General features: G+C 38.5%; 9 protein-coding genes and 2 pseudogenes across 12 annotated transcripts; 4 read left to right on the forward strand and 7 right to left on the reverse strand.

Moving 5' to 3' along the window:
• Positions 1-1,433: 1,433 nt before the first annotated feature.
• LOC116193490 (cell division cycle protein 123 homolog) lies at positions 1,434-2,752 on the forward strand. Its single transcript, XM_031522214.1, has one exon. The coding sequence runs from the start codon at positions 1,457-1,459 to the stop codon at positions 2,582-2,584; it is 1,128 nt and encodes a 375-aa protein (XP_031378074.1). The 5' UTR covers positions 1,434-1,456; the 3' UTR covers positions 2,585-2,752.
• Positions 2,753-3,204: 452 nt separating this feature from the next.
• On the reverse strand, positions 3,205-11,475 carry LOC116193482 (DNA damage-binding protein 1). Its single transcript, XM_031522202.1, has 19 exons — positions 11,197-11,475; positions 10,734-10,782; positions 10,460-10,519; positions 10,192-10,283; positions 9,771-9,822; positions 9,607-9,669; positions 9,431-9,480; positions 9,202-9,277; positions 8,740-8,949; positions 8,530-8,636; positions 8,210-8,318; positions 7,545-7,745; positions 7,234-7,449; positions 6,959-7,069; positions 6,474-6,749; positions 5,851-6,125; positions 4,811-5,162; positions 4,445-4,729; positions 3,205-4,071 (listed from the first exon to the last, which is right to left on the reverse strand). The coding sequence occupies exons 1-19, from the start codon at positions 11,298-11,300 to the stop codon at positions 3,490-3,492; spliced, it is 3,270 nt and encodes a 1,089-aa protein (XP_031378062.1). The 5' UTR covers positions 11,301-11,475; the 3' UTR covers positions 3,205-3,489.
• A 1,940-nt stretch (positions 11,476-13,415) lies between these two features.
• Positions 13,416-15,643, reverse strand: LOC116192182 (glucan endo-1,3-beta-glucosidase 13). 2 transcript variants are annotated; one of them, XM_031520650.1, is made up of 5 exons: positions 15,576-15,643; positions 15,336-15,470; positions 14,045-14,386; positions 13,905-13,935; positions 13,416-13,795 (listed from the first exon to the last, which is right to left on the reverse strand). In XM_031520650.1, the coding sequence occupies exons 2-5, from the start codon at positions 15,391-15,393 to the stop codon at positions 13,696-13,698; spliced, it is 531 nt and encodes a 176-aa protein (XP_031376510.1). In that variant the 5' UTR covers positions 15,394-15,470; positions 15,576-15,643; the 3' UTR covers positions 13,416-13,695. The 2 variants fall into 2 exon arrangements, with proteins under 2 accessions (XP_031376510.1, XP_031376509.1); XM_031520649.1 differs by lacking the exon at positions 15,576-15,643 and having other exon boundaries at positions 15,336-15,542.
• A 23,486-nt stretch (positions 15,644-39,129) lies between these two features.
• On the forward strand, positions 39,130-42,128 carry LOC116205023 (protein kinase PINOID). Its single transcript, XM_031537480.1, has 2 exons — positions 39,130-40,378; positions 41,194-42,128. The coding sequence occupies exons 1-2, from the start codon at positions 39,765-39,767 to the stop codon at positions 41,966-41,968; spliced, it is 1,389 nt and encodes a 462-aa protein (XP_031393340.1). The 5' UTR covers positions 39,130-39,764; the 3' UTR covers positions 41,969-42,128.
• A 6,456-nt stretch (positions 42,129-48,584) lies between these two features.
• On the reverse strand, positions 48,585-51,425 carry LOC116214379 (annotated as a pseudogene).
• A 1,207-nt stretch (positions 51,426-52,632) lies between these two features.
• LOC116214373 (putative F-box/LRR-repeat protein 23) lies at positions 52,633-54,611 on the reverse strand. The gene is made up of 2 exons (XM_031549792.1): positions 54,058-54,611; positions 52,633-53,448 (listed from the first exon to the last, which is right to left on the reverse strand). The coding sequence occupies exons 1-2, from the start codon at positions 54,585-54,587 to the stop codon at positions 52,887-52,889; spliced, it is 1,092 nt and encodes a 363-aa protein (XP_031405652.1). The 5' UTR covers positions 54,588-54,611; the 3' UTR covers positions 52,633-52,886.
• A 3,699-nt stretch (positions 54,612-58,310) lies between these two features.
• Positions 58,311-60,522, reverse strand: LOC116192074 (F-box protein SKIP19-like). The gene is made up of 2 exons (XM_031520495.1): positions 60,094-60,522; positions 58,311-59,201 (listed from the first exon to the last, which is right to left on the reverse strand). The coding sequence occupies exons 1-2, from the start codon at positions 60,408-60,410 to the stop codon at positions 58,592-58,594; spliced, it is 927 nt and encodes a 308-aa protein (XP_031376355.1). The 5' UTR covers positions 60,411-60,522; the 3' UTR covers positions 58,311-58,591.
• A 3,490-nt stretch (positions 60,523-64,012) lies between these two features.
• On the forward strand, positions 64,013-66,056 carry LOC116214568 (F-box protein At4g35733-like). The gene is made up of 2 exons (XM_031549957.1): positions 64,013-64,147; positions 64,584-66,056. The coding sequence occupies exon 2, from the start codon at positions 64,601-64,603 to the stop codon at positions 65,849-65,851; it is 1,251 nt and encodes a 416-aa protein (XP_031405817.1). The 5' UTR covers positions 64,013-64,147; positions 64,584-64,600; the 3' UTR covers positions 65,852-66,056.
• A 116-nt stretch (positions 66,057-66,172) lies between these two features.
• LOC116214559 lies at positions 66,173-70,400 on the reverse strand (annotated as a pseudogene).
• Positions 70,401-84,738: 14,338 nt separating this feature from the next.
• On the forward strand, positions 84,739-88,141 carry LOC116192979. Its single transcript, XM_031521693.1, has 9 exons — positions 84,739-84,971; positions 85,451-85,557; positions 86,039-86,211; positions 86,498-86,591; positions 86,727-86,837; positions 86,959-87,048; positions 87,314-87,399; positions 87,524-87,588; positions 87,733-88,141. Exons 1-9 carry the CDS (start codon positions 84,767-84,769, stop codon positions 87,840-87,842), a joined length of 1,041 nt encoding a protein of 346 aa, XP_031377553.1. The 5' UTR covers positions 84,739-84,766; the 3' UTR covers positions 87,843-88,141.
• A 23,506-nt stretch (positions 88,142-111,647) lies between these two features.
• On the reverse strand, positions 111,648-113,583 carry LOC116193031 (CASP-like protein 1). 3 transcript variants are annotated; one of them, XR_004154187.1, is made up of 4 exons: positions 113,179-113,578; positions 112,741-112,814; positions 112,238-112,364; positions 111,648-112,144 (listed from the first exon to the last, which is right to left on the reverse strand). XR_004154187.1 is itself a non-coding variant. In XM_031521760.1 (3 exons), exons 1-3 carry the CDS (start codon positions 113,499-113,501, stop codon positions 111,920-111,922), a joined length of 675 nt encoding a protein of 224 aa, XP_031377620.1. In that variant the 5' UTR covers positions 113,502-113,562; the 3' UTR covers positions 111,648-111,919. The 3 variants fall into 3 exon arrangements, 2 of the variants coding, with proteins under 2 accessions (XP_031377620.1, XP_031377621.1); XM_031521760.1 differs by lacking the exon at positions 112,741-112,814 and having other exon boundaries at positions 113,179-113,562; XM_031521761.1 differs by lacking the exon at positions 111,648-112,144 and having other exon boundaries at positions 112,237-112,364; positions 113,179-113,583.
• Between the last annotated feature and the right edge of the window lie 15,421 nt (positions 113,584-129,004).

Below are 129,004 nucleotides of genomic sequence, written 5' to 3' on the forward strand. Positions count from 1 at the left end.
GTGTATTTGAAAGTATAATTGTAGTTTTCAATTAGGGGAGATAGAGGAGTTGTCTGTACAAGAATCATGAAGATAGGACAAGAAACATTGGAGATGCATTTTTGTGGTTTGTCTCATAGCACATTTCGAAAGATTCCTTGGCAGTATATTAGATCTTTATCTTTGGCTAAAACTCGGAGGGCACTTTCAAGTTTCACATATATTATTAGGGAACTCTTTATCTTCTTTTGGTCAAATGTAAAATCTGTGGCTCTCCTCAAACTCCGAGATTTCCCTGTCACCACCATTGCAATCGGGTAGGGCACATAATAATAATAATAATAATAAGGATAAATTATATTAGTAGTCTAAAAAGTTTTAATAATATATCAAGTTGGTTCAAAAAAATTTTTTTGCTACTTAATGGTACCAAATGTTTCAAAGTTGTAACATGATAGTACAAACCGTCATCTCGCCATTGACGCTGTCAAGTCGTCTTTTACAAGACTGTTAATTTTATACTATCATGTAACTTACGTAAAACATTTTATACTATTAAGTTACACCTTCAAAATATTTTGCACCATCACATAACGTCCCACAAAAATCGATTTTGCACCATCAGCGTCGGCTTGACGGCGTCAATGGCGAGATGACGGTTTGTACTATCATGTTACAACTTTGAAACATTTGGTACCATCAAATATCAAAAAAAACTTTTTGAACTAACCTGATACATTATTAAAATTTTTTGGACCACCAATGTAATTAACCCTAATAATAATAATAATAATCCAACTTTGACTGGGAAAAGGAGTGGGAAAAAAAAATATGGAGGTAAATCATTTTGAGTCCATGACTATACAGATAAATATAATATAATTATTGATGTTTGCCCCAGATTTTGGTGAAGAAAAGCCACTTATTGATGTTTGCCCCAGATTTTGTTTTCGGTTAATTACATGCTTCGGGGTACATATGGTCAATAGTTTGTATCAAGTGCCCGCAGAGGGCGCAATGCGGTGCGGGAACGGGGATAATAGGCCGGTCCAGGCAACCAATTCCATGAAGCATCGACATCGACTAGTTGAGACAAAATCTGGGCTCAGGGGACCATCATTTACAACGCTTGTTCTTATCCGGGCGATGAGTATGACACATTGGAACTATAAGATCGGCATTATTAGTTTGGGCCTATGGGTGGCCCAAAGCGATAAGACGATGAGATCAGAGAATAAGTCTAATCGGAGGTGGTCCTCTTCCTTAGCTCGGTCGTCCGCCTTAAATTTCTTTCCTTCTCGTCACGACCAACTCGAAATCATCATCAGAATTTCATTTCGATTTCAATTCAATTTTGAATAAAATCTTGGGCTGCAGCCCATAGGCGTTGTGTTACGGCCCATGGACCTAAATGTCAATCGGGCTTAATAAGTTCGTCAGATATGGGCCTGCTTCAATATATAGGAGGAGGAGCTACATGGTTTTATCATTTCCTTCGCCCCTCCGACCGCCGTCCCGACTTGCATCACCACCGCCTCTCAGTCTCCTCCGCCTCGGCGGCGCCTCCCTGGCGATCGTTGAGCTCTCGAATTCGTCGCTGGAGATGAAGAGAGCAGAAGTAGACCGGTGCCAGATTCAGGAATGGTACCCAAAGTTCAAGTCCGCCTCCTTCAAGACTCGGATTCTCCAGCTCCCTGAATCCTTCGTAGAGTACCTCCTCGACGACTTCGGCCCCTTCGTCCTTCCCGCCTCCGTCGCCGACGAAGACGCCCTCCCCAACCGAGTCCGCAACCCCGTCGACGAGGATGACTTTCAGGTCTCCGAGGGCTCCGATGAGGACGAGTCCGAGCGCTTCCCCCCGCCTTCCTTCCCGGACCTCGAGCTGAAGGTCCGGGAGTCGATCGAGTCCCTCGGCGGCGCCGTGTTCCCCAAGCTGAACTGGAGCTCCCCCAAGGACGCTGCCTGGATCAGCCCCAGCGGGACCCTCCGGTGCACCTCCTTCAGCGAGATCGCGCTCCTGCTCCGCTCGTCGGACTCGCTGGTCCACGACCTCTGCCACGCCTATGACTCCTGCAGCGACAGGGCCGCGTCGAGGCCGGGGAGCTTCTTCCTCGCACTCCGGAAGTGGCACCCGGGGCTGCGGCCGGAGATGGAGTTCCGGTGCTTCGTGAGCAGCCGCCGGCTGGTCGGGATAAGCCAACGGGAGGTCACGACGTTCTACCCGGTGCTGCTGGAGAAGAAGGACCAGCTCCAGGAGCTGATGGAGGAATTCTTCGAGGGGAGAGTGAGGGAGAGCTTTGAGTCGGAGCGCTACGCGTTCGACGTGTACGTGACCAAGGACGGGACAGTGAAGGTGATCGACTTCAACACCTGGGGCGGGTCGACGCTGCCTTTGCTCTTCTCGTGGGAAGAACTGGAAGCAATGGGGGAGGGCATGGCGGCGGAGATGAGGATAGTGGAGAGCCAGTGTGGGGTGAGACCGGGGCTGAAGACGGCGGTCCCGTACGATTATGTGGACACGGCGCCAGGCAGTGGCTGGGACCACTTCATGAGGAAGGCTGACGAAGAGCTGAACCGGCACAAGGGTGAACCTGCAGGTGCTTGAGTTCGAGTGGATATACCCATGTTATGTAATATGTTATGAGCATCAAAGGGAAATCGAATTAAGTCGAGTGGGCTCGAGCTTGAGCCAAGGTCGAATTTTATGTAAGTTTTTCACTAAAGTCGAATTTTATGTAAGTTTTTCACGAATCAAGCTTGCGATTCATTTAAATCAGCGCAGTCGATCTCAATCAAATAGAGAAGACATGTTCAATGTAATAACACTTCGGTTAACTCAACCATATCATATGTTTATAATAATAATAATAATAAGGGTAAATTACATCGATAGTTGAAAAAAATTTACAAATATTTTAATGTAATATAACAAAATTTTATTATTTGATGATACAAAATATTTTAAAATTATTTCAGTATAATATAAATCATCATTTCATCATTAACGCCGTCAAATCGACACTGATGGTGCAAAATCAATTTTTGTGAGACGTTACATGATAGTGTAAAATATTTTGAAATTGTAATTTAATAGTACAAAATATTTTGCGTAAGTTACATGATGCCAAATTTATAAATCTTATAAAGGACGACTTGACGACATTAATAGCCAGATGACAGTTTATACTATACTGAAACAACTCCGAAATATTTTATACCATCATATAGCAAAAAAAATTTTTTGTATCACATCGACACATTTATAAAACTTTTTGAACCACCAGTGCAATTTACCCTAATAATAATAGAAAAAGAAACCACGGCGACGAAGATAACTGTCATGGTGCTTCATGTGGACACGAGGAAAACAAACATGTACAATGTTGCTATTCTACACACAACAAAACCAGAAGCTCAAAAAACAAAGGTGATGAATCCGGTCGGCAGGCAGACATGGAAATTTGGGGATGATCATGGACCCGGTTTGCTCGAGGGGCGAAAACAGCATCCTCAGTGGAGCCTTGTCAACTCTTCGACCCTCTTGCAGAGCTCCTCCACCGATACCCCCATGGCCTTGGATATCTCGTCCATCCGACCTCTGCTCAGGTCGAGGAACGACTCTATGAGGTCCCCGTCCAGGAAGTTCCGCGCATCCACAGTCTTCTTCTCGTTGTAGAATGACCTCCAGTGCTCATGGCTTAGCCCCCCGACGCCCTTGATCACTTTCCTCATGTTCGACTGAAGTTTCTCCAAGAACACGTACTGATCATGCGGGAGGGAAGCGATGACTCCAATCACACCGTTTACTGACCCAAATATGACTGTTGGGATCTGGCCGACGTCAGAGTCGGGCAACCTCATGACCAGGGAACCGTGTCGAAACCGGTTCACAAACTCTCCGAGGTGATACTCGCCAACCACTTCGAGGCGACCCCGTTCCTCGTCAGTGGCTCCCTCGCTGTTCTTCCTCACTGTGAAGAGATTGTAGTTGTTCTCGGCACCGAGGTAGGTGTCATCATCCAATATCTCAACACCAGTCATCCAGTTTGCACTGTAGTCACGAGCCCGTTCTTCGATAGCCCCTTCCTCATGCTGGAAACACCAAACAGGAATTCTCGTGTCAATTCAAATAGCTTTTGCCTAGGGTGAGTGTCCTTAAAATGAAAACAAGAGTCCATATCTTACTAACTTCCATTTCAAAGACAATGCAACTCCCGCAAGATGGCACACTTGTTCTGGTCGGAAAAAGTTGAGTTTCATTGAGCATGAGTCCGGGAAATTACTTTTTACTCGATCCCTAGAAACCATTTACTCGATCCCTCAAGACCAGTTTACCAACATTGCATCAAAAGCTCATATAAATACTTTTCCCATTTTTTTTTCCCAGGATATTTTCAATCTAGAAAGGACAGAACAGAAGGCACATCAGAACGATAATAGTAGAGCTCGAGAATTAGCAGCTTGCCTTGTAGATCAACAGTGATATAGACTTCATCAGATCACCAACCACAATGAAGTCCCCATGAGTTTGCACATAAAGAGCAAGTATATGGCCATGATGCCCACATTCTGACTGCAACTCACGAGACCCATCATCTCGTAGCATCCACTTGTACAGCTGAATTTTTTGATTGATTGCGGCCAATAGTTTCCCATTGAATGCATTCAAAGAGTAGACTGCTCCCTTTGTTTCCTTCTCTGCGATCAATTGTAACTTCCCATCCTCAACTAGGAAAACTAATATCCTTCCCTGCACACATTTAAAGGAGAATTGAGGTTCAATGAAATCCAAACTGTAGGCAAACAAGTGCATGTTCACATCCAATGTTACCTTGGTTGGTTCATTCTCTTCGGGCAAAACATATGCAGTCCCAACACAGTAATATACATTATTATCATCAGAGAAAGAGCAGCCGAGAATGGAACAACCACACTCGAACGTATCAAGCGCATATGTTGAGATTATCTCAAAGGTTTGATCATCTAACAAGCGGATGAAATGCACATCGGATTCTTCTGCACTTGACTGGCTGTACTTTTGGCTGCAAATTGCAAATGTCCGAGACTGTTCCTGATGGCATATCCGGCGTGCTTGCTCACCAAGCGGGATGGACCGTATGTGAAGCTTCTGAATATCATCAATGGTGCCAATCGTAAGCTCACCTTCCTTTGCAATCGCAAGACTGAAAAATAGACAATTCCAATTAAGCCATGAACAGCTTATATTCTTGATATCTACATAAGGTACAGTATTAGAAAAAGTGAGGATGATCTTTTGAGTCCCTTATCTCCTTATTTCCAGCATTATATGACAATTAAATAGACAAATGGATGAGGATTAGACGATGGATCCATGCATCAACTTCATTTATACTACTACAAATGGGTGGTCTAACATATGATTTTCATAATGATATTAATTAATGGTAATCATTAGATTACAACAAAAATAATTTTTACCCACTTTCCACTCTCCTCTCCCTTCTATTTCACACTCTCCCAGTCCTAATTCCACTTTCACAATATTTTTATTTCCAAATTCTCCTGACTCTTTCTTATAGATCTCAGTCCTCAAATTTTATCTATTCAAATTATACAGTGCAGAAAAATATCTGTGTAGTGCAAAAGAATGTTGAAATTTCACATGTCAATCTAATCCCGGGCAAACTCAGTACAAATAATGCACCAGACATACAAGACCAATAGCATTAAAAGAAAAAAATTCCAGTCCTCTAATCATCATCTTAAGTGATTTAGAGATTCTACTGAAAAGATAAGAAGTAAACAGAAGACCATGCAGAACAACTGCTTCCAAAAAGGAAATTATGCAAAAACAGTTTTCAGTTAATGGTCTAGCAAAGAATAGTCTACCTGTCAGGAAAAGCAGCAGTATTGAACTGGCACATATGGCTGACTTCTTTAAGATTCACATTGCTGTAAAGTAGCTTCTTGTTACTGCTGTAAATGACTGTTGGCCTGTCTGATGCGGCAAATACATGTGTAGTACTCTTTGATGAAAAAGTGCGGAGTGTGATAGGCTGAGTCCCTAGAGACACTTTTTTCCTGTCTGTTAACTCTCCTGATTCCATGTTCAATAGAAAATTCAAGAGATGCCCATCTCCAAGGGCACATAACAAGTAAGATATCTGAAAAGACAAGGGAAGACATAATCAGTTGGGGACATCATGAATGCACTCATAATACTAATGCTCTTTAAATTGATCAGAGATATGTCCCCAAAGATCCAATTTTGCACACTTTAAATTGATCAGAGATATGTCCCCAAAGCTCCAATTTTGCACACATGATGACTAACAGTAACGCAACCTCTATGGCTACTATTCTAGACTGCATTATAAAAGGTCACTTCACTAATTGGCATATCTAAGTGAAATCATGTACCACCAAGGAAATTCAGTGTTTTGGGAACAGATTCAGGGATTTGATAAAGAGTGGAGCATCGGATTACGAAATGCTAAAATAGAAAAGCATACCCCTTCAAAGGCACAGAGGAGAACAGAACGGGGTATTATCTCTCCTCCCAAATGCTCCTTGGTAATGAGATTCAGGTCAGGGAGTGAAAATATCCTGATACTTATGTCTGTCCACATTCCTACTGCTGCCAGCTGACTATAATGTGGATTTTCCCCAATTGGATTTATATCAAGGCATGAGATCTCATATTCTAACTGTGCATGCTTCACTTCTGTCAGAATCCCATCACCAATCTCTAAATATACAAGGTGGCCGCCTCCAGTTGCCAATAAGACCTGTGATGACAGCAATTCAATTATGATTCAACTAAAAGGAGAATTGCAGATGAGCAATTGCTGAATCTTAGACAGGAAACAGAGGAGGAATAAAATATTTGAAATAGTCACAAACCGACAAAAATAGTTTTTCCTCTGGGTAATAAAAATTGCTGAAGTCGCGAAATGTAGTGCCAACACCAATTAACTTATGATGATGGAGACCTGACCTGAGTGGCATTAGCAGTGGCAACATTGATCGAATACCCTGAGGGAGCATTCCATTCATTGCGTAGCTCTCTTGTTGTAGAACTCACAAGTCTTATAGAGCTTGAAGTGACCTGCCATTTAAGTTAATAAATGTATGACTGCTCTATGATAGCTGGGATAAATTATAGAAAGTTATTTAACAATATTTTTCCAGTCTTGAGATGATCAATGACTTTGATGGCCTCAATTATGTAAGTGAACAATGTAAAAATAAACAATGTAAAAGTAAACTTACTTGAACAAGCTGATTGTATACAGCATCATGGCAGAAAAGAGTTTGCACTTGAGAACAGAAACCTTCTATTTCAGTTTCTTCTAACTCATCCTCAAGATTCATTGCCAAAATTCTGGTCTCACTAATAAAACTCACAACCAAGAAGGTATCATATGGATCATCCGTAGAAGATCTCAGTGACCACATCCCTTTGATGCCTTGAAGCTCCACGGAAGCCTGCAGTTTCGTATCTCTTACTCTAACGGGGGGGAAAAAATTATGAAACAAGTAAGTTTAAAGCAGAAAAGAGGATTGCCAGGAATAAGTCAAACCTGTTCATTGATTCCTATCCCATTCCGAACTATCCTGAGAGAACCATCTTTATAAGCTCCAGAACAGGTTACAACCTGACCTTGTCCTTGCCTCTCAAGGTCAACCACACAGAAGTCCACGATTGGCCCCAAATTGACATACCTCTCCAACACTTCGACATACGAACCTTTGGAATCAGGTTGTATATTTAGCTTGATAAGCTACACAGACAAACACCATTAGAGGATGTTAAACCTTTCAAACAAACTCAAGTATATACATCACTTCTTCAAAGCTGTAAGAACTGTCTTGGGGTCACAACTATACAACCAAAAGAGAAAGCAAATGATGCACCACCTGTATCTGTGTATTTAAAGCATCTTATCAAGGTCAGGATATAAAACTAGTGGGCATCACTCAGTTGCTAGTTTCGTGAGTAGAACAATTTGAGGCCTACTGGTATCAATTTCTAACTAAGCAACACAAGCTCAACTTTATTAATACCCATCGCCTTAGGATGGTCATCCACTGTAAGTGCAATATGAAAATTCCTTTTTGGCTATGCAAGAAGATGGAAGCCATAATAGCACATTGTGCATCAAAGACAGTGCAAGTATCAGCAAACCAAATCAACATTGAGATTTATAGTAGAAACCAGGATCAGAAACTATTTATCAATTCTCACCTGTGAGTCGCCATAGCTTGAGCCTATAAAGACAAAAGCATTATCAAGATATGATATTGTTGAGGCAATTGAAGTTTCTCCTAAGAGCTCAATCTTGAGACCCGTGACCCTACAATTGCAAGCAATAGCATCAAGGGCAATCACGAAAACTAAGCATATGTCCAAATAGAATCAGTTCTAAGGATCATCATCTAAGATAGCATGCAGTTGAAACTTGAAAGCTATTCAGCAGAGGTGAACATCAACAAATTGCATACATAATTTGTACTCCTGCAGTATAAAATTTGATAGCGTATAGTATGTGCGTAAAGGCAACTCACTTTTCTTTTTCATGGGTTATAACGAGAAGGTGAAGAAGCCCTGCATGATCGCCTAATAGATACCGAGAACCATCAGCGTCAACTCTCCCATAGGCCTTTGTGATGGACTGGAAGAGCTCGTCAGTTAGATCATAAAAGAAAGGACTGTTAGTTACAAGAAGAGTAGAACAAAAAGTCTGCAGATGAATGAGCAGCAGAAAATTTACTCACAGGTCTAATCGGAATAGCTTTAAAAGCATTAGCACTGCAATAGACAATTGTTTCTTCTCCAATTATAAGAACACCACAAAGCGGCGGAGGAACCGGTATTAGTAAATTTGCACCATTATCAACATTGTTCTGAGACCAAGGACCCTCAACAAAATCTTTATCCTTCAAAGCAACCTCGTATGTTTTAACATGCCGAGCATCTTTATTATCCTGTAACAGGGAGAAATGAAACATCTCCATCAATAAACTCATAAAAGGATAATTAACGTACATCATCTAGAAGCAGCAAAATGAAATGATTTACTTAGCATGATGGATGGACAAATATGTAAATATGGAGTTTCTTTTCAAAATCAATCATGGAGACAACTATGAGAATGCAACATCAAGTGCTCCCGTGAGGAATGTATTTGAAGGAAGACGCATAAAGATATATAGAACACATGAAATGGCAAGAAGAACCTGGTATAGAACCACAATGGTTGGCTTTGGACAACCATAGAGAAACTTTATATCCAACACCTGAAGTTCCTCAAGCCTGAAATGATCACCATATGAATAGCAAATTAAAACGAAGAAAGTCAACAAGAGACATGCAGATCTTATACATATCACCGCAACTAAGAAATCATGATAACATCTAGTCATAATTAAAAGAAAAAAAAATTGGCACATCTGGTCACAAGAGAACCTGATGTTAAACGCTTCTTTCAGCAGCCCTTTGTTGTCAAAAGGAATAACCTGATGAATAGACAAACATTGGTCATTCTTAACACATATATCCGAATTTCAAGTTTATAATGCCCACTAGGATAAAATAACTGGGAAAAAGAAAATCCGTGATCTTGAAATTAAATGAATTTAAACCTTAAATAATCCGTCATATAGATGAAGACCAATTAATCTGCAATCAGGATCGATTATGCCAATCTGCAATAAAAGGAGTGAAATCCATTAACGCCACATTGGTAAGACCATAACTTCTCCTAATTTACAGACGAGATGATGAAGCGTACGGAATTTATTAATACCTGCCCATTGTCTGTAGGACGACCTATACGATCTGATACATCCCCCATTGCCCTAAAAAGTGCAGAGTGGTTATTGCAGAAAATGTAAAATAACTAAAAGCTTAAATATTCAAATTCAAATTAAAATAAATCCACAAATAGCTTTAGAATGTAGCAAGGTTCAGAAAAAAGAAGCAATAACCCTCTAAGCATGCAAAACCTTGCTTTAACAAATTTACTAAAGTAACAAGACAATGTCCCCTCAATGGCTCAATCTATAACGCTGCACAGTGATAGAGGAAATTTATATTTAACACATTGTCACATAAACAAACACCTTAAAGCATATAACCAAAGGCCAAAACACGCATGTAGTCTCAGTTAAAAGAATAACTGAGGGTGCAATGCTATGAACCTTCTTTAATCAACTGAGAATACACACCTTGTCACAAGCTCAGAGGTCTCAGAATCCCATTGAAGTACACAGAATTTATATCTTTCGGTTGCGATAAACAGAAAATCTTGAGTTTCACCCTGTTGAAATATAAGAGTCATTAGAATAAGAGAACATCGATGAAGTACGCTTACCCCTCTGAAGGATGAAACTAGACCAATATGACCAAATCCCAACACATGGACAGAGAGTTAAAAAAGAAAATGATGATTTCGAAAGAAAAGAAAGAAAGAGAAAGGAAGGCATTGACACTCACATGAGGCCGGAAAAGCTCAAGCGTTGCGATTCTTCCATATATAGGCACATCCAACATAGGCTGCAGCAGAGAACTTTCGGCTCAACGCCTAAATTTAATTTGCTTATAATCTAAAATCAGAAAAAGCGATGCTCTTGAAAAGCTCCCACTTTGGTTACTGAGTGTGTAGCACAATGGGAAGGTGTATTCATACGGAGCATCTATGACATTGATCATGAAATAAAATATATGACGAGGATTTGTACCCAAAAACAATGGCAAGCGAAAGCAGTACCTGTAAACCCTGAGGGGTGAGCAGGTGAATTTCAATGCGCGTGCATTTCCTGAAGCAGGAAAGTGACAAGGAAAGAAATGTGAAAGCATTGCTATATCAAATGTAACACGGCAAATTTCGGCCACAGCTTACATTGTACAGTCTAGGAAGGGCCAAGTGAACCGTAGACATGATAACTCGAACCAAATTATTCAACCAAGCACTCATAGTTCCAAACACGATTTATCTCCGCATCAGGGTAGGAACTCGAACTAATGCAACGACATCGACAAAAACCCATCTTTTTTATAAATTCAACAGCTCAGTTCCAGAATTAACCAGTAGCACGAGAGGTGAACAACCGGGCAGCAGCTAAATTAGCAATAGAACCAATCCCAGACAACCAAGAACCCTAAACACCTAATTTTCGACAAGGCAATGGTAGGGGCTTCGAGAGGGAACGGAGGAGGAGAGGGAGGATTACGCTATAATAAGATTAAGCTCCTGGGGACTGGTGAAGTTGCCGACGCAAGAATGGGTGACGTTGGTGGGCTTGTGAGCCGTGACCACGTAGTTCCAGATGCTCATGGTGGAGGCTTGATATCGATGGGAGGCCGCCTTCCGCCCTCCTCTTCCTCTTCTTCTCGCCCTTCTGCTCAGGTTCTTCTTCTTCCGACCTCGTTTTCTAGGCTTCTCTGGGGAGAGTGGCGAAAGCAGCAGCAGCAGCAGCAGCAATGGAAGACTGAAGAAAAGGAGGCACCGGAGCTGCTGTCGGGCTTCTTTCAGCTGAAGTGATAGCCGAGGTAGAAGGGAAGGTAAATGGGCTGGGCTGGGCCTCGTCATGGGTCTCGATTGGGTTGTTGGGTTCATGGAGGCCCAATTGTTTTTGTGGCCTTTTCCTATTCCTCGGCCCAATTTGGCATCGCATCGCAGACTTCCCTACTAGATCTCCTATGGAACTGAAAGAAGAAAGACGATGGTAACATTGGTTGTTTTAAGTGATTCAGTATTTGTTCTCCTTCCTTATATAAAGTAATCTTGTGAATGAAGAAAATTCATATTGGGAGAGTTTTATCCATTAAAATTGAAAAAAGGAAAAGAAGAAGAAGAAAGACGATTGGGAATGTTTGCATTCCTTATCAACAATGCCATTAAAGGAGATGCCAGCCCTATGCTCATTGCTCAGTCGCTCGACGAGGCCACGTTTTATCTATGGATGCAAAATGATGCTGTAGTCACAACCATAAAAAGGGAAAGAGGGAAGTCAGAATCCGCGTGCCCTCGACAGCTTTAATTTTTACCATTCTTATAACTTGAGACGGCTCATAATTCATTGTAATTTGTATATCGTCGAAAATCTATTGTCAATTGTTAATCTGAGGATGCTTTGGGACAGACACGAGAATGAATAGGTTGCCTTGCCTCTCGTTGTTTCTCATTCTCAACACAGCCATTTCCATCCTCAAACTCATTCCTTGGTTCTTTTTATTCTTTTTCTCGTAAGCAAAAGAGGAGGCGGAGAGGGAGAGGACTGAGGAGGGGAGACATCCGATACAGATGAAAACTCTGCCCGAGGACTGAAGAGGGACGTCCTCTTTGTCTCTTTCTGTTGGCTACTCTTCTTTCTTTTTATTCTTTTCATTTTGTGAGAAATCGAGAAAGACCACTAACTCTCAACTAATTCAAATTCGAATTCGATTAGTTCATTAGTAGATAAAATCATCATAATCATAAATATTTTTTACTCATTTACAATAGAATCCAAGATGTTACATGAAAAAAAACATATACCAAATCATCTAAATCAACTCATTTTGATTTCTTTTTTTTTTCATTTAATATTGGAGAGTTTCTTAATAAAGTACATAGTTTTGCTCGAGGGACTGTGTCTTTTGGACTATTTAAAAAAGCCCGTATAATTTTATAGAACCACTTCAAGAGAAGGAAATCATACAGTGATGGACTGAGATGGGTTGAAAGTGGTAAATGTATTTATACTCGTCATAAAATTTTGACGCTTTATGAAATATCATAAGTTTATCTATCATTTTTGAGAAAATTATTTATACTTGTTCCCTAACTCGATAAATGTATTTTCCCTTTCTAGGTCATAGGCCTCATTCATAATCCAAAAAAAAAAAGATACTTTTCCTTTTGCCAAGACATTTTCCTTTTGCCAAGACATTTTCGAATGCACAAATCGATTCGAAGTGTCTCCATACTATACTATACTGTACTATACTATTCTATTCTATACTATACTATCGAATGTAAGTGATCCCAAAATATGGAGTCCGTGGAGCCATTTGTCCTGGTCAATATGGTCCCATTGGTTCAGGAGCAGTGGGATATAGCTAGTTGCTGTCATTGTTCCATATGGTCCACTGTTCTTGGGATACTAATCTACTTTGGTATCATGAAGAGATGCAAAGGACTTCCTACTCGATATTAAACTCAAGGGAGTTTATGATATACCGTCGGAAACGACACCGTTGAATCAGACCTCTCTTGTTTAATTATCGAGAGGTACCTCTCTTGTTTAATTATCGGAAGGTAAATTATCGCAATCCAACGGTGGACACCTAATCAAATCTAAGCGGTATGGTAGTTTCCTAAGCTTAAATAACCTGGGATAAAGTGTACATGAAAGAATTATATTATATAATAATTATTATTATATATATATATATATATATATATATAAAGAAGATTTGGACTGTGTTAAGTAATGACAATTACAACTTTCTTGTTGACGAGAAAAGCTACATTTGTCTGATTCCTTAGGAAAAATATTGATGAGGGAAAGAAGCAGACAAGACACTGATTCCTTGCCAAAATGCTAAGCTAAGCACTGACATACATATTACCCAGCAAATTAAATCACGCTTTTGCAACTTTTCCTTACAGTTCATCAGTTGCATGCACTGAACAAAAAGGGCCAGTTGGGTTTATAGGACCGATTCTTCGCTCTCTTCTTTATCCATCAGCTTCTTCTCAGGAAGAGAAGCAGCAGAATCCCGATCGAATTCCACCAGAAGTGACTCGGTCCATGGTAGGAGAGTGGAGGCGCCGATGAGCTCAAACTGTGATAACAAGGGGAGGAGAAAGGAAAAGGAAAGCCCGTAAGTTGTTTTCTTGGTAATGAAGGAAATCATTGCGGCAGAAGTTTGTAAAACACGGAGGTGGACTTACCTGGATGCAGCATAACTACATTTCGCGTAACCTGCAATATGTCGAGTAGCGAAAAACTAATGAGATCCCTCTCTTTTGACCTTACGGTTTTGCCAATAGACAATTAATAGTTGATGGACCCAAAATAGAACAGAACATACTCGGGTTAGCCTTTGTGAGGGTGGCGGTGCCCCCGAAATTGCAAGCGACGTCGGAGTTCCCATTCTGCTGGTAGTAGCTGTTGAAAGCGTAGGAGGCGTGAGACAGGAGGGTGTCCGGTTCAAAGCAGGGTCCACCTTCCTGGATGGCCTTGCAGTCGGCCATCCCGAGTCCACAGGCCCAGTCCAGTGCGCTCTGCAGATCAACTTGGGACACTCCAGGAAGCGCCACGCACCATGTCGTCCCCCCGACGAAGGTCGTATTGCCCTCCGGGGGCGACAGTGTCGTCACCGGGATAGTTGCCTCTGCCTTCTCTACCACTCTGCCACCTTCTGCCTTCAGCACTGCGGCGTTCGGCATTGTTCCACATTGTCAATTTTAACTTTCAAATGGACAAAACAGACACAAAAAAGTGGACCGAAATGATAATATTCCCATTCCTACTTCCTATTCACGTAACCAAATTGGAGCTTAAGCATATGGATCTGCCTTTGCTTTTAAGGCCGTAGTTAACATTCACATCATATGTCCGAAACTAATCAATTGGACTTGCTTGGCAGCCGAAAAAATATAGATTACAATATGTTTCTAGCAAACCGAAACATCTAAGAAGAAATAACTAGAAGAAAAAGTCATGGCTTTTCACGGATGGCTACTGCAATCAAGCACAGCTCATGATACTACATTTTATTTATACTCAAAGAAAATTTATTAGCAGTAAATGGAGAAGGCAGACTACGAGTTTTACATGTGTGATCAGTAAAACTCGAATTGTAACAAAAAGCTTAGCTTGGCACTTTGCCGGAAAATCTCTATGTATGTGTGTCACTGACAATACTTGCAGCATCATTGATCACACCAATTCCCATTAAAACCTGTTACACATATGTAGTCGGTAGACCTTTCTGTCACCTTAAACTTTACGAATAATCGGTATATATCACTCGACTTAATATGAGAACACGGCGTTCTACTAGTCCCGGGTACCGTGTTCGGTCTATTTGTTCTGTCTGTTAATCAGTGCCAAGAACTCTGCTTTACAGGCATCATAAGTTGGTAAACATATTCATCCCATTTTTAAGCGTTTATTTCTCCCTAAATTAAAATTTTGAATAAACAAACCGCTACGTGTGGTGCAACTTACAGACTAAGCAAGCACGCTTTACTTGCAGTGTGGGGTTGGAAACACCGCGAAAGAGCCGACGCTCGAGCGATGAGTAGTCTCACGTCGTGATCTCACCGGAAAAAAGGGAAAAAAATTTAAAAATAAAAGAGGAGGACATGGAAACATACTGAGATAGCACTCTGCGAGGAACAGGCAGCTGATGATCCAGATGAGTTTCATGCCCATTATAGATCAAATACCAAAACCTCTGTGTCAATGTCTGTGTCTGTGACTCTGTGGCACTGAGGCACTGTGACGGACAGCTAGGGGGGGAGGAGCAAAAGAGAAGACGTTTGGGGACAATATAAACAATAATGGCGTGCAAATAAATAAATAACATAAATGCAGGGGGAGATGAGGAGGTGTACATGAACAGAGGAGAGATGAAGAGAATCGTCAGTTTCTTCAAGAGGGACATATCCTCACCACCTTTTTTCTTTCATTTCTTTCATTCTTTTTTCGTGAAATCGAATCAGTATCGTTAATTTATCAACTAAAACTTAAATCTCGTTTAAAATTTGGTGTAGCTCTCGTCCCAAGGTGCTTTAAGGATGGACGCTGGATTTGAGTACGATAAAATACAAATCGTAATAGTTAATAAATAGGCAAGGTAGTCAAGCAATAACTATCGAACCTGAAACTTTTAGTCATCAGACGAAGATGAGCGACAATGCCTTAAATTCCAGGAGGTCGAGTATCTATACACAACTATAAAACTAGGTCGATGCATCTTGAAACACATAGGACGGAGGAGTGCTTGCATTGCCTGACATTGCGTGTCACCACTAATAAGCATATGACTAGTGGTGCAATATCATGTCGCCACGTTACCTTTGAAAACCCAAAGGGAGACCATGAATCACATATTTATGTTTTACATTCATGTTGAATTAAATATTATTATTGTTATTTACAGTTTGCAGCAATCGCGTCTTTTGAAATCACTCCCAATAACAGTGTGACAATCGATAGAAGTTTGCGCCAAATAGAAGAAGTTCTCGGTTGCTCTTTAAAGGTAAACCTAACACCAATAATATGAAAAACTAGAGCAAAAATTTGTCAATATGGATGTCCATATTTTAGATAATTTTTTATAATTTGTTTGTAGTAATTATTTGATATTACAAAAATTTAGATACGACTGATTTTAACAAATATTATTTTACTTCTCGACTCATATGGAGATGAAAATTTAAATTTTATTGGGGAGTAACCATTCTTGAGATTAGTGTTTTTTTTAATATTTTGCACATTTAAATAATGAGGAATATATTCTTTGTTGACTATAATTTGTTCACTTTGCCATATATATATATATATATATATATATATATTATTTTTCATAATTATCGTCTCAATACTATCCAACGATTATTTACTTAACCCGAGCAACTAGCCCGCGCATATTCCCTAAATTCTGGGAGATCGAGTATTAAATATTATTTCTCCTTCCAATAAGTATTTTTTCGGAATTTGAATTTGTATTATCCTTTTTATGAAATTGAAACTGTTTATCACTCTATCAAATACTTTGTTATCGATAGTTGCTGCATTTAGATCAAGGGAGCCAAGGTCTTTGGACGGTAAAAGAAGCATAAAATTTAGAAATTTGATCAAAAATTGAAGAGGCAAGTCAGGCGATTGCCCCGCTCAGCCCCTACCTTGATCTATCCCCGCTTTTACTAGATCCTAAAATCTCTAAGGCTGGCTCACATAGAGCGTAATTTGTCGAATGCATTGTATCATGTGAATGATAATAATATATATATATTTTTATATAGTTTAAGATTATATAGGGATGAAAATATAAATACACAAGTTGTTGTGTCCTTTGGGGCTGATTGCAGTGCAGGGCTGGGCAAGTGATGGTGTAATGTGATGAATACTTCTCAGAAGCCGAAGTGCCTTTTGACAGAAATCACAGCTAAGCTAGCGTACTCGTAGCGGTGGATTCTATTTCTGATACTAATGGTCCCTTTTTTCCACTTTAATAGATAGATTGGAGCAATATCGGCCTTTGTTAATTTATTTGAAAGTTCAAAGATATTATACTCTTCTAAATCTACATCTAGTCTTGTTGGGGAAATCTTGCTTAGGAAGGGTTTAACTATCTTGAACTCGAAGACATTGTCAAGTGCCTCTCGTAACTTCTCTGGGAAAAAGAACACGTTAACGAGTACATTTCCCGCCCGATACAAGGTAGGGAGATGTTTCTTCGAGTTCCCTCCTTTCTCCTCACGGATAAATTTCGTCCCGACCGCTTTTTGCTCTAATATTATCCCAAAACCAGTCAAGTAAGTCGATTGCGTAATGTTATAAAAGCTAGCAAAGACTAGAGTGCTCCTCCCATAGCCACACCAAGATGGTGGACTATAATGCGGGGATGCTGCTTAAGAAGGAATTGGAGGGTGGAAGTGGTTCCTAACAACGGTGTTATTGTTCCTTTTTTTTTTGTTTGGTGAACAAGAAGATTTTATTAAAACCCAACGATAATATTACATTAGATTGCCGACGAGATCCTCCACTAACACAGTCACTAGAATGCCGGCAAGATCCTCGGCTAAGACAACCACTAGACTGCCGACTATTAATTCAGTCAGACGACTATTGATGGTGGCACAAGTCTGGAGGATTAGATATAATCACCCCTTATTAACCAACCTAACATAGCAAACCACATATCGACCACAATCAGACCCACCTCAAATGATACAAAGCATTTCTGCCCCGATTCAGCACAATCCATGATTATCCAAGTACTACCTAACCAAACCAAGCAAACCTCACTACGACTAATAGAATGGACAGTGAAAAAGACACAAAAGTGGGGTTGGGCCATGTCAGTAAATCATTGACGCTTCAGACTCAAGCGCCCAAAGTTTGTAATGTTGGAATGGAACCGCGGTAACCATAATAGGGTCGACAGGTCTCGATTAGAGCGGACCGGGTTCGTGAGCCATGGGCTTGATCCAAATCGGGTCGGGTACCATAATTACGGGTGTCCGCTGATTTGAGAACTCTTCTATTTGACGATATTATAGAAGTTTCCATATCTCGCCTTCACGTCTTTTATTCATTTATTCACTTTGAAGTTGGGCTCAAGCACCTTCTTCTAAAATTAGAAAATAAAAATAAAAAAAATTAAAGTTGCACTCCATTCAAGTTGTAAACAAATTATTTACCCAAAAAAAGTTGTAAACAAATTTTCAAGGAGCGACTTGCCTAAATTGAATTTTTATTGAAGTATAATATATCTTTTTTGAGATGTTATATATATACAATAAATATATGTAAAAATTGAATTTTTAATAAATAAATTCATCCTGCATTCATTTAATGTTTTCAAATTTAACTAGAAAAATATTTATTTTTCTCTCAATAAACTTTTTCTGTGGATAAGTATTCTCAATAAACATTTTCTCTCGCAATAAATATCATAAAACCAATTCCATTCCATCCATTTCGGAGTATCAAACGTGACCTTGGTTCCTAGGTGCGAGCGTGCATCGGTGTACTACACTTTCTTTCTCGAAAACGGTAAAACCTTTTGGAAAATACGAACAAGCCGTAGATGAAACAAGTTGATCATATCTTCAAGTGTGGATCGAATTTGGCTCTGTTTCATATCTTTGAATGAATTTGGCAGCCCATTCCAGTCCTGCATTTCCCATAGTGGACCCATCACAAGCCCAAGTCTTTAATAAGCCCATTGCATCCCCACCCATTTTCTAATTTCTTCAGTTCTCATGAACTATCAACATGAACCCAAACATCGGCTTCACTCTCGAACTGCCCACTCCGATCATCTAATGCGTAACGATTACCAAAGAGTTCAATCTTATCAACAGAATGTACCGCACGGACATCTCGGGACACATGGTAGATTGAAAAGTGTAGCTTTTACTCGCCTTCTATTCGACTCGAAATATCCCGTCTAATCCACATATGCCATTTCATACACGTTATACAAAAGGGAGCACTTCTCCTTTTTTTCTTTCCTTCCTTGAGCATGAAATATATAAATATAGAAAAGAAAAACTATGGATCTGCTTGAATGCATATTGCATGCACAGAGTTCACGAGCTAGCACACTTGAATGCATATTGCATGTACAAAGTTCTCGAGCACGTTTTTACTAAGCGCCCATTTTCACCTGAGTAACCGATCTAATATCACAGTACATTACGACTTTATCAAACATGATTATTCAGGTTATTAAAGTATGCAAACAATTTCAACACCCATATGCTACTTTTCAAACATAACATAACATGTTTAACCAAGTTAGTCAAAATAAATGACTGTTTCTCCACTAGATATATTTTTATATATATATATATATGAAAAAAAGTTTAATAAGAGACAAAATCCAACACTTACAGATCCTAATTAATTAAACCATTAATAATGATGATTTAGTGGTTTCAAGCTCAATCTCATGTGGTTTGGAGACTCCCAGATTTCGAGTTCGAATCCCCTTCGACATATGCCATCACTGCTGCTCACCGTTTCACCTATTAAAAAAAAGATCCTAATTAATTAAAAACCACTTAATCATCCCGTAGTTTAAAAAATGCAAATTGAAAGAGAATTTCAGACATGGAAACAGATTCTGCAGGAGCTGTGGGAGCACCAATTAATTAAAGCAACCAGCAGCTTATTGCAAAAATAATATTCATTGGTACCAATGGGCACAGGAACTTGGATTCGAAACTTAATTATTATATTTCCTGTTTTCTTTTCTATTTTAGGTTAATCATAGTACAGTGGTTATTATAGTATATATAGTATGGATCATGGGGTACTTATAAAAAAAAAGGATCATGGGGTTGATGTCATTTGTTTTTCTCCTTAAATTAATAAAATATTGTAATGGCACGTGTTTTAGCCTGTTAACTTAAAAATTTTATATTTGATCTTGTGATGAAACTACCTACAATGCATCCTATTATCGAGTTTTTTATTTTTAATTATTTATACTAGACTTATTGATCTTTGTCATAATTGATAAAATAAATATAATATTGATATTAATGCTTTTGTTGAGACCATTAGTATATTGGGGGAGTTTATTGACGAAGTGACACGATTTGTCCGACTGTCTGCCCATCAAAGCAGCGGGAATATTGGGTGTTCTCTCATCTCAACCATCATTTTTCGTGCTTATAATATGATATAATATGATTACGTGAAGAATATTAATTCATTATAATCTGAAAAGGAACAATCCATAAGATCGCTGCGATTAAGAAAAGTTTCATTACGCATTATTCATATAATTAATATATGTTTATCATTTCTTGCGATTTCATTATGATTTTTTCATGTTAAGTAACTAGATGGGAATGTCAAAATTTCTTCACTCCCTGACAATAATTTTTTCCTAGTAATTATTTATTTATAAAAGTACAATCCATTACTTACTCCGAATATAATATTGCTTCCATAATCTTTTTGATATTCCATGTATTTGTACGTACACATCCATGCTCGCATTTCGTTGAGGAAGCATGACTTTGCTGCAATATTTTTTGATCCGCCCCGGGACTCTCCGTGTTACTTCGTATAAATTAGTATAAATGCAACAGTGTAAATCAAGACAAATCGAATAAATGGTAATCGATATACGACATATATGTTGTGTGGGGAAAGTTCGTATCGAGAAGTTCACCTTTGTTAGTGCTTCCGATAGAGAGTACAAATTAAACTGCTGTAAGATATAAGACGGACTAATTTCTGCAGCAACCCATAAACCCTGAGACGGGTAGGATATACGCCGTACGATTTTGCGATCGGACCATCTAAACATAAATGGAAGGAATTCTGTAACGATTTATTTCGGCCTTTGCAGGAAATAAATGCGAGAAAGATGTCAATCGCTTTTCAACATTATTAAAATCCTCTCCAGGACGAGCAACTTGTTCGACTGGTCCATGTCTCGAGCAGGACTTTCAAGAAATTCTCTGAAAGGTCATTGTTCTTCTCAAGTATATATAAATACAGAGGTATATGCATATATATATATATATATATATATATATATAGACATAAAAGCTCCACATTCCCCTGTTCATATCTCTATGTCTTTCAATTAATTTCTGAAAGCAAAATTTGTACAGGGCAGGGAGACATAAGTTCTTCTGGTATATTAAAACCCGCGTGGCCTATTGCAGTCAGCCTATACGCGTCATATCACAACCGAGCTGCTGCGAAGGCTACAGAGAGCAACATGGAATTAAGAAGTTCTGATATCAATACTCACAAGTGAGATTTTCATAACTTGTTTGGATCGCAGATTAGGAAGAGATAAGAAAGCAGGTTATTAAGAATTACTATACGGTTTTTGTGATGGTCCTCCATGAATATTCACTTCCTAATACCCTCCCTAATATGTGACCACTATATATATATATATATATACATACTGATATAGGATATTAGCTTATATTTATGGAAAAAGTACAAAAACGCCTATTATAGTTTGAGTTTGAAATAAATTGGATCATGTGATTTTTTCAGGAATAAATAACACCATGTGATTCACTTCATGAGACATAATGAACCTCACTGTTAGTTTTTTTATCACTTTTGGTCCTCAAACTTTTTTTTTTGTCATTATTATCCTCAAGCTTTTAACTTTTTTGCAATTTGATCCTGAAATTCGAGAAAAAAAAGGGGGAAGGGGCTTAGGCCGATCGAAGTTGCCGACACCCACAAAGAACGCCGGAAACCTCGAGGGTGGGGTCGAGGTCACCGATTGGTGGCCTTAGCCCTCCAATTGACCGGGATCTCCAATTTGAGATCCCGATCAATTCAGGGGCGGGGGCCGCCAATCTGCGGCCCTGACCCCACCTCCATGGTTGAAGGCATCCTTTGTGGGTGCATGTGACCTCGGTAGTGGGGCCGAGGTCGCCTACCAACGGTCCTGGCTAATGCCATTTTTTTTTCTTTTTTCTTTTTTTTTTCTTTTTTAGAATTTTAGGATGAAATTGAAAAAAAGTTAAAAGTTTGAGGGTAATAATGACAAAAAGAAAAATTTGAAAATCAAAAGTGAAAAAAAATTAACGGTGAGGTCCATTATGTCTCACGAAGTAAACCACCGGGTGTTATTTGTTCCTAAAAAAATAACGAGCATGTTTGGGAACAGAGCAATTTTCAACACAACTCAACTATAAACTTTTTAAAATCGAATAATAGTCCTACAATTTTTTAAGTTTTAGAAAAATGCCCCAGCCTCCTCAACACCTGTCAGCACCCAATTTCGGTCCATCGGCTCCAGGGGGCAAAATTGTCATTTTTCTATTTATCACCTTTTTTTAAAAAAAATTAATTAATAATAATAATAAATAAATAGAAAAAGAAGAAAAAAAAGGGAAAAAAAAAGAAAAATTTCGGGCAGGGCCGGGTAACGTTGACCGGCTGCCCGTGACCCGCCGGCCCTAACTAATTAAAAAAAAAGAGAGATTCGGGCAATTCGGGCAGGGCCGGGCAGGTCCGGGCAGCATTGACCGGCTGCCTGTGACCCGCCGGCCCTAACTAATTAAAAAAAACAGAGAGATTCGGGCAGTTCGGGCAGCGCTCGCTGGCTGCCCGCGATCCTCGCCGGCCCAGAACGCCCAAATCGCGGGTATCCGCGATTTTCCCCGAAGATCGGCCGAAATCCTAACGAAAAGGGGAATGAATCGAAATTAATTAAAGGGAACGGCAATTCGGCGAGGGGGGAACAAGACCCAACAAGAAGAAACGCAAATTTTGCTCTCGATTGGACCGATTAGGAGATCGATTGACTTCGGGAAACCCTCGCCGGAAACCGTGATAATTCCCCCGATTCCGACTGATTATGCGCCGGTGAAGTCCCGATCGACCACGGCGAAGCGTCGGCGGTGTCCAGAACCGTCACCGGCGTCCATTCCGGCCGTGGTTGCGGCGTCTAGGGGCGAGAACCACCGCCCCCAGCCTTGTCGCCGCCGCTCCCCCCGATCCCAGCCGCCCTTCGGCTAACGGGCCTCGGCCCATTTCTCTTCCTTTGCAGGCTCAGCCCATTCAGGCCCAACGTGCTCCAGTCCGGCTCAGCTTCTCTTCCGAGCGGTTTCTCCTTCGGGCCGGCCGATCCGATCCGACTCGATTGACCGGCGATTTTTTTTTATTTACAGAGAAGCCCCTCAACTTTCCGGATTAGGTAAATTCTCGACTTAGTGGCATGATTAGGGCTCCTTTCCTGAATATTATTGCTTGCTTGATGGATATAATGTGAAATGAGTCTTGGGTCGCGTAGGTGACCGGATTTGTCCCGAACTCGATTTTACGAACTTTCTATTTTGTCACATTTCAGTCCAGAGGACGTATTTTATTTTTTTAAGATCTGCCCCGAATTTCAAAATTATTTTCAATAAAGCCCCGGTCATTTTATTATTTTCCAATCAGTCCTTGAATTTTTTCAGAATTTTTCCATGAATCTCAAAGAACTTTTCAAATTGTTTCAGTTTAGTCCCGGGACCATTTTTCACCCTTTTCAGATCTGCCCCGAATTTCAAAAATTCTTTTCAATAAAGTCCCAGTCATTTTACTATTTTTCATTCAGCCCTGGAATTCCTAGAATTTTTCAAGAATCCCTAGGAACTTTTCGAGTTGTTTCAGTTTAGTCCTGGGGCCATTTTTTTTTGTTTTCAGATCAGTCCCGATTTTCAATTTCATTTCAAATAAGTCCTAGGACATTTTCAGTAATTTTTTTTACACAGTCCCCATTTTTTAGAATTTTCTGATCAGTCCCCAATTTTTTAGAATTTTCATATCGGTCCCCCAATTTTCTAGAATTTTCAAATCAGTCCCCAATTTTTTCAGAATTTTCAAATTAGTTCCTACTCTTTTAAAATCGTTCAATTCAGTTCCATGGACATTTTCTAAAAATATCCGACCCTTTTCTACTTGGATCATCCACCGACAATGTATGTGCCCCATTTAAATATTTTATTTTTGTAATTATATATAATGTGACCATGTCGGAAATTAGAGTTTATCGGGCGGTCAACTAATGGTTATCTCGACGGCTCGAAATCCGTAGACTAAAGCATTCGACAAGTTTTTAATTAATCTAAAATTTTACATACGGGATAATCAGGACGTTAAATTTGGCTAAATTAAATCACTTGATTTTCTTTAAATGGATTGCACGAATTGATTAATAATTTGTAATCGCGTCGACAGTTCAAGAACTGTTAGTCATGCCCTTTTCAAAATTCACAATTTCAAAAGCACTGAGATACGTACAACGTAATCTTGATTTTCATGCACACACACATTTACCGATTCAAGGGCATGATTACCGGTTCTTGCCCTGCCGTAATCCTAACGTAGGTTTGTGCATAGAATTGGTCAAAACATGGGAAAACAAATTAATCACAAACTCGGCTTAAATCAAACATGGGCAATAGTCAATTAGAGGGTTAGGTTTTTGGGTTTTAGGTGAAAATACTTTTAATCTGTAAAAGCCATATTGTCACGATACAGAATAATCTAAAAACAACCCACACATTCGAGACTTGACTATGGACATCACGTCTGTCGGGTCCGTTAAAATAATGTCGGATGCTACATACCCTATCCATCACCCCTTTTTGCTTGTTTTAAGGTAGGATTTGTATGCCAAGATACCTCGGGTAATAATCAGTTAATTCACGTAAATTCGGCGATAACAAAACCCCATTGATTGTTTATTTGAGCTTGCTTGTTACATCTTTTGCACTTGATTGTTATGCGGATCGAGCCTGATCCCTTAGGACTCGATTCACACTGGGTCCAACGCCCATAACCGTCGATCACGGGATCCAATACCCCCATACACCGAGTGCGCATTTAATTTAATTTTCGGTCTTTTCCAAAACTATACGGTGAGCATGAGTGAAATCATGGCCGAATGCGAACCGACCGGGATTTAGTCATTGTAGCTTGTCTTTTATTTATTTGAGAGAACAATGTAAGGTTTTATATTATACATATATTCATGTAAAATCCCGGTCGGAGAGTGGACGGTCAGAGTGTTTCTTCGAATTTACGATGTCAAAACACATAAGATGAGCGGAACTTAATTAAGCGGTAATTAAATTAAAATGGCAAGTTTAGACAAGTTAGAGTACCGAAAGGGCATGTGGGATATAGGCCCACACGTAATAGAACCCCCGAATTCGAAATTTTCGGTTTCGTACAGACCATTGCCTTAACATTTTAGGTGTACCCCGTACCCCTAGACCTGGGTAACTTGCCGGCCCTCGACCTTCGGGTCGTAAAATGGCAAGTGGAGACTCCTTCTCATGTGCGTCCGTCGCGCGTCCCCGGGAAGGTGGACACTCTCAAGCCGCGTTGCATAGGCGCGCGCATGCGTGCCCCGATGAGAAGAAATTCGGGTGCGCACAACACCGAACTCCAAATCTGAAGCTCACCTCACAAACGTGCTATGGGGAGCTCCAAATCTACCATTCCTTGACGGATGAGAGAGGAAAATGCGCAGAAGCAACAGCATCGAAGCAGATGATCGAACAAAACCAATTGAAGCAATTGGAGAGAGATCAGAACGTGCCTTAGAGGGGAGAGAGATAGAGAGATCCGCTCCCAATCGGAGATAGATCGAGATCAGTGACCGATATGTTCCTTCAATCGAAGCAATTTCTGCCTCGAATCACATTAGCAAGGCTTCGATCGAAGGCTTGTCGCTTTGATCAGGCTTTGATTCGAGGCAATGGAGATGGACACGGCCAGCAAAGCTTCGATTAGGTTTCGAATCCGTGCAAAGGCCGGAGCTCGGATCGAGATCGGAGACGGAGATGGACGTCGCCGGTTAGACTTTGCTTTTGGTGACTGGATGACCGACTTGATGGACTTCTACTTTTGCTCGGGAGGTGCTGAGGAGGAAGATGATCTGGGTTTCCTCGAATTTTGATTGCAAGATTGCTTTTTTGGTCGATGTCCATTTGTGGAGTCAATTTGGGCCATGGGATTTGAGGATATCTGAGATTTTACTGTCTCTCTCTCCTTCACCACTGTCTCTCTCTTGAGCAACCCTCTCCCTCTCCCGATCGACCTCTCTTTCTCTTCATCTCAACACCTCAACCGAGTCCGAAACCATCATGAGTGTGAAGCTCAACTTCACGACTCCCTCGGAGCCTGGATTGAGGCCCTGCATGCTCCACTTCATGTGCGACTCCTACTTTGGCTAGATGACCATGGAAGTGCAGTAATCAATTAGAGAAGGGAGAAGAAGGCATGAAGATGAAGAAGACGATGAACAGTGATCGGTGGGGCAAAATTGAAAAATTTTAAAAACTTTTGGTCTTTTTAAAATTTTAAAAAGTTTGGAGTGGAGTTAAGTTGAGTTGAGTTGAATCAAATATAATTCTAAAACTAAATAGACCCGACATGGTTCAATTTATTTCAAACTCAAAGGATAATGAGGGTTTTTGTATTTTTTCCTATATTTAATTGGAAGAGGGACCCATTTTATATTTTCGTGAACGGACATTGAATGGAGGAACTGGGAATGCCAAGTAAAAGGCCGGCAAAAAGTGCATCCAATGGATGCACTGTTGAATTGGCTTCAAACGACACCGCTCTGGCTCTCCAGTATCGGAGCTACTAGCTTTGGGCGAGAGAGACCCCAATGCCCACATTTAATTTGTTTTCTTGTCCTTTTTCTGTGAAATGAGGGACCGCTGGCTTTTGTTCTCTTGTGCACGTTGAATTCGAATATGTGATAAATTCACAATAATTACCCTTCATCATCATTGATGTTGTCATATATCTAGTACATATAACCCAAGAATTACCATAATGGATGATGCCTAGTGATCCCAAGTTCACTCCCATGTGATTTGAAGACTTCTAGGTCATGAGTTCGAATCCTTCCAGGAGCATATGCTAGGGTGGGCTCTTTCGCTTGGGCTTGGAGTCATCTTTGATTTTTGTCAATTATATTAGGCCTCTAGTGGTATTACGCTGATGGGGTCAGTGTTTGCACTGATTATTTAGTTTGTCTAATATGTTTGCAGTTAAATACAAAAGTCTAAACATTGCATCGCGGGGGAGGCAATGTTGTCATCACTGTTGTCCACTATATTGGCAAAAAAAAACCCAAGGGTTTTATCCCAAAAAAAATTATGTTTGGTTTCAGAGTTGTATTTTAGAATCACAATTCTAACTTAATTCTACCCACTACAAAACAAAATAACTCATACAAAGTCAAAGAGTGGGTCCCATTTATATTACTTTTTCCCACAACAAAACAACATAACTCTTACAAAGTCAAAGGGTGGGCCCCATTTATACCACTCAAAATCAAAATCAAAATCACAATTCTAAAATCCTACTATGAAACCAAACACCACCTAAGAGTTTTAACTTGATGGTAAGAAAGACATTAAATATTCACTCATTGTCTCATATTCGAAATCTCTTGAGACCATCCTACATCTCTACATTTTGCTTTGTCATGTGTGCTTGCAGGCCTGCATACGGGAAACTGGGGCTTGCACTTATGGATTTACCTTTCCCATCGTTGAAGTTGTCATATATCTAGCAAGTGGATGTTTATACTCTCGGGCTCATGTCGAGTTTCCGTTTGCAGTTTCTAGTATGATTTGTAGAAATCAATCATTGAGATGGTAGAAAGAATCGGCTTACCGTGAAGTTTGAGTATATTGAAGATGTTAACAATTGATGTGCTGTACAGTGATAGCGCATCCATGTCTACATTACAAGGTATATCGCTGCATGTATATTTGGGCACGAATGAATTCAATCTATTTACATATGTAGTTGTCATTTTCAAACGACAGGTCGATTATTTTTCCAATAATTTAAGCACGATTGATTATTGGTTGGAAAAATAAGTGTGATGGTGATATCACACATGCACCAGAAAAAGGTCATATGGCTAGACAAGAAATGCGGCCTAAAAAAGAGCTAGACAAGAAATGACCGCACCGATTAATGAGAGTGTCCGTACGTAAGTCCCATGGGAAAAGCTGTGCATGACAATATATGGCTACGTTGCCAATGAGTGACCAATCATTCTTCCTCCATCATAATAGAATAATGCATCCAATTTTGTTCTACGACTTTCTTTTGGCATAATAATAGCAAATATGTTTGCGCTACTGAAAATAAGATATTATTCGGAAATATTATCTAATCATATGGCATATGAAATTGCAGCAATAATGATACTATCCTTCAAGTTTGAGATCCTTGATGTTAATCTCGATATGTACTTTCTTTGCCATACAGTTATTATTATTATTTATCACAAACATTCAAAGTGATTTGATTAAATCAAAAAGTAATTATAACGTCACAAAATGGTACGATATAGTTGACAAATTCAATGATAGTAAGTAAAGTTTATCAATTAGTTGTTCCAAATATAATATAAGCACTTATGGTCAGGATCTGCTGGTACTTGAATAGCGATTGATCCCACCTTACAGATCGATAACATCTCATAGTTTCACCGAATAAAAGACGATCAAGTACAAAATCTTATATTATGTTAATTAAGGATCACCAATTAAATTAAAATTATAGCCATAAATTTGGATTAAACTATTTATGGAATTTAAGAATATACTGTGGGGGCAGACAAGGAAATCTTCTAATTGACATGATTTTCTAAGAACTATCAACTTAGGGCTCAAAGATCAAATTCATAGGGTTTGGGATTATCAATCACAGATTAATACTTTTAATTAAACCCGCTTACATCCAAATTCCTAATCCCACTTAGAAGATCTTGTGGGCCACAAAGTCTTATTAACCCTCTTGATGGTCTAATATCTTTTTAATTACTTAATACTTTTATGGGTTCTATCCACTCAAATTGCTCCGAGAATTCAAAAGATATTAGACACCAATAATTGGTGTTATGATCTTCTGAAAATTTAATGAGAAATCCTCAACCAATGAGCCACAAAAGCTAATTAATTATATGATTTTATTTAAGTATATAATTCTTAACTGTGTGTGTAGGACCGCTTAGATTAATTTTTATTATTAATTCTCAATTCGATTGCAATTATCTTCCGACAAAGCTTCGTCTCTTTCAAATGTACGTACGATATTGAGCCTACGCTCGATGTGTTCTTATCGGAGAGCCTATCTAGCAACTTTTCCAGCATCGATGAAACACGCGTACATACTATATTATTTCCTAATTAAGATGGGAAATTGAATATGTGTGCTATCTTGAGTTTGACAATCTTAACTAATTGTAGGCCGCTGTGGGAAAAGGAGACGACCTAGTCAATTTCTAAAGGTGCAGAAAGCAACAATGCTATTAACATGAAAAACTATTCCCAGAATAGAAATAGTTATACACACTAATTTGTAAGGACCACTAACTTCTCGACTCTTGGGTGTCAATTAATATATGATTATTGATATTGATATTGATTGGCTAGTTAATCGGTACATTTCTAATCTTATCATCTCTATCTAATTGCTGAATGTTTCGAGAAAAATAAAAAACTTTATTGCAATAAAATAATAGCAATATGTTGGTCCTCTTACTCCTAATAAAAGGCCAGGTTTTATCAGAAAAGGGAAAAGAAGGATGGAAAGCACAAATTCCAATATCATTAAATTGCCGAATTTAAATTTGTTAGGATTTCGGTTTTCGGACCTTAATCATGTGCAAATCACGAGTCTCGAGTGACTTGTAAAAAGGGAAAGAACGGGAGAGAATTTCGATGAGAATTTCGATTTTCCTTTCCAGATGCTTAAATTAGAACGTATCAAAGAAATATAGAAGATTTGAACGGTTTAGAGATACCTGGAGAGCTATTTATAAGAGTCCCCAGATATCAGTATCAGAATATCGTAATCTGTACAGAATATTCAATAACAAATAACAAGTAGATGTACTTGTGATATATGTGGTTAGAGATAGAATAATATCTCATATGATATATTGACGTAATATTCTAGAGATAATATGAGAGATATAAATAGGAAATATACTCAATAGGATTTACTTACCCAATCTGGAGTATCAATGTGGGTCCAAGATGGTAAGTCGGACCAAACGGGTCAAACCAATTTTTTGGTCCCTAACATAAGCCTCCCACTCCCATGAACTCGAGTTTCGAGAGATCGCCGGAGTAGATCAACGTTGTTATTGATGTCGCATCGTAGGTGATGGCCTTTTCATGTTGTGTATGGAGTGACGTTGGACGTCGAGTTTATTGTGCCCTTTAATGTAAGGAATCTCGTCGCTGTAGAAAGCGAGAGGACTTTCGCTGTAAAAGTCACCATCGCTGTAGAAAGAGAAGGTCATGAACCTCGATGCGGAGATGATGAGATCTATCGGCGTAGAAAGCGATAAACCCTTTGTTGTAGAAAGTGAATGCCAAGATCCACCGTTGTAGAAAACGATGGTCATGGTCCCCAAACAGATGTGTAGAGTCCCCACGCTGTAGAAAGTAAGGGGCCCTTCATTATAGAAAGCGAAGGCCACCGTATCCTCTGTGTAGAAAGCGAGGAACGTGGTCTTCAACAAGAGGTGAGAAAACCCATCGCAATTGAAAGTGAGGGCCCCTTTGCTGTAGAAAGTGGAGGCCTATCGGGATCCTTTTATGTAGAAGCAAAGGCCCGTTAATCCACTGGTATAGAAACTAGAGGCCTAGGTCCTTAGAGTTGGGCGGCGATGGCGGTAGTTACGTGAGACGAGCATCTTATCAAAACTGGAGTTGCTACTCAACCTGCAAGAGAGACTCTGCATTGGATGAAGGTGTTTTCATTTATGAGAATGATTACTTCATGTAGGGATCCTCGAGCGACGCATGGGTTGTCAGCATCATTGATATATGTCGAGCCGGAGGAAAATATAGTGCAACCCCCCAGTCGCTAAGTATTTTCTAAATCCCTAATCCATGAGAGATAAATAATGTATTTCTTGATGAAAATTTAGGCTTAGTGAATGACTAGATGTAAGGATTCGCGTAATAAATATCTAAGTATCGAATTGGGAAAGTTTAATATTTTATTTCATCAAACAAAAACTTCTCTTCTCTTAATAGATATTAAATTTTATCAAGGAAAGTTAAAAAATTGTGATGCGACGAAATTAAAGGGAATTCATCGGATTTATGGCAAGATTCACAAAGTAAACCTTGATTTAAATTTTGAATATCAAAATTTTCTTTTTGATTGATCATGAGAGTAAAAAGTTGAGAAGCAGAAACTTTCCTTGTGATATCCCTAGAGCGACAGTGTTGTATATCTTTCACAAGGAGAGTTACGACCGTCACGAGGTAACCTGTTGCGTGACTCCATTGCGTCGGTCCCAGCAACTTGCCGTGAGGGGTACGCAGCCCCCCATTTCCAAGTTGAGGTTTGCTTCGCTTCTTGTTGTAAGAATGGTCACTTCTCAATGTGGTGGAAAACAACCAATATAGATGACTTTTCGTACTGTTTCCCACAGAGGATGCCAATGTTAGGATCTCGGTTTTCGGACCTTAATCATATGCAGACCACAAGCCTCAAGTGACCTGTAATAAGTGGAAGAACGAGAATGAATCCCGATTTCCCTCTGCGATGCTTAAATGAAAATGTATCGAGAAATATAGAAAAATTGAACTTAGGGTTTAGAGGTACATGGATAGCTATTTATAGGAGTCCCGATGTATCTATATTGGGATATCGTAATATGTGCATAATATTTAATAATAAATAATAAGTAGATGTACTTGTCATATATGAGATGTAATAATATCTCATTTGATATATTGACAGAATATTTTAGAGATAATATGAAAGATATTAGGAGATATAGATAAAGAAATATACTCAATATGATTTAATTACCCAATCTGGAGTATCAATGTGGATCCAGGATGGTAAGTCGGGCTGAACGAATAGTGTCCTAAGTTTTTCCCTATATGAATAAAAGATACGATTTTTTACTTTGACACTTTCTATTTCTCTCAATCTTCAACTTCTCCTATGTTAGTACTCAAAAGTATTAAAAGGGTTAAGATTGGCCGTTTCATTGAATCCGACTTCTTGTGGTTTCAGGGTCCTGAAGTGCTGCCTTATTAAAGGTCACATAGAGCGACTACCAACCGAGGAGATCAACTTTTATCAGTCATGAATTTGTTTTTCCTGGTCACTAATTAAGGCTACTCTAAACCATTGATTTCAGCTTAGCATGGCTCAAATATCTCTAATCAAGCTTTTGTTTGTTAAAGCAAATCAATGCTTTCATGCAACCCTTAAGAGTCATCGTGTACTCGGATGATTGACAATCAACTAATATGATTCAAAATTACCTCGATTTATCCCCCAATGAAGAAGGCACAAGATCTGGGTCCTCTCGGCTTATGTCGAGATGTCGATTTCTCCGCACAACAATTTGATATATCTGTCCGAGAATATATATATATATATATATATATACATATATATTGTCACGGCAGCTTATGTTGTTAATGCCTGCAAGTTCCAAAGCAAAGTCCTTTGCCCTGTTCCTCCATTAACTATGTAACCGATTTAGGAAACACAATTGATCGATCTTGTCTTTCGTTTTCTTTTAATTCTTTTTTCTTTTGGGCCAATTGTAGACATGTTGGTCAATTTTATTTTATTAATTTTCGATGCCGTTGAAAGAAACAATATATATTGTGACATGTGGTTGAGAGTGGCGGGAAATCTTATAATTATTTTTCTTATAATTTTAAGTAGATTTGGTATTTGGTGAGAATTTTTAAAACTATGATTTGGGTCGAAGTCGCTATTGCAAACGTGATTTTCTTAATAGGTGTTTATTTTGTTTCAAGTATTAATAATTATTTTTTTTACTTTCAACAATTTTAAATTAGTTTATTCCAAACACTTTAATTTTTTTTGAAATTAACATTTATTTTTCAACAATTTTATATTAGTACTTCTCCATCAGCAACAACAATCCCACACCAAGCGTTAGTTTTTCGGGTGAATATAGTGACATTTATTTGATCACTAATTTTCTACTGGCCCCTAATTTTGATACATGTTGATATTACTCAATTGGTGTCTTTTTTTTTTCTCTTTCGTTATTATAAATGGAGACTAATGGATTAACAAATTAGGAATAAGAGGAAAAAAGAGAGAGAGTACGTTCAATCCCGTTATTGAGAATTCGAACTTGAAATATCTAGATTTTGGGAGAAATTGAGCGTGAATCACTCTAGCATTCCCTTTCTCCGGTTTTTCTTTTCTTGCATAACAAGAAAAAAAATGCAAGTTTATTTCTAATACATATACATGCTAGAATTGTTTAAGTGGGGATAATCTTAATAACTGATTAATTTTGTGTCACCGTTATATCGTTTGATAAAATTAGACTCGTGTTCTCATTGATTTATTTCGACATGGGACGGGCCATAACACAATGAATAATGATAAATGACCCCAATACATACATTAGAGAGGCAGTGTCGTAATTGCATGCGCAAGCAGCGTTGTGAGAGATATTAGAATATTGTTAAACGAGACAGTTCTTCATGGGATGCTGTGTGTAAATTAAATTTGGATATTGTTTTACAGTCTGTTTGGATTAGATTCATTAAGGGGAAGGGAAGAGAAATATTAACCTTGTGTGGATATATTTTGCAATGTGAAAGAAGGGGAATGAGAAAATATTTTATATAATTGACAATTATACCCCATTTATTTCTTTGTTATATCTGATTCTACGAGATAAATCGAAACTGATCATACAAAGGAAACTAACAAAAAAATGTCAAAAGCACAATTGTTGTACTAAAAAATTAAATAAGTTATATATATATGTGTGTATGGATTAGGACGAATTTTTTTTGTTCACCATTCATATTAGGACTAGACAGAAAAAACTACAAAGCATTATATAGAACCTGCACATTCCAATTGATATGAGATTGAAAACCCAAAAGTTGGAAAATTTTGTTCTCGGATCGAATTCTAGCAATTAAAAAAAAAGGTGTCGGCGAGTTCAAGTAAAAACAAAAAAAAAATGTTGCGGATGACCAAACAATAGGAATTTTTTTCCTTCCCTTCCCTTCCCATCCTTTAGCCTCAATCCAAACACACTTTGACAGAGTTTCTCAATTTGACTTAATATTTGCAGACAGAGTCAGGACTGTTTGTAATATAGAAACTTACAAGTCAGCTATGTCCTCTCGGCATGTCCCCTTTCTCTTTCCCTCTCTTGCCATAGAAAATTCATCTTACTCCTTATAGGAAGTCAAACAAGGATACCTTTCGTTTTTAGTCCCCATGCAAAAATATATAAACAAATAATAGGAAATGGAATATTATTTTTTTGGTTACAGGTGAAATATTAGAATATATAGAACTAGGGTAAATAAATAAGGCCTGATAAGTTTCATTGACGAAGACTTAATGCACAAAGATTGGATTCTAGGTTGAGCACGACAGGATGGATCGATGGAGGGTTGGGGTGACAGTCGCTCCACTAAAATTTCACGCCTTAAAAAAATTTACGTATAGTCTTTCAAATTTTAATGAAATTTCTTATATTCGTCCACCAAACTCGATAAAACTATCATATAGTTCGTCTCTCAAGAATCTTGGTCCCCTAAGTCCAAATCCTGGATCCGTCCCTGAGCAGGAATGTCAGATAGTCTCTCTCAAATGCAATTCTTTTTATAGCGTAGGTCCTTTTTTTCAAACCATAATCATCATATGATAAATTGATAATTACATCGTAGTGATACGAAGAAAGACACTTTAGCCCAGGTCCTTAGCCTTGAATTGCTTTCCTTTGTCATCTTAATCTCTCTCTCTCTCTCTCTCTTTTCCTCCCTAAAGCCTAGTTCTTTAAGTTCAAGTCCTATAATAAATGGGGATCTCATCAACAACCAATTGCCCTAGATTGAGAGCTCTTAGCCCAAAGATCTCTCGATTTCAAGAGGAGGCAACCATTTCTTCCTTTGTGAAAGTTGCTTGTAGACTTAAAGGTCAGGAGACCTTAAAAGGGCATTAGTTCTCCTAGCATAGCCCTTCTTGTAATCAAAAGACTTCTTTGGTCAACCTCTTTTTTAAAGAAAAAAATCTATCAATTATTTTGTATATAAATTCATTGCCACATTATCAATTTACATAAAAAGTTGACGACAGAATCAAAGTGAACAAACTGTTAATCATCAAAATAAAGTGGAATAAAAAGATTTTTGACTTTTTTTTGGTGGGGGTGGGGGTGGGGGTGGGTGTTTTTGGGGTTACATAATTGGTCACGTAACTATATGAATTCTTTTTTCCAATCTCATCATTTTCAAGATCTGGTTCCACCAAGGGCCACACTCGATGCAATATGCTGGGTTTAAAGACCACCCAAAAACCTATGCTACTTGCAAGACTCCTCTAGCCCATAGTTAAGTTACAACAGTTCGTATAGCCACTGCAATTATTGGTGTAACGAATGTTGCCTCTCGCCGATGATAAAATGCGGGTTGTGCATTAAAACATTATCCCGATTCCAGTCGAACACTATTGGAAATTTACATGCTTGTTTGTTAGCACAGCAGAATGCCAGGTCTCTTGATTCAGACTTCGGAATAGAGCAGCATAACAGTCGAACGAATTACGGCGTAATGAGATCGGGCAATCAATGCAAAACTGTTGATTTTTTTTTAAGTGATTAACTGTCATTTTTTTTTATTGAATAACAATTCATCCTTTTTATTTCTATGCTTGAAAGAATAATAATAATATGATGGATGATTAATTTAGAGAGATATTTTCATTAAGAAAGGGAATGCAATGTAGTGACATATATTCTCACGTAGTAATCTAGACTTTTAAATTCGATTTTTGTCCATGAAATGAAACTATCTATCATGTCTCTTTGTTTATTTTTTTTTCTTTTTTTTTTGTACTAAACTTTTTTTGTTTAAAAGAGAGACATTTTCATTTCATTAAAAAGGAAATTTATAATCAATTACATGAAACAAAGCTGTTATAAAAGCTTCCCCTTCCTTGTAGCTTAGCTCAGCTAATTGCCATAGCTCATCCCCTGCGCTAAGTACGAAGCACAGAGCAGCACACGCGGTTCTGCGTAAATCTGAAAAAGCAGAATCAGCTCAAGGAGGGAAGGGAAGCATGCGCCACGTGACAATTGCCCTCGCGAGCTACCCCCGCACGTGCCAACGCTTACGTCACTCAATGGCACGGTCCCCCCGGGCCCTCCTCCCTTTTGAGCCGTCTGATCTTCTTATGTAATAAGGCTGTAATTGCATCACAGCCTTTTCACCCTCACGTGTCTCAATACATTCGGCCCTAGGTGCTTGGTTCGGGTATTATTAAATTATATGAAACGTAAAGATTAAATGAAAAGTTTAATTATAATTTTTTTTGGATTAAAAATTCAAAAGTGATATTGTTGTGTTTATATTATATAACGAAAAATGGCAGTGATAATATAATATCTTATTTATTTTTATAAAGACGATTGTGAATCTCACTATCACGATCGTAATTTCCATTGTAATGTAAAGTCTTTATTGATCACTGCCGCAAAGTTCTAACTCAAGTAAAGAATTACAATGATTTACTTTTATAACCTCCACAAACGCCGTAAGATACTGTGTAAATTTCAAAATTTATATAGAAAAATTTGCTCATGATGTAACTAGTGATATTCTCAAAATACCTCAGTGGGTCCCTCCTATGTAATCCTATAAAGAAATTGCAACTCTAATTTACCATTCACTTTCCCATTAACTCAATGTTTTTACCAAACACAACAACCTTATATTTCGACCAACATTTACAAGATATTGATAAGCGAGTCATTTTTCTCAATAATCCCAACATTTCCGGTAATCTAATAACAACCCGCGAACCAAACGGCCCCTTAGAGTTAGACCCCTCAACCCAACATTTGTATATGCTCGTATAAGAGATAGGTATTATAAGGTATAATCACTTTTTGAACCGTTATATTATAATTATTGCTAAATTAATTAATTAATTAATTAATTAATCATTTAGCAATTAAAAAATTAATTGCATTATACAACTGAACCATAAACCTTCTCTAATGATGATCTTTCTTTTTAATTTGGAATTAAGAGGTCTCATCAATGAGATTTAATGGATATCTTTTATTATAAAAATTAGTCAAAATGAATAGGAAAAAAAGAAAAAAAGAAAAAAAGGGGGGGGGGGGGGGGGGGGGGGGGGGGGGGGGGGGGGAGCAACAAGAAAGGGCATAGTATATAAGGGAAGAGAATTGCATTTTGCATAGGAGATATCAATGTATTTATTGTAAATCATGGAACAATAATGGACGATGAAAATGCTACCCATCCTAATTAAATTTAGGATTTCTTAATTCAAAGAGAATTGTCATTTTGTATAGGAGATAGCAATGTATTTATTGTAAATCATGGAAAAATAAGTGTAAATGCTAGGGGTGATCAGTTCTGAGTATCCTGTATTTTTCACGATACCCGGACCTTACCCTGTAAGGGACATGTTTCAAGATTTTGAAACTGGACCCTACCCTGTTGAATCTTGGAATCATAACCTACTCGGAATATGTATTATACCATAGGTTTCGGGTACCCTGTTGAAATCTATAAATTTTTTTTCTATGGCTAAATAAAATAAAAAATGTCACATACATAATCAATAATCACGCCAAATAGAATATCAACAAAGATTTAGATTAATCCACAACAAAAAAAATATATGTCTCATCAATCCATCGATAAAATTAAACATCCATAATACGATCTCACACAATAAGGTGCCTCTGTTTTGATTCATTAAAAGAGACAGTAACTTTACTATTTCCTCTTTTTTTTAATAAATAACCGGTTCCATGTACTCTATAGACAGGAACCTGAATCGATTTTCACCAGTTCCTGATTTTAATACCCGGAACCTACCATATTTTCAATACGAGCTGCCTGGACCCTATCCTAATGGGTTGATTCCGACCGGTTTCGAGTCTATCCGGTACCCGTGCACACCCCTAGTACTAAATGCTACTCGTCAGAATTAAATTTTGGATTTCTTAATTCAAAGATTAGGATGAGTGTCATTATCCTACACCTTAGTCTTAATCGTAAATAACTTTTATTTGCAATTGCTTGCTATCCAACTTTACCGTTACATGCAATGAGAAGGGATACGTTCTTTCTTTTATATGAAAAGTTGACAAACACGTAATCGCCATTCAGAAATAAATTATTTATAAAAACATACTCGATAAACACCATGAAGCACTTAACCTGGGTATAACATTCTGGATCTTAATTATCTCGCGAACATTGGATCATCAAATATTCCACTACGTAAGACTAGCTAGAACATGCTCTCTTATTTCCAAGTAGACATTGTTGTCCTTAGACAAGAGAAGTCACTCGTAAAAACAATTTCACCTTTGCATCCTTAGACGATAGCTTTTCTTCCCCTCCCCCCGTCCCCCCTAACAAATGGACAATCCTCAGACGATCTATTTGCTGCATGAGAGTTGCATTGTACAAAAAGATCATGATTATTGTCGTATCGTCCTGCCTTTCACCACGATTGCATGTACGTATGCTACAAAATTTATAACAGAAAAATGTATTACAAATTCCACACTAGGTTATCAAAATTCTCGAGATTTTTTTTCCCATTTTTTTCGATGTGTACTCTGGTATCTAGAAGTTCAATGGATTCTGACTAATCTAGTCGGAAGATTGAGCATTAAAGGTTATTCTTCCTCCCAACAAGTGCGTTCGAACTTGTATTTTCCTTTTTATGGGAGTGAGCTGCTTACCACTCAACCAACAGTTTTGTTGATTTTTTTTCCTTATTTATTTATTTATTTACCCAAGCAGAGGGAGTAAAATGCCCAATATGACCCTGCTCTGAGTCACCTTCTTCGTACAGTTTTCAGAGCTGCATAAATAACGCCCCAACCACCCTCTCTCTCTTATAATCCTCGTCCCCTCCCTCTCCCTCTCACTCTCCCTCTGTGGAAGAAAGAGCGAACGACGGGAACCAGAGAGAGCAACCAAAAGCCTCTCTCTCTCTCTTCTGGTTCAGTGCTGATCTTAGCAAGCACCAACAATAAAAGTGGGGCTCCCAGTACGGCCCTGCTTCTCATCTTCACCCAAAGGGCACAAAGAGCAGATACGCTCCCTGATTTCCTCTGTTTCCTCTACTGGAAGAGCTTCCTCGCATCGATTGATTCCTTCAGTGCCTCTCTTCAAACCCCATTTACCCTTCTTCCTCTTAACCTTCTAGAATGGTCAGAGGGTTCATGCACTCCGCGCTTTGCTGACCATTTTCAAGTCATCCGGGGTTAGTTACTCGGAATCTGATTCTCATGGCAGCCCAAAAGTCAAGAAACGTCCACTGATTTCAGCCTTTCAGACCCGTAATTGGTCTGTCTCTGTCATCGGAAGCAGAGCAAGAGAGATACAGAGATTCCTCCTCTGCGTTTCCTCACTTTTGTTGACTTCCCAAAAACTGAACATCCGTTCTCTCTGTCTAGTCTAGAAGAAGAAAGAGAGAAAAGCCGGGCACGGCGGTCAAGAATGATAGAGACTCGCCGTGTTGATTCCGACGGTGAACTCAGCAGCATAAGTAGCAGCAACATGGACAGCCTCGGCCGCCTCAGCCGTTCCTCGATGAGCAGCAGCAGCTTCAGCCGCCTCTCCTTCGACTGCGCCGCGCCCTCCGGCCTCCTCCTCGACGCCGGCGATGGCATCGCGCTGAAGCCCCACCGGTCCTCCTCCGACTCGGCCTACTCCGCCATGCTCCGCCGCAGCACTCGCCTCGGGTTCCGGGACTTCCGCCTTCACCGCCGCATCGGGGCCGGGGACATCGGAACCGTGTTCCTCTGCAGCCTCAACAGGAAGAACCGGGGCAGCGCCTCCGAGGGCGACGACGACGGCGATGTCGCGGCGACCTGCTACTACGCGATGAAGGTGGTGGACAAGGAAGCAGTCGAGAAGAAGCAGAAGAGCGAGAGGGCGGAGATGGAGCGGAGGATCCTGAAGATGGTGGACCACCCTTTCCTCCCGACTCTGTACGCCGAGTTCGAGGCGTCCCATTTCTCCTGCATTGTCATGGAGTTCTGCCCCGGCGGAGACCTCCACTCCCTCCGCCACAAGCAGCCCCGCAAGCGCTTCTCCCTCTCCTCCGCCCGGTACGTAAACATCATCGACACCCATGAAGACATCCCTTTCCCTTCCCTTAATTTACTTAATTAATGGGTGATCTCAGTGGGATTTGCGAAAAGCTTGAGGCTTCGATTTGCATGTGTTTGTTTCGGTCAGCGTTTTTTTTTTTTTGGTATATCCACGGCCGCTGCTTTTACCGAGGGTGGGGGGGTGGCTCAGAGCTGTGTCTGCCCCTTTCTTCTCTTCGGTCGACTTCAATGGATAATAATCATTCATCCCTTCCTGCCTTTTTTTTTTTTTTTTTCTCTTTCCTCGTTTTCTTTTTTCTTGGGCAAAAACTGAAAACAGAGCTCCTCTTGTTTTCCATTTTCTACATTGACAGGAAATTCGGAAGAAATCGTTTTCCGGTTTCCTTTAATTTCCTCTGCCCTCTGGGATTTTTCTGGGATTATTTCTCTGACTTAGCCGCATTTTTCCCTTAACAAATATATATATATATATATATATTTATTTATTTTATATATCCTAATTTTTTTAAAAGAAAATCCTACCGGGAAAAAAGAAAAAGAAAAAAGAAGTCTATAGAAAAGAATCACATTTTCCATCTATATTCCAAAAATACCAAATCCGGCAAACATCTTGCTTCTCTTGCAAGTCATGTGAACCAAGAAGGTTCAAATTCGACTCTTGCGACTTCTCGCTTATTCCCTTAATAGTCTCACGAATATTTTATTTTTCACAAAATTTTAGAATAAATGACTTTAATTTCTCACATTGTGTTTGTATTGATAATAATGATATATTTTTTTTGTTGACAAAAGTTTATTTTTTGGGTGTCCAGATTTTATGCAGCGGAGGTGCTGGTGGCGTTAGAGTACCTACACATGCTAGGGATTATCTACAGGGACCTGAAGCCCGAGAATGTATTAGTCCGATCGGACGGTCACATCATGCTCTCCGACTTCGACCTCTCCCTCTGCTCTGACGCTGTCCCGGCCGTCGAATCCCCACCGTCGTTCTCCCTGGACCCCTCGCCCTCACCCTCCCAGCCCTACACCCACCGTTACCGGACCCCTTTCTCCTGCCTCCCTAATTACAACCGCCTCTTCCGGTCCCGCAAGATCCAGAACCTCACCCCGAACCGCCTCTTCGTGGCCGAGCCCGTCGCCGCCCGGTCCTGCTCCTTCGTCGGAACACACGAGTACGTCGCCCCGGAGGTGGCATCCGGCGGGTCGCACGGGAATGCTGTCGACTGGTGGGCCTTCGGCATCTTCGTCTACGAGTTGATTTATGGGCGCACCCCTTTCGCTGGCGCATCCAACAAGGCCACGCTGCGGAACATCGTCGAGAAGCCCCTGAGCTTCCCCGGCGACGCCCCTGCCAGCACGTCGGAGATGCATGCGCGGGAACTAATCTCCGGGCTGCTGTGCAAGGACCCGGCAAAGAGGCTCGGGTCGAAGCGGGGATCCGCCGACGTGAAGAAGCACCCGTTCTTCAAGGGCCTGAACTTCGCCCTCATCCGGTCGTTGACTCCGCCGGAGATCCCCGGGTCAATGAGGAGGCAGCCGACGACGTCGTTGTACAGGAGGCAGTTGACGGCGTTTGACTACTTTTGAGTTGGGTTGAGGTTGGGGCTTTCCGCCACGTGTCGGCTCAAGTTCTCGCCAGATTTTGCCAACTTGGCAATGTGACAGGGACGTGTAAAAATGGTCGGAGCCTTTCCAATTAAATTAATTATGATTCGCTTATATATATTAATTGAAAATATGACGAGGATGGACGATCCTGTGTTGAGCTAGCTTAGTTACATTTGCTTAGTTGGAAGAATATATATATATGCCTTTAGGAAAATACCTTAGGTTTTAATCAAATGATGATATGGGAATGTTAGGTCCCGTTTGAATTTCGAGTTCAATGATTTTAACTTTAATTCAACACACTACACAATAAAAATATATATTTTTCAATTCAAAAATTTTAACTTTAACTCAACACACTACACAACAAAAACACACGTTTCTCAAGTCAAATTTATAATCACATCTCATTTGTCCTTTTTCATAATCAAAATCAAAATTAAAGTAATTTTAACTCTGAATCCAAACGGCCCCTTAATTTCTCATGTATCTACATGTAGTTATCTCAACATTTGCAAAGAGGATATCAACCGAGAAATTTTCTTGCTAGCTCTTCTTCCATACGAGTAATGGTACATGTAAAGGTGTAATGGGGCATGTAATCAGGATAAGTATAGCTTGGCAAATTAATCGATGCAACTTGACAAGCAATGATATTATCAGATGGATCGTCCTCGTACACGTGATATTCTAGCAATATATAGCAGGAAGAATGAGCTAAGCTGTCAGATTTATGATCGTTTATATGTTATTTGATTAGGGGGACAACTCGATTTACATGTGATCAACGTTGGAGGAAGGTACTTGATGTAAATTAAATAAATTAAAAAGAAGGGATAGGGAGGGAAGGAGATCAGCCAATAGATCCGATCTCAAAAGCCAAGAAAGGAGGGATTTGGTTTATTTAAAACTTGATTAATAATCAAATCAAGTGAGACTTAGAAGCACATATAAGACATGCACAGCTGACGCCAAACTCCAGGATACAGAATTCATATCCAAGATATGCAAAGGACATCAAAACTTTTTTTTTTCTCTTTTTCTTTTTAAGAGATCATGAGTTATCATTAACCTATTGAATGATATTAAATTCCAATTCAATGTCGATTTTATGCTAGTCACGAGGCATTTATAGTAGGATTCAAACATCTGTAGTTATTGCATATAAAAGTTCATCGACGCTATCATAGTTTGTTAACTGTCTCGCGTCTCGTGGATTAAGAATCATAAAATCTACCAACGAGAATTGGTTCAAGTGGTTCGACTCTTGTTCTCATAAGGAAGGTCTCGAGATCAAATTTCGTGAATGGAGAAAATCATTGATTGAGAGAGTTTAATCCCTCAGTAGGCCACTTAGGTTGTACTGGATTAGTTGGAACATGTTGAGCTTTCGAATACCATAGTACATGCCGAAAAAAGAATCATAAAATCTACAAAAAAAACAAAAAAAAAGAATTGTGAGTCTTCATCGATTAATTATGAAATTAATGAATTAATTAATTAATTTAATGAATTAATAGCTGGGCTGGGGAGGGGAATCTTTCATCCATAAATAGCAACTGTGATGGTTCTTTAAAACCTTCCAAATGGAGAAAGGCCGTCCAGCCATATCTTTGCAGTGACTTTAAAGGCTTTGATTATTTTTGGTTGTGTGTGATTTGGTTTGGTTGCATGTAATTAAGATGAAATCCCAGATGAGATGTGAGATCGATGTGATGCTCCCCCAAACGATATCTGTTATTTAACGTTCAATCTTGTCTCCTCTCTGTCTCTGCATCTTCAGTTTCTTCCCTTCCTCTCATTTCATTTATTTTTACTTATTATAGCATTGCGATGTTGTATTGTCACTGATAACATTTTCAAATCCTAAATCCGAGTACGAGACACCCTTTTGTTCGGTTGTCTACGCGTGATTCCGGTAAACTCGCTCTTCTCAAATACACGATCCAATAGATGAATCATGCTTTGGCATAGCGGGAACTACTAGGTGAAAAGCCGGTATTGAATTTAATTCTAGAATATAACGTGTTATTAATTAATGCGAAGGTATTCATAAAATTATGGACCGATAACTTGTGGAAAATATTTATAAGATAGTCGGGTACCGTACCTCCTTATTAAAAAAATAAAATTGATCAAGGGTTTGTCCTAGTTAATCAAAATTCGCCATCTTATGTATTGGAGCAGTTAGAATGTGTGATGTAACATCCGAATTTGTGTAAAGTGGAATATAAATAGATATCTCTCCTAGGGTTTGACCACACCTTTCCCCTTTTACATACACTAATTAGGAACGTGATTAGGCTTAGGGTTGTGGTGATCACAAAAAGGTGAGGAAAAATCTCCCCAAATTTCGTAGCCTTTTGACTATAATCTTGATCTTTTAGCATCCAAAACAAGAAATAATACAAATAAATAAATTGGAAAAATAGGAGTATTAAAAATGTCCTTTGGTTGTATAATTAAGCACTTTATTATATTTTATGATAATTTTTAATAAAACTTTGATGGGACCCGCTAAACTGCCCTCCGTAGACAGAGGGTATATGATTCATGTGGGAAGGGGGAACCATGTGGGGCATAAACTCGGCAAGCATCAAACAAGAACGAGTTTTTATTCATTTATTATGTTTTTTTTTTGTGTGTAAATATATTAAAAAATTAATGGACAAAAATATCCGAAAAATGTGTGTCCATTGGCCGAGTTTGTGTTAGGAGGAGGATTCCATGATGAGCTAGGAACTCCCCGTTGCCTTGATTTTTATTTTCGGTAGGGTCCGAGATTGCCCCGGACATCGAATCGACTTGGTTGGTCAACCATTTATTCTGATAATACCAGAGATAATAGGTTAATGAATCTATCCGATAGATGGGCGCATGTTAATTCTTGGAAATAAATGAAACAAATCGAACACAAAAGAGAAGTAGCGGCATAAACCGACTTAGGAAGCATTTTCTTTTTCAAACACGATCTGCTTTGATTCGATAAATCTAATATAAAGGAAATCGATGAAATCACTGGAGAAACGTAATCGGATTGCGACACGAATCTGATTCCAGATATCGTATCGCTATGCTGCTGACAACTCTACATGTATTCCACACGTTGAATGGGCCTGCGGCTGACGAAGCGAGAGGAGCGGAGGGACAGATCCGAGAAACAGTAAAAGAATTGTTCAATGATCGAATGGAGAAAACGGAAGCAGAAGAATTCGTCTGGACCTACCCCATAGAAAGTAAATTTTGCGTCGATCGGGTTGCCCACAAAAGAGAGAGAACCGTCGCCAGAAGTACGGGGCCGATCAAGTTGGGCCTGTCGGGGCAGCTGCCCCATGAGGTGACCACAGCAGAATCTTTTTTTTTTTCTCTCTCTCTCTCTCTCTACTTAATTATGATTTATCATTTATCATTTCTGCTTTATTTTAATAAAATCGATTGAAATTATTGAAGTGGGAAAAATTCATAATCGAAAAATTAGGTATTTAATTTTTTTGGTAATTTTCTTGACAAACACATGGGATGTTCGTGTGACCCCCCTTGCCAACCCGGCAGCTCTGCCCCGATTATTTAAGGGCACTGTCCCCTCCTATGTCCCCACCCAGGGAAAAAGCTGCCCACCATCCGGGCCCACATCCTCAATCAGCTGCTTCCACGTGTGAAAGTGTTGCATGGCCACGCGGAGGCATCTTCATCTGATTCCTCTCCTATTCCTTTGATGGAGCAGCTTTGGTGCATGGAGATTGGGAAGGTGTTGATCTTGATCTATCACACATTCACCCCATCATTATTTGTTGGGGGGACAGCTAATGACTTGCAAATGGCAATATGATTATGATTAATTAGAGATTGCCAATAGAAGTTAGCAGGAAAACATCAATTGTTGACTGTTTTGTAATATCTGATATCTCCGCATGTGTATTTGTTTTTGAATAAGGAATTTCATGCACTTACAGAGCTAGAGAAGAAACCAACCATGCCTTCAATGAGAAAACCGGCTGAAGTACAAGCCGGGTGTCTTGATAGTCATGCAAAAAAGGAAAAATTCCGAACTTTCGAATCGACAAGAAGTTATATGTAATTCACTACTTGTAAGACGATCACATTGTGCCTTGTTGTGTTTCCTCAACTCCAGAATGAGAAGTTGTATTGACTATATATATATATATGTATGTATGTATATAAAAGAAAATTCTATGACGCTAGCTATTATGGTGTGGCTCCCGACCATTGGATGGGGGTTGTTCGCCCAGCTAAACTGGGAGACCACTGTCCAATAGTTCTGCAAGGATGGACGATACATATAGAAGCACTCTATATTTTGTGTGCAAATAGTACACTCGTCTGAGAGACTTAGAAGAATATTTTTTTAACCACAGGATAATTTCAACAATCTCGGATTGAGCGTATTCTTGCCCAGGTAATGAAGTGTTTCTCATGAGTTTCTATCCTCCGCAATACAGTTTAAGTGATAGAGGTTCTTTTGCCTTCTCGGTGAGGTCATTGTTCTCCTCAGATTGATGATTGAGATTAATTCCATTCTGGCGTCAACCCTTTTCCTAGACACGAGGTGCTTCCAGTGGATATCAAACTCCAATATTACAGGTAAAAGTCCACTCATTAGAAGTTCGATTAGCGGTCGAACCACGATTTTTGTGGTTTGACAGAGGGAGATTTAATTAACTCTCCGAGGGCACGTGAGATTTTTCAAACGGGGGGGCGGGGGTATCGGCCCCGTTTGGATTCACAGTGCATTGATTTTAATTTTAACTCAACACACTATACAACAAAAATACACATTTTTCAATTCAAAAATTTTAACTTTAACTTTAACTCAACACACTACACAATAAAAAGACACGTTTACCAAGTCAAATTTATAATCACATCTTATTTGTCTTTTTCAAAATTAAAATCAAAATCAAAGTAACTTTAACTCTGAATCCAAACTGCCCTTAACTAACATGCTGGGTGTACACTATTTGATATAGTTTGACTTTGTCCTGAACAACTACGTACAGACCGGTAGACAGAGGATGATCATAAACTCATAAACGACAAGTTTGTGGTATTATTAAAAGACAGGTTGGGATTAAGATTTTATGGAAGTAAGGGATAAGAGACGCTCTTTGCCCTTTGGAGTGGGTTTTGATGAATTGCCGTTTGCCAGCTGAAGTGTTCTGATTAATCGACACTCACCAAAACTCCAGCTAGCTTGCTGGCTTGATTTAGCTCATCTTCCATTCAAACCAGAACTTGAGCTTGTTTGATAGATAGATAGATATATATTGACTCGTTAGTTTATCACACTTAAAAGTAAAAAAAAATAAAAAAAATTCATTCGCTTCAACATCGTAGAAGCCCCTTCCGGTCGATATTCTACACGGGACTCGTATTTAGCACGAGAAGCCAAGATGTTTTGTAGTTCCAAATATCACGAGAGAAGAAAGAAAAAAGATAACGTGCCGACAGTCGCAATTCCTTTGAGTCAACGTGAAAAGATATATTACAATTAGAGGGTTAGGTACCCTACGTGTTCTCTCCATCAAATCAAATACATGTCAAAAAATTACCTCTCAACTTTTCAACCGTGACACGAAAGGCTCTAAACAACTCATTTGAAAAGATGTGCAGCCTTCAGCTGAATAATATCCACGAGGAACGTGATAGGATATAGACGCTGGTAGAACCGATAAGAGTAACGGAAAATGCGAGTGCATGCACGTTCTTTTTTTTTCAAACCTTTACCAGATAACAATGATGACAAACAAATAACGCCCGACAAGCTAGAGAAAAGCTGAACTGGACAGAAAAGTCAACGGATGGCTCTCCTACGTGGCGGACCGCCATTGGCTGGGAAATATCAGATCGTTCCGAATGGTTGGAGTCAAAAGTCAATGGGGGGGTGGTGGTGGTGACGCGGGGCGTCCCGTCACTGTTGTCGGAGTCCCGACAGCCAAACGGTGTCGCACGCGGCCCCGTCAGTTAATTTACTCAACAACGGTAATCACATTGTTTAATTTTTAATTATTTTATACAATTAAAAGGGAGACAGGAGTCACGTGAGCACGGCGTGCACCGTAACTTGTGCCTGTATCTATTTATTACGTTGTTTTCTCTTCCAAAGTCTTACGTAAGTACGTCGGCTACTCTAAGTCTGCGGTCTATTAAGCCGTAGGTGCCTGCGAAACTGAAACTTGATCAGAGGCGAATTTAATTCTTTTTTAATAGGTAAAAAGTTAATTATTATTGTTAATTTTTATTGGTAATTATGAGGACTATGAGTAGGCCTGCCGTTTAGGGTTTTACGGCCTAAGTTCTGATGAGCTCATAAAAGTCAAAATTGATTGCGTAGTCAATGACCGCACCGACCTCTTCCCCTGACTCAAGAAGAAATGTCCACTGGCCCCAAGCTTCTCTAGCATCAAAAGCTCAAGATGTTTGGGCTGGCCGATGGGCCCATTACCCTTCATTGGCAATAGCATAGCAATCTCAAGTTTTTGTGATATTACATAGCAGAGCGCCCTCGAGTTACTTGTGTTCCCGACTTGCGGCAGCGATGAACACCGCTTAATATATTCACTGAATGACTCACTCGTTTGCGGCGTGTTTAAATTCTTCCACGATTAATTTGGGTACATTCCAATACTCATTGAAGTTGAAAAAAGAAAAAAAGAAAAAATGTTTGGGCTATGATCACCTAGCACCCTTCCTTGCGGAACAAGACACGATATTGACGACCCTATGCATTCGAGGTACGAAGCAGCCAATAACAACGCCGAAAACAGCCTATCGACAAAAAAACAAAAGGGGAAGTTGTTCTAGCAGACTCAAAAGGACAGGGACCAAAATGCGGCAGCACCCATGGTCTCTTCCTCGCCAACCCCTCCGGCGAAATGCCAAGCATGGTAAAAATCCTCATAGCTCAAGTAACTGCCATGGTCAAAACCATAATCATGCTCTTCTGCAGAGAAGTCATAAATCATATTCATGAAAACCCACAGGGGTCTTCATCAGAGGAAGGATCGTACTCCAAGTTCCGCGCGGTGTTCATAATCATGGTTGAGTCATAATGGTCGAAACCATAGTCATGCTCGTCTGCAGAGAAGTCATAATGGTCATCGTAATAGTCCGACACCAAATCAATATAATAAACCTCAGGCAGCGCGTGGTGTACATAATAATGGGTTGAGTCCAAGGGCAGCCTTAAATCCTTGATCTGCTCGGCACATTGCTTCCCCAACTTGACTTCGAGGTCGATGTTTTAAACACTGGCGCAGGTCGAGGAACTCAAGGTGGGGGCAGCCATCGAGAATTGCCTCCAGGCCGACGTTAGTCAGGATGTTTCCGACGAGTTGGAGCTGCCGAAGCTCGGGCATGGTCTTTGCTATAGCCCGTGCTTCCTCGTCTACTTCAATGCGGGGGTAGCTGTAACGGTCGTTGTTGTTAAATTTCAGGGACTTAAGGTGAGGGCAGTGGCGTCCCACAGCTTCGAGGGTTTTCCACGGACAACGAGCAGTAAGGGAGCTCCAGGTCCTCCAGCATTGGGAGTTTTGAAGCAATTTCAGACATTATTCCATCCGAAATACCGTCGCAGTACACTAGGCAAAGGCGTTTGATTTGTGTGCAGCTGCAAAGAGATTGTGACTATCAAAAAACCATCGTCGGGAGAGAGACAGACAGACACCTCAGCCATGAAGAAAACCTCCTGTCTATTAGTGGATAATTTTCAACACACCTCGATCAAGAACCATAATAGCAAAGCCCTGAATCAAAAACCATTCCTTTATGTGACGAGCTTAGGCTTTTAAGATCAATCGCCAGTGGCAACGGTGGCCCTTCAAATTCTTATCAACCGATTATTGCTCGCCAATGGCTACCTCATCCACAACACAATTATCTATCACGAAATCACACAACCTCATGATCACCGAAAGCATCAAATCAAAGCTTCGTGGTTCATTATAATCAATCAAAGCGAGCAGATTGAAAATACTACTTGATAAGTCGACGGAATTCCAGAGAGAGAGAGGGAGCAATGACCTAACTGCGATATGGGTGAGGAGTTCATCGGTGCCGAAAGACAAAATGCTGATATCGACCAACCCGCCGCAGCTGCGATCGACCGCGTGCCTGCACATATTTTCCAAATACCCGTACTTCTCCCACTCACAGTGATGGCATCCACTGCGCATGTCGATTGTTCTCCACATGGAAGGCTCCTTGCAGATGCTCCACCACTGGGTGCACACCCACTGCGCGTTGCTCAGGATGTCGATTACCCCGATCCTCTGCAGAATCGCCGCCGTGATGTCCCACGGCAGCTCCAGCCAGTTGCGAGACGACGGTTCCTTGGAATTGGAAAACCGAAAAGATAAATAAGAAGCAGAGAGCAGAATGAGAGACAAAACCAAATTATGGGAGCCGGTGATCGATCATGATTATGTCTTCCAGAGAAATACTTATTCAAATATTTAATCCATTAATAATACTTAGATTATTATTAACGTAAGATTGAGAGAGAGAGAGAGAGAGAGAGATGGAAACTTTCCGAACACAACCTTAGGAAGCCGACTCATACGATACGAGGGCAAATTTCCACAATAAAACCAAGGCTATGAGGCCACCAAACAACTAAAACATATGATTTTTTATCACCCGCCAACCCCGATCAACAATAAAAAACAGGCTGAAATTCGCATAATTTTCACACGAGATGAAAAAATTGTAGTAATCGAACAATGAATCGACGCATCGGAAATCCAACAACCCCATAAACAGATTCAACTAGGACATGGTGAAAACCCGATTGATTCATCATATCGAAACAAGAAGGCAAAAAGCAAAGCCGCTACTCGCCTTGATCACGAGAGTGGACTCCATTTCTCTACTAAGCACGAGTCGGTCTAACAACCGTTCCCGCGAGCCGCCAGCAGAAAATGGCTAAAATCAAGAACCAGAAAGGAGCTAGAAAATTCAAAGTCCTTGGACCCCCTTAGGTTAGATTGATCAGTTCAGGACGCCGCTAAGCGTCCCCTCTCGCTTTCTATCTCTCTCTCTCTCTCTCCCCCCCACTGCCCGTAGGTTTCCCGCTTATCGTCTGCCTTGGCGAAGAAGATTTTTAAAAAATTAAAATAAAAAAGCAAATAATAAAGAAAGGCTGTTTAGTAAGTCTTTGACATTCGAATATATCTTCTTCCCGAAGAAATCTCCGCCATTAAGGAAGCTCAGCTCAGAGGAGGCCGGCCGCTCGGGACCACCGTGAAACAGAGACCGGTCCAGCATCAAACGGTTTCGACTGTTGGGAACGAGGACCTCTACTTCAATTGGGCCGACTTTGTTATTGAGATTGGGTCCAACTACATATGCAGGAACTCCCCATTGCAAGGAGGACGACCAGAATTTAGGACGTTCGGTCCAGACAACTTTCTTACACACTATGCCAGCTGATGTTGGTGGTTATCACCAATCTTCGGGAAGGTGGACGTGGATCGGGGATTATATGAACAAGGAACGACAATCGTGTATAAAGAGAGAGAAAAAAAAAACAACTTCGCATATAGCTAGGGATGTTCATAGGCAGGGTTTGGAACGGTGGATTTTTCCCAAACCCAAACTCTTTCAAAAGTGCCGGTCTCCGAACCCTTCATGAACCCTTTAATGATGTATATCAGAAAAAATTCCTAAACTCTTCCCGCTAAGTTAACGGGTATTCACTAGTGACCTATCTTTTACCATCAATAGACTCTTAATCATTATAAAAAGACTTAGAAATGCAATAATAACAATACATATATTTAACCATACCAGTTTCAGAAAATAAAGATACCATCTAAATTAGCATTGCTCATGAAAGGGTTTCATCACTCAAGTTTCACCAAAGACAAAAAAAAAATAAAAATGAAGTCGGTACTCCTCTACTCTATCCAACAAAATAAGAACCCAAAAATGATTCGAACCCAACTCTCAATAATTTGGAACAATTCCCTAAAAAAAAAAAAAACTAAAGCGGGAGAAGAGAAGATGCCTATGTCCTAATTGAATTAGAATTAGAGTATTTTGTAAATCTAACAAATGACTACGATCACTTCCTTAACTTTATACCTTTTACGGGTGGGACGCATTTTGAGGCAAAATACCATACCCTTTCCAGACCCTATAGAATTTTGGTAAAAAAATCCCAAAACCATTACCATGATACAACGGTAGAACTCTTGACGCCCAATTAGAGTTTTGGGAAGGGTCAAAACTCCTTAATAGAAACCCATGAACATCCCTATGTATAAACGCACTAAATAACTATGGTAATTTGAAAAGCTGTGGCGGTGCAATACAAATACAGTTTCAACAAAAAAAAATGGTGGATGGAAAAACCGGACCGCAACTTCTATATATCCATTTTAATATTTAAGCCCCTTCACTAATCCATTGGCCGAAGTCCAGTCTCAAATCCACTTGATTTTTTATCCCATTTAGTAAAATATCAAAATTACTATGGAGATATAATATATTCTGAATAATTTTTATAAGAAATTAATTATTATTTCTTAGTTTAATTTATTATACTTTATATATATTTATTTTGTTTAATTTGACCGAACAATGCGGGTAATCGCGGTTTTTCGATGGCGTGAATATCGTTGTGATTTTTCAAAACCACCACGGATATGATTCCTTAGTACCCTCTCTTGCGGAACAAGACACAATATTGAAGACCCCATACATTCAAGGTACGACGCAGCCAATAACAACGCCGAAAACAGCCTATCGACAAAAACACAAAAAGGGGGAGTTGTTCTAGCAGACTCGAAAGGACAGAACCAAAATGAGGCAGCACCCATGGTCTCTTCCTCGCCAACCCCTCCGGTGAAATGCTAAGCATAGTAAAAATCCTCATAGCTCAAGTAACTGCCATGGTCGAAACCATAGTCATGCTCGTCTGCAGAGAAGTGTCTTCATCAGAGGAATAATCGTCCTCCAGCTCCGCGCGTTGTTCATAGTCATGGGTTGAGTCCAAGGGCCGCCTTAAATCCTTGATCCGCTCAGCACATCGCTTCCCCAACTTGCCATCGAGGTTGAGGCTTAAACACTGGCGCAGGTCGAGGAACTCAAGGTGGGGGCAGCCATTGAGAATTGCCTCCAGGCCCACGTTAGTCAGGATGTTTCCAACAAGTTGGAGCTGCCGAAGCTCGGGCATGGTCTTTGCTATAGCGTGTGCTCCCTTGTCTTCTCCAATGTAGGGGATGCGGAAGCAGTAACCGTTGTAGTAACCGTGACAGTTATATTTCAGGGACTTAAGGTGAGGGCAGTGGCGTCCCACAGCTTCAAGAGTTTCCTCCAATAACGAGCAGTAAGAGAGCTCCAGGTCCTCCAGCATTGAGAGTTTTGAAGCAATTTCAGAGATTGTTCCTTTTGAAAAACCGATGCAGGACACTAGGCAAAGGCGTTTGATTTGTGTGCAGCTGCAAAGAGATTGTGACTTATCAAAAACCATCGTCAAATAGTGGATAATTTTTCAACATACCTCGAATCGATCAAGGCGGTACAGCGCCGTCGGCACATCAATTGCATTACATTCAACATCATGAATATCCATGCAAATGCAAGGTCTAGGCCACTTATCAACAGTAAACCAAGCCCCGGTTAAGGTGCAACTGACAATGAGACCTCGATTCGGCTAAAATCAAAGCATTGGTACAAGTATCTATCCATACAGTACCAATGCAAACTGGATCAAGAAAAGAATAAACCTAATGCATGCCCGAAGAATGAACGATAGGTTATTGGCACATAATAGCAAAGCCCTGAATCAAAAACCATTCTTTTATGTGAGACATTGCTTAGACTTTTAAGATCAATCGCCAATGGCAATGGTGGCACTTCAAATTCTTATCAACCGATTATTGCTCGCCAATGGCTACCTCATTATCTATCACGAAATCACACAACCTCATGATCACCGAAAGAATCAAATCAAAGCTCCGTGGTTCTTTATATCAATCATAGCGAGCAGATTAAAAATACTACTTGACAAGTCGACGGAATTACACAGAGAGAGAGGGAGCAATGACCTAGCAGCGATATGGGTGAGGAGTTCATCGGTGCCGAAATACAAAATACTGATATCGACCAACCCGCCGCAGCTGCGATCGACCGCCTGCCTGCACATACTTTCCAAATGCCTGTGGTGCTCCCGCTCCCAGGGATAGGCTTCACTGCCCATGTAGATGGTTCTCCACATGGAAGGCTCCCTGCAGATGCTCCACCACTGGGTGCACACACACTGCGCGTTGCTCAGGATCTCGACTACCCCAATCCTCTGCAGAATCGCCGCCGTGATGTCCCGCGGCAGCTCCAGCCAGTTGCAAGACGGTTCCTCGGCGGAGGACGACATGGTCGGGAACCGCCGCGACGAGCCGGAGTCACGCCGGCGGTCTATGTGAGGGTTTCTGTGGAGGGCGTCGGTGAAGCAGGGAGATGGAAATGCGACAGTCCATGCCGTCAGTTTCCACAAGCTGACAGAAGAGGAAGAAGGCTGCCGAACCGGGCCGACGGTTCGAGCTCGACGGTGAACCGTCCATGAAACAGACCGGTCCAGCATCAAACGTTTTCCGACAGTTGGGAATGAGACCCTCTACAACTGCATGCAGGAACACTTTAGAAGAACAACTGCCATTGCCAGGAGGACGATCAAAATTTGGAACGGCTGGATTCTTCTCAAACCCACACTCTTCCGAAAGCGCCGGTCTCCTAACCCTTCATGAACCCATTAATGATATATATCTGAAAAATTCCTAAACTCTTCCCGCTAAGTTAACAGGTATTCACTGGAAACTTATCGTTTACCATTAATGGACTCTCTGGTGCATTTGGTTTTAGAGTTAAAGTAACTTTGATTTTGATTTTGATTTTGATTTTGATTTTGATTGTGGAAAATGACAAATGAGATGAGATTATAAATTTGACTTGAGAAACGTGCATTTTTGTTGTGTAGTGCGTTTAGTTAAAGTTAAAGTTAAAATTTTTGACTTGAGAAATGTGTATTTTTGTTGTGCAGTATATTGAGTTAAAGTTAAAAAACTTTAACTTATAATCCAAACACCCCTTTAATCATTACACAAAGACTTGAAATGCAATAATAACAATACATATATTTAACCATACCAGTTTCAGAAATAAAGATACCAACTAAATTGACATTGCTCGTGAAATGTTTTCATCACTCAAGTTTCACCAATAACATAAAAAGATGAAGTCGATACTCCTCAATCCAACAAAAGAAGAACCCAAAAATGATCTCGAACCCAACTCTTAACAATTTGGAACAATTCACTAAAAGAAAGAAAGAAAAAAAAACTGTGGTATCCATTCTATGTATAAACGCACTAAATAACTATGGTAATTTGAAAAACTGTGGCGGTGCAATACAAATACAGTTTCAACAAAAAAATGGTGGATATAAAAACCGGACCGCAACTTCTATATGTCCATTCTAATATTTAGGCCCCTTTTCTAATCCATTGACCAAAGTCCATTCTCAAACCAAATTGATTTTTTTATCCCATTTAATAAAAACTATCAAAATTATTATGGAGATATAATATATTCTGAATAATTTTTATTATAAATTATAAATAATTTATTTTTTTAATTTATTATACTTTATATATATATATATTTATTTTGTTTAATTTGGCCGAACGATGTGGATAATTGCGATTTTTCGATGGCGTGAATATGGTTGTGATTTTTCAAAACCACCACGGCTATGGTGCGAATATAGTGAGCGATTACCATGTTGCGATTATGGTTTTCGTAGTAATTTTATCGCGCACCATTGCCATCTTAATGATGAACTCGTATGGTAATTTCAAAACACAAAAAGACATTATAGACAAAAATGAAAAATTACGAAAAAGAAAGTTTATCTAAACTAATAGACAAAATTTTAAAAATAAAAATAAAAATCATAAAATAAAATAGTTATAATTTTTTTTAAAATAAAAGAAATTCAGTAGAAAATGCATGTAAAAGTTAAAAAATAAAAGAAATTCACCAAAATTCTGAATTAAAAAAGAAAGAATAAGAAATAAAGATAAATATAAGAAAACGTGAAATTCAAAAAAAATAAATAAATTTAAAATAATTAAATGTGATCTGACATTGACAGTCAAAGAGGAATGTATATTGATTAAGTCATTATTTTCATTAGACTTTAAAGATTAATAAAATGTATGTATGAAATGTTGAAGTTCTTACTTTAAATATTGGGGCAAGCTTTTTAATTTTAACTTTTAATGCTTACATTTAATTGTTTTTTTTGGAATCTCATGATAGTAATTGAACCCCAAAGATCGAGAGGCCTCTTTACTGTCTACCATGCCCCTCGCGGTCTATTCCGATTACCCTTTATTCATCTCTCAGGTTGAGCCTGTTATAGATCATTCCTAAGTTTGGGCCTCAGTTATTTTTCTCTCTTAGGCAATAGCAATAAGATCAACGTGATAAGTTTTTTTTTTCCTTCTTTTATCTTTAAATTTCACTGAATTTTTTTTTGATTCCTTAGAATTTGTTTTTCATGTTTCTGGTGGTATCAAGATGCCACTATGTTGGAATATCTTATCTGTTTCTCCAGGAAAATGGATATCTCCCGAAAAGATTTTTAACTTCAATCCTTTTTTTTTTCTCTCCACTCGGACTAATCCGCTCACTCGGCTTCTAGTATTTAAAGTGATAACGAGACTAAGTTGAGGCCAAATCTTATGAATAAGCTCTAATCGGAAGATTTGAGGAATAGTGTTTTGCAGTTAAAAGCTTGCAGAACTAGGCTAACCAAATCAATTTTGTTCGTCATTTAAGAAATCAATCACAACTTCACAACTATTCCTCAAATCTCTCGATTATTATTCCCACTTACTTGATTACATAAAAGAAAGTCAAAAGTAAAACGAAAAGTTGGAATGACCTTGAATTAAGAATGAACTCTCTTTCTCTTATGTATTTGCTTGGTATCAATGAGTAATTAAAAAAAAAAGTAAAACTTATTAAATAACTTTTTTAATATATAATTGCAAAATGCTTCAATAATGGAAAGTGGAGGTAAGCGAAGGGTCTAGCGATGAGAATATTCGAATTTCAACTTAAACGCAAAAGCAGAACTTGGTAAAAAATTCCAACTATTATATATTGTATATAGCGGTTTTATTAGCATGACAGCGGGTCACGCTAACTCAATTGAGTTCTGACCCTCGAACTTTTGATTAGTTCACTTCAAGACTCAAGAGTTTTTTTCGTGAAGGCATTTGTATAGTTGTCTGTGATTTCATGCATACATTTAATTCATGAACCCTGAGTTTGACTTGATATATGCTATTAGAGCAGTTGGAGATGTTGTAGGGTACCTTAGAATTTTATTTACCATATTAATTCTTCTTGAAAATCAAGGAACTTGTTCTTATTTCTATTTAGTGAATGAACTATTAAAATAAGGACATCATTGGATACTTTTGACAGAAATCAGAGCGTCAATCCCGATTTTTGAAAATCAACTCGACATTTGGGAAGAACAAAAGCAAAATAATTTCATAAAATTTCTTTGAAATATTGCATGCATCCATTAGCTAAAACTTATGATAATTTTTGTGATTTCTATCCTTTGTGTGATGATGATTTGATTATCATGCATCTCAATTATGAAAATTCTGCAAATATGCATATGGGTCAACAAGTGTACATGCGTGTGTCTATTTGGATAATAAAGAAGCATCCACTGTGCTTTTATAAATATTGTTGTGAAAACATAGTGGAGAAAGGTGTAGAAAATTGCATGGTAGCTGCATTAATTGGTAGAATAAAAGAGAATATTTGGGTAAGTAGTTGAAACGTCGAGATCCATCTAAACATAAGGAAGCACAGGTCAAGAAGACACCAATTTGGGGAATACGATAAGGATGTGAGACCTCTTGGAGAAATATGAAAAATTAGACATCAATAAAGATCCAAAAAGCAAAAATGTATCTATATGAGTTCGTTCAAGCTGTTCGACGTTTATTTCGCTTAATCAAGATCGCTGTTCGACATTTATTTCGCTTAAGCAAGATCTTGAGTTTGAATCATTGTGAATGCAGAAAATTCATGTTGAAAGAACTTTACCCCTCAATGGATCGACCCAACTTGACTAGATTAGCCGGGACTCAATTGAACTTTCGAATACCAGGGTTTACATCTAAAAACATGCTTTGGCCAGCTAAATCTCATAAGTTGTTACAACGGTCATCTCGATGCCATCACGCGAGCAAGAGGGATCCAGAAGGGATCATCGAAGTGGAAAAAAGTGTTCCAGCTCTTATACTTCCAAAGAGATTAGCGGATAAGATCTCAAAGAACACTCTTTTGCACAATACTCCAATTTTACAAGGCACAACATTGAAGACCCTACATACATGATCTCATTGCATCAAAGGTACGAAGTAGCCACTCACTACGCCAAAAAACAGCCTATGGACAAACACACAAAAGGGGAAGTTGTCCTAGCAGATTAAGAAACGATAGAAGCAAAAGGAGGCAGCACCATGGCCTCTTCCTCCCAGGCCCTACGGTAAGATGTCAATCATAGTCAAAATCCTCGCAGCTTGAGTAACTGTCATCATACTCGCATCCAGAGAAATAATTGTCATAGTCATAGTCCGACACCACTTCAATATCTGAAATGCCAGAGGGGTATTCTTCGTCAATAGAAAGATCTTCCTCAAGCTCCGCGCCGTATTCATAATCATGGGTTGAGTCCAAGGGCTGCCTTAAATCCTTGATCCGCTCAGCACATTGCTTCCCCAACTTGCCACTGAGGTTGATGTTAAAACACTGGCGCAGGTCGAGGAACTCAAGGTGGGGGCAGCCATCGAGAATCGCCTTCAGGCCCACGTTAGTCAGCTTGTTTCCAAAGAGCTGGAGTTGCCGAAGCTCGGGCATGGTCTTCGCTACAGCCTGTGCTCCCTCGTCTACTTCAATGTGTGGGTACCGGAAACCTTGGCTGTTAAGTTTCAGGGACTTAAGGCGACGGCAGTGGCATCCCACAGCTTCAAGAGCTTCCTCAGAGAACGAACAGTATGAGAGTTCCAGGTCCTCCAGCATTGGGAGTTTTGCAGCAGCTTCAGACAATCCTTCATCTGAAACATAGTAGCAGCGTACTAGCCGAAGGCGTTTGATTTGAGTGCAGCTGTAGAGATGATAGAACCACATTGAGAAACAAAAGGGCAATACATAATTTTTTTTAATTTTTTTTTCCCTTTTCTAGTGGTTTGGTAATCAGCAAGGTTTTACGGGAATCAGTAAATTTACAAATCAAAGAAGAGAGACTGCTCAGACATTCATACAAGTCACACACCGAATAGAGCACCATTTTTTGAAAATCAGTTCTATGAGTATCAAGCCCTCGATAGTTGCTGCAGCTTTCGATCAATAGCAACGCAAATCATCTGCCAAGGATCTGCAACAAGAGTTAGCAGCCAAAGAGCTTTAACAGGATTTTACCATTTCGGACTGAAATGCAGAAACATGCGACTATCAAAGATCAGTGCCTTGAGAAAAACATCTCAGAAATTGATGGCATTACTGTCAATATCATGAAAATCAATGCAAATGCATGGTCTTCAAACTAAACCATGTCCCAGATAAGGTACATCGGCTCACAAAGAAGATCAACCGATGCAACTGACAATAAGACCCTAATTCGTCCGAATCAAAGCATGTTCAACTGTTTGTCCATTCCAGGGCTGCTTCGAAACCAAAGTATCAATCCAAACTGGTACAAGAAAAGAAGAAACCTAATGCATTCCTCAAAGATGAACGATAGTTTATCGATATATAATTGCTAAGCTCTAAATCAAAAACCATTCCTTTATCTAACAAGCTTAGGCTTTAAGATCAGCCACCAACGGTGGTCCTTCAGATTTTCATCAACTGATTATTTCTCGCCAATGGCTAGTTCATCTACAGTTATCTATCGCAAAACCACAACCTCATGATCACCGAAAGCATCAAATGAATATACTCCTGTATAGGTGGACGAAATTCCAGATGGGGGGGAGAGAGAGAGACGGAGCAACGACCTAGCAGTGATATAGTTCAGGAGTTCATCGGTGCAGAAATTCTCGATACGGATATCAACCAAGCCGCCGCAGCTGCGATCGACGGCGTGCCTGCACATGACGTCCAAATCCTCTCCCGTGTCCCAGAGATCGCCTCCATTGGGCATGTCGATGGTTCTCCACATGGAAGGCTCCTTGCAGATGCTCCGCCACTGGGTGCACACCCGCTGAGCGGTGTTCAGGATCTCGATTGCACCGAGCCTCAGCAGAATGGCTGCCGTGAGGTCCCGCGGCAGCTCCGGCCAGTTACCAGACGGTTCCTCGGCGGAGGACGACATGATCGGGCACCGCCACTACGAGCCGGAGTGACGCCGGCAGTCTATGCGAGGGTTTCTGGGGGCAGGGGGATGGATATTTGAGGATCTTCTATCGGTTTCCCCAGGGAGAGAGAAGAGGAAGAAGGCCCCTCAAACCGACCCGACGACTCGAGCACGACGGTGAACCGGCCATGAAACAGACCGGTCCAGCAACAAAAGGTTTCCGACTTTTGGGAATGAGGCCCTCTACTTAAACTGGGCCGACTTTTCAGAGAAAGTGGGCTCATTAGCCCATTATTCTTTGCACCAATCTTCTTTTATTAATTAATTAATTTTTAACCACCACTTAAGGCTTTAAAGGTCATTATGGGTCAGCTTAAGCTTATATATGAATTTTCCTAAGTTGGAGTTGGAGCCTTCTAGTTCTAACACGATTTCTTGACGACGTGCAGGTGTCTTGCCTTGGAAGAACTGTTGTTGCATAGAAATCGACCCAAATTTAGGACGTCAGGACAACTGACCCGAGTCTTAATCACTAAACCAACAGACCTTGGTGGTTAGCACCAATATTTGATTGGGCCATTATCTTCGTGAGATTTGCAAAGATGAATTAATATATCTATGAGATATTCAAGTCAAAATTTCACTTTTAACTTCTCATATATACATTCTACTAATTGTTAGGACCAAAGATCGTGAGCCAGAATTGCGGGATCGTGATAAAAAGGTAAAAAGGCAAATTTTACCTTTTTAATGTGTTCCGTCCATTTTTTAATGGAAGGGTGACGAAAGGGTTAGGATGATATAAATGTTAACTGTTGAGGGTCAAGTTGATGTAAATAATGGGTCGAGGTGTATTTGAGACAAAATCCATCTCTCCAAGATAAATTTGCCAATTTACTCTATTTATTTACTTAGTGAATGCATGCAACTTGTCAACACCAGGTCATACCTGTATTAATTGTTTAGTTAATTTTTTATTATAAAAGATATAATCACTCTTCAAATTTGATTTGCTAAATAAGAACAATCAGAAAGGATTGGGATCAAAATAAAAAGAAAAAAAATATTAGTAGCTTGAGAATCTTTAATGATTTTTTTTATATAAAAAAAGGAAAATTAAGCAGCATTGTGACAAAAAAAAAATTGATCTTGTCCTTTGTGAGCAGATTCGAGTTAACCAACTCTTCTATAAATTAGCATAATATTTTTAATTTAAGTCAATGTAAGACGGAATAGGGAGACTATAAAGATTAAAGAACCACACTACCTATAAAATCAAAATGGGGGCCGAGTTTCATTTCTTTCGTAGAATTTTCCAACTCCTCCTCTTACTTAATTGTCATTGGTTCAATCAACTACATGATCCAATGTATAAGATTGCTAGATGATAATTCGGTTTCTCTGACTGTTTCAGATTCTTTCTTTAATCTAAAGGCTCTTTAAATCACGAATGATGTTAGAGTAACATATATTGATGAAGTTTCAACGGCTCAGTACACGTATATATATTGTTTGTTCACCATATTTGCCTGCAGAATGAACCGTCTGGCTAGGTGTTTCCTGCCAGCACGGAGATCGTGATAGGGATTGTACTCATATGTTTAGTATGCCTTCTTCGTGATGAAACTTTTTTTTTTGGTTCCCTTTTTCTTCCTCTCTATGACCATTGACACTTTTTGAGCGTTTGATCATTCTTACTTCATTCACTAAACAGATACTCACACGTATAGTATGACTATTTCAGGAAGTTGGTCCACCACAGTCTTCCATTCTTCAAGTACTTTGGGACCAACCGGGTTCGAGCATTCCTGGTCTTGTTAATTTAATACCCGTTCCGCTAGTCGTCACGAGCATTCCATTCAGGTAATGACTAGATAATTCAAGGGCCGTACATGATCTGTGCAACCCAAGAAGTCTATCATTTCGATACGACTCGATCAGACGTAAAGTGTATTTCCAGGTTACAATGTAATCGGAATGTAATGGACAGAAAAGATTGATTTGTATTGTGGTTAAACCTCTTATGGCCAGTTTGATCGAGAAGTGAGTACCACTGCAATGAATTTCCGCTCGCTCTTACTCGTGCATTTCTTTTGATCATATTCGTTCTTATCTCCATTAATTAATTAAAAGGGTTCCAACAAAGTCCATTATATTTCGTTGTCATTTGTCAATTTGGGCTGCCATCTTTGGGCAGTCTTTGCTCCTTTGCTTGCAGCAGTATGCAAATCGGCAGGTCCAATTTTTAGACTCCCGGAAGGAGACATCATACGACACACAACTGTCGACTTTGACCAGAAAATAATATGCATATACATACATATAGATATCCCACTGTCGACTGGTCATACAGGGAATGAACATTGAAAATTTTCATCTAGCAAATCGATCTCGTTGTTTCGTCATGTCACATCTTAATGTTGTCTATATTTACAACTGTCGACCGGTCTTTTTCTGCAATAGGATAGGGATATGAATTTCATATCTTGACGGCATAATTTTCTTGTGTTTCCAGAAACAATAAGCTCATGAAAGGAATCGGTCAATCGGTCACAAGATTATGGGGTCGGATAATCAGCACGGGTAAGAAATATATGGTGTATAATTGGATAGGGATATTATACGGTTTATATGTTGACGGCACATATAATATTCTTGTGTTCGTGCAAACAATAAGCTCATGAATAACATCGAGCAGTGGCTTGCAAGATCATCGTGGTCGGGTTATCAGCACAGAGTCATAATTAAAAGAGAATTTACGTAAAAATTTGTCCAAATTGCTTGCCCTTGTAATTGTAGGGTGTTGCTAGGGACGTGCTTTTGTAAGTTTCCCATCTCTTTAGAAAACGACCCGCTGTCAGTGAAGTTGATGTTCAACAAATTGACAGAGCAAGAACAAGGAAATTTACCGAAACTGGTAAGGAAATTTTGAAAATTCATTCTTGATTATAGATTTAAATGCCCTCTTATTTCAATTTATTTCCCATTTTTTTATTAAATTCAGGAGTCTGTCTTTGACCGAGAAAAAAGAGAATAATAATCCACCAAAACAGATGAACAAATTTACATACAAAACAGATGCATGTTTTTTTTGGGTAAGTTGACGGTATTATGCCCTACAAGAAGTTAAGAAGAATGGAAATGAGGAGTAGTAAGTCCCAAAATATCGCCTAATAACAAATTGCCTAAGCCATTAGGAACATAAGATAAAACATGAATACCATAAGGGAGTGATGTGGCTCGACAAGCTAGCCAATCCACACAGCAGTTCCATTCCCGCAGTACATGATGTACCGAAACCTCCCATTCACGGGCAATGAGAGATCGGATATCGTCCACCAACCACTTGCACATAGGAGAACAGCACTCCGAAAGTTACAATCGCAATGCATTATCTTAATGTAGTAAAATACCCAATACTAAGTAAATTAGATATGTTCTGAATAAATTACGTATATTCCAAGTAAATTATTTGAGATTGATCAGTTTAGATTCACAGTAAATTGTTCATGAATTAAATTTTTTACTTGGACATTTTGGTAATTTATTTAAAATTTGATTATATCATATCATACGATTACTGTTGTTAATTGGACCATTGAATTTTTCCGTTTCCTCAGTCTATAAGAAAAAGGTTGAGGAGGAAGCTCACATCTCCCCTCCCCTTTCCTCTTCATCAAGCAGCTGATTCTCATTCACTCTCACTCGCTCGCTCACTCACTGACTCACTCATCTCACAGTTCTTCACACCACAGGTCTCTCTCTCTCTCTCTCTCTCTCTCTCCCTCTCCCTCTGTTCGGTTATTTTGAGAATTTGTTGCTGAAAAATGGAATCCTGTTACGGGTTTCTTTTCTTCTGCCGGTTGAAATCTCGAGGATGAGTGAAATCAAATGTGCTATTGACTCTGTTTGGTTCTTGACAGAAGAGAACATGAACAACATTTCAAAGTTTATGATTTTAATGTCACCTTGAAGTTGTTTCTTATTTTCCTTTTTCGGGGTTAATGTTTTCGTTTAATGTTGTTCGGAGACTGTCGATCACGTTTGACGTTTATGGTTTCTTAATCATGTGGGACAAATAAATGTAGCTGTTTGCAGTCTGCAAGAAGTTCAAACTCGTATGATAGATAGCTCTGCTTCAACTCTGGAAATTTCTTATAGTCTCTCAGTTTCTTTTCCTTGTGCTCTAAGGTGCGTTCCATTTGACTATGTCGGACCCGCCGGAGCGCTCCGTGGACTGGACCTTGCTACCCGAGGGACTCCTCGGCTCGGTCCTTCAAAAGCTTCCAAGCGTCCATGACTATGTCCGGTTCGCCTCTGTATGCAAGAACTGGCTCACAGTCGCTCGCCATCAGAGCAACGAACGGCTTGGGGATGCCACCCGGAGACAGCTTCCTCTGCTGCTGATGCCCACGGCAGACAACAGCGAGACGCACCGCGCCCTGTACGATGTAGCTCGGGGCAGGGTCCTTGGGTCCCGTTGGCACGTGCCTTATAACATGAGGTGCTGCGGGTCGTCGTTTGGATGGTTGATCTTTGCCGAGGAGACCCTCGAGCTGATTCTCTTCAACCCCTCGTTCGGGGAGACCATCCGCCTCCCTCGAGTCATTAGGCCACCGACCAAGGAAGAAATCGGTGACTCGTACTACAACCATGAGTATGAGTTTGCTAAAGTGGTCCTCTCTGCAGACCCATCCATGGCCCCGGACACCTATGAGGTCGCAGTCCTGAACGAGTTAACCGGGAGCATCTTATTCTTCCGATCGGGAGACGAAGTGTGGCTCAATATTGGCACTCCGGAGGAAGATGGGCAGTTTCAGGACATTATCTACTACAGGGGCAGACTCTATGCGACTAACGGGCGTGGCTTGGTGCTCTCCTTCGAGTTCCACAGGGGGGACAACCACCCAAAGGACTCGTCGGCTCTAGCGCGTACTATCGCCGATCTGACTCTTAGGGGTGATCCTGATAAGTCCTACCTAGCGGAATCTCTTTCAGGCCATCTTTTGCTCGTCAGGAGGTTCATGAATGATTATCTGAGTGGCTTTGCTGGTGGTGTATTTGAGATCGGAGGCAATGAGTACAAGTTCGACTCGGATAAACAGCCACTCACATCGAGCTTCCATGTTTACAAGCTTATTCCCGTGACGGAGGACGAGCACGGTCTAGGCCATTGCCATTCAAAGCGTTTGACGATGCTTGCTGATGAAGCTCTCTTTCTAGGGCACTGCCACTCAATGTCGGTCTCGGCGTCAGAATACCCAGGCTGCAAGCCCAACTCGGTTTACTTCATGGACGATTACCTGGACGACCCACCGCCATATCAGCCCCTTGGAGCAATTGACATTGGCGTGTTCAGCCTCGAAGATGAGCACATCGAGCGGCTTAACCTGATAGATCCATCCCAGAGCCACATGCCACCACCGATTTGGATTGCACCGAAAGCTAAGATTAGTTAAACCAGGCAGCCCTCTTTCTCAGGTTCAAATGTTCGATTTACCATCTCCTATGAAATCTATTAGTCCACTGCATGCCAAACATAGGATAGACAGTACCATCATATTTTAGGTAAGTCGTATGTGGCAGATACTATTATCATAGCGTCATCATATCTTAGTTATGTCGTACTTTATCGAACTTTGGACAATCTATCATTTACTTAAACGGGCCCGAATAGGTCTATTGTCAGCCATTGATTTTAAAATCATGATTTTAATTCTAATATTTCGACAAAATTTTATATCTAAAATTATATTCTTGAAATTAATTGTGAATGTGACTGCTGTAACCTCATCTTTACTGATCATCAAGTCCTACAAATTCATGTCTACAAAACTTTCGTACCTCCATAAACAAACTTATTAATATCTAGTAAAAATATACACAAGGAAAAAAATGATTGTAATATGATATAATATCGAAATAAGTTAAATGCACTACAACATTTTTACCCTTCGCGCGAATCCACTCGTTTTACCGGGATGATACCGAAGACATGGAACCTAGTAAAGAAGCCAATTCTGTATCAACATGGCTTCCGAGAAGAAGACTGATCTCTTAAAGTTTCCTTCTTCAACTGCTTCTTCCTCTTGGGAGGGCCTGCGCCTGCAGCACTCGTCAGAGGACTGGACGAGGTATGGATGGAAGATTTTGGATGTGAGAAATTAGTCGAACTAAAAGGCACGTCTGGGGGGTCAAAGATTGGGACCACGTAATGGGAAGTGCCGAGAGGCAATGTTTCCTCCGTCTTGGTGAGGAGGTGGAAACTTCTCGCTTTTGCTCTTTGCATTCGCGCGGGTTATGAGGCGCCTCTTCTGCTGTAATATAAAAACCAAAGGAAATATGAAACAGCTGGTTCGAGGAAAAGATTGAAATTCTCCTAATGATTAAAGAGATCATGAACCACAATATGCTTCTCGATAAACATCAGAATGGCAGATGCAGATTTATTTGGTTCTAGAAACCATTTTCCCATTTTCCATATCTAAAATGGGGAAACTTTTGCATTTATCTGACGTGTTGGCCAATAAGTTTTTTGAAGTATGCAACATATCTTTTCTATGTTTGATCTATTTTTCAATGAGAATATGGAAAATGAATATATTTTCGTAATTTTCTTGAAGCAAAAGAGCTCCCAGCCTAATTCATATCGCCAAGTCTAACACCCGAAGCAAAATATGTTATCAAAGGAGGAGCAGGATGATGATAATAGAGGATGGATTATTGCATACATCGAGATTGGCTCGAAGCTCAGCGTTGGCCTCTGGAGCAGGTATAGCCCTCGGGCCTCGATCTCGCGCCCTCGTTTTCTTCATGCCATCAGCATTAGCTTTGCCTGCAGCTTTCAGTCTAAAGCATGAAAACATTGCAGGTCAAATTAAGGAGAGGTATTGCAATCTCGGTAACAGAAAACAAGGCATACATCAAAAGTTCCTTCACATTTATAAGAAGTCAGATCACGATATCATGACAACTTACAAGTAAATTCACGGCGACTTTTCCAAAAAAAAATAAATAAAATTCATGGTGATGGAAACCCTCATCAAGTTTGTCAAATTTCTTATACTTTTTAAATGAAAACTCTCATGAAGCCAGTGAAATGGCTTCACCAACCTAGTCAATCTTTGGCATACTCTAATACCTAGGTCCACAGAACTCAAAAAGTATGCATAACTAAAAAGACCAACCGAAAAGGGGACCAACCTCCTAGCTTCTTCATCTCGAAGCTTAGCATCCATTTCCTTGCTGGGTGGATACTTTGGAAGGCTAGACGGGTCGCAAGCATAGGGCTTCGTTGTGAAAAACTGCGAAATAATAAAAACAACACGATTATGATGAGAAGAGCATATTCTGCAAGCTGTTTTGGGGGGAAGGAAAAAAAAAAAAGGCAGCACATTGCTTGTCCATCGATGAAATCTCATTTTGGTTCGGGAATTTTTTTAACTTCCTGACTTCCCCTTTGGAAGAATGAGGATAATACATGAAGGTAACATCCGCTTACACTTTATAGACATGGTGAATTACAAAAGTCTGCAAAACACGGTAAAGACATTCTTTTGTCATGTCTCTAATTTTCAAGAAGAGAAAAGAAATAATAGAACTCGAGAGTTTTCATATGTTGCAAGGGTTCAGAGAGCAAATAATGGTATCAACGGAGAGGCTTTTATAGAGCAGTTGCAGAAAACAAAATTGGTAGAGCTCACATCACTCTGTAACGCAGCAGTGGCAGTTCTACGTTCAGCAGGATCAATTGCAAGAAGGGTCTCGATCAGTGGCAGAGATGAGGCAGGGAAGTCCTTAAATGTCTCTGCAATGCACCGCTTGTATGGTTGTTGGGGCTTAAATATAGTGGCATGAGGCAACTTCGACTTTTTCCAATATTCTTCTGAAGGAGAACCGCACAGCTTAAAAATCTTGTGCAGTTGCTCCACCTAAAGGCAACAGAAAATGATTTGGTAACTCTCAGTTATGAAAGTAAGTTTTATAATCACAGGAAAGTTTCTAGCCTTCAATAATTTTTCTCTAAAATGTAACTGACCTCCGTCCGACCAGGCATAATTGGCTTTCCAGCCAACAACTCAGCTAGAATGCAACCTGCACTCCACAGGTCAACACCGACTCCATAGTCTGTAGCCCCAAGGAGAAGTTCTGGGGGCCGATACCACAGGGTTACAACCCTGCTAGTCATTGGTTGTTTGCGATTTGGGTCGAAGATGTAAGCCAGTCCAAAATCAGCAATCTTGAGAATTCCATCATTGTCGATAAGGAGATTTGACCCTTTAATATCTCGATGCAGGACATGGCGATTGTGGCAGTGTTCTAGTCCTGATAATAGCTGGTGCATGTAACATTTTACCTTCAAAGACAATAATGATGCGCGAGTTTAGAGGGCTAATTAATTTAAAATAACTGAATATACAAAGTTATGCTTTAACAATAAGAAGACCATTCTCAATGTCCTTCAGCGAAGGACGTATGTAAAGAGAGAAATAAACGCTAATTAACTTGGGCTGAATGAGGGAGTACTCTATTCCGGTCTTACCTGTGGTTCAGTGAAATTGACCTCGGGGCTCGCTGCGAGACCTGCCAAATCATGCTCCATGTACTCAAACACGAGGTACAGACTACAAGACATCCTTGAAGTTGCGAGACCTTGCAACTTAACAATGTTGGGATGGTCCAAGTTCCGCGAGATCAAGATCTCCCTGGCCATAAACCTTACGCTCTCAGGTTCCAAATTATCAAACCGAACTTTCTTCAAAGCGACAATATTTCCCGTTAGAGTGTCCCTAGCTTTATACACGTTACTGTACGTACCTTGGCCAATCTGATTAATCAAATTCCAAACGCACATCAATGAGTAGCCCAGTCAAAGACAATACTTTGGTACATGGTGAACAAAGATTACAAACTGAATAGTTTTTCTTGTGATCATAAGCAATCGGCCACTTAAGACCTTAACCTTCTTTTTCGTTAGCCCTTAAGACCTTAACCTTGATATCATGCAAAAATGCAATTTCAAAGATGTCCATTCATAGATTCAGCAGTTCGGGTCAATTTTTATATGCTTTATGTTACTATCTAATCTGCTCATCCCAAAGATATCGATTCCGTCTGCGATTAATAAGACGTGAAATGTTCAAAATTTAAGCAACAAAAACAATTCAAATGCAAGAAGAACTACCAATTCTGAAGGACAGCCACCTTAAAGTAACAAAAAGAAGATTGCCAGCAAACAAAGAAACAAAAACTTACCTTATCAAGCTTCTCGAAAGTATCAGCTCTTCGGGGGGTCCACCCATTGATGGCTTCCCCAGCGACCGCGGAGAGCCAAGACGGCCACCCGGCCGCCACCTGCTCTCCGTGGAGGTTTTTCGGAGGGTTGCTCCGTCGCGGGTCCGACGGCCTCGAGGTGCGGCCTCGCCTCTGCTTCCCCCCGCCGGGCGGCCCGCCACCCACATCTTCGCCTCCTCCATTCGCGGCTTCCACCTTCGGAACTCTAACCCTAGCCTCCTCTGCCTCTCCACCGGCCCCCTCCGCGGGCTCCGGCGGTGGCGATGCCCCTCTCTCCCTCCCGAGGACGCACCCCATAACTCACCGGGCCCCTCAGGGCTCTCTCACCCACCTTCTTATCATTTTCTCCGGACCCAAACAAAACACGCCGACCAGCAGAATCAACCAAACGGCACAGCTCAAACCCAACAAATACGAAATGCCCTCGATTGTTTCTTCCTCCCTAACCAGACAAAGCAAGCACAGAGGAGCTGGGCAGAGGGAAAGAAGATGACCCAGCTGCTAAATAAGCACAAACAGCCGAAAAGGCCAAAGCTTTGGAGAGGGAACACATCAACACAGTACAGTACAACAAACCTGAGCTTTAAGGTTGGGAGATTTGGTGGCTGCTATAAAGTTCGTTCATGTAATTCATATACAGAGCAGAGAGAGAAAGAGAGAGAGTAGCTTTCATGGAGGAGGAGGTGGCAGGTTGAAGATTCGTTAAACAAGGAATAATCACAGAAAAAATATTACTTCGGTCTACCTTGCACCACTTTTTTATTTTACTTATTTATATTAATTTTTCTATTTTCGTCTATTACCTTTTACTACTTTTCTATGGTCATTCTTCCGTTATTTACGCCATTAATATTGCTGACATGAAATCCGACCGGATGCCACGTCAGACATCCTAACACGGATTTCTATTTTTAATTTAAAGCGAAAATCATGAAAATAAAATTCATTAAAACGAAAGAAATAAAAAAAATAAATAAGCCAATCGAAATCATTGCCCCATCTACCCATCTTCTTAAGTTGCTTGACCAAAAAAAAAAAATTTCGACAACAGACCTTCGTAGAGGAGCACAAGTCAACAATAGATGACGACCCAAATCAAGTTTCGAATTGTTGTCTTAGCCACAGCAGGCTCGACGTGAGTTCAACCTTCACCGAACACCATTTTTCCCTTTCCACCAATCTCGTCTATCTTCACATAGGCTCGTTTGATCAATAGTGTGAGTTTGATGAAATTAGGGTTTGAGTTTGTTCGATTGCTTGAAATCCTTTCATTGCGAGGTTCAATTTCACGAGTTTGATGAATTAGGGTTTGGGCTGTTTACTTGCCCGAAAGTCCTTTGATTGCGAGCTTTAACTCGGAAGGACTCGATGAATGACCAAAAGAAAAGCCAATCAAGGAAAAAATGAGGAGCCCAGTTGTTCCAGCAACCAAAAGCAATATCTTGATTGTGGTGTTCGCTGCACCCTACCTCATGAGAAGATGACGGTCATGCTATTGGAGTTATTTTCAACTTGACTTATATTTTATGTTTTTTTTTATTTTTTCTTTTCCTATTTTCCTTCTATTTAATGAGGATGAGACATTCATGTATAACAATGTTTGATCTAGGCATCCAATCGGGTTCCATATTAGCAATATTAACAGAGTAAGTAATGGAAGGATGACAATAGAAAAGTAGCGAAAAGTATAGAATATATATAAAAAAATAGTAAAAATAGGATTAAAATAGAAAAATAATATAAGATAAAGGATCAAGATAATGCCTTTTCCGAATAGTTAAAAAAAACCAAAGGCCAAAAATCTTCTCCTCTCCCCTCACAGAACATTTTCTTCTCTCTCTCCTTGTTCTTCCTTAAATTGTTAATGAATTCTTCTTTCTTCCACTGCAAATCTTTTTTGACTCCACCTACCAAAAACCAAAAAACTATTTTTTTTTTACTCCACCTGACCAAACTGGCGCAATGGCCATTCCAAGCGAGAGAGTAAAAAATGGACTAAGGTCTAGAAAATTACTAACTTCATATTTTTTTCTCAAATTTAACACAAATTTTTTTAAATGACACTTATCAATTTAACTTGCATTATCACATCTAACAAATTGTCAAGTTTTGACGATTTTATCCTACGTGGCAAACTAACAACACTCACGTAGACGACCAAAATCTGATGTGGGATTTATGTATCTATGCCACTTGCCCAACGTATGAAATGACGCAAATAACCCCCGACTCCTCCCATTTGGACCTCGGCAAAATGGGAATTTCACCCCCACCTCATCCAATCTCCATCTTCAACCGAAACCTCCATCTCCTTCTTCCTCCCCTCCTTCTCTCTCTCTCTGGTTGCTTCTCTCTCACCTCATTAGAGAGAGAGAGAGAGAGACGACGACGACGGAGGGAGGAGAGAGAGGAGAGAGGAGAGAGGAGCTTTTGTTCGGTGTGTCCGGTGACCATCAAAGAATCGAATTGAGCTCTTATGAAATATTCCGACAAGTTCTGAAAATTGCACCAAAAATAGGAAATTTTGCCCACACACACACTCTCTCTCTCATCGGTAGGGTTTTGGTTTTGGAACAGCCAATTACCAAAATTTCAAGATTGTCTCTCATATAAAACCCCCCACCGTTTCGGTTTGTGAATGCTCATCTCTCAAGCTCTGAAACTCCATGGCCGTCCCTCCCGTCTCGCACCCTCTGCTCCTCTCTGTCTCTTCTCTCCGGTAGTTGCAACAGAAAGGGGAGAAATAGTCAGTGCAGGAGGAGACCCACGGCCCGACTCTGTTGAAAGGGACAATGTCGTCGGTGGCTGCCGAGCTCAATGACTTCAAGATCATCAAGGAAAGTGAGGTCGAGATCCTCATGCCATAACGAACCAAGTGAAAAGGGGCAGTTTTTGTTGGAAATTATGGCTAATGAGTGAATGAGGAAATTGCTCACGAGCTAATGACTCTTGATTTTCTTGGCGGTTACAAGAAATGAATGGATTATATTCATGAATAATCAAATACCATTAACATATATATTGAATATATGTGAGTTATTCCCCATAAAAGGAGAATAGGAAGAGTCATGGAAGTATGGATCCCATAGTCTATAAAAGGGGCACACGGCAAAAAGGAAATAGAACAAGAGAAAAAGCCTCATGCCTTCCATTGTTTCCTGTAGCCGATTGAAAAATAGAAGAAAATTCGACCTTAAAAGTGTTCATGCTTCTCTTCGAGTTCGCTGAAGCGTTGCTGTTTGTGCTGCTGCTTCGCTTGTTGCCGTTTTATCCTGGGAAACGATTGTCCACGTAACCTCAAGCACCCTGGAGGGGACAATTCTGTTTCAAGGGGTTTGTGTCTAACACAGGACTCGACTATCTCTCGTATCTTTCGGTTTCGCCTTTGTTTCGGTTTGAATTTCCAAGTTCTTACACTAATGAAATTTAGTTAATTTGATAGTATTCTATTTGTCCGAATAGCTATTTGAATTATCGTTCAATTTTGTGACTTATTACGGCTAATTAAGTTTTTTATTACAATCTTGAAACATATTTTGTTATTTGAACGATTCGAATGGCGTTGGGGAACGATAGAGCTACGACCAACGGAAGCCAGACTACTGGCTCCGGCCATGCTCCTATCTTGCCTAACCATTTGGTTAGCCAAAACATGGCTGCTCCCTCGATGGTCCCTGTGAACCATGTCGAGAAGCCCGAGAAGTTCAATGGGTTGAACTTCAAGAGGTGGCAGCAAAAGATGCTATTCTACCTCACAACTCTGAACCTTGCAAGATTCTTGACTGAAAATGCTCCAACCCTATCTATGGGGGAGTCAGATGTGCAGGCTCTGAGTGCGGTTAACGCTTGGAAGCACTCCGACTATCTTTGCCGGAATTATCATGAATAGTCTTCATGATTCCCTGTATAGTGTCTATCAGGGGTTTAAGACGGCAAAGGAACTATGGGAATCCTTGGACCGTAAATATAAATCAGAGGATGCCGGTGCGAAGAAATTTCTCGTCAGACGATTCCTCGATTTTAAAATGGTGGATTCAAGGACCGTAATGAGTCAAGTGCAGGAATTTCAAGTGCTCTTGCATGAGATTCAGGCTGAGGGGATGGCTCTAAGTGAATCCTTCCAAGTGGCTGTTGTCATTGAGAAGCTGCCTCCTGGTTGGAAGGATTTCAAGAATTATCTGAAGCATAACCCAAAGGAGATGACAATGGAAGATCTTGTTGTCAAGCTTCGAATTGAAGAAGACAATAAAAACTCCGGAAACGATCTCATCCTCCCTGCTGCTAAGGTAAATGTCATGGAGCAATGACAAAGCTCTAAGAACAAAAAAGGCAAGAAGAAGCTGGGTACGAATGTAGGAGTCTTCAAGCCCAAGTTTCAGGGAAAATGCTTCAACTGTGATAAGAAAGGTCACAGATCTGCTGACTGCAGGCTCCCAAAAAGGAAAAAGGACCATGAAGCAAACGTGGTCAATGAAATGGCTCGAGATGTGGCAGACATCAACCTATCTACTATGGTTTCAGAGGTGAACCTCATTGGGTCCAACCCAAAGGAATGGTGGCTTGATACCGGTGCCACCAGACATGTGTGCTCAAACAGAGACCTGTTCTCTATGCTCGAACCGGTCACTGGGGAGAGGATCTATATGGGAAACTCTGCTCATTCTGCTGTTGAAGGTCAAGGCAAGGTGGTCTTAAAGATGACTTCAGGAAAAGAGTTGACTCTGAACAATGTATTGTACGTACCTGAGATTCGGAAGAATTTAGTCTCCGGGTCATTGCTGAACAAGCATGGGTTCAGGATGGTTTTTGAGTCAGACAAAGTTATTTTGTCCAAGTCTGGAATGTACGTAGGAAAGGGATATGTGTGTGATGGGCTTTTTAAGCTCAATGTAATGACTATAATCAATAAGAATTCTGGTTCTTCTGCGTATTTGATTGAGTCTCCTGATTTGTGGCATGGAAGACTAGGTCATGTTAATTATAATACTTTGCGTAGATTAATTAACTCGAATCACATACCTACATTCCAAATTGATTCACAGCACAAATGTGAAATTTGTGTTGAGGCAAAATTGATAAGGTCACCCTTTCAAACGATTGAAAGGAACACCGAGCCACTTGATCTAATTCATAGTGATGTATGCGATTTAAAGTTCGCAACAACAAGAGGTGGTAATAATTATTTTATTACCTTTATCGATGATAGTACAAAATACTGTTATGTATATTTGTTAAAAAGCAAAGATGAGGCCATAGAGAAATTTGTTCTCTATAAAAATGAAGTTGAGAATCAACTCAACAAGAAAATCAAGAGATTGAGGAGTGACAGAGGAGGCGAATACGTAACGCCTTTCGGGGAATTATGTGCACAATACGGAATTATACACGAAGTGACTGCACCCTATTCACCTCAATCGAATGGTGTTGCTGAACGCAAAAATCGCACATTGAAAGACATGATGAATGCGATGATATTAAGTTCAGGATTACCTCAAAATATGTAGGGTGAAGCAATATTGTCAAGCAATTACCTCTTAAATAAGGTGCCTCGAAAGAAAAGGAAAAAGACACCTTATGAATTATTCAGAGGTAGGAGACCATCCTACGATCACTTGCGAGTGTGGGGGTGTTTGGCAAAAGTAGTCGTTCCGGCACCAAAGAAAGTAAAGATCGGTCCTAAGACAGTGGACTGCATCTTTATTGGCTATGCACATAACAGTAGTACTTATCGATTTCTTGTGCATGAATCTAAGATTCCCGATATACACAAGAACACGATAATGGAATCAAGAAATGCATCGTTCTTTGAAGATGTATTTCCATGTAAATTGAATGAGGCATCGAGTTCATCGAAACGAACCTCACATACTATGAATGATGGACTTCATGACGTAGATCATGAAAGGCAGGGTTCAGATCAAGAGATTGAACCTAGACGCAGCAAAAGAGCTAGAATTGAAAAATCATTCGGGAATGATTTTCTGACATATTTGTTAGCAAAGGAACCACAAAGTTATGTTGAAGCAGTGAATTCCTCTGAGGGACCTCTCTGGAATGAGGCAATCAAAAGTGAAATTGATTCAATTCTGCGAAATCACACTTGGGAACTAGTGGATCTCCCTACTGGTTGTAAACCCTTAGGATCCAAATGGATCTTTAAAAGGAAAATGAAAGCAGATGGATCCATTGATAAATACAAGGCCAGACTTGTAATTAAGGGATACAAGCAAAAGGAAGGCTTGGACTATTTTGATACTTATTCTCCCGTGACGAGAATAAATTCCATTAGGATGATACTTGCAATTGCGGCACTGCGTAATTTGGAAGTTCATCAAATGGATGTGAAAACAGCTTTTCTAAATGGAGATTTAGATGAAGAAATCTATATGGAACAACCCGAGGGGTTCGTGGCTCCAGGAAAAGAAAGGAAAGTCTGTAAATTGGTCAAATCATTGTATGGGTTGAAACAAACGCCAAAACAGTGGCACGAAAAATTCGATAATGCAATGATTTCCAAAGGATTTAAGATCAATGAGTGTGATAAATGTGTATACATTAAGGAGACAGAAAATGGTTACATCATTTTATGTCTCTACGTGGATGACATACTCATTGTTGGTAGTGATGACAGCATGATCAAATCTACGAAGAATATGTTGAATTCGAGATTTAACATGAAAGATATGGGACCCGCTGATATGATTTTAGGAATTAAAATCATGAAAACATCAGATGGACTAATTTTGAGTCAGTCACACTACATAGATAAAATTCTTGAAAAATTTACCAAAAATGATTCTGGAATTTCAAAGACTCCAATAGACAATAATCTTCATTTATCAAAGAATAGAGGAGAGGGTATTTCTCAGTTAGAATACTAGCGGTCATTGGAAGTCTAATGTATCTGATGAGTTGTACTAGGCCGGATATTGCATACTCGGTTAGTAGACTCAGCAGATATACAAGTAATTCGAGTAGGGACCATTGGAAGGCAATTGTCAGGGTACTCAAATACCTTAGATACACTCGAGATTACGGGCTGCACTATACCGGATATCCAGCTGTCCTAGAGGGATACAGTGATGCAAACTGGATATCTGATATAATGAATTCGAAATCCACTAGTGGATATGTGTTCACACTAGCAGGTGCAGCAATTTCATGGAAGTCCTCGAAACAAACTGTTATCGCTAGGTCCACAATGGAATCTGAGTTTATTGCTCTAGATAAATGTGGAGAAGAAGCTGAATGGCTACGCCATTTTCTAGAGGACATTCTTCAATGGGAAAAACCTATGCCACCAATTTGTATCCACTGTGACAGTCAAACAGCAATTGGAAGGGCACAAAGTAATATGTATAATGATAAGTCTAGACATATACGTCGTAGACACAACACCATTAGACAACTGATCTCAATTGAAATTATCTCTATTGACTACGTGCGGTCAAAGGATAATATAGCGGATCCGCTAACCAAAGGGTTAAGTAAAGAGCAGTTTGAGAAGTTGTCAAAGGGAATGGGTCTAAAGTCCATTAGAGGAAAGGTTTTATAGCGGACACCCAACCTAGCTGACTGGAGATCCCAAGATCTAGGTTCAATGGGACAACCAAGTTATAGAGCCGAATTAAATCATTGTGGGGGAAAAAATCCCTGGACCATTCCTTGATGAAACAGTGATAAACGGATAAGGCTAGCAATCTAAATTGCTTTAATGATATGTGAAATCACCTATGTGAGAGAGAAGTGGGGCCGCTTTAGAGGAGAATTTTTATGGACTTAATTCTTCAGAAATTCTCGCAGAACCAGAACGGTGTTCCATGGCAAAAAAAAATGGACACAACTATGAGAACCGAAGAAAGTCAGTTGACTCTTGTGTGAGGTGTGTGATATCTTTACACAAAACAGCGGAACAATTCAAGGACTTTGTGTCTATTGGACTGCTAGTAAAGTACATGCATTTTCACAAGGGAAGGTTCAAAGGTGGTAACACCTACCTATCCTATACAGGTTCAACTGGTGAACACTATCTACGAGTCGAAACAAAACAATTTCCATTCATGTGGGGGATTGTTGGAAATTATGGCTAATGGGTGAATGAGGAAATTGCTCACGAGCTAATGACTCTTGATTTTCTTGGCGGTTACAAGAAATGAATGGATTGTATTCATGAATAATCAAATACCATTAACATATATATTGAATATATGTGAGTTATTCCCCATAAAAGGAGAATAGGAAGAGTCATGGAAGTATGGATCCCATAGTCTATAAAAGGGGCACACGGCAAAAAGGAAATAGAACAAGAGAAAAAGCCTCTTGCCTTCCATTGTTTCCTGTAGCCGATTGAAAAATAGAAGAAAATTCGACCTCAAAAGTGTTCACGCTTCTATTCGAGTTCGCTGAAGCGTTGCTGTTTGTGCTGCTGCTTCGCTTGTTGCCGTTTTATCTTGGAAAACGATTGTCCACGTAACCTCAAGCACCCTGGAGGGGACAATTCTGTTTCAAGGGGTTTGTGTCTAACACAGGACTCGGCTCTCTCTCGTATCTTTCGGTTTCGCCTTTGTTTCGGTTTGAATTTCCAAGTTCTTACACTAATGAAATTCAGTTAATTTGATAGTATTCTATTTGTTCGAATAGCTATTTGAATTATCGTTCAATTTTGTGACTTATTACGGCTAATTAAGTTTTTGATTATAGTTTCGCGTTCATGGTGGACCCGAAGGCCACGCCAGCGTACACACAATCTGTAGTGATGTCGATTCTGGCCGACCGGTTCGACTTCAGGTCGAAGAAGAGAAGTAACGGAGGTTGTCCGGCATGAGAATGTTGTGGCTGGGCTGCAGTCGCTCCTCTTCTTCTTTCATCTTCCTCCTCCTTTCCCATTGTTGCTCGTTGCTCGTGCTATCCCGTCCTCTTCCTTATCTCTCTCTCTCCCGAACCTGAAAATAGAGCCTTGACCTCCCTACTCGGTCTCGAACTCCCAACCCCTTCTTCTTCTTACCCAGCCGCTGCCACTACTGCTGCATTGCTTGTCGCCACTACCCACTGTTGTTGTCCTCCTTTACCTTAATGTCGAGTTGCCGCTACTATTCAAGTCTCCTTCTCGCCACTACCATGCCGGCCTCTGGTGGTCAATGTTTAATCCCCTTCGGTGTCCTTGGTGATCAGCTCACGTCCTCTCTCGGGCTCCATCTTTTGTCCCAGAGCTCCATCTAAGGTTGCCCACTCCCTGGTTAGGGTGGCGGCGGCGGTGCTGGTGAAGTCCCAGGTTGGTTCCCCCATTTTTCATTTTCCTTTTTCCTTTTTTCTTCTATTTTCCTTTTATGATTTTATTTTTTAACAAATTTAATATTACTTCATTAATTAATGGGCCAAACACTAATGCCACGTCAGCAAAATTCGATAAAATTGACGAGGATTAATGATTTGCTAGACATGATAACAGAAATTGAATTGATAATTTTATATGTCATTTCAAAAAGTTCATATTAAATATGAGAAAGAAAATGCAAAGTTGGTGATTTCTAGGTCATTAATCCGTCAAAATTGGTCTTTTCTTCTTCTTCTTGTTTTTTTTTCCTCCTCACTTTTAGGTGTCTTCTTCTTTTTCTTTTGTTTCTTTGTTGGGAATTGGGGTATGTGAATTGGTTGTGAAGCTTCCATATTCTTTTTTGGTTGAGATTGCAAATTGATCAGAGGGATATGGAAGGTCACTGTGATCGAGATAGGTTAGGCACGATGTTACGGAATACAAATCCGTCCAAAAATCGATATTGACTAGGTGCGGCAACTATGTCGATGATAAGAGTGGAAACGATATTAGTTTATACAAGAATCGTTACAAGAAGATGTAAATCTTTCCAAAGCTGAAATGATTTTATTCTATATTTCTTCAGGAACTGAATTCATCCGGTTGCTTTAGCGCAAAAGATATGTTGTATTATTTTTACGAGGCCTCAGCATCCATAGCGTGTTATGCTTCCGCTTGCTTTAACTAGTAAACCAATATGTCGTATCATGTACTGTAGTTCGCCCCAAAAAGGGACGGAGAAGATCGTATATACCATAGTGGATATCTTTTTTACTTGAATTTATTTCTTACATGTACGATGCATATCGAGATACCCATCTGAGCAATGTCTTTGACTGTCGACAATTACAGTTGATGTGTTTTTGTAAGTTAAAAAACATACATGCAACACTATACTTTCCATGGACAATGCATGCTTTTATTTAATTACTTTTCAACGACGTATATCTTTTTTTAATCTCTACATTGATGGTAATTTTTACATGAAATTTCGTGCTTGTAAAGTTATACCCATCTCTCTCTCTCTCTCTCTTTTTAATTATTACAAAAGAAAACCTTTAAGTTTGGTAAAGAGATCCAGTCATAGCCGTCTTGATTCATCAAATTGAACTCCTGAGTGTAGAAGGGTTAAGATTTTGTTTCTTTTAACTTATTATTATATTCTTGCGAGATGGTTAAAAGAACATTGGCACGCTTTCGTCCATGTATGGCATTGCTTCCCTAGTGGCAATAAAATCCATGTCGGTTGAGGCGGTGGTGGCTGTCGACATGGTCCCCCAGTATGCTTTGCTTTCAGTCCGTACACCTTGTTTATTTATTAGTTTTCTCCTTAAATTTTTAAGAAAACCTTTCCCTTTCTTAATTTCGAGAAAAAAAAGTTATTAAAAATATCTTTCCTTATCTTATCATTAAAAATGCAAGGGTGGGACTAGAGTGAGCAGAACATTGAAAGTTGAGTGTATTGTGAACAATTTCAGCTTGGTCTAGATAGATTTGTTGGGCCGTCCAATGGCTTTTGGTGATACGAAATCGCGGAATATTCTGAAGAAATGTAACTTGTTTATCTTGTAGATGATAAGGTGACAGTGCTCGAGTTGAAGAATCCGGCATGGGAGAATTCTCCTGAAGCTCGAGTTATTCGAAAAGCCCTGAGTCCTTGGAGAGATCGGAACACCGAAGCCAAGAGAAATTAATGATGCTTGAGAGCTATTGAGACTTCTACCCTTCCGGATAATTGGTTTGGTCATCCTCGGTTTTTCGCAGACTGCATCTACTGATGAAAATGTCAGTATGATCGGTTCACTGATGATATCTTTCTCCTAATTATCCGAGAATCTCTTGGGTTAGCTTTGACGTAGCGGGTTGAGCGTGATAGACAAAGGCTTTGCTGCGATAATCTTTAAACACCCGTAAGGGCCGTGATATACGAGAAAACTCTCGAAACTATACCAAAGAAATTTTATTCAACGTGTTTGTCCTATAGCCATAGGCTTACAATGCTTTAAATAAAAATCCTACTACACTAATATAAGGAAATTATAACCCTAAAGATATCAATACTGCTAAGTAAAGAAACCAACTAAAGTAGGAAACATAATATTAGACTAATTAGATAATAAATTAATGAGAAATCTTGACAAATAAGGAAAATAGCGGCTGTGGCACCAAAACTGAGGTCTTAAACTTTTATTGATCCCAACGCCCCAAAAGCTTATCCCTTGTTCGCCTACGCATCATCAACATTAAAGAAAAGAGCGAATCAATACATCTCATCTTCCTCTTCCAAAGTATGAGAATTCTTACTCGATTAATACGAAATATGTCCACTTGAATTCGGGTTACTTGAATGATAGATGGTTCGTAAATTCCCCGCATCAAGCTCTTTGGTAAATATTCCACGTTCTAGGTGCTCTGCCGACTTTCGGATTATCAATAAAAGTATGTTCATTTTCATCTGTCCTTCAGTTGCTGTGAGTATTGATAATGCCGCTTCTTCTCGAGGAGATGTTATCTTCTCAATTTGGAAGGCTTGTTATATATTATCATACAACTATAGTGTCAGTCATCAGCTCAGCAGCTAACTAGCCTCTTCATGTGCTTCATGTGCCGTGCGATTAGTATCTCCAAAGGTCGGGTTTCCTTCGATTTCTACTGGTTTTAGTTGAGTTTATACCGAATTGAAAAGCTCAAGCTCATCGGTAGTAGGATTCAATTGTTTTATATACGTATATATATTTTTCTTAATGTTTTTCTTCCATGTAATTCTCAACTCTCAACAAGTGCAGATAAGACAGATTGGCTGAGGTTATCTGAGCCTTTATTGTTGGCGACAACATCAATTTGGAAGACCTAACTCTGTTGTTTTATATATATATATATATGTATATGTATATGTATGTATATTTATGATATTGTATTGTGTTTGTGAGAAAAAGACGTAAATTGATTGATCATAACAAATCAACCAACATGGATAAGTATTTGACAATTACAACCTCCGATGAATTTACGGCAAAAATTTGCTCCAAAGATAGACCAACCTTTGACAATATTTGCAGTGTTTGGGTGGTTAAGACATGAAGCAGTTGTCTAATACTCTCAGACTGTGTGCCTATGCGCAAACAAAACTGTGGATTATCCGTAATGCCCCAACGACCGATCAACGAAACCAAGTGATTCTCCAGTTTAAGCAGAATGTCGATATTGTAGGCAGAGTTCATACTGCGTACGTAGATGTCATATACATGTATTTCGATAGACTGATCTTTATTTCAGTATAAATCTTGGTATCCGTAAACCTAATTGGGTATCGACTAAGTTGAGTTAGGCCGGCTTAATAAGGGGTAAAATTTTCACAGCATGGATTTTCTGCATTCGCAAGAACTCAAACCCGAAGCAGAACAAGCGCTAAACCGCTTGAATGATCCATGTTGGTTTCATAGACTGATCTTTCTTTTAATTTTTTTCCCTCGGCAGAAGTCAAGTTGATCCAATTGTGGGATATTGCGGTTCTAAGGAGTGAAGAACGCACATATAGAAAGGGATATTTGCGGGTGAAGTAATGGGAAGCGTTAAGCAATGGCAAATGGAAATCGAAGGAAACCCTACCTTTGGCTATACGATGGATGCAAATTCCAGCAGAAAATTTATTCTGGGATAATTTATGCCCGACGAATTACACTTCATAAGATATATATGATGGAAGTGGTAGCCGAGAGACGAGCATTTACGCGTAGCAGTGATACTTTTACTGGTGCACGATTTATTTTGATCAGTAGACGAATGACATAATTTGTCAACATTTTGGCACGGTCAGCTAACATAAGTTCACAATAAGTTTTATCATTGGTTAAGATTTCTCGAGGTGTACCAAATTTATAGGTAGATTTTAGTGATTCGACGCCTATTACTTTAAGCAAGATTTTGAGTTTTAAAATTATGAATAGATAAAATTTATAATTAGGAGAGTTTTTATCCCGTAATGGATTGTTGTATTTCAAATTAGATTCGTCAGGATCTATAGGACTTTTGAATACCGAGTGGTACATAATTTTTTCGAGGTGTGGTATAATTGATAAATTTCATTTTATGTGGGTGGACTTTACTCAAAGTATAAGAATAAATCCACTAAAAATACCTCGTAATTAGAGCGAAATCGATGGCCCGCGCAAATGACCTAAAAAAATCTCATAATCTTACCCAAAAAATTTCTCTCTATATCCTCTCACTTAAAAAAAAAAGACATCATTTAAAGAGTAAAACGTTACTGGATAAAATTGACATAAAATGTGCTGTAACCGATAAACTGCACTTTCAATGGTAAGTTTTACCCCCCATGTCTTGTAATAAATTAGAAGCTACTTCATTATCAGTACAAGTGCATATCTGAATCTTTATATTATACACGATGCCTAGACGTAAAGTGAGGATAAACATGGCTTCGCTAAGTGCCACCATTGGCTTCACTAGATTTCGCCATTTGTCACTTTTGACTTCTCTAAATTTCGCCTTGTGACATCTTCTCTGCTCTTTTTAATGCAAGTAAATAAATTGATTTAAGAATTGCTGCAATATTAAATACACTTAGAAATTATAAATGATGCCAAAAGAACATATTTATTTAAAAATTCATAATTTTTTTTTAAAATTTCTATGCCAATATTAAACAAACTCGAAAATAAATTAATGATACAAGTAAATTGATTTAAGAATTTGTACAATTTAGGAATGAATATATCTTTATGAATTCAATTAATCAGATTTATATTTTTTTTCTAATTTTCAATTCTCTAAATGCTTAAATATATTCTTGATATTGTAATTGGGTCTTTCAGTTTAAAAAAGGATATTGAAATAATTTTTTAAAATTTTTCACTCAAGTAATTACTTACATAATTGAAATCGTAAGGAGGTTTGGAATATTCAAAAACTATTACGAGTTCTACGTTAATATTAAATGCACTTAAAAATTAAAAATGATGCTAAAAATTTTATTTATTTAAAAGTTTGTAAAATGAATTTAGATTTTATTTCAATTGAATTTTGCTTAAAAGTTTAAATATTTAAATTCTTCGTGTATTTTAATTTTGTATAAAAGATGTAAATCCAAATACTTTCTACAATTTCGAATATTCAAACTTTTGAACTTTTTCAGAAACTAAAAGGTTTTAATTAGTTACCTTAATTTTAATAAAAATAATTTTATTCATGTGATTTTATTAATCTTGTTTAAATAAATAAATTAATGCTTTTCAAGTGAATAATATAATTTACTATATAAATAAAAAATTTTATTTAAAATATATAACTTAATACTTTTTAAAATTTAATCATGCAATTATACAGTAACTGATGTTTTAAAGATCCACTTAAAGAATATGTAAGTTTATGCGGATAATAATCCCGCACATTTGATGGATAACATGGCTATTACAATTAATGATGTAGATATGTAAATTTCCAGCAATAACTTGTGGCCATTTCATTTCAGTTGCAGCTGTTAAAAAATTTTCCCATTATCATCGATAAAAAAAAACCCATTATTATATTATTTTATTTTATTGACAATGAAAAGTTCCCAATAATTTATCGCAGCTGACTTAAAATCAGTCCCAATTGGACCAATCAGGACACAGCAGCACACAATTTTTTTAAACTTTTTTCTTTTTATTAAAGCGAAAAGGCCGCATTTTATTTTATTTTTCTATTTCTTTTAATTTATTATTATTATTATCTGTTTGTTTACATGTTTTGATGAAGCTCCGTAATGGAAGCAGCTACCGCAACTGCAACGGCGCTCCTCATAGCTCGCATTTCACCCTCCGGCGCGTGTCGTCCACTCCTCCCGCATTCCGCCTTCAGCCGCCCGAATCCGCTCTCGTCGCTCTTCCGGAGCTCCAGCCCCGACAGGACCTTCGCATCGTCGCCGTCCATTTCTGCACGCCTTCGAGTCCACGCTTCCTCCGTCATCGGTCACCTCTCTGTTGCACTCTCTCTCTCTCACTGTCTGTCTGAATTGCGCGTGTATATGTATTGGTGATGAAATTTCGCCATGAGATGGTCTGGTATATGGGATTCTGACTATAGAGTTGGAATTGCGGGGAGTACATTTGGTTGCTTGGAAGCAGAGATGCAAAATGATGGAGAGTTCGATCGAGTCCGTTTCCCTTGCTAATCCAAATGCGATGGATAACTTCGTCTTCATCAGTTTGCTTCGTTCTGATTTGATGTGCATTGGCCATAATGTTAACTAAGAGGAGAGGCTGGGCGTTGACTTGACCCTGGACTTTCAGTTTCCCTTCATCTGAAGATTGGTTGATGATGTTTTCATGACATGTTGGGTCAATTTGTGGAGCGAATGGGTGTTTGATTCAGTTTTCTTAGGGTCACTATGTGTTTGAATAATTGTTCTGTTCACTTTGTGAATGGTATTCTCGTTTTTCTGATGAAGGTGCGCCGCGGGAAGCAATGGAGGTCTCCACCACTGTAGGACAGAATGATCTGCTGATTGTTGGGCCAGGAGTCCTTGGCCGCTTGGTCGCCGAGAAGTGGCGGGAGGTCCAGTTTGTCGTCTAAATAATGATTGCTCAATATGTGCTCGCTATTTGATCTTTATCTCTCTTAGCTATTCTATAGATATTGCACTTTTGTATACTGGGGATGCCCTTTCTTCAGCTTAGATGATTCGATAGTCATTTAGCCTTTTCGTTCTCTTCTTCGATTGTCTTTATCAAGGCTTGTTACACATTTACTTGGTTTTATGTGATTGTGAAGTCCTTTTGTTCATTTTCATTTCTCCATTTGTGTTTGCAAAAGCAACAGAGAGAAAGAGAGAGAGAGAGAGAGAGAGAGAGAGAGAGAGAGAGGGCATATTGGCATATTGGTGTTGCCTTTTCAATAAATGAATGTTTTATCTTTTACCTTTCCAGAACGAAACTGAATACGCATGAAACTTTTACTTGGGTTTTTTTTTTGTCGGTGGGCAACTTCAGGACTGATATATGGTACCGAATATTTGAAATGATATTGTGCTGTGCAGGAGCATCCAGACTCTCACATATATGGGCAGACAGTGACTACTGATCACCATGATGAATTGATTAAAATGGGAATCAAACCATCCTTGACTGGAACAGAGACATCCCTACGGTTTCCTTATGTTATTTTCTGTGCACCGCCCTCGCGAACTCCCGATTACCCTGGTGATGTGAGGTTAGCTTAACAATGATACTCCTCTGCTGCTTGATCTAGTATCTTTGTTAAGAAATTACAGACACACTCTTCTTCCAGATTAAAATCTGGGATTTCGGGACTCAGCTTCTGGATGGAATTTGAATTTTCTTCTTGATGCTTTATTATTTCTTTAGATGATCACTTCCTTGCTATGGTAGTGGAGCTCCCGCTCCCATGTGGGGATTATCTTAGATTCTTTCAATCATCTTGAACCTCATCAAGATAATCTTCCATAAAATTCATTGCTGGCTTGAATGTCGTCCAGACAGGCTGCTTTGAGCTGGAATGGAGAAGGTTCTTTCCTATTTACATCAAGCTCTGCTCCGTATGATTGCAACAATAATGGAGACTGCGACGAGGTATTCAATCTGTTGTTCTACATCATTCTTTTGGTAACTGCATTTCTTACTGGCATTTTCCCACGAGGTTTCTCTTGTCTACTTTGAGTTGTTTTTCACGACAAGCTGATGATCATGTTGGCCTGTTAAATTCAGGATACTCCTGATGTTCCCATTGGTAGGAGCTCAAGGACTGACGTTCTTCTAAAAGCTGAGAAAGTTGTGCTGGAATTTGGTGGTTGTGTTGTCCGACTAGCTGGGCTTTACATATCCTTTCAACAAAGTTTCATATCCCAGTGGATTCATACCTGATGGGGGAGAACAAGAAGAAACCTGACTAGTTTCAGTTAATGATATAATCATATTATGGAACCTTAACTGTTCCTACAAAGCAGATAGAGGTGCCCACATCTATTGGCTTGAGAAAGGGACTTCTGAAATCCGCCCTGACCACATCCTAAATCTTATACATTACGAGGTTCACTTTTCCTCTTTGCATGCTTAATGTTATAATGGGAGCTCTCCACCTCCATGGAGATTTTAGTCTTTTCTACTGATGAATAAAAACAGACAGAAAATCGCAGAGAAATTGTTTGGAAAATCCTAATACATGTATTGCATACCATCATTTTGTGTAAGAGGGTCTCATCTTGTATTGATGCTGGAAAAATGACGTTATGTGATACATGCATGAATGTTAGAGTATCCTGTGATTGTTCTTACTCTCGCAACTTCTCTGACAGGATGCTGCTTCCCTCTCGATCACGATCTTAAAGAAGCAGCTCCGTGGCAGGATTTTCTTGGGCTGTGACAATCACCCAGTGTCAAGGTTGCTTTGCTTCTTTCTCTTTGCTTACGAAATCCACTACATCAATATAATTCTTTATTCACTGTCACACAATCTAATTTCTCAAGCAAATCCCTGCATGCCCATTATGCATTTTTCAATGCAGGCAGGATGTGATGGACATTGTGGAGAAAAGTGGAAAGTTCTCGAAGAAGTTCCAAGGTTTCACAGGTAGATCATTAGATGTGAAATCATATCATTTCCTTGTTCCGAGCAGAGACTGACTAATAGCAAAGACTTTTAAATGGATCCTGTTCGGTTTCTATTTTTCTCACTGAAGTTGCAGTCGATGGCTTAGTTATTCTGTTCTTTCAGGCACTTCTGATCCTTTAGGTAAGAAACTGAACAACTCGAGGACTCGCGAAGAGTTAGGTTGGGAACCCAAATACAAGAGTTTCGCTCACTTCCTCGGAGTATCCGACTGACTGCTGGTTCCAACTATTATTCGTGTCAGTATAATATGATTCCCAAAATAGATTCTTCGGCCACAGAGCAAGCCAAATAAATCCAATTGCTCTTGCTCGTGGAAGGTGCTGCAGTACATTGATTCGAGATGTACATTGAAGCCGGTGAAAATTTAGTAACTATCTGCTCACTTTGAGGATCGATTCACGTATCATATTTTCATTAGTTTGTATCTTGGAATGGAACTCTTGGGAAAGATTGTGAGCTAAATCATAACTAGAAGCCGATGAAATGAAATTTTCTTGGTTCTATTCTTGGTCCTATTACGTTACAGGTATTTTTTATGTTGGAAGATGATTGCATTATTTTGCCTTCCTCATTTTTCTACTGTCGTGACACCTCTTAGCCATCGATACCCGATTGGCTCCGCATATGATGAACGGCACCTACGATCTGATTAAGAACACGGCTAGAAGAGTCGGAAACTTTTCTTCCTTGGACGAAAAGATTATATTCCCATCCGGCGTTTTCAAGAACCCTTCATTTTCTTTGTTCTTCCAAGGGGAAAAAGAAAAAACAACATTGACTTGGGGTCTCATGTCTCCCTTCTAACAACTCTATATGCTTATTAAAATCCTTAAACGTGCAATTTGCTAATATTCCCTTTGGTTATACTATCCTTAAACGTGCAATTTGCTAATATTCCCTTTGGTTATACTGTGTATATAAAAAAAAACCCATTCATATAGAGATAACGATAAAAATGAATTATACAAATTAAGAAACAAACCCTTCCACCTAATAAATCAACCTGACTGGGCTCAAGATGATCAATAGGAAAAAAGATGGGAACATTGTGCTGCTCATCAGAAGATGGAGGTTTCCCTCTCCAAGGGTTCCTCATTGCTTTGGTCTTAGCTCTGGTCATCTTCGCTGTTTGCATGCCGCCCCCGCCGAGACCACGATGGGTTTACATGTACCGCTGCTGTTGACCCGTCTGATCTCCCCGGAGGATTCCGGTGTTGTATTTGCCCCTTCTGTACGTACTGCCATATTCGGGTACTTAATGTATTCACCAGTGTTTTCATGAGATTTGTTGTCCTTTGCTTCGTTTTTTCTCCTCTTGTCTACATGCACGGTTTATAAATAATTGTGTGGCGTTCGTCTCGGAATAGCGAAACTTATCGTCTTACCAAAAGAAGATGAACGTCTTTTGAATGTTAATGATACAGTGCGTTTCATTCTCCCGCTCAAATTTTCTTCCGGTATATGCAGTCAGTTTTATGTATTTCAGTGCTACATCGTTATGTCCTGCGGTAATTGTCTCGATAAGCTTATCATTCCTGCAGTACAAAAAGAAAGAACCAAACAATTTTATCAATATGACTGAAAGTTCTTAATATCTTTACGAAACCATCCCAATCTCTACTCATTTGCCGAGTTTCGGCAAATGAGAGATTACGTTGGGGATGATTTCATCATCTCATGGTCATCACTCTATCCTTGAGCATGTATTAAACTTGAAAAATTAAAGGAAAATAAGGCAAGTGCGGTATCTGTAATAAAAAACTTAATTAGCCTTAATAAGTCACAAAATTGAACGATAATTCAAAATAGCAATTCGGATAAATAAAATACTATAAAATTAAATGAATTTCACTAGTGTAAGAACTTGGAAATTCAAACCGAAACAAAGGCGAAACCGAAAGATACGAGAGAGCCGAGTCCTGTGTTAGACACAAACTCCCTTGAAACAGAATTGTCCCCTCCTGGATGCTTGAGGTCACGTGGACAATCGTTTCCCAGGGTAAAACGGCAACAAGCGAAGCAGCAGCACGAACAGCAACGCTTCAGCGAACTCGAAGAGAAGCGTGAACACTTTTGAGGTCGAATCCTTCGTAAAAAAAAAATTGTAGCCAATCACTTGTGCAATTTCTTTTAGTCTCAGTAAAAGGAAGCTCTTCTTCTCTAGGGAATTGCAACCAAGGGAAGACTTTTCTTCTCTTTTCTTTTCCTTTTCAGAAAACGGCTACAGGAAGCAAATGGCATGAGGCTCTCTTGTCCTTTTCCTTTTTGCCGTGTGTTCCTTTTATAGACTACGGGTTCCATCCGTTATATGACTCTTCCTATTCTTCTTTTATGGGGAATAACTCACATATATTCAATATATGTGTTAATTGTATTTGATTATTCATGAATGCAATTCATTCATTTCTTGTAACCACCAAGAAAATCAAGAGTCATTAGCTCGTGAGCAATTTTCTCATTCACCCATTAGCCATAATTTCCAACAGTATCTTCACTATATACTTGCATAAAGATTCAAGAAATGAAAGAATATGAAGAAAAGCGGTTGGGACCCGAGCTAGAGAGCTCGGATCCAAGCCGACCAGAAAGCCATTGGGGCTGCCATATAACTTTTCTAATCGATTTCGGGCACAACATTCTTCGGGGATGGTCGCCAAGGTATCCACAAAGCTCCTTGCTATTATGATTAGCTTAGGTATATTACTTTGAATATTTTTGGGTTGATCTTGGCAGAATTTCAGCTGACGAAGTACCAAAATCCCCCAGAAATCTGAAATAAACCGTCTATTTACAGAGGAATGGGACTCGGGGGTCGGAATGTAATTTTTAAAACTACTGGGGTAGAAATGAGAGGATCTTTAAATTTTTCCGAGGCCTGACGCGTGCCAGCTGTCCATTTGGATGAAAACTGGACAGCTGGCGCTGGGCGCGGGTACCATGCGCGCCAGTCGCGGTTGTTGCCCTCACCTCCGTACGTGGCGCGGGTAGCTTCAGCGCTCGCCCTCCTTATTTTCTCCAAAAGACAGAACTGAGTTCAATTAGTTCGATATGAGCTAGTCCGGTCGGATCTAATTGTGGCTCAGCCCCTAAACTTCTCAAAAAAAACTTTATTTTCACCCTTTTTGAAAATTTAAAGCACTTTTTAGAGGAGAAAATTTATTGAAAATTATTTTCAAGATCGGGAAACACTTATGTGACTGAAAATACCTCGAAATGAATATTTCTCATTACTTGAGAATATCGTTTTCTCTATCTCGAACCCTTCATCTATTGGATAGAAATGCGGTAATCAAAGACTTTGCATTTTTATTAGTAAAAAAATAATTGAGATGCCGATTTCTGAAGAAATAATATGAATAATTGGGTTTTAAAATGAAAATCTCAGGGAATTACACACTATTTTGGGAAATTGAATTTTTTTTTTAATGCATGCAATCCCTAAGAAAAAATATAATCGACTACCATATTACTTAAAAATTGGCACCATAAAATGAATAATTGGTTAAGGACAACACTCGAGGACTTATCTTGATTGTCATGAACACCGTCTTCTAAGACTGTTCCTTCGCACTTCTTCTGCTTGAGTGTGCTTTCTGACTAATGATGTGCTCGGGGATCTCTTCTCTAATTCTTGATCGAGTTTAGGCCAAAACGAGGTGCTTACACTCTCCTGCATCGCACTACTCAGAAAGCTGCATCCATCTCTCACGTAGGACCCTAAGGAAAGTGCGAATTGGTATAGACGATGGTCAAGAGCTAGATAACTGGTCGGTCCCAGATCTCTCTGTAACCCCGATGCAATTAGACCAAATCAACCAGCCCGCTGATCAATCTGATAACTTGTACAACTGTGTCATATTTCTTCCTTATATACTTAAATATCAAAGTCATTTTCTCCAATAACTTTCCACAATATCTATAAGAACAACCATAATTTGAATCATCTAAAGGACTAGATGTTTCTTCAGATATTTATTGAGTGTGAAGCATCATGATTCACTAATGATTAAAAACCAATTAAAATATTAGTAAGTATTGTGGGTTCAATTTTTCACTTTTAAATATTTTGATTGGGTATTATACATCAAAGTGGATGGATAATAATCACCCAAAAATTTTCTAGTCAAAATATTTAAAAGTGATAAATTGACCCCTCAATAAACTCCCATATTTCCATTTCTGATATGTCCAATAGAAATCTCTCATTCCCATTAACCAACGCATAATTAATACGAAGCTATATTTACTCTAGAAATCTGTCGTTCTCATTAACCAACTCATAAGTTTGCTAACTTCCAATTGCATCGTATGTCTCGTAGAATATTAATAGGATTGTAACAAAATTCTCATTTTTTTTTACTTTATATAAGGTTAAAATTCATGTATAAAATTATTTTTGAAACACTATTTTAATTGCTCATAAAAACTTACGATTCTACAATTCAATTATACATATCGATTTTGTGGACCCTTCATCATTTCTATTTGGAAACTCGACTTTGACTGCCTTACTAAGCTATACTATATTTGTTCCTCTAGAAATCTCTTATTCCCATTACCGAACTCAAAAGCCATCTAATTTCCAATTACATCGGATGTTTCCAAGAGAGACAAGTCAAGTCAAGTCAACTTTTTTTTTTTGGGGGAACAAATCAGCTTGACTCTGCTCAAAGCAGAAGGAAGCGACCCCCCCCCATCCAACTTCTCCAATTCCCTTTAAATGACCAAAGAACAAAGCGTGAAGAAGAAGAGAAGAAGAAGAAGAAGCAGCAGCAGCAGCTTAAGAGGGAAAGTCGGAAGAGAAAGATGGGAAAATACTGCTGCACCCAGGAAGATGAAAGTGGGATAAAACTCCAAGGTTTCCTCGTCGTCCTTGTCTTAGCTCTGGTCCTGTTCTCCGTCTGCATGCCCCGGCCGAGACGCCGTGTGTACTTGTACCGCTGCTGCTATTGATCAGAGAGTTCGGTTTCCGATTCATCCATACCTTACATGCATACATGCATATATATATATATATATATATATATTCGCAATTTTGGATACTTTTCAGTTTCTCATGATATCCATGAATAATTCTGTGGACGGGATTCATGATTATGCTGAAGTTATGTGTCCATAGTTAAGAATCAATGGTGATATCAAAACACGATGAATATTAATATCATTAATTGTCAATTTAATGATACAATCTTATATATGTTCCCCCTTATGCTTTGAAATTCCAACACCTGCAGTTGCGATAAGTGGTCCGGTAAGCTTCTTCCGCATGAACAACCAAGTGAAAATTCTCCCTAAATGGATGAACTCGTTTCCTTCCTCGGATCGAAAGAATCCCGGGCGGGGATTAGTCATTCTGGGGCCAATCGTTATTTGTTTCCGAACCTTTTTCCCTGTTCCATTTCCGCATTTCGTCCTCCACCCCAAGTTGCAGATAAACAAACGATTATTTATTTATTTATTTATTTATTTTTTCTGGTCTGCATTACTTGGTACTCGGAATTTCAATGAACCCTAAGTAATCCATGTTTGAAAAATTATTCATCTTGGACCATATGTATATACAGTGTATTGCACATTAGACTTGTGCAAGCTCGTTCATTTGGGATCAAAAGCAGGGGCTCGAAAAGAAGGTTGTTCGCTCGCGGTCTACTTTTTTTGTGTGCTAATACTGTACTGTTCTAAATAGAATGTCTTGGTCATATTGTCGCAATGAAATTGCCGAGAAAATTACGGTTGATTCATTGTCACATTGCCCCTGATCCTACGTAAGAGGACATATATGTGCCACAGGACACTGTGACCAATCTTAAAAGTTAAACCGGACTGATCCAGAGAACCGGTCCAGCCAGGGACAGCGAAACCACGTTTGGTCCTGGTCTAAGAAGGCTAGATGATGCAGTTGAATCGGTCAAATCATGCTGGAAACCTCCAATAAGAAGCCGGTTCGCCATTGGCGAATTAGAGCCATTGAATCCATGTACTTGTTTGCTTCTGTCTTTATTCTCCTCGCAGTCTCTACATGAGTGGCTGCTTTTTAACCTGCGCTCAAGTCCTCCCTGTCGGAATATGGTTCGTGCTAATTGGTCGTGTATCTTTGTAATTGCTTGTCGGCTTTTTATGGAATTGGAGGAATAAGGAAATTTTCCAACACGATTTTCGATGACCTTCGAATCCAGCCTTTTGGTTTCAAGAGGTGAGCCGAAACGTAACTTTGCCACGGAGAAATTCAGCTGCTTTGGGTCTGGGACGTTCTTGGCAGCTAATTCGATGGCATAGACCACCAGATGTCTTTATCAAGCTGAATACCGATGGAGCTTCTCACGGTAATCCGGGTTTGTGATGCAGAGTACACGCGAATAATCTATCACAGATCTGTTGATTCTGTAAAATATCGAAACTACGACGTTCAATCCTCTATTTATTTTTCGAATTTCTAGGAAATCGGCATTCAACTCGAATTGAATCCGAGAATGGGCGAAAGAGCATGGTAGTTTCAAACTTTATTGGATGATCCAAAAACAACTCCTTAGCCCTAGGGCTTACATCGTTTAAATAGGATTAAACAAAATTACACGAAAAAAATAAACTTTTCCCTAAATTATGCAAAAAACACCCAAATAACATAAAATTGCCCATTTGAGACCCTAAATGATGGAATTCGGCCTAAATCACATCTAGTCATGGCCAATGGCGGTGAGTCGTGCTTCGGAGGCCATTTCCCTCAAGACAGGATCGTCATAGTCTGTTTGTCTCAAGGTACCGATTTGCCACGTCTTCTGCCGCATCATTCTTCCATGGGTGGAGAGAATTCGCCATCGAATCGTCATCGTCCGAGCTATCACCTACGCAAGGAATTAGGTGTTTCACATTAAACACATCGGCAGTACGAATGTGGCTGGAAAGCTTAAGTCGAAAGGCGTTCGGATTGATTTTCTCTATGACCTCCATAGGACCAATCTTTTTTACAACGAGATTTTGGTAGTCACTAGCAGAAAAAATGATCTTAGTAAGGACAGCCCAGACAAAATCTCCAACTTCAAACTTCACATGCCTTTTCCTTCGGTTAGCAGCGGTCTTGTATTTCCTGGAGCCTTCTCCAAATTATTCTGCACTGCCTCATGAATATCTTGCAGCCCATGAATAAAGTCAGCCGCCTTCTGATGGACCTTGTCTTATCTAGCACGTGTAACAAATCAAGGGGATCCCTGAGAGTAATAGAGTACACCACCTAGAAGGGACTGAAGCTGGTGCTGCAATTAACAACGTGATTGTGCACAAATTCTGCCTGGCTCAATTTCTGGTCCCAGCTCTTCACATGCTCCCCTACTAAACCCCTCAACAGATTGCCCAAGGACCTATTAACCACTTCCGTCTGCCCATCTGTCTGCGGGTGATAAGCCGTACTGAAGTTCAGCTGGGTGTTCACCATCTTCTAGAGGCTCCGCCAGAAGTGGCTCAAGAAACGGGTGTCTCTGTCAAACACAATAGAGACAAGCAGACTATGGAAAGGGTATACCTCCCGAAAATACAACTGAGCAACCCGCACATCATCAGTGGTCTTCTTGTACGGAATAAAGTATGCCATCTTGGAAAACCTGTCAACGACCACATATGTAGAATCGTTGCCTCGTTGGGTACGGGGCAAGCCGAGGATGAAATCCATATTGATATCCACCCATGGTTGCAAGGGAATCGGCAAAGGCATGTACAACCCCGCGTTAGTTGCAGTACCCTTGGACACTTGACAAACCTTACAGCGTTGCACGTACTTCTCCACTTCCTTACAAATCGTAGGCTAGAAATAAGATGTCTGGACCAAATGCAAGGTCTTGTCTCTCCCCACATGACCCTCGCCATGTAGCTACTGAATAACGTGGGCCCTCAAACTACATTCTTTGATACAAAACTGATTACCCCTGAAAAGAAAACCATCCTACAACACGTACTCCGTTCTCTCTCCAGCTTGAACTCTAGCAAGTGCCACAGAAAAATAGGGGTCGATGACAAGCAACTCAGTAAAAGAACTAAAGCTAGGTACCTCAATTGTCATCTTGCTCAGAACGCTATTCCTCCGATTAAGAGCATCAACAACGCAATTAGTGACTCCGCTCTTGTGCTTCACCATGAAAGTGAAACGCCCTAGGTAAGCCACCCATGATGTATGACGGGCTGACACCTTATCCTGGCTATGGAGGTGTTTCAGGGCCTCATGGTTGGTATACAAAATGAACTCATTGTGGAAAAGATAATGCCACCAACGTTTCACCGCCTGCACTACAACATAAAACTCCACGTCGTAAGTGTTGTACCTCACCTTCACCCATGTTAGCTTCTCGTTGAAGAAGGCAATTGGCTTGCTGTTCTGGCTCAAGACTGATCTAATCCCCACCTTCGATGCATCAGAATGCAGCTCAAAGGGTTATTGAAAATCAGGCAGGACAAGAATCGGGGCGGTCGTCAAACGCTCATTGATTTCTTGGAATGTTGCTTCTGCACCCTCAGTCCACTCAAATCTGCCGCCCTTCATGCAGTCAGTTATGGGAGCCATAATACTGTTGAAGTGGGGAATAAACCGTCTGTAAAAGAAGGCTAAACCATAAAACTCATGACTTCGACAATATTCGCAAGTCTAGGCCATTGTCTGACTGCCTCGATCTTGGACGAGTCAACTCTCAAACCATCAGCAGAAACAATATAACCAAGGAAAGGATCTGACCTCATAAAAACATACTTCTTCAATGCAGCATAAAGTTTCTCGTGTCGAAGGACAGAGAGTATTTCGCACAAGTGGATCAGATATTGCTCGGGGTCGACGCTGTAGATCAAGATGTTATCAAAATACACAACCACGCATCTGCCAATGAAAGGCCGTAGAATCTGATTCATCACTCTCATGAACGTACTCGGCGCATTTGACAGCCCAAACGGCATTACCAGCCACTCATATAACCCCTCCATTGTCTTAAACGCGGTCTTCCACTCATCACCAATCCGAATCCGAATCTGGTGATAATTACTCTTCAAGTCCAGCTTAGTAAAAATCCTGGCACCACTCAGCTGGACAAGTAGATTATCCAAACGAGGAATGGGAAAACGATACCTGACCGTTATCTTATTGATGGCTCGGCTATCCACAAACATACGCTAGGATCCATCCTTCTTGGGTACTAGAAGCGTTGGGACGGCACATGGGGTCATACTCTCCCAAATGAACCCCTTCGATACCAGCTCTTCCACATGTCTCCTCAACTCCTCATGCTCAGCCGGGCTCATCCTGTAGTATGGCTTGTTCGGAAGAGACGCACCAGGCTGAATGTCGATATGGTGTTGGATGTCCCGCAAAGGTGGTAGTCCATTTGGCAGCTCCTTATGAAAGACATCTTGGAATTCTTTTAAAATCGACAATGACTGAACAGACGCAATGCCCTCCTCTACAACCTCCCTGCCCACGAGAGCAAACATAAATTCCGCATCATGCAACTCTTCCTGAAACCGGGCAAGGGACAGCAGGTTAGCTCCGGTAACCGAATTCGTAGGTCGGGGCTCGATGGCATCCCTGTTTGGCACAAGTACAATCTTCAACCCCTTATACGTGTAGCTGTATTTGTTGGTTCTCCCCTCATGGCTCACGCTCCTATCAAACTGCCAAGGCCTTTCTAACAACAAGTGATATGCATCCATAATAACAACATCACACCAAACAGAATCCCTATATCGGGAGCCAATAGAGAAAGTAACTAGAGCACGCTTCGAAACACTTACTTCACCTCCTTTCTTCAGCCACGCTAGCTTATACGGTTTGAGATGTTGTGCAGTACATGGGCCTAACTTTTGCACGGCCTCAGCAGACACAATGTTCTCGCAGCTGCTCGAGTCTATCATGAAACGACAAACCTTACTCTCGATGGTACAAGTAGACTAGAAGATGGTGTTACGCAGCCAGTCTTCGTCCGCAGTTCTCGGGGTCATACAAGACCTCCTCACTACCAGATTGGGCACCCCATCTCCTGTCACAATCTCATTCTCCCCATCGAACTTGGGCTCTCCATTGCCTCCCGCTACAAAAACTGCCTCATCAGACGGATCTTCTTTGGTAAACATCGCCATCTTTTTCCCCTTCCACACTCAGACTGCCGATGTTCGGGTTCTCCGCACTTGACATACTTCGCTCTGCTACTGCTTGGCCCAATGTTGGCAAGCTTCGACGGATGCCTAGGAACAACATTGCCCCCGCCAGCTCGGACGACCCCACCAGTTCCTACAACGATGACACCTCTACTAGTCACCCAGCTGCCCACTCACTTTTGCTGCTTCTTGACAATCAGGGCCCTCTGATGGGCGGAAGACATGCTAACAGGGTCGAACAAATTGAACGTGTCCTATAGCTGCACTCTCAATCTGCCAATATATCTCGCCACCAGCTGATCCTCGGTTTCTGAAACTCGTTACGAGCAACCAACTGGTAAAACTCGACAGTGTATTTGTCCACCGACCTACTGCCTTGCCTTAAGTTTTGCAGAACATGATTAGCTGAAAGTTATAAGGCAGAAAGGCAGCCCTCAAATGTTTTTTCATCTTCTCCTACAACATGATCTTAGGTTTGCCCACTCTGCTACGGAGTAAGCTTCACCTGCTGCCACCTAGCCGTCGCCCTACCATGCAGTTGAGTCGCCACATACTGTACCCGCTTGTCATTAGGAACCCCCTTGAACTCCAAGACCTCTTCCACCATCGCTAGCCAATCTAGAAACTCCTCCGGCTACAAGCTCCCTTGGAATTCAGGAATATAGGTCTTAAGGCCCATCTCCCATCGCCTCTGGTCTGTTTCTGCAGTCGGCAACCGACTTCTCCTATGATCCCCCCAGCATACTCAGTCGCGTCCCCTTCAGAATAGGAATCATACTCGATATCCTATAAGTCTGCAGTAGGATTAGGGACTCGGCTGCGCCTCGGGTCGACCTCTTGCTGGGTCTCCATTAGTGCTCCCATCCTCTCGGCTAGGCGATCCACAATCATTTCCAGCCTACGCCCCAACGCCGCCTCCAGCCGGGTATCAATGATCTGCTCAATCCTCCGATCCAATTCGTCCTCCTCCGTAGCACGACGTTGATTACCCGTTCTTCGGGGTGGCATCGCTGATCCAAGAGTGAACGCGACTCTGATACCAACTGACGCAATATACACGCGAACAACCGGTCACAGATCCGTTGATTCCACAGAATACCGGAACTACGACCTTCAATCCCTTATTGATTCTTCGAATTCCTAGGAAATCGGTATCCAATTCGAATCGAATCCGAGAATGGGCGAAAGAGCACGGTAGCTCCAAACTTTATTGGATGATCCAAAAACAACTCCTTAGCCCTAGGGCTTACATCACTTAAATAGGATTAAACGAAATTACACGAAAAAATAAACTTTTCCCTAAAATTTGCAAAAACGTCCAAATAACATAAAATTGTCCGTTTGAGACCATAAATAATGGAATTCAGCCTAAATCACGTCTAGTCACGGCCAATGGCGGTGAGTTATGTTTCGGAGGCCGTTTCTCTCAAGACAGGGATGTCAGAACCTGTTTTCTTGAGGTACCGATTTGCTACGTCTTCTGCCGCATCAGTTTGGCAGGCGCGAGAGGTATTCCTCGTGATACAAATGGGAATTGGATCAGCGGGTTCATGCCGAATATTGTTATCACATCTTCTATGGTGGCAGAACTATGGGGCATCGCTACTGATCTATATCATGCTTGGGATTCGGGTAGTCGAAAGTTAGTTCTAGAATTGGATTCATGGTGGCTCGGGGTCTAATCCAAGGTCAGACTCATTGCAATCCTCTGCTCAAACCACTAGTGAAGGAAATCAGCAGTCTACCGGCTCAAGAATGGGAGGTTCAAATTAATCATGTATTTCGTGAAGAGAATTATTGTGCGGATATGAAAGGTGATCTTGCTTCCACTTGCTGTTCATGTTTTAAATTCAGTTCCTAACGGCTTAGAATTTTTGTTGTTAGGCGATATTTTTGGGATTTCTATGCCTGCTTTATTGTTCTTTAATTTTCTTGGGTCTTTGCCCCCTTAACTTACGGAAAAGAAAAGTCAATCCTTTTAACATGACTTATATTCATTGACCCCATATAGACCAAAACACTTCCAATATTCATGAATCATACGCGGATGTTGTTGAGAATTTAGTCAATATCTTTTGAAAAGTATACACTCAATATGTACGGGGATACCGTATTGTCGGGGATTGTATTTGCAAAGTTTGCATATGGTACAAACACAAAAATGGTAAACTGTATCGATAAGTATCGTATAATATTTTCATTTCGAGAAAAGTGTTCTTTGAGAGGACGAATATAGTTAAAAAGAGAAGAGGGATCCGCGGCCAAAGCCTTCCCGGAACGAATTTCCCCTAACTTATACCAACTTCTTGCGATGCAGGTTCCCCTAACTTATATCGGCCGGGATTCTTTCTATCCGGGACTCTTTTCATATAACTTGGCGATTCTCCAAGTTAAATTACATTGGGAAAAAAAAGAAGGTAAAAACCCAACCCATATTATAAAGACAGAGCAGTAAACCAACCAGTGGCTATCTCTAACCTCTCGCGGACTGCTTGAATCCCCAGTAAGAATCGGTGAAAGGTCCTATAACGGCGTTGAACCGTTTGGTGCTTGGGTTAATGTATAACTAGTCATCTAACCCGCACATTGTGTAAACTTTTTTACAGTTTTTATTTTATGTTAATATTATTGTATGCACGAATTTTATAATAAAAAATTGAAATAAATAATCTCCTTGAAAATATCTAATATAAAAATATTTTGTGAAAATTCGAAAAAATTAATTATGAAAATGTGAAAAAATCTAAGTATATATTAATATACAAGGAATGCGAAGGGTTGAGCATCAAGGAATTCAGGGTTATGAACGGAAGCTCCCCATCAATCGAATAGAGAGCTCTCGTAGGAAGAGTCTAAATTACATAATATATATATATATAAATACTTTTGAGTTAAAAAGTGTTGTATGATACATTTAAGTAAATTATTTGTATTTATTCAATTAAATAAATTACTTGACCTCATGTAATTTATTTACTTTTTTTGCATAATTTACTCGAATCATAAGCAAATTACTTAAAGATTTTCCAAAAATTACTAATATATATCATACATAAATTTTTATTAAATATGGTGTAGAATTTTCATTGAATTGTGGTTAGAATTCACAGTATATGCATTTTTTTCACTTAGATATGAAGTGCCAGTAGGCTACTGTTCATCCCGTTATGCAAGTAAATAGGTCCAAACCCCTAGCATTGCTGTAGGTTGGAAGATGTCATTCGATGAATGGCTAGGATGATCTTTTATTATCCATTGGAATTCGACTCGTAACTTACAAATATAGAGATTGCATGTAAATTTTAGGGAAATTACAAATTAATCGAACTTTGGATTTTATCAATCCAAAGAAAGGTAATCTCGGTTGGATATATAGGTGGTTGGTATAACGCTTCTATAATGATAAAAAATTATATTTAAGTCACTGTAAATTACTATAAAGAATACTTCATATTAGAGAACCTGCACAATATACATGACTTATTTACAAATTCTATATCATCATCATCGTGTTTGTTATTATTATTATTATTATTATTATTATTATTATTGTCATTATTATTATTATTGTTGTTGTTAATATTATTATTGTTATTGTTATAGTTCGAAAGTCACGATGAGCAGTAGGGAGCAATGCCCATATACTCCTCATACTCATACTTAAAAAGAAAAGAAAGAGCTACTTTATTATTTCATATTACAAACTCTAATTCAACACGCATCGTCATCTCTTCATCATAATATGTCTATCTTAAAGTAATTCATGTATACCTCCAAAATTTTAAATAATTTCGTTAGGTTAGAAAATAATAAGTTTTGAATTTCGATAAATTTTCTGTATCTTTATTTTATTTTATACATAATATAATTATTAATCTTATTTCTCCAACATCATACTTATATGATAGGATATTATCTTGGATATTCGTCCAAATATATTAAAAGATCAGAGAAGTTTTTGTTGTTCCTTTAATGAGAGTCGTGAAAAATGATAGAATCACCAGAAAATATATAGCCATAGTTCAATTAGTTATAAATAAAATAAGTAGAATACGATTTTTCGAATCATTCTAGAGGACATATATTAGAGGAACAAACAAATGAAAGATCTTGAAGTAAATCGCAAGCTTACAGACAATTTTAAAAGATAAGAAACTGAAAAGAGAAAAAAAGAAGGAGGAAGAAACAGAGACCAACCGTGGCAGCTTCACAAATATCGTGATGTCTTTCTACAGGATCACGGCTCGCTTTATTAAGTCCAATTTGAGGACGGACCTGGACAATAAGATCTAGTCTTAACAAAATGGAGAATATTTACATTCCAAAAGATTTATATCTGCAACAGATTAACACTGAAATTTTTAATATTGGATCTTTTCTTGCATGGGAGAAAAGAAAAAAACCGTAGGTTGTAAGTATAAAGGTAAGAGTATGAAATTCTAAGAATATTGATAATAAGATAGAGGGGGAGAGACTGTGAAGATAAAGAGCATGATTTTATCTATGTAGGTTGTATTAAAAAGGCCGATCGTATAATATTTTGATTATGGGGAGGGCATTGCTTTGAGAGGACTGACATAATTAACAGAAGAGAAAAGTGATCTAGTTGGATTAATGGTCCACTTGACTTGAACGGTATTAGTCGGAATCTACTAGATTTTATGAATACCAAATTACATCGCAAAAAAAGAGGAGGGATCGAACGCCCGAAGCCTTCTTGAAAAGGTTGAACTTCACCTAACTTTATACCAAAGATATGGTCCCACGGTTTGTTGGACTGGTTTTTGTGTTTTGCTGGGCACATAATAAGGATTTTATCATTATAAAAAAATATGTACATGATGCTCTACAAACTATGTCAGAAAAAAGATATTGGGGGAATCCTTTTAAGATACAACATACTGTAAAATAAACGAGTGGATGTACAATAAACGTAGAGTAGCAAACTAATCAAAGCCTATATATTTTTAACCTCACATCAACTGCAAGAAACTTTTCACACGGAAAGCACACTGTTTTGTACTTTATTTTATGGGACATTAGTTCGAGTATTATTAGATTGAGGGAATGTGTATATTTGAGGGAAAATATAATTATGGAACTTTCTTTTTCTTAAATTGTAGGACAAAATGTGAGATTTTATGTACTATATTATAATATAAGATCTGATTTATTTTTACAAAAATAAATATAGGTGTCACGATTGTAATCTCTGTTATAATTTAACAATTCAATATATGCAAAATTTTTATTAACCACGGTTATAAAATTCTAACTCGTGAAATTAATTTCAATGATTAATTTTACAACCAAACGTTGTAAAATACATATAAGGTTCTCACTTTATATCGAAACAAATGGTTTGTAACAGTTTCATAATGATGGAATTTTTGTTGTGTGAGATCTTTGAACTAAATAGCGAAATTCGAAAACTTTTCACACTTTAATTCAACAGTTTCGCACAATACAAAAGGACAAACGGATTAACCTCCAGCCACACGACCACAGAATTTCCGTACACATATGTTGATCAAGCAGCGATATAAATTCATCTTATTTTTATTAAGACTGTAATAGTTTATCATTGAATGGGTTTAATTGTAGTGAGGGAATTATCAAGGCCGGCCCGGCCAATGAGGCCACTGCTTGAGGCCCCTGGCCCATTATTTAAATATTTTATTTATAAATTTATATATATGGACAATAAATGTGGCCCTTAAAAACTATTTAATTCTTGGTAAATTTCATTCTCTCATTTACATTAATTAATCAAGTCGTACAAAATTAATTTCACATCAAACCTAATTTTCTCTCTATCAATCTAATTCTGTTTGCATTTTTCTCACAATTCCTTATTATTAACTCTATGTAATCTCTATCAACTACATTCTAATCTCTATAATTATTTTCACCCTAATTGACAACATTCAATTTGCTCAGCTGGTAATCACCTTTATTTATTCTTCCAAGATACAGCAACTCCTTTTCATTCTCAAATTTTTTCTCCATAGAGAATGTATTTACCTTTTCTTCGGTGAATAAACGGGGCAATAGCCAATAGGAAAATTAACAATGCATTTGCCTTTTAAAGCTAATGTTGTTGTTTCTTTTTATTATTCTTTTCCTCTCAATATATTGAGTTTATCAGCAATAAAGAGAGAATAGTTATTTTTTTTATTCTGCTACACAATATAACAATATTTCAATCTATATTTAATAAAATATTAAACACGAAACTATTACCTCGGTAGAAAGAAATTCTGCAAATTTAAAGTAAACAAAATCTTATTTAAAATCTACAACGTCTCAGTAAAAACTAAATGAATTATTTGTATTATTAATTAAATATGTTAGAAGAGATTGATCATAGAAATTTAATCAATAATTAATTTGCATCTTTATACATTTAAATAAGTGAAGGACCCGGAATCAAATTTTTGTTTTAGATCACAAATTCTCTTGGACCACCCCCGAATTGTAATGAAATAAATAAATAAACCACCCAATCATCTATTAAAGCTTGTCTTTTACTAGTTGGTTATTCTCATACTTTGGGCAACGTCAAGAAAATAATAGATAAGTTATTACAATAACAATATAACAAAATTAACTTTTTTCGATGTGTATTTTGATATTTGAAAATTCAATGAGTCTCAATTAATTCAGTTCGAACGAATTAGTCCACTAAGAGGTAAAACTCTCTCAGCATAGATTTTCTTCATTTACAAGAAACAAATGTTGAACCACTTAAACTAATTCAGGCTAATTAACAAAATTATCTTAAAAAAAATTGTGGTGATCTTGAAGTTCAAATAAATATTGCAAATTATATTTAAGGGGATGAATTGTATCCAGGCGCTATGCAATTGATCGAGTTTGTCAGCCCACGGATTCCATGTGACAAAAGGGAGGTTTTCCCTTGTTTTATAACAAGTTGGACTATGCATATATGATGATTTCTATCAACAATTCAAGCACCTACTCGTCCGACGCAATTAGAGGACTATATCCCTTTTCGGTTTCCACGGGAGATTAAAGCCTTGTTTGGTTTTGGATTAATTGTTATTACTCTACTCCATTTTAACTCCACTTATATTCAACACAATTATTACATTTTCATTTTTTTTCAATTTTTAATACTAAATTCTCTCAATTATTCATTATTTTTTCTGCAATTCAACAATACAATCGCTACTTTCTCTCAACTATTCATTATTTTTCTCATAATTTAACAATATAGTCATTATTTTATTTATTTTCTCCTTCCAACTTATTATTACTATTCAATATATATATATATATATATATATATATAGTTAGAATGGAGTTGAGTTAAACTCTACTCCGTTTCCAAACAAGGCCGAGTGCATTTGGATTTAGAGTTGAGTTGAGTTAAGTTTTGGTTTTAATTGGTTTGTAATGATTATATTGTTGAATTATGAGGAAAAATATGAAAAAGTAATGAATAGTTAAGAGAAAGTAATGATTATGTAATGACTGTATTGTTGAATTATAAAAAAGTAATGAATAGTTGAGAGAATTTAATATTAAAAATTGAATTGAATGATTAAAAAAATTAAAAAATTTTAAAAAGTAATGATTGTGTAGATAAGTAGAATTGAGTTGAGTTGAGTTGAAAATTTTTAAAAAAACAAACACCCCTAACTTTTTGTACGAAGACAATTCTTTAGTAGCGGGGCTGTTTCAATGTAAGGATTCCACTTTACATCATATTTTACGGTGTTTGGTTATAAAATTAATAATAATTATTATTTCTTGGAGTTAATAATTCATAATTAATAATTATAATAAACTGTGTATTATATTATATTATCACCCACATCCCAATAATCCAAAAATAATTTACCAAAAATAACAATATCACTTTTCAACCTACAATACATGGTAAATAATTTTATAATTAAATTTTCTCTTCATTCTTCACTTTCCCTGTAATTTAACAATACTCGAACCAAATGCCCCAGAAAAGAATATAAAGAGCTATTGTGTGAAGAGGTTTCAAACTTTAGTTCAATATTTTCGCATTTTAGTTCAATTGTAAGGATGAAATTTATGTTGTGCAAAATCATTGAACTAATGTGCGAAAATTTTAGGACTTTAAATCAATGATTTCGCACGATAAAGAAGGGCAAAAATGGCTAAACCTCCAACCATGCACGTGACCATAGAAATTCCGCACAAGTATAATATTTGAAAAAGTAGAATCCGCGAGCTTATTGCGTATGTAGATTTTACTAGGTGACAATGATTGATTTCATGACTGTGGCACTTAGAAATGGCAACGATGTGATGGGAATAGGGTGCGTATATTACGAAAACCATAATCGCACCATGGCTTAAAACAAGACCTCCCACCACATCCGAAGCATTTTTGAAAAATTGTGATCATATTCGCACCACTTAAATATTACGATTATACGCATCACACAGTGAAATTTAATCAAAATACCTCACACAACGAAGCAGTAGATTATCGTGGATTAAGGACAAGATTCTTCCCCTTCTCGAATACTACTGGGGTTCATGATGAAAGTTAACTAGAAGATTAGAACTGGAATTAACGGCTTCAAGATAGCGAGTGACAATTGTATTTGTTTTCTATAAAGCGATTTTTTTTCATTTATTTTGCTTTGTCGTTTGTCGATGACCGTTGATTCAGCTCTTGTAATATTTGATTGGGCATTTCTCCTGCATCCGCTTTTGCAATGGTTTTTAAATGGAATCCACTTAACTCTTTCCAAAAAAAAAATCATCTAATTTTACTAAATTTAATTAAATGAGTTAAAAAAATTCAAGTGGGTTTAGAAATATTGGTTTTGGGGATTGAGTTAAAAAGTTGGCCTATATAAATATATAATACATGGTGATTTTTATTCATGAAAATTGTAGTCGCATCATTTTGCGGCGGTTCTCAAAATTTAACATCATATATGGACCATAAATATTTGGTGGGATTATATAGCATAAAAACGTGGTCCATTTATCAACGAATACAATCTTTATATTGCACCATTGCCATATATATAATCATTGCCTTGCTTTTGATTATTTTTCTGTATCACAGCAATTTTAGTTTTTTTTTTAATTTTTTTTATAAGACAGCTTTCGTAGCTGTCCCAATTCAACAGGTTCTGCCAGTTCCGTGGAAAACGGGTTTCCTTGAATACGATATATCACCTAACATATATATATATATATATATATATATATATTAAATTGTCAATATTTGAAATAAATTAATCTATATCTATACTATATATAAAAGTATGATAAGTTTGTCCAAATTTTAATATTCCAAAAATACCTTTATACTTTGTGACTTTTCCTAGCATATTTTTGTTTGTGACTTTTAATCGCACATTTTCACTATATATATAAACCGACTCTTTCTATTCATTGCTCATTTTCGACATTTTGTTGCCTTGCATCTCTCTCAATCAAGTTAGCCATTCATCACAGGTATGTTTGTTATATTAATATTTTATAACGATTTATAGTTTTAAAATTTCGTTGCATCATATATTTGTTTTCAATGTCTGTTGTCCTAACAGGTTCATACATTATTTGTCTTATCATTATGAAACATGTGGTTGTTTTCAAAATTTCCTATTTTTCCAATTTTTATTTCGAAAAATAGTTGTATCTTTCGTAAATTTCTACATTTCTTTTCATACCTTTTACTATCACATTTTTTATGTACTTTGTTAGTATAACTTTTTTCTCACAGACTTTCAACTCTCTATTCATTGCTCATTCTCAACATTTATTACATCACATGTTCTATCATATATTGCCTTAGCCGAATTAAACTTTATCTCCTCTAAAGCATGACTCTTTCCAAAGTATTTCTCCAACTTTCTCTTTTTTTTCCTTTTTGCCCTTGGTAAATTAATAATATTAATATTTTACCATTTACTCAAATAGTATGAATGCTACTAAACATCACATTTTTTCAATAGCATGACATCATTTCATTTGTATTAATAGAAAAACTAACTTTTACGCATTCTTTTTCATGACCTTTAGACTTTAAGGCTCCATTTCATACTTCTTCATTATAAAAACTATTTAGCATATTTTTCTTCATAATTATTCACTTTAACGAACGTATCAAATATGAAATAACTTCTCCACTCAACGCCCATTGATCCTCTCTCCCCTTTCATATTTACATTTGTATCTTTTCTATTTGCTCTTTCGGTTTTTAATTACTTCTTCTTTTAATTATTTTTTTTCTTTGACTTTGTTGATCATTGGAAGAAAATTTCTTGTATTCTCTTTCTTCAATCCTTTTATTTTTTTAAGTTTCAAAAATCGACTTACATCTATTATTTCTCATGACCTTACGATTTCAAGGTACCCTTTCATACTTTTTCATTATAAAAACTACCTAGCATGTTCATTTCCGTAACTATTCACTCCATGTATCAAATATGAAATAACTTCTCCATTCAGCGCTCACGATTCCTCTCTTATGTTTTCTATTTACATTTGTATAGATAGATTTTCAATATTTATATTAAGAATTTTTAAAAATTATTTTATTGATGAAAAAAATTATATTCTGTGATTAAAAAATTATATATTTTTGACGAATTTTCCAAATTTGTATTAATTTATTTAAAAAAATTATTTAAGACATTATGCTATCGGTAGTTTATTTTCAAAGTCCCAATCAAATTTTTTATGGGATTCTATGGATACAAAAGTATGCATTTGGGAGAATAAAAAAAAAAGTGAAGAAGAGTTTCAAAGAAAAGAGATACCCACTACAACACAAATGAGTTATAGAAACAAATTAAAGACATTTAATTGTTTTGTTTCTAAATCTATACTTTGAAAATCAAATAAGATATATGTCTTTGTATATGCTGTTATTTGTCTCTAAATCTTTACTTTCAAGGACAAATAAAATTGTGTCTTTATATGATATATTATTTGTCTCCAATACATTTAATTAAAAAATTGTTGACTTAGGTATGAGCGTTAGAGACTAATGTATACGCTTTTAAAGTGTATCAACGTATAGAGAATAATATAGAATTGCTAAATTGAATTTGAAACTTTTGTTTTTCGAAAGTAAAAATTTTACAAATTAGGAATAAAGAATCATGTAATTCATTAGTTGTACTTTATTCATTTCAATTTTTCACTCTTCCAATGTTTTTTTTTAAGAACCATTTCTCGTATATATATTCTTCATTCGGTCTTTTCTTCAATGCAAGTATTTTCTCTTATCATGCTTTACATTTTCTTCTCGGTTCTTTCTGTTCCTCACCATATCTCTCTTCTCATTCTCTACTTAAATTTGACGACCATTTATCCAAGAAAAGTTCAACGACCACAAGAATTTCTAGCCTTTCCTCTTGACTAACAAATTATTTACAAAAATTATATCCAAAATTATCCGATATAACTTCAAACAAAATTCTAAAAAAAAATTCTTTAAAAAGATTAACTCTCACAAAATATTTCATTGGAATAAATATTATTATTTTGTAAGTTACTTAAAAATATAACTTATAAATACATAATATAAATAAATCATTATCATCAAAGTATAATAAATAATAAAAGTCACAAATTTAAACGAGTAATGAACATTGGTTCATTGAATAAGGTGATGTTATACTAAAATGGAGGTTGAAGGCTCGGTTCTCTTTATTATAGAATTAATTGTGTTGGTGGATTGAGTTGGTTTGTTTGAATTTGGGACCCGCCATTTGGTTTTGTAAAAGAAATTTACTTTTTTTTGTTGAGCTTTATATATAGAAAAAAAAACGTATCGAGGCAACTATATTTGCTTGTAAAAAGCATATCGAGACAATTTTATGGGATACTTTTACTTATTTTTAGAGGTAGATAATTCGTTTTTAATTGAACTAATTAGAAAAAATAAAATTTTATTTCAAATTTGTCTCTAAAGGTCTATAGAAGCAACACCTACATGGTTAATTAATTTATTTGTCATTAAAAGTTATAGAGGCAAATAAATGGTCCATAGAGACATATAATATCGTTTCAATAGCTCATTTGTATTGTAGTGACCTATCATTAAATTTTTTTTTATTTAGCTTTGTTTTCTCTCATCTTAATTTTCTTCTTCTCTCCCTATTCTTATTCTATTCTTTTTCTTTTGTCCACAGACATTGGCTACTGTCTTATCCATTGTCATTGTAGTGTCTACCACCACCATTTACTAATAATGCTGCACAAGCTTAAAGTCCTCTTGCTATCAAAATCCTCCTTCATGAGTTCTATGTACATTTTCGATCTTCCTCTCAATGGTACGTGTGTAAAAAAGGGAGAGATAAATTGCTTCCAATGCAAATGTAATATAGATTGTCAATACAACTTATCAATTTGCAACTGAAATTAAATTTACTCATGTGCCTTAGGTGGAATCTAAAGTGTATTGTTTGTTTTTTTATTTTATTTGTCAAGTATAAATTATAGTATATAATATGAATTACTAAAATAAATTTATATATACATAAAATTGGGTTTGATAAACTTTCTTCTAATTTTCTTTCTTTAAAACTAAAACCCGACCCTTAAAACCTTTAATTTTAGCAATTTCTCAATCGATTTAGGTCAATTTTTTCTGAATTTTCAAGTTATGGGTGTCATTGCAAGAATATTCATGAAAATAATATTTCTATTAATTATTTTATAAACTTTTATTAAAAATTTAAATTCATTTCTCTATTTCTTCTTTAGGATATTCTATTGAAATGAAAGATTAAGTCAGAAAAATATATCAACTAAAATGATTTTCTTGAAATAAATTATTTTTAAATTGCATTAATTTGATTTTTAAAAAAATTGTTTTCAATATTTTAGTTGTACTTATCAAATTTTTATTATCCGTACACTAAATTCTGCACCAGCGCTACGCATAATGTGAAAGAAAATAGTTTAAAATGTTGTCTCTGTATTTTCATCATTATATACCATTTGTATATCTATATAGTTGTGCTATTAATAAAAAAATTTTAAAAATTGTGATAAAAATTAAAAAAAAAATTTGTTAGTGAAAGAAAAGAAAAATAACTTAGGTTGAGATAGAGATAGAGTGGGAGTTGAAGCGAAATAAGTAAAAAGTAGAGCGGAAGGTGACCACGTATGAATTAGTGAAGGAACAAGATAAGATATATGAGTTGAAAATTTGAGTAGTTTTATAGTTTTATTATTGCATCCAATTTTACTTTTTTTTAATAGAGTAAAAAATAATGAGGTTAATTTCCTAAAATTGTACAAAAACTGATGCATATATTTAGTTATAGTGATTTGTCATTAGTCTGTTAATTTTGTATATATTTTTTTAAGTTACACATATGTAAATTCTTAATATATATATATATATGTTTTCAATTAATTTAATTAATTAATTAATTTTATTATAAAATTAAATGAAATATTTTTTGTGAATATTATTTTTCCTTTAATAATTTTTATTTTTAATTTAATATTTAAATACTCATGGGGTCCACTTAGTAGATTTCCATGTTAGAAAAATCCGTTAAATTGACAGGAAAGTGATGGTACGTTAGACGTGATAAGAAACTCATAATTTGTAATTTGTAATTTTTCCAATTAAAAAATTCATGCTAAAAATAATAAAAGGCCAAATTTTTGTTTTTTTGGGTCATCAACCCTTATAGTTATTGATATTATTAATAATTTTTTATTTTTATTTATTTATAAATTAAAGTAAGAACATAATTTTGACTAGAAATAGTCACAAATCCATTCAAAACATACTATTAATCTACTTATAATTTTTATATTTCTTTTTTCAAAGATTTTTTATATATATATTTTGTTGTTCGAGTATTATAAATTTTAATATTATCAAATAATGGTTCATGTGCAATGCACGTGTAATTTTACTAGTATTACTTAAATAATCAGGCAATAGACACAATAATGTAACACTTGTGTGCTGACGAACAAAGCCACTCACACACTCTTTTCTTTTTCTTTCTTACCCCATACAATCAAATTAATTCCTCTATGATCTACAATATATAAAATAAACCCTAATAATAACACCAACATTAATTGAAGAATCAACATGACGCGATGATCATCACACGACATATACAAACCAAATCATGTGCAAGGGGGCCACCCTCTATCACTAATTGGGGATCTTCTTATAGAGAGAGAGTACGGAGAGAATGATGAGGATGACAAGGATGACGGAACCGAACAGCGACAGAGCGAGGGAAGCCGCCAGATGATCGCAGAACGTATCATAAACCCCACAGATCTTGTTCCAGCGGACGTGGCTGTTGCCCTTAAGCCCGATATACCCGACTGCCCCGGCCGTGCCTGTTGCGGAGGCTACTATACCCAGCAATACCTGAGACATGATTCACACTTTCAGGAACCTCGCATAACAGTTGAGCGATGGCAGTTTGGAAGAAATAGTGAGAGGAATTGCTTTATTACTCACCACATCAACGATGAGGAGAAAAAGACGGCAGATCTTGGGGAGGACTGGTCTAAAGAGGGATAAAATTGATTCAAATCCCGTGATTAAGAAGTGAAGTCCAGTCACTGACCATGCCACCACGAAATAGCTGCATGTATAAACCAAACCAAGACAAAATATTATACTTCCCCAAAACATACATTCATAGAAAAAAAAAAGAAAAAATTTCGCATATATATATGGACCAATTATATATTAACATATTTATTAATCGTTGATTTTTTTTCAATGAAATATAGTAGAAATCGCAACGAAAGATTCACCCAAAAAAAAGGGCCACGAATAACACATCAATTAATAATATTTTGGAACTGCTATATTTGTTTCCACTTCAATGTGCGAAATGAATAGTGTATAATGTATTTAATTTTCACAATTTGACATTCTTTTTTCGGTTATAAGGAATGTCCATAAGTTTAATACAATAAAATAAAAATCTTAATAACTAATAAATAGACACTTACAGTCCCATTGAGTATCGAGCTTGGAATTTATGGGTGCTACACCCTCTTTGATTCGCAACTTGGTCTTTACATATCTGCTTTTGAAACAATTTGTTACATCTAACGGTGTAGGTCAACTGTTGTTAGGACACCGGGAAGGGGGAAAAAATAATTTGGTGCATCAACACAAGATCCTCCAGAAACGATACACACACACACACACATGATTTCAGAGCTTTATATATATGCAGGTGGATGATTCTGAGAGGCTCTTTTTATTCTATTCCTTGGTTACTAAATAGACCATTATGTGATTTTGAAATTTTCTATGATTAATTAGAAACCCGTCGAGTGAGTGTTAGCATTATGTGCTGATTAAAATTACGAACCTCGGGAAAAAAAAATTAAGAACCTTGACTAATGTTACACCAACCGCCATAATTATGTTAATCAACTTACATGAGAGCTGGAGACTGAGTGAACTTGGCCTCAACACGCTGCGACCCCTGCCCCGGCACCGGCACCGCCTCAGTCTGGTCACTGGTGGCTATCACAACCACTGCTGCCAATGCCGCTGCGAACACCAGCAGCCTGAGAATCCCATCCACCAGTATGCAGGTATTTATCGGTGGCGGTGGAGGTGGAGCCTCGCGCTCCGCTTTGGGAGGAGCCTCCCCCTCTGCCTCTGGTGGTGGCGCCTCAGCTGCCTCTGGTTCCAGCGGCGGCGGAGCTTCCTCCACCTTGCCAGCTTCCACGTCGACCGGCTTTTCAGTAGACGCCATGACTACTACAAACTACACTTACCAATTATAAATCTATAAGATGATGCTTAGTGGATAAATGAAAATAGTTAGCTGCACATATATATAGAGTACATACATTTATGTACACATTTGTCTTTTTGTATGCTAATATTTTATATGAGTTTTTTCTAGGGGAAAATGGTTATAGAAGAGATATGGTGGATGATATGTTTGGGTTGGGGTTACGGGCACGACAAGACAAAGCCTTGTATTTAAATCGAAATAATCCTAAGTGTCTTCTTCTCTAATGATAGAATTGAGTTGGAAATTGATGTTTGACTATCGAGGGCTTACTTCTACTATACTCAGAAAGCCAGAAGGTTTTATGACTGATGACACCTAGAGATATATACGCATGCTTTAATTTATGGACATAATATGTTACGTATATCTGCTGTAACTCGTGATAATGAAAAAAATTGTTTTTCATAAAGCATTAGACATACCATCCAATAGGTCAATTATATATCGTTTCTGAATAATCCAGGAGTGTGATGCATAAATGAATTGGAGTAACATTTGAATGATGGAAGATATAAAATTATTGCTACAGCTAAGTTGTTTCATGACTCCAACACGAAAGTTGGCTAGTTGGGGCAACTGAGGTAAGAAGGAAAACAGGAAGAAAGACAATAACATAATTAAGCAAATTATTAAATCGCTAGTTGCAAATTTTTTTTTTTGTGTACCCTGGTATCCAAAAGTCTAATGGGGTCTGACTAATCCAATCGGGAGATCGAGCATTAAAGGTTATTCTTCCTCCCAACAAGTGCGTTTTCCGGGATTCGAACTTGTGTTCTCTTTTTTACAGAGTGAGCTGTTTACCACTCAACCAACACTTTTGTTGGTGCTAGTTGCAATTAATATAACGCCAAACCTAAACGTATGAAAGACCAGCAAATACTTAATTCCTTGTTCATTGTCTTTTGCAATTATCCATTCAATTCCAAATCTGATATCACCCTTTGAAAATCTCTCTGTGTGTGTATATATATATATCAAGTATATATTTTCGTGTGTATATACGTGCACATCGCGATCGAGGGTCCCTGCTAGAGTGAGAGAATTCCCCTTGTAAATCATTATAATTTGATTGGTTCATCAACTTGCACTGATTGCATCTAAATTTTTTATCATTATATAATAAATTATCTCGGTAAGGTGGCCAACCCTTCATGAAATACAACACCTACCATTCCCCCAATATGGTAGATCAGCCCTTTTGTTACATCATTTGGAAGAATAACTTGCTTTCATTTCTTTTCTACAAATTACAATATTTGATAAAGAATTAATTACCAAATAAATGTGCATATACCAACATCAAGAGAGAATCTCATGGAATATATAGGATTAAATATATATTACTGCCGATTTCGAGATAGTTTGCATGGAAGTTTACACGCCAAAAGAAAGGAGAAAATTTTCCCCACCTCCGTTTGGATGGAAGAAAATGGAGGAAAATGAAAGAAAGATGAGGGAAAGTGTTGTATGAGAGTTTTTGAAAATTCTATACGACTCTCTTTCCTTCCCTACCTTTTCCTCCTATCCATGCGAGCTTTAAAATTATTATCAACAAGAACACTGTATTTACTATATACAAGTTTTTCAACAATATGTGTTTTTTTCATCTTCACATATGTTCAATGAAATCATGGACCTATTAGTTTGAGACTAATTCTTGTCAAATATTTTGTTTTATCTCCATAATATACGTACTAAATTTTTTTATGTGCACCACATAATATTCAAAAGTCTAATGGGCTCGACTAATCCAAATCGTGAATTTTCTCCATTAACAAAATTCGTACTCAAGATCTTGCTTAAGTGGAACATACCGAATCACCTAATTAAATTCTTTTGTTGTAATATTCATTAATTTTGAAAAGATATTTATGTTGCAGCTATTTTCTTACTATTTGCCGACGTATGTCCTTATCTTTTTGTTGTAGGCTATGATAAAGGAAGAATAAGTATTAACAAAGAAACATACAAAGTTGGTTGGGAAATGATAGTATCAACCAAATTAATAAATAAAAATTACATACAAAGTAAATGAATATTTAGCTGAAAACAATATTCAAAATAACTAAGATGGGATGGAACTTTTGTTGGACATTGCGGGAATATTTTTTACAGGATGTGAACCTCTTATCTATACATAAGAGATTTTCCCCTCCGCCAAAAATAAATAAACAAATAGATAAGAGAATTTCCCACTTCATTTCAATTCCTATGTGATGTCAATTCACAACTTCTTAGGAATTTAATTTAAATTCAAAAAATAAAGTGTTTAAAAATCGACTTACACGAAAAATCGTAGTATGAAATTAAGATCCGCACTTCTATATATAAGCTCATGCTGGAACCTTTTTTTTTTTAATAATCAAAATTTTTTAATTTCACTTTGAGAGGCATAAATATTCTCTCTCATTTAAAAAATGACTCATGAAGATATTTCTTGAACATTATTGGATTTCTTTTATTGTTCTTTCAGCGAAGTCCATTTTCTCAATTTAAATGAATACTTATCAGCAGTAATTAATAAGGCCGTAAAAAATCCGGGTCTAACCTTTAGGGAACTTATAATTTTACATTCTTATATATCTTGTTGGTCAGCTCGCCATTAGAAACTTAAGTTTGATTAACTACTTGGATAAAAATATGATTTTATACAATGAAAATAGAGAAAACTCGAGTTTGCCAAATCAAAACTTAAACTAATTTATTGTCACTTTTTATTCTAACTAAAGAGTAATTAACTACATCTTACAATTTACTCAGACTTATAGAGGGTAATACTTTTAAAAAGATTGGAGTATCAATCAATTATAAATTTGATATATATAAAAGCTTAGCAACGATGTTATGGGAGCTCCATTGGCTAATTTTCAGCTTATGACTGATAGTCTTTTCAACTACTAAGAGAATTTAACTTTAAATGAGATATTCATGTATTTTCCCATTTTTATATTAATACTCTATAGTATATTGTCTCTAATCTACTTATATAGAATACTGAGAAGACATTTTCTACATTCAATGTAAGCAGGATATCTAGAAGTTTCCTCGATTATTGAATAGAACTTCTTGCAACAAGTGATTTTTTCCAAATTCAATATTTTAAACATCCTATAAATAGAAGATTTGAGAATTTATTTTATGCATCATTTTTTTATTCAATGTAGTTCTTCCAACACTCTAATCCTACAGGATATCTACTACTCTATGTGTATATCAAATATACACTCTACATGATTATTATCTCTCAATATATATGCTATTCGCATTTTCATAAGAATAGAGAACCATCTGCTTATCAACATGATTTTCTTTTGTTTAACTCTCGCTCATAATTTGTAATGTCTATATGTTAGAATAAAAAACTTTTGTTATGATTTTTTTTATCTATGGTAATCGTAGTGTTATATATATTGATATCCTAATTCTCTTATGAAAAGCAATTTATGTTAGAACTCCATGTATTTTTATATCTATTGATATCCTAATTCTCTCATTAAAAGCAATTTATGTTAGAACTCCATGTATTTTTATATCTATTGATATCCTAATTCTCTTATGAAAAGCAATTTATGTTAGAACCCCATGTAACGAACGGGTAAAACACTAGGTAATTTAAAACTTCCATTTATTCTCAGCAAAATTGATGTTTGGAAAGTGCCGATGGGAGAAGACGTAAATAGAGCCGAAGGGGTGTATTTTGAGACTTAACTTTTACTTTGCAATAATTATTTGTACATATTAACATATAGAAATGCATAAAAATATTTTCTAAATACTATATTCAATTATTATGATTCTATGATTCGACTTTCATTAGTATGTATATTTCATAGTGATGATTTATTTTGTGCTTTTACTCAAATCCCATCTTACGTTTTAGAATCTCTTCTAGGAATGTGAAGCTAATTGCAGATTATGATTTTTCATGTAATTCAATTTTTAAAATTTTAGTTTTTGCATTTAGATTAAATTTCTAAGAAGTTCTGAATTGTGGTCACATGGGACTTGGGATGAAGTGAGAAAATCTCGCGTTTGTGCCATGATTACCATCTATGGGTGTTGCACGTAACCTTTGAGGGCAAAATAGAAGAGTAAAGATAAAAGTCAGGAGGACAATGAAGCGTTTAATGGCCCAGCATTCTTAATTCGTCCACACTCACACGTGTCTATATCTCTTCTTTTGCAGGAAATTCTTTTTTTCCTCGGGATTAATGCGGATTTCATTCAATATTCAGAAAGATATATGCATGCTCAAGAAAATTGTGAGACCATAGGTGGGACCTCCAAGGTTACCACAAGGAAAATAAAGCGTCAAAACTCCCATTAAATAAACAGTACTATAACATGCAATAGACCAAAACCTTCTGTCAGCCACAAGAATCTCCAGTGAGGACTGCGCGGAGAGGGTATTCAGGTCCGCTAATCCTATTTTGCCTTAGGAATCTAATTCAGAACTTCGAAGGAAATTTGTGTCAGAGCTAAATATTAGGATTCTGAGCGCATCTCAGCGCTATTGGGCTGAGGAAGATTGGAGAGGAAGAAATTTCCAAAGAATGCATGTATATGAAGAAGTAGCATTTCTCAAATTGATATATACGCATGCTTTAATTTATTGACATATTATCTTACATATCTGTGCTGAATCGTGATAATTAACAAATTGGTTTTCATGAGCATTATTAGACATACCACCCAATAGGTTATTAATTATATATATCGCGTGATTTTGGGTCGAAGACTTGTTTCTTAATAATTTGGACTAACATGATTGATGGAAGACAGTTTATATTATTGCGGTAGCTTAGTTGTTTCATAACGTAAACCCGAAAGTAGGTAAGTTGGGGCACCTGGGAAAAAAAAACAGAAAAAATAAAAAGACAATAACATAAGTAACCAAATTATTAGATTGCCATTCACCAAAAAAAAAAACCAATTGCTAGTTGCAACAAATGTAAACGTATCAAAGACAAGCAAGTACTTAATTACTGGTTTCATCGTCTTTTGCAATTATCCATTAAATTCCAAATCTGTTATCACCCTTTGAAAATCTGTCTCTCTCTCTTTCTGTATATATATGAAGTGCATAGTTTGGGTATATATGTGCACATCATGATCAAGGGTCCCTCCGAGAGTGAGAAAATTCCCCTTGTAAATCTTTTCAATTTGTTTGGTTCATCAACCTCCGGTGATTGCAGCTAATTTCTCTATCATTATATAATAAATTATCTCAGTAAGGTGGCCAACCCTTTCATGAAATATAACACCTACCATTCCCTTAACATGGTAGATCAACCCTTTATTATGTCAATTGGAAGAACGACTTTGCTTTCATTTATTTTCTACAAATGATAATATTTAACAAAGAATTAATCATCAAAATAATTTTCATATACCAACATCGAGATAGAGTCTCATCGATTATATAGAATTAATATATATTAATATTACCGTCAATTTCGAGATAGTTCATCAAAGTTTAGTAGTGTGATTACGCGCAGAGAGAAAAGTGAGTTTCCCTAAAGCTATTATCGACAAACTGTAACGGGTTTGGCCTAGTGGTTAAGGAGGAGTTCAAGTTTCCACCGGATCCCGGGTTCGAAACCCCTTGTCGCCACTATATCGCCTTTGCTGTGATTACTAGCTCAATGCGTCGTCGGGGTTTCATGGAGTCCTGGAGATTAGTTAGGCAAAACCTGGACACCCTAGATTAGCAAAAAAAAAAAAAAGCTACTGTCGACAAAAGAGCACTGTATTTACTATATTATTGCTAGGTTTCAGTAATATATGCTTCTTCATCTTTATCTCTTATATGAATAATAAAATCATTGACCTACTGGTTGAGACTAATATCGTCAAATATTTTTTTTATCTCCATAATATACGTACTAATTATATGTACTGGTTGAGAAAAGTGAGTTTCCTTACCTCTGAATTTGACGAGAGCGACTCTTACAGCTCGCTGACCTCGAGATAGATGTAAAGAGTCAACCCTACATCAGGCTTAGCAGGTGGGAGCAAGGAAGCAAGATACCTTTTAAATTCTTGGAACGCTTCTTCACATTCCTAAGCCCACTCAAAAGCCTAGTCTCTTTTAGTTCCCTTCAGCGTCTTGAAGAAAGGCGGGCATCTATCTCTTGATCTCACGAGGAAGCAACCAATCTCCCAATAAGTCTCTAGATGTCCTTTATGTTGGATGGTGAGGGCACGTCGAGAATGGCTGACACCTTCTCAAGATTGGCTTCAATCCCCTCTGGGTGATCTTGTACCCCAAGAATTTTTCCGATTGGACTCCAAAGATACACTTAGTGGGGTTTAGCTTCATGTCGTACTTCTTGAGGATGCGAAAAATTTCTTCTAGGTCGCTCACATGGTCCCCCGCTTTTACAGACTTTAAGATCATACTGTCCACATAAGCCTCCACATTCTTGCCTACGTGGTGGGTGAACATGGCTCTCACTAGCCTCTAGTAAGTTGCTCCTGCATTTATCAGCCCAAAGGGCATCACCTTATAACAGTAAATGCCCTCGAGTGCAAAGAAGGCTGCGTGACGCTCATCCATTTCTGATTGTAACCAGAATAGGCATCCATGAAGCTAAGGAGCTGATGTCTCGCAGTCACATCAACCATCTAGTCGATTCAGGGGAGTGGGTAAGTGTCTTTAGGGCAAGTTTTGTTGAGATCTGTGTAATCGATGCACATTCTCCACTTGCCATTCGCTTTCTTGACTAGCACTACATTCGCTACCCACTCCTGAAATCTCAGTTTCTTGATAAAGCCTGCGTCAAGTAGCTTCTCGACTTCTTGCTTGACAACGGTTCTTCTCTGTTCGGAGAGGGGCCACTTTTTTTGCTAGATTGGGACTACATCATTTCTTATCCCCAACTTGTGAGTGATGAGGCGAGGGTCAATGCTTGGCATGTCAGACAACTTCGAGGCGAACACATCAATGTTCTTCTCGAGGAATTGGAGTAGATTTCATTTCTAAGGTTGGGGCAATTGGGAGCCTACTCGGATTACTCGTCCTCCAGCCTAGGTTTCCTCACAAATTTCCTCGACTGGGGAGAATCACTCAACATTTGATTCCATACACAAGTCACACTCCCCTTCGATAACTTGGGTAGGTTGGGCTAAGTTTTTCCCTTTTATAAAAGCGAGGTAGCAGCTCCTTGCAATAGACTAGTCTCCACACACTTCTTCCACACCAGAGTCTATCGGGAACTTCATTTTAAGGTAAAAGTCGACGTGACAACTTGTATTGCTTTAAGCGTTGGGCACCCGATGATCGCATTGTAAGCTCACTATATATCAACCACTAGGAAGTCAACCACCTTGTTCACTTTCTTGGGGCTTTTTCCAAAAGAAACTTGGAGGGAGATCATCCCAAAGGGTTCCGCTGTACTTCCCGTGAAGCCGACCAGAGGAGAGCAGACGGGCTTCAAGTTTTCCTCTCTTAACTGTCTTTTTACAAACGCTGCACGAAAAAGGATGTCTGCGGAGCTCCTGTTGTCAATTAAGATCCTCTTGGTGTTGTACGCGCCAATTTGGGCAGTGATAAAACGCGTCGTCATGAGAGAAACGCACATGCTTGGTATCAACTTCATAGAAGCTAACACGTTGCCTATTATAATAGTCACGGTTCCTCTTCCATCTTGCCTCTATACTAAGGGTCTGTCTTGCATATACTTTCCGTGCAGAAGAAGAATCTCCTTCGGCTGCAGGTTCTCTAGCAATGATATTATTAACTCCACTAGGAGTTGATTTCTGCTTGGGAGTCCTGTCACGAGTCCCCCACGAGTTTAACTGGTCTCTCTGCACTCTGTAGTCTCTTCGGGCTTGTCGCTTGTATTCCTTGGGAGGACTTTGACATCTCTTAGTGCTTGGAGGGCTAAGTGAACGCTTATTGGAGTCCCCTGTGGTCGGGCCATTTTGCCTAGACGAAGTCTTTAAGATGCCTCGCCCGGATTAGCTTCTCAATGTCCATTTTTAGCGTCCTGCAATCTTCAGTATCATGACCATTCACCTTATGATAGCGGCAATACTTGTTGGTTTCATTACCTTTGGGCTTTCCTGGTACAAGCGTAGGGAACTTCTACAGGTGCAAAAGCGCGATCTCGTTCATCACCACTGTACAAGGCGCATTTAGCGAAGTGAATTGCTTTTCAGATCCCTTAGTAGAAGTCTAGTTTCTATGGGCCTTTTGGCCTTCTTGAGTAGTTCCCTTCCTCCTTTCCCCTGCTTTTTCTTTCCCTTTCTTTAGTCTGTTGAGTGACTCCTCAACAAACATGTATCTCTAAGCAACAACAGTCATCTGAAGGAAATCCTCAAGAGGGGTTGTCAATAGAGCCTTAATCAGGTCCTCATTACGAAGGCCTCTTTGGAATGCATACATCATCTCAACTTGGGTTGAACCTTCAATCTCGATGGCTGCCCTTAGAAAGCGTTTGCACTAGTCGCGTAGGCTCTTTTTCTCCGCATGTTCGACGTTGAATATCTCCAACTTGCTTTTCCTCACTTTCCTTGTTTCCGCAAATCGCTCGAGAAAAGCATCTTTCAGTTGCTTAAAGCTCCGGATGCTTCTTGGGGGAAGCGAATGAAACCAGGTGCTTGCAATGCCTTTTAAAGTTGCCGGGAAAAGCAAGCACTTGATCTCGACGGTAGCATTCCTTCCCAAAAAGTGAGGTGGTGCGGTTTCTCACGTGTTCTGTTGGGTTATCTTTCTTGTCAAACCAAGCAATGGGTGGGATGATAAATTTCCTTGGGATCATTGTTTCCCTTACTTTAGGGGTGCAAGGCGAGTCACTGTTTTCATCAACTGTATGTAGGCCCCTTTGTTTCCTTTCGACTTCCTGGAGTGAACATGCTTGTTCCTTGACTAGTTTCGTGACGTCTTCAGGAGTGAAGAGCGATGCAATTGGCACGGCAGTCACGCCGGGTGTTCTAATAAGCCGACTTCCTTACTGAACTGTCGATATTGTTCCAACCATCATCTGGCGCGGCAAATCTTCTTTACTCTCAAAATCTTCAATATCTTCATAACTGGGTTCAAAACTATAAGGGGAAAGATTTTCAAAGACCATGGGACGTTTGCCTACAGCGCGGGAGGCTAGGTCCCGGTGGTCCTATCGTAATTTCCTTGGGGGCTAGCCACCAGTACTTCAGGGGGGCGATATTCCATCCCCGTAGCACGACTGGGTTTGCGAACAACCTTCGACTGGTGGCCAAGGTGGATGTGGATCCCCAAGTGGCGATTGATTCGTCATGGTGGATGTGCTTCCAGCTATCCGATTAGCCTCCCTGGTGATGATTCCAAAAACCATATTACGAACTTCCTCTGGCTGGGAGGCCAAGTACGTTTGGTCAAGGTCAACTTCCTCCACCAGGTCAACTACAGTAGTAGGACCGGGCTCAGGGGGCAAGGTGTCAACGGGGGTGGATTTTGCTCTTCACTTCCTCTGCGGTTTTCAGAAGCAGTGGGATCACCAGTTCTCCATGTTTTGCGGGTTTTCGAGGAGCTGGGGTCTCCAGGCTCCCGGATCACCAAAGCCTTACTCCTTCTTGTCTCCACCATGACCTTTTGTCTCATTTCCCACAGACGGCGCCAAATGATGGAGTCGGAATCCGAGCTTCAGGTCATGATGGTCTTATAGATCCAATCCACATGAACACCACTCCAAGCTAACCTACATGAAGGGACGTCGAGGGTGTTCCTCGATTTCCCCCTCCGATGCTTAAATCAGTCTAGGGTTTATTCCAGTGTTGTATTAACCATAAATAATGTGTCTGACATGTTTATATAAGAGGGAGGATATATCGGAATATTTCCAAGATACTTGGATGGAGATATATACTGTAAATATTCGATGATACGAGTTACTGTGATTAAGGAAATATCACATCACTTGCTGTGTGGAGACTTGACTGGGCCCAACTTAGTCGCGGGTTTAGACTTGTTGAGCCTCGTCGCTTGCTCTTGGCCTGATGGGCTAATGTAGAGGACTTGTTTGATGGGCCTACACTTGGGTTGCTAGGCTCGAAGTCGATCGCCGAGAATCAGAGCCTATATAATTTTTTCATTTTTATGAAGGAGCACAAAACTACAAACCTGTGACAAGTCGAGGCATTAGAGTTTGTGCGTGCAATGAATGAACCCACACCTGTTTCCTACAACCCATCTCAAGAAAGACTTAGTACACTCTTTCACTATCAATAATATAATGATCCATTTGTCATATCATAATAATAAACAAATAGTTCACAAACACCTATTGAGGCTAAATAAGTACTTAAACAACCTTCTCTCAACTCCAAGAGGTCTCAGTTAAGCAGAGCCTAGATCAATCTCTTACGTCATAAAAGAAAGACCAACAAAGCTTGCATTGACATAATTTAACTGTTCTATTTGGATAAGTAAAACGAATCAATGACACAGCTGGAGCAACGAAAGATCTACGGAATTATCCAATTCAACTCTCTCTAATAATCATTCTTTAAATTCACTCGTATAAACCTCAATCTGATGGTACATATATATAATATATATATATATATATATATATAAACCTATTTGGAACCCTCCCTCGTCATGCAATTTACACCTAATCAAAGTAAATCAAAACGTTGGCCAAAGAATCAGAGTGCTGGTGTTATTCGTAATAATCCATAAACAAAACAAATATACTGTATTCCAAATTGAGGCGGTGGAATGGATTAGGTTCAAGAGATAGTACTTGGGTGTGGTGAAGTATAAGTGAGTTGAAGCCTTGAAGGCCTAGCCATGTCAATGGACCAAATCACTGGGCCCTAAGGCAAATGGGCTTTATATGTAGAAAAGTATGGATTTTAACGCAAAAAATATAAATGGGTCATATGAACTTGTTGCGTTTGATAGTAGTGTAGAGTTTGATTTAATTTGATTTCATGCGATAAAGACGAAAGTAATTGAAAATAATTATTATTAAAATTGAAGAATAAGATAATAAAGTGATGATTGTGTCGTGGAATTGAAGAAAAAATAATGAATAGTTGAACGAATTTAATATTAAAAAATTAATTGTAATAATAGATAACAAGAAGTATGTGAGAAAATTTATTATTAAATTGAAGAAAAAGATTAAAAAGTAATGATTGTATTGTTGAATAAAGGAAAAAGTAAAGTGAAGTTAGATTAAATAAAATCATATTTCGTTTCCAAAAGGAGCTTCATTTCATAATTTTCAAGTAAAATTAATAGAATTCTTTTTAAACCAAAAATTTCATAAGACAATTGTATATACAAATATCGACAATGATTCAATGCGTAAAAATTCATGAATATATTGAGCCAATAAAAGTCTGGGGCTGTTACATAATTACTTCTTGAATTCTTAATTATATATTTATTTTCACATAGTGGCTCTTCTATCGTAATATATACGAAATATATCCTCGCCGAAACCAAAAGTTAATTCTACATTTCTGATTATTCATCTACTCGGATTTTGTTGAACAAACTTAACATGATTAATTAACTCGTGTTTTATATATCTTTTCAATAACGAGATTATATTTTTTTGAAATACTAAAACAAATACAGGAGTCATTTTAACCAAATATTGGAGTCATTTTAAATTATTCTAATTGAAACATTAGATTATTGATATTAGTGGAATATTTAGAATTTAGTATTTTCAGCTTTTAGGAATTAATTATCAAAACCCATTCATGCAATGCTATTACATATTAGAAGAAAAGTAGAGGAATTACATCTGAGGGGGGAAAAAGAAGCAAACAAAGGTGAAAAAAGAGTTTAGAGAAGAAAGATATTACCTTGTTAATTGTTGGAAGAAAATAGAAGGATCTACATTTAAAAAAAAAAAACTTTAGCTAACAAGGGGAATAAGAGAAGTTTATAAGAAAAGAAAGAAGAGAGAAGATGGAGACGCACGGATGGGATTTGAATTTAGGAATTTGAAGAGGAGATGAATACACCTGAACAGAAATTGACAATGCAAAAGAAAAAGAAAAAGAAAAAGAAAACACAATGCAAAAAGCGCACAAATGCAAAAAATAATTGCTTTCTGTAGCGATATATACATGTAGAAAACATAGACAAGAATTAAGGGGAAAAGATAATACTTCAAGATAGTACTAATTTCCAACGTCTTTGCTATAGAAATCAAGAGATATCTTTTTTGGGTAAAAGATTATTTGTCGAACAAGACATTGAAAACAAGGACGCCAAAAGTAAATTCATTGTGATGATTCCGAAAATGAAGAGAACACAATCACAGTACATACATATAAATTTGTTGAATTTTGCGACACTTTTAACATAGGCTCACGCCGTGGTGAAATAATATCCGAGATTTCAATTAGCTCTATGACAAAAAAGGAGAAAGTATATATCGTTCTATAACTGTGAATCCTTATCGGTGCACATCAATTTTTGTGCTCTCGTAAGAACTATATGTTGTTCACTCGGATTTTCCTTGTCCGACCTACGATGAGAACTGCACCAACTGTGAGGATCCTTGATTCATCGGCATAGCCGTAGAGGATCGCAATTTATATTGGATAGGAAATGAAGTCGATGGCCCATTTTGTGCAACTTTGCTTTGAAGGTCTGGGAAGCCCATCAATTGATTGACATAGATGTTTCTCCACGCCCGGCCCGGCCCGGCCCGGAAATGATCCAAGGACTTTTCCAGCCTCATTAGGATAACATTGTCTTTTGAATGAATCATCGTTCTCATCCTTAACGAGCCGCCCAATAAACTAAAAATTAACTTAAAGTCAAAGTCCCATAATTACGTAGAAAAGTCAATGAACGAACCTTAGGCATCAATTCAATTCAACTTCACTTACCTTCAATTCAACTCAACTCCACTTACTTTCAATTCAATAACACAATTATTACTTAATCATTACTTTATCTCAACTATTCATTACTTTTTCACATTTTTCCTCATAATCTAACAACACAATCATTACTTTATCCCAACTATTCATTACTTTTTCATATTTTTTCTCATAATCCAACATTACAATCATTACAAACTAATTAAAAAAAAAACTTAACTCAATTCAACTCTAAATCTAAACACATTCTTAATGTTAACGGCCAACTCAACTTTGGCCAACGGATATGAGAGCTGATATATTTCTTCGATTGGTGCGTCGGTCGGTATTGTACTATGACATCTTCCTAAAACAATTCGAGGTCAGTTTTGATGATTCTTCCGTCCGGTCCAACCGGAGGATCGCTTTGCAGTGAAAAAAACATTTTTTGTTCCGTACATTTGGCATTCCGTTCTTATAGTTAATATTATAGGGACAGCATAAACCTTTCAATTGCGGACAATGCTGCAGCCAACTCTACTATCTACGGATTGGGACATGTCTCATTAATTATTGCAGTTAGACAGATATAAGGAGTGCGTATGAAGAGATAAGAGAATGACAACTCAATCCCGAGAGGTTTGACTTAGTGATTAACGGTAAACTCATGTATTCACTCAATCCTGAGTTTAAAATTCTTTAGAGCCATCGGAATACTTTTGACGTGATTACCCGTTTCGTGTGCTAAGTCTGAAGAAGAAGAAACGGAGTGAGAAGGATGTCATTACGCCTTATAAGAATTCGCTGTCATTCGTAGTTGGAATATTATAGTTGCTATATAGCTATAGCTAGCTAATATCGTACCGTTCAATTCTTTAAATTTAATTAATTAATTCAATTTATTAATTCCTTCTAAATTAAATAGTCCCACTAGTCTTCTCGTCGTCGATATCCTATAATTTGTTCGACGTGTGCTCCGTAAATTCTAGAACTCTTTTTTTATTCCCTAAATATTATTTTGTAATGAATATCATTTATTATGTCTGTTGCTTCCCGTCCCGGTGGATCCCGGTTGTAATAGTAAGTTAGAGTAATTGCCTCTGCATGAGAAAACAATAATTGCCCAAAATTAATTGCAAGTTTCTCTTCTTCTTTTTCTTTTTCAATTACGAGTGAAGCTTTAAGCGTAGTAAAGAGATAAGGACGTCCCCTCAACAATGGAGCTGATGGTTTTAACTGAGAGTTTGTGTTACCGTACTATATTTATTTTCGTTATAAGAAATTACATGTTTGATTTTTATTGTAGAAACATCCATAATTTTATCAGTTATTGGATTTTTCAACTTCGTTATATTAAGTTATTTGATCTCTCTTATAACTTAAAACAGATTGCAAAAATGGTAACGAGAAGAAGATAAGAAGAAGATGGAGAAACCCATAGCCACTGCCGACAACCTGTTCGACGAAATGCCTCACTGAGTACAATCCGAAGTTTCCTTCTCCGGTCGTCTCCAGTCTGGTCGTTCAGTCTCCAGTGTTGTCTTCCTGTCGGTGGTTCCGTCTCTGCTTTAGTCTGGTCGTTCTCTTTCCAGTGTTCGGGAGCTCGATTTTGCTGCTTCTGCGTGCAAGTAAGGTGTTCGATGATATGCTCATGAGAAGTGTGCACTTGTGGAATAGTCGTCCCCTGATTCTTGCTTGCTTGCTTCCTGCCTGCCTGATTCCTGGTTCCGCCGCTGAGAGGCCTGTGGGAGGCCAAATCTTCACCAGCAATGGCGGAATCGGCTCCTCAATCAGTAACAAATGGTGTCCAGAGTCTTCCGCAACCCATCTCCGGTGAGAAATTGGCACCGAAAGGGCCATTAAACTGGAGAAAAGTTTTTCCAAAGGTAAACCAAAATCTTGAGTACTTTGAAGGAGTCGACCACTGTAATGTAAAACCTCCATCGGAGATCCTGCAGATGGGACTCGACCAATGGTGCTACACTCTTGTTGGTCGATTCTTGGGCAAGACTCCCGAATTTGGAAAGATTGCTGCTGTTGTAAACGGTTTATGGGGTAAACAAGGGAAGGTTACGGTTAGCACCATGGGCTCCCTATTTATTTTCCAGTTTCCTAATGAGGATGTCATGACATGGGTTCTAGAAACAGGACCGTGGCATGTAGAGCGCAATTTTCTGATCTTGCAAAAATGGAGTCCGACTTTCACTGAAGAGGAACTGAGTTTGAAGAAGATGCCGATGTGGGCCCAATTGCGGAGAATTCCCCTTCAGTACTTCCATCCTAAAGGCATCAGCTTTTTAGCAAGTGCGATTGGTAAACCACTCTACATGGATAGAGCTACTGCCCTACGCTCGAGACTGGATTATGCTAAAGTATGTATAGAAATTGACTTTGGGAAGAAAATTCCAAGTGTTTTGAATGTTGATTTGGGAAATGAACACACAGTAGAGGTTCTTGTGGACACCCCATGGCTGCCTGAGAAGTGTGACAAATGCAAAGTTTTCGGTCACAGTTGCAGCAACCCATCTGCAGCCACTCCAGCAATACTGACACCAACCCCTGTGGAAGGGAGTTCTCCTCGGGCTGGTGAAAAAGCTGATGCTGAACGTGCTGAACTGTCCCCTCCTGATGCTGGAATGCTC

This window comes from Punica granatum, chromosome 1 (genome assembly GCF_007655135.1).
Source record: "Punica granatum isolate Tunisia-2019 chromosome 1, ASM765513v2, whole genome shotgun sequence".
In the NCBI taxonomy this organism is placed as follows: Eukaryota; Viridiplantae; Streptophyta; class Magnoliopsida; order Myrtales; family Lythraceae; genus Punica; species Punica granatum.

Coding starts and splice junctions, on each gene's coding strand:
- LOC116193490 (XM_031522214.1), top strand. CDS start 1,457: ATGGTTTTATCATTTCCTTCGCCCCTCCGACCGCCGTCCCGACTTGCA.
- LOC116192074 (XM_031520495.1), bottom strand. CDS start 60,410: ATGTCGTCCTCCGCCGAGGAACCGTCTGGTAACTGGCCGGAGCTGCCG. Junction 59,202..60,093: donor CTGAACTATATCACTGCTAG/GTCGTTGCTCCG, acceptor TCATCTCTACAG/CTGCACTCAAATCAAACGCC.
- LOC116192979 (XM_031521693.1), top strand. CDS start 84,767: ATGGAAGCAGCTACCGCAACTGCAACGGCGCTCCTCATAGCTCGCATT. Junction 87,049..87,313: donor TAAATCTTATACATTACGAG/GTTCACTTTTCC, acceptor CTTCTCTGACAG/GATGCTGCTTCCCTCTCGAT. Junction 87,400..87,523: donor GACAATCACCCAGTGTCAAG/GTTGCTTTGCTT, acceptor TTTTCAATGCAG/GCAGGATGTGATGGACATTG.
- LOC116214568 (XM_031549957.1), top strand. CDS start 64,601: ATGTCGGACCCGCCGGAGCGCTCCGTGGACTGGACCTTGCTACCCGAG.
- LOC116193031 (XM_031521760.1), bottom strand. CDS start 113,501: ATGGCGTCTACTGAAAAGCCGGTCGACGTGGAAGCTGGCAAGGTGGAG. Junction 112,365..113,178: donor ACTCAGTCTCCAGCTCTCAT/GTAAGTTGATTA, acceptor TTATACATGCAG/CTATTTCGTGGTGGCATGGT. Junction 112,145..112,237: donor TTCTCCTCATCGTTGATGTG/GTGAGTAATAAA, acceptor ATCATGTCTCAG/GTATTGCTGGGTATAGTAGC.
- LOC116192182 (XM_031520650.1), bottom strand. CDS start 15,393: ATGGGCATGAAACTCATCTGGATCATCAGCTGCCTGTTCCTCGCAGAG. Junction 14,387..15,335: donor CCTCGCAGAGTGCTATCTCA/GTATGTTTCCAT, acceptor CGAACGCCGCAG/TGCTGAAGGCAGAAGGTGGC. Junction 13,936..14,044: donor CCTCACAAAGGCTAACCCGA/GTATGTTCTGTT, acceptor GACATATTGCAG/GTTACGCGAAATGTAGTTAT.
- LOC116193482 (XM_031522202.1), bottom strand. CDS start 11,300: ATGAGCATCTGGAACTACGTGGTCACGGCTCACAAGCCCACCAACGTC. Junction 10,783..11,196: donor GAGCTTAATCTTATTATAGC/GTAATCCTCCCT, acceptor TTCCTGCTTCAG/GAAATGCACGCGCATTGAAA. Junction 9,670..9,770: donor GTCCTACAGACAATGGGCAG/GTATTAATAAAT, acceptor CTTTTATTGCAG/ATTGGCATAATCGATCCTGA.
- LOC116205023 (XM_031537480.1), top strand. CDS start 39,765: ATGATAGAGACTCGCCGTGTTGATTCCGACGGTGAACTCAGCAGCATA. Junction 40,379..41,193: donor TTCTCCCTCTCCTCCGCCCG/GTACGTAAACAT, acceptor TTGGGTGTCCAG/ATTTTATGCAGCGGAGGTGC.
- LOC116214373 (XM_031549792.1), bottom strand. CDS start 54,587: ATGCTGGACCGGTCTGTTTCATGGACGGTTCACCGTCGAGCTCGAACC. Junction 53,449..54,057: donor CTCACCCATATCGCTGCTAG/GTCATTGCTCCC, acceptor ATCTCTTTGCAG/CTGCACACAAATCAAACGCC.